Source organism: Hakea prostrata, chromosome 8 (genome assembly GCF_041222555.1).
Source record: "Hakea prostrata isolate BN-2017 chromosome 8, UWA_Hpros_2, whole genome shotgun sequence".
In the NCBI taxonomy this organism is placed as follows: Eukaryota; Viridiplantae; Streptophyta; class Magnoliopsida; order Proteales; family Proteaceae; genus Hakea; species Hakea prostrata.
This window is the reverse complement of record NC_142607.1, coordinates 49614262-49758440: the sequence shown is the minus strand read 5'-3', so window position 1 is coordinate 49758440 and position 144179 is coordinate 49614262. Positions and strand designations below refer to the sequence as shown.

At 40.2% G+C, this 144179-nt stretch overlaps 1 protein-coding gene, 1 long non-coding RNA gene and 1 pseudogene across 2 annotated transcripts; 1 reads left to right on the top strand and 2 right to left on the bottom strand.

The window, feature by feature from the left end:
* The first annotated feature begins 63841 nt into the window (after positions 1-63841).
* On the top strand, positions 63842-87739 carry LOC149008415 (uncharacterized). The gene is given in 4 exon segments (XM_089167236.1): positions 63842-67251; positions 67253-67346; positions 67650-67809; positions 87634-87739. Coding segments are annotated over 4 exon segments (3552 nt in total). The 5' UTR covers positions 63842-64059.
* Positions 87740-88787: 1048 nt separating this feature from the next.
* LOC149008413 (uncharacterized) lies at positions 88788-93403 on the bottom strand. Its single transcript, XR_016175052.1, has 3 exons — positions 93350-93403; positions 89030-89096; positions 88788-88940 (listed from the first exon to the last, which is right to left on the bottom strand). It is a non-coding gene; the product is annotated as an uncharacterized LOC149008413 (long non-coding RNA).
* LOC149008414 (protein FAR1-RELATED SEQUENCE 5-like) lies at positions 89559-92571 on the bottom strand (annotated as a pseudogene).
* Positions 93404-144179: the final 50776 nt, after the last annotated feature.

Sequence of the window (144179 nt, the reverse complement as noted above, 5' to 3'; positions counted from 1 at the left end):
GTGAAGGTAGACTGCAAAATGGACTCTATATGTTAGATCCTACAACTACTGCATTGACTTCTATGAGTAATCATGAGAAATCTCAACTTTGGCATTGGCGTATGGGTCACCCTTCTGATAGGATTTTACGATCTTTAAATCCTGATTTATTTTTTAATTCTACTGGTTGTGATGCCTGCCATTTTTCCAAGCAACACAGATTGCCGTTTCCACATAGTACTCATGTTTCAAATGCACTATTTGATCTAGTGCATTCTGATGTTTGGCATTCTCCTATAGACTCTTTAGAGATGGATTCAGATATTTTGTTTCATTTGTTGATGATAAATCTCGGGCTACATGGTTGTATTTATTGTCTTCCAAGAATGAAGTACTACAGATGTTTCAAGAATTTTGTCAGATGGTTTTGACTCGATGATCGGACTCGCATTAAAGTTTTGCGAACAGATAATGGGACGAGAATACACCAATAGGCCCTTTCAATCATATCTCAAAAGTTTAGGAATCTTACATCAAACTTCATGCGTGAGCACTCCTCAACAAAATGGCATTGCTGAGCGCAAAAACAGGCATTTACTTGAGGTGACTCGATCTTTGTTATTTCATGGGAATCTTCCCAAGACTTATTGGTCAGATGTTGTCAGCACGAGTTGTTATTTAATCAACCGTCTACCCAGTACAGTTTTGAACTTTAAGATACCTTTAGAGATTCTATATGATCGTCCTATCGTGATGTCTCATCTTCGAGTTTTTGGTTGCATTGTTTATGTTCATGCTCAGGGTGGTGGTAAACTTGATCATCGTGCTCGCAAATGTGTGTTTTTGGGATACTCATCTACTAAAAAGGGTTACAAGTGCTTTGACCCATCTACTGGTAAACTTTTTATTTCACGGGATGTGTCTTTTGATGAAACTCAAATGTTCTTCTCTAGCAGGAATCAAACTCAAGGGGAGCTAGATTACAGTGAATTTGTTCCTGTCCCATTACCAATTATTCCAGACAACATGTCTGTAAGGGGTGATGCTAATGAAGACAATGTTATGGGCGACACTACTGAAGATAGCACTATTATAGGTGATGTCACTAAAGATACTGACGAGAATCAACATGGTAAAGCAACTACAAATGTACCTATTGTAGAAAATGATACAATTGAAACTATTGCGCAACTACCAATTCGCAGATCTACTCGAGTCTCTCAGCCTTCAGTAAGATTGCGCGAGTTTACCACTTATCATACAGTTAAGTTTCCAATCCAATCTCATTATTTATGATAATATCTCCCCTCAATATTTTGCATATCTTTCGGCCATTGAAGAATATAAGGAGCCGACCAATTTTATTGAAGCTAAAAATTCATCTAAATGGGTGAAAGCTATGAATGAGAAACTAGAAGCTCTTCATAAAAATAAAACATGGGATATAGTGTAACTCCCAAGTGGCAAACATCTAGTTGGATGTCGTGGGGTCTATAAGACTAAGTTCAAGAGTGATGGGACTCTAGAGAGATATAAGGCAAGGCTTGTTGCCAAAGGATATACTCAAACATATGGAGTTGATTATAGAGAGACATTTGCTTCTGTAGTTAAAATGAATACTGTAAGAGTGTTGATGTCAGTTGCCGTTAATTGTGGATGGCCACTTTTGCAAATGGATGTGAAAAATGCCTTTTTACAGGGAGACTTACAAGAAGAAGTTTATATGGAAATTCCTCTAGGCCACCCATTAGAAAAACAAGATGGACTTGCTTGTAAATTGAAGAAAGCAATATATGGCCTAAAGCAATCACCACGAGCATGGTATGAAAAGTTAAGTACAACTCTTATTAGATTTGGATTTACTAGAAGTGGATCAGATTCCTCCATGTTTGTGAAGAAAACCTCTACTGGCACAACAGTAATTTTGGTATACGTGGATGACATTGTAATCACTGGAGATGATCATGAAGGAATCAATACCCTCAAAGAATATTTGAAGAAGACCTTTGACATCAAGGACTTGGGACAACTACGGTACTTTCTTGGAATTGAAGTTGCTAGGTCTAGTAAAGGATTATTCATCTCTCAACGGAAATATGTTCTTGACTTGTTGAAGGAAACTGGCAAATTGGGTGTGAAACCAGCCAACACACCTATGGATTACACTTGTAAGGTTACTAATGATGATTCTCAATTGCAGGATAATAATTGTTTTCAAAGGTTGGTTGGAAAATTGATTTACTTGACTATTACTAGACCTGACATTGCATATGCAGTGAGCTATGTCAGTCAGTTTATGCATAATCCTACCAAAGGGCACATGGAATTGGTTAATCATATATTACGTTATCTGAAGTCTTCTCCAGGAAGGGGCATTTGCATGAAGAATAATGGACACACAAACATTGAAGGATATGCCGATGCAGATTGGGCTGGCAATCCTACGATCGAAGATCAACTACGGCTTTTGTGTATTCGTAGGAGAAAATTTAGTTTCTTGGAGAAGTAAAAAACAAAATGTTGTCGCTCGTTCTAGTGCAGAAGCAGAGTACAGAGCAATGGCGTCTGCCACTAGTGAATTAGTCTGGATTGGTGCCCTACTTCAAGAATTGGGGTTGAGAGGTTCTAAAAAACCCATGAAGTTGTTCTGCGACAATCAAGCGGCTACACACATTGCCTCTAATCCGGTGTTTCATGAAAGAACTAAACACATTGAAGTTGATTGTCATTTTGTTCGTGAGAAGGTTCAGGATGGAACTATAGAAACCCCTTATGCAAGAAGTGAAAATCAGCTTGCAGATGTATTCACCAAAGCCTTGTCAAAGGGATTGTTTCAAATTGCATTGAGCAAGTTGACCTCAAATGATGTTTTCGATCCAACTTGAGGGGGAGTGTTATGAATGTAACTTGCTAGTCTCCCAACTCTATAAGGAGACTAGCAGAGAGGGGGAGTTAGAATTTAACTTATTGTAAAACTCTTACTCCTTTCTATTTAAAGATAATGAAACATCACTCCAGAAGTAAGTTGATTGGGGTTTTACTGCCGTGGATGTAGGCTTCACAATGAATGCTGAACCACGTTAATTATTGAGTTCTTGTGTGAATGTTTATGATAAATTCAACAGTAGTCTACCATTTATTCATCAGCACTTCATTTGGTTAATATATTTCTGTATTGATAGAAGAAGAGGAGAGAGAAAATGTGACCATGGAGGCTGAAACCTTTAGAATAGGTCTTCTATTCATGGTCTGAAGTATTCCATGATATGATATAATACAATAAATACAGACGCATATTAGATGTAGCTGATCTGATCCATTCATGTGGTTACATCTTTCCTTTTTCTTTAAAGAGTTTGCATTAGATGAAGCTAAAATGTATAGACTAGTACAATACATCTCTTAAAATCACCTGGTGGATATGATAATACTTAAACCTTTGCTTCAACGATCATTAATATTCCCTCGATTAGGATTGGAATGGGGAACGCCAATGAGCTTCCGAGGAGCGGCTGGTTATATCTTCCTTATTTTGTAATTGAAACAAACTGAAGCTGCTTCAATTGAATCAAGCTTGGAGATAACAATGTTGGGTGACTCCAGGCCTGCAACAGAGCGATCTTCTAATGATGTAGGAACACATGCTCCTGTTACATATAAACAAAAAAATCCCAACATCATCAGAATCACATATGACCGACTTCGTCCGACTTTAATTGCTTCCATGAACCTCGATCTCTTCTTCACTCTTTGTGTTGTTTTTGGGTTCTCAAGTTCTACTGGATTCATTCTTTCTTAGTTTGGGTAGTCTTATAGAGAGAGAAAAGACGTCGAAAGATCAAATATTCAACAATTCAAATTATATTATTGAAAAAAGAGTAGAAGACAAAGAACATGACTTTTCTTTCATAGAAAGACGAGGAATATGACTAACAAGAAGAATAAAAAAGTTGAACAATTCAAATAAGACGGTTTGAAAAATAATTCCAAGGAAATGGGGCATTTTTTCTTCAGTTCTTCCACAGCTTCATAAATACTCCAACGATAAATGTTAATAAACACAGCTTTCATTAGAAAAAAAAATCCTATAAATAAAATCGAAGTTCACCATTAGGTAGAAAAATGGAGTCCATAGCATAAGCAAGTCCAAAATTTCAAATCTTTGAAACCGAATAGTTATTAATGATCCTAATTATTGAGAAACTCCCACCTTTCCTTTTAGAATTTTTTTCCAAGTCAAAGTTATTATGATATTGTTTTCTTAATAAGAAGGAAGGACAAGTGTTTTTTTTTTTTCCCCCTCTGTATAAAGATGATCGACGGGTCAATGCATATAAAATTATTTTCTCATTAATAAAAATGTTGGGATAAGATATCCTAAAACTGAGTCAATTTGACTACGACCCTCCTCCTAAAATGTCTTCAAAGTTTACAAAATAGTACATTCGGTTAGTAAATGAAGTAATGATTAGATAATTTCATAATCCCTAATTGTCATTAGTATCTTATGACTTTATAGTATTGTCCTTAGGAAAATACAATTCTATATTTCACATTCTTTCTTTCTTTGCAAAATTTATTCTTTTTCTTTGGTTCGTCATTTTATATTATATGGATAATTAATGTTATCCCCTTGTACTATATAGTATTATTACTACTTTATATCGTTATATTTTTAAAAATAACTAATACAAACTTAAACTTCACTTGTAATTACTGATGCCCCCTACCATTATGTTCTATTAATTAAATGATGACATGATATTTTTTATTTATTTCAAAAATTGAAAATATCCCTAAGATGTAATATTATTTATTTTACTTTTTTTTTTCTGGTAAAATTATATTATTTAGTTAAAGCCAGCAACAACAACAACAATAAGTATTGTCCCAACAACAACACTCAATTTTGTTCGAGGCTATGCTAGATACAAGGCCAAAGCTATACATATCATTTTTCACCACTTCTCTTAAGGTTATCTTATGTCTACCCCTAGCTCTTCTAATTCCTTCAATCTGGATTATATCACTTCTCCGTATAGTGGTGTTTATAGGTCTTCGTTGAACGTGGTTGTGCCACCTCAAATGACTTTCTGGATATCATTTATGGGAACAACTCCCAAACCAACTCTAATGATCATTTCTTATCTTATCCATCCTAGTTTTGCCACTCATCCATCTTAGCATCCTCATTTCTGCTACACTGATTTTATCTAAATGGTTATTTTTAACAGTCCAACACTCTGGACCGTACACCATAGCTAGTTGAACAACGGTCCTATAAAATTTTCCTTTAAGCTTTAATGGAATACGCCGATCACACAAGACCCCGGACGCACCTCTCCACTTGATCCACCCTATTTTAATTATTTGGGAAACCACATTCTCTAAATCACCTCTTTTACTTATGATTGAACCTAGGTACCTAAAACAATCACTTTGAGAAATTTCCTTATCGTCAAGTATCACCACCTCATCATCTTCCCGATCATAACTAAAGTTACAAGCTAGATATTCTGTCTTCGATCTACTTAGTTTAAAGCCTTTTGAATCCAAAGCTACTCTCCATGATTCTAATTCGATATTAATCCTCACTAGAGTCTCATCAATCAACACAATATCATTAACAAAAAACATACACCAGAGGACCTCATCTTGAATGTCTTTGGTTACAATTTATATTAAATTAGAATGCCATCCTTACTAAATAGGGAAAAATTAACCCTAAACTTTAAGTGCTAAAGTGTCTTTTCATTTATCTTTACCCCCCCCCCTCAACAAAAAAAAAAAAAAATAAAGAAAAGGAAATCCTCTTTTTCTCTTACTCGGATGAATGCCTATCTAAGTGCTAGAATGAACGCCATCCTTTTAGGCTTTTTTGTTTATCTTCCCTTACCGTCATGCTCGTTTCTTCCTTTTGTTTGACAAAAAGAAGGGCCCATGTTTCCGTCTTAGGTATACAAGGAATCTATCCCTTCTTTACATAGTTCATTATCGTATCGCTCCTCCTAAATTGGCGACCTCATAGAGGTGCTTTTCCTGATAAGCTAACGTTCCCCTTCCATATACTAAAGTGAATAGCCAGAGGCTGAAATAAAATTTTCCAACCACAAAATCTCTATTTTTAAATGGAAATTTCTTCCCGGACTTGGTTTTAATTCGCTCTCCATTGTTTAACCCTTTTTTTTTTTTTTGGGGGGGGGGGGGGGGGGTTAAACTGAGCTTTTATTCAAAGGAATAACACGAGGCAAGAGAAGAAGATCTCTCCTAGAGCCACAGAGAGGAAACCGCCCAAGAGGTCTTACCCTGGATTGACCTGGCCTTTTGGACTAGAGAATCCACCAACACATTGGCTTCTCTAGGAATAAAATGAAAACAACACCTCAAAGTGAGGGGAAATAAAAGACAAAATATCCTCCACCACTACACTAACCAATGGGGGAAAAGGCAGAGAATTGACACCATCAAATCGACTCCACCTTGCAATCAGATTCCAGTATTATATTTGACATGCCTAGCTGAATGCCTTCCATAAGACCATCACGAATTGCAATGCCTCCCCCACCTGAATATCCTCAAAGGGGCAAGCCTGTGACACTACACAAATCACATTACCAGAACAATCACGAATCACAAAACCGATCCACAATTCACCTGCTAGGCCTTTAGAAGCATCAATATCAATCTTGACCCATGGGCTCTTAGGACTTTCCCAGGAGACATCTCTTTGGACCACCCCATCCACCTCCCTATTTCCTCCTTGTGTCACCTTGTTGACCTTTCCTGCACTGTGCAATTTAGATGACTTCAGTAGGACTCCATGCATGACTCCTCCCCTATAACAACCCCCGTATTTCTAACCCGGGATCTGTATTGCAGGTCCGAGAACCCGAAGGTCTAGCCAGGCTAATTTGTGGAGTGTCCGGATAAAAGTCCATAATCCATACCCTGAACCCATGGATTTAGATTCTCTTGATGATAAACCTGCCTTGCTTGGAAGTTGGATCTCTAGAAGGCAAGTGGTGTCTGGAGATGTCTGGATTGAAGGTAAGACCTCCCCCATGTGTTAATTAGGGTTAGATTGTGTTTGGGTTTCAAACCCTTGAGCAAATCACCATTGTATAGCAATATACTAGGGGGAGGTTGGTTGAGGCGGTTGATTGAACCAAGTGACTGCCCCAAGTGACCGTCTGGTTCTGCTTGTGGGAAAATACCCTAATTTGACCCAAGACATTTATAAATAGAAACCCTTGCCCACTTGACTAATATTATATTCGGGATTGCTATTTTTGGTGGTTAGGTGGCAGTAGAGACGTGCTAGAAGGTGAGAGAAGTGCTGCTGGTGATCTGGAAGCTTTTCCCTCTTTTTTTTGCTGATCTGGTTGAGGTAAGTGAATCTCCATTCACTTAGTCTCCTTGTTCAACTATTAAATAGAGTAGATTTGTTTTCCTCTTTGGTTGTTCATGATCCTCTTATTACGGTACCTCCCTTTTTAATGTTCTTGATGAGATCCTGTCCGAAAATGAAACCCTGCTTTCGTGAAAAGGATGGATCTAATCAAGGGGAGGATTTTAGGTGACTGAGCTGCGTTAATTGTTAGGCTTCGTGTTACCCTTAGTTATGAGTGTGTTAGATTCGAAATTCAGATTGAGATCATCCCAAAATCGGATTGAAAATGGAGGATCAAAAGCCTGAGTTTCGGATTGAAAACACATTGTTTTTGGGGTGGTTGCTCAAGGCGGTCGCTTGAGCCAAGCGATCGGCTGATTTCCAGAGAGCATGTGGCTTTTGGCTTTGATCCAATTTGATTCATTTGACTTATATATTATTGTAACCCTGTTTATAGGTGTTCTCTGTTTCTAGTAAAAGTCTTATAATTATTTCGGGTTTGCATTCTAGAGGATTTCTACTTATTTACAGGTAAGGATATACAATCTTATCTTTATGTAATGACTTGAACATGCTAGTCCAATGTCTTTCAATACCGTTATTTGATTGTATATACTGTTGTAACCGTGTATAGCATGTTGATCATATCATATACTTGTTGTTTGTATTGTCTTTGCATAACTTTATTAATTATGAATGTGATATGATGATGGTTGATGTATTGTGGTTCTGATGGAAAAGGTATTCCATTTGGATATCTTGGCTTGAGATATTAGAGGGTTGTGGTATGGAACATATGCTTGCTGAGATCTCCAGCACTATCATAACTATTGGATGACATACCTAGGTAGAGTCTAGAGTTGCATGGCTAGGTACCCCATGTACTACTACCCTTTCAGTAGGGGAATTGAAGCCGAATGACCCGTGAGGATGGTGATGTGACTCTGTTTCATCCTACAGTGGTAACCAGTCCGTGCATAGACTCAGTGGTCCACTATTGGTCATGCAATGGTAGGGTTGCATATGTTAGGGTTGGGCTCATGGACAACCACGGAGCATACCGGGTGTCGTGAGGAATCATGAGAGCTTTCCTCCCCAATAATATGTAGATGAACATAGGGTTATGGAATGGAGTCCAATAGTGGTAGCTAGTCCGTGAGCTTTCTCATTCCTTGGTTGCGAAGGATACTAAAATGATTTGGTTGGTGCCATAGGGGATGTATCTGGACTTCATGTAGCGTGTTACTATTATGACTTGCATTGGATTAGAAACCCTGACATGCGCCACTACTCATTGCCAATGGTCATGGTGAGAGAGTCTTGACTTAACCCCAGCCATGGTTTGAGAGCTAGGTATGGACTTACCCCTTTACCCAGGATCCCTACAAAGGTATCCAGTCCTTGCGGGATCAAAGTGACTAGACCTACTATCACATCTACCCAGCCAGTACCCTACCTGGCATACCCGAGTGTGTGATCCACAGCCTCGAAGATCAAGTATCGAGGTAATCAACCTCCCACATAGACAATAACATAATCATGAACATAAATAACCAATGTACAAAGTATAATCAAAAGATCCAAATAAGGGAAGAATAAATCATATATCATCAAAGTATAAAAGACAATCAAAATGTCTAAATCATAAAGTAAAGTGAGGCGGAATCTCACTCTACAAACAACGGAAAGTAGATCGCAAGTCAAAAGAAGATTACAACTGGTTCTAAAGACAAGAAAGAAAGATTTAATCAAACTAAGCTAGAGTCTCTTCTACTTTATAACGAACGTTTTCATAAACATAGACTTCATCAATCACGCTCAGACGTTCCCATGCTACAGTAGGGCTAATCTTGGTACAAAGTAGGACCACTCGAGGAATCCGCAATGTAATCCTCATAGTTGCCAACACCTTGCGTGAAGTACGCTTCTTTAGTTTGCGCTTCCTCATATTGACCTTCATAGTCATTAATACCTGTAGAGTAATCTAACAAAAGATATTGTACAAAAAGGAGTGAGTTTCAAAGAAACCTAGTAAGGCAGTTAATCCATAATAACATAAATAGCAGGATTTCAAAGCAGAGTATAATGCTATATGATATGAAACACATGATGCAATATGATTCTATCTCTATGTATACTGGTCTCTATTGGCAGACATGCTTTAAGTCATAGGACCGTTCTTCTTTAGAAAGGTCTCAATCACTCATCATTAGATGGTAATGGGTCCGCCCCTTAGGCATCCATGGCGCTTAGGCACCGCTCTCTCACATCTCCATTGGTCTAGGGCGATGTGTCAAGTCCAAAGCGTCTCCTCTGACCGGTCCACATCACCATTGGTCCTAAGTACTAGACAACCCGACCCTACATATGAACTCATCCACAACGGCCCCCACAAGGTTGTCCTCTCAGGGAAGGTGTCCAACAGGGCATCTCTACAGAAGCATCCCCCCGCCCCTGCCCGTGGGGGCCAGGGGCTGGAAGCATCCCATAATATTCTCGTAGTTGTCCAAGGAAAGAAGTGTCAAAAGGACACCTCCCCTTTCCAAACCATACTTAATCATTCACAAACATAAATCCATCATATCACATATATGGTAACTTCTTATATGGAAAGAAATCAATAACAACATCCAACTTGTATATAATTGGTAAGTAAATCATACATGAATCAATTTAGCATAAACAAGTAATGCTACTGTAATCAAGGTAGATGCATCAGTGGTATATCAATGTAAGAATCTAATTAATCTTACACTAAGGAAATAAACCAAAGAGATTCAAATATAGAAACTAGATTCATGCAATCTATGTAATTAAGGATATAACCATCCTTACCTTATATAACTTGCAAAGGATCTTGGGGGAATCAAGTGAGACCTTGTCTAAACTTGGAAAGAAAGTCCTAAACAAGTATATATAACATATTAGGAAAGATACCTAAAAGGAAGGAGATCAAATCATTCAAAACAGACCAAATATGAGGTTGATGTCCTCATTGGTCGATTGATTGGTCTACTTCCTCAGTCGTCCAACAGAGACAGTGGCCTACAAAATCAGAGATTTTTGAATACAAAACCGAATTTGGTGGTTCAAAAGGGTACCAAACAGGAGGGGAACTACAAGGATAGTATGCTAGTATATAGAGGACTTCAAAACTCTAATAATATCAAGTCTTCAAGTTACAAATTAGGAAACAAAAACTTACCATAATTAGATCAATCATGGTTCTTGAAGAGTTCATAGCAAAAATCATGGACGAGAAACTATAGGATGATGGATCACTAATCCGATAAAGAAATCATGAAAAGTATGCATAGATCCTCTAAAAAAATAGCACTAAGACTGAAGAACATCAATTTAAATAAGGAAGGAGAATAGATACATGTTTTCCTTCAAAAGCTAGTGATGATCTTGATGGAGATCATCCACCAAGCTTTAGATCCTTAGGAAAAGAGAGGGGATGAGTAAAGTGATAGTTGCAACAGAGATGCAACATCATCTCTACAGTCCTCAATCAAAAAAGGAAAGAAAAGTAATGGAGAAGCAAAGATGAAACATAGAAGAGGATGATCACATACCTTTTTGTGTAAATGCAAGAGATTTGACGAAGATCCATCAAGAGAATCACCAAGGATGTAGAGGAGATGACCTGCAGAGGGCTCTGGTTTGTTCCAAAGAGTTTGTAGGCAGAAAACACGAAGTAGACTCGAGATTGGACTTAAATAGACCAAGCAAAGACCTAATCAGCAAATCAGATCCCAGTTGACCAATCGGACAGGCAAGTCCAAAATAGGGAAATGAAGGCTCAGATCAAATGCAAACATAAAGGGGTTTTGCACACACACCAAGTGACTTACCTAGTAGGTAAAAATGCCTTCGAACCAAGTCAAAGAGTACTCCAAGTCCATCAACTAGTTCTCTCTTCATCAGGGTGCAGTTTCAATAAATGGAACACTGTCATCAACACTCATGGATTCTAAGCCAAATACCAAGTCTTCCACTGGGATGGCCCATAGTTGACTTCTTGCCTTACTTCGGGTTGTCGGACCTACAAACAACAGGGTTTCCGGGTCAAGGTTAGGGCTGGGTTTCACATTCTCCCCCCTTAAAGAAATTTAGTCCTCGAAATTGAAAGCGTACCTGAGCTTCCAAAGAGGTGAGGAAACTTCTCCTTCATGTCTTTTTCCTTCTCCCAAGAAGCTTTCTTCAAGGGTATGGTTCTTCCACCAAATCTTCACCAAAGGAATGGTACGATTCCGTAGTTGCTTGTCCTTCTTATCCAGGATTTCGGCTGGCTCTTCATCATAGGTAAGATTAGCACTAAGTCCTTTAGGTGCTTGCTATAGAATGTGTTCTGGATTCTCTATGTACTTCCGAAGCATTGAAATATGAAACATATTATGAACTCCAGCAAGTGGCGGAGGTAATGCCAATCGATATGCAACAGGTCCAACCTTCTCCAGAATCTCAAAAGGTCCAATGAACAAGGGCTAAGCTTACCCTTAACGTTGAATCTCATCACACCTTTCATTGGTGAAACCTTCAGGAAAACTTTTAACGTTGAATCTCATCACACCTTTCATTGGTGAAACCTTCAGGAAAACTTTCTCCCCAACTTGAAATTCTAAATAAGTCTTTCTCTTGTCAGCATAAGATTTATGTCTTGACTAGGCAGACTTAATCCTTTCTTTGATCATATCAACCATTGCACTCATAGCTTCAATCATTTAAGGACCTAAGACCTTTCTTTCACCCGTCTCAAGTCAAGACAATGGTGTCCTACAAGTATTACCATACAAAGCCTTGAATGGATCCATGCCTATTGTTGCTTGATAACTGTTGTTATAGGCAAACTCAACCAAAGCTAAGTGTTCATCCCAATTTCCACCCATATCCACAACACAAGATCTGAGCATGTCTTCCAAGGTCTGAATTGTTCGCTTAGATTGTCCATCAGACTGTGGGTGATGAGCTGTACTCAAATTCAATTGGGTTCCCAAGGCTTTTTGCAAAATGTTCCAAAACCTTGAGGTGAACCTAGGATCACGATCAGAAACAATACTCATTGGCACTCCGAGCAGACGAACCACATTGTCCACATAAAGCCTAGCTAGCTTATCCAGAGTATGAGTAATCTTCATAGGAATGAAGTGGGCTGATTTGGTCAACCTATCAACAATCACCCACACAGTATCATTGCCTTTACTTGTCCGAGGCAAACTAGTCACGAAGTCCATAGAGATATCCTCCCACTTCCAACTAGGAATAGGAAGAGGTTGAAGTAATCCAGATGGAGGTTGACGAACGGCTTTCACATGCCGGCAAGTCTCACACTTGGCAACAAAATCATCAACATCAGCCTTCAAACCAATCCACCAAAAATGTTCCTTCAGGTCCTTGTACATTTTGGTGCTTCCAGGGTGTACTATAAAGACTGACTGGTGTGCTTCTTTCAGTATCTCTTTCTTAATTTCCTCATTTGCTGGCACACACAGTCTACCTCTAAACAATAAAGCACTATCCATGGATATACCGAAGTCGGGGTCCGACTTAGGATTCGAAGAAATCTTCTCAACTTTGTCCTTAAATTCTTGATCAGAACTCTGCAAGGCAACAATCCTATCTCTGAGGCTAGATCTTGCCGTCATGGCAGAAAGAACAAAATCTGAATCCTCAGGGACAACTTCCAAATCAAAACTCTCAATTGAAGACAACAAGGGTTGACTCAAAGCATTCAAATCCAAAGTCTTCTTCTGATTCTTCCTACTAAGAGCATCAGCAACAACGTTTGCCTTACCAGGGTGATACTGAATATCACAAGCATAATCAAAGACTAATTCCAACCATCTTCTTTGTCTCATGTTCAACTCCTTTTGGGTAAAGAAGTATTCCAAACTCTTATGATCTGTGAAAATGGCAATTTTCTCACCGTAGAGGTAATGTCTCCAAGTCTTCAAAGCGAAGACAACAACGGCAAGTTCTAAATTGTGAGTGGGGGTAATTCCGCTCAAAATCTTTCAATTGCCGAGAAGCATAGGCTACGACCTTACCATGTTGCATCAGCACACAACCCAAACGAATCTTCGACGCATCAGTATAGACTGTCATACCGCCGGAACTATAAGGTATTGTCAGGACCGGGGCACTTGTCAATCTATCTTACAACTCTTGGAAATTCTTCTCACAAGCGTCATACCAAACAAACTTCTCTTCTTTCCTAGTCAACTTAGTCATAGGAGTAGCCAATCGAGAAAAGTTTTCAATAAACCTTATGTAGTAACCCGCCAATCCAAGGAAACTTCTTATTTCCGTAACCGTCCTTGGTCTTTCCCAATCAGCCACTGCTTGGACTTTTTCGGGATCGACACGAATACCTTTAGCTGAAACCACATGGCCGAGGAATACTACTCTCTTGAGCCAGAAATCACACTTGCTAAACTTAGCATAAAGCTTCTTTTCTCGCAACCTTTGCAAAGAGAAACTTAGATGGCTTGCATGCTCTTCTTCATTCTTCGAATAGATCAAGATGTTGTTGATGAAAACTATCACAAACTTATCAAGCACATCATGAAATACTCAGTTCATGAGGTCCATGAACACTGCAGGAGCATTAGTCAATCCAAAAGGCATGACCCAAAATTCATAATGACCATACCTTGTTCTGAAAGCTATATTGAAGATATCACATGGCTTCACTTTCAACTGGTGATATCTAGATCTCAGGTCAATCTTCAAGAACATTGCTGCACCCTTCAACTGATCGAAGAGGTCATCAATTCTGGGTAGTGGGTATCTATTCTTGATGGTCAGCTTGTTCAACTCACGGTAGTCGATGCACAGACGCATACTACCATCCTTCTTCTTGACGAACAAAACCGGAGCTCCCCAAGGTGATACACCAGGTTGTACAAAACCTCTATCAATGAGCTCATTCAATTGGTTTTGCAGTTCCTTCAGTTCAGTAGGAGCCATCCTATACAGAGCCTTAGATACCGGAGCGGCACCAAAAATGAGATCAATAGAAAACTAAACATCCCTATCTAGAGGCACTCCCGATAGAACATCAGGGAAGACATCAACAAAGTCGCAAACAATCTTGACTTCGTCAACTCTTTTCTCCACTTTACTCTTGCCTTCAGATGAAGCATCATCCACTAGGGCGTAGACTTGCATCAATGCAGACATGATCCTCTTACCAATCCTTCTTCTTTCACCATGAAATTCAAAGACCGGACTTGCACAGATATGGAACTGAATTTTCCTTGAGGAACAAAGAAAAACAGCTTTGTGGGCTGTCAACCAATCGATTCCCAAAATGACATCAAAGTCATGCATATCGAGAAGTACCAAATTGGCTTCCAAGTTCTTCTCACCAATCAAAACAGGACATTTAACTAACCGCTTATTTAGTTTCACAATAGGACCAGTAGGTGTACTAATCAATAAACAACTAGATAATTTATCAAGCATTAGGTCAGTCTTCTTGATGAATGCAGATGATATGAACGAATGAGATGCACCCGTATCAAATAAGACAAATGCAGGAATAGAAGCGACTAACAATGTACCTGTAATCACATCATGGCTTGCATCCTGTTCAGTACTGGAAATACTGAACACTCTACTAGAGGGAGGAGCAGGAGCATTCTTCACTACAAGAGCAGGTTGCTGAGCAGGCCTCTTCGGACAGGCATGAGAAAAATGACCAGCTTGCTTACAAAAAAAGCAAACAGGATTGCTAGGTGCCACTGGAGTAGCTGCAACAGGGGGCTTCTGAACCAAAGGCCTAGGATTCGCATTCAGAGGCCTAACATTTGCATTCAACGGTGGTCGATTCCCGCCAGACTGTGTAAGCCGGCCGGGTGTGTGAAAACCGGGGAGGGAGGCCCGACCTACACTCCTAGGCTGGAAAGTAGGAGTGGGTCACGCCTCCCGGGACCACCGGCAACCGAGAGTGTGATCCACAGCCGAAGATCGTATCGAGTGATCAACCTCCCACAAAACAATAACATAATCATGAACAATCATAACAAGAGGCGGAAGATAAATCATAGATCCAAAAAGAAGGAATGAATCATAAATCGAATAATAGATATAATCGAGTATCAAAGATAAGTAAAGTGAGGCAAAATCCCACTACACCGAAAAGTAGCTCAAAGAGAATAAACTAAATAAAATCTAATCCCAGAGCTAGTACATTGGGTAACTAAATTGTTCTCCACTTTATAGACAACATCCTTGTAAGTGTAAACTCATAAATGGCACAAGGACGCTCCACTCAATGGCGGTCTAAGCATCGACGGCATAACCACCGCGAGATCTTGAGTAATGTGGTAACCGCAACACCTTCCCGGAGATATGTCTCTTCGCCTGGTTCTCGTAGGGACCGCAAGTACCGACGCAGGATAGTCTAACAACATGTACAATAAAGGAATGAGTTTCAAAGAAACAGAGGAAAATCCATAATAACATAAATGGCGAGGATTCCGAACAATCATAAATGCAATATGATATAGACAACAATGAATGAATGAATCAACCAGAGCGGCCATAGACATGCAAGCAAGCACGACTCAGGAAAGCCACCACACCCAACCATTAAGATACTGACCTCACGGACACACCGGTCTGAGCAGCAGAAGGGTCCCATCCCACAAACCCGGAAGCAACACACCTCTCACAACCAGGTATAAGCAGGCGCATGGGAAAACCAGCCAAATGAAGTCTCACAGACATCAAGCGATCCAGATACGCCACCTCGCCGACACCCCGATCCCACACAGAGTCGCGATCCAGGCACCACCAACCGGACTACGGACTCATCAACCAGACACCACAAGAAAGGGAAGCCCACGCCCCACGGGGGACCGGCTTAAGCGCCCGGAGCCCAAGTCAACCATAGCAACCCTACCAAAAAGGCCCCCACAAGGACGCCCCAGGGGGTACCGGCGAGCGCCCAGAACCCCACTACCACGGGCGCGCCAATACCCCCCGATAGGCCACATAACAGACATCCACCAAACACACTAGACAACCAGAAGACCAGAGGAAGGTGTCCAGAGGGCACTCCGAAACATCCCAAATACCCGAGTAGTCCAAGGAAGGCAAAAGGACACCCCCAAACCAACTAAGCATACACATGCACAATCAACATCACAATATGGTAACTCATATATGGAAAGAAATCAATAATTACAACACGTATAACAGGTAAGAAATCATACATGAATCAATCAATATGAATAAGAATGCTACGTAACAAAGTTATGCAACAGAGATACAGAAGGACAAAGGAATCATATCATGATATCAAATATAGAAACTAGATCATGCTACTAGTAAAAGGAAATAACCATCCACCAAACCAAAGGAACCAAGAAATCAAGTAAGACTCGGCAAACAGAAGAAGGTCCTAAACAAGTATATACAACATAAGGAAAGATCCCAAAGAAAAGAACCAAAACACCAACAAACCAAGAGCGACAGCGAGTGGTCCACGACCAACACGACCAAGCAAAAGCCAAAAATCGAGAAGAATGAAACCGAAGATGGTCAAAAGGGTACCAATCAAGTAGACACACAGAGTACAACAAAGGGGACCCAAAACACAATCCAACAAGATACAAGATCCAAATAGAAACAAAAAGTTACCAAATAAACAACCAGGACGATGAAGAAATAGAAAACAAAGACAAGAACAATAGGAGGATAGACCAGGTAAAGGTATCATGAAAACATACATAGATCTCATGGAATAAGCAGAAGCATAAACAAATAAGGAAATAAAACACCAATATGTAACATCAGCACATGAAGAACACAAGAGGTAGAAGAGAAACAGAGACATAGAATGGACAAAGGAAAACACAGAATTAACACAACAGATCAACAAAAAGACCAAAGAGAGAAAGATAGAAGAACAAAGATAGAAGACAGACCCAAAAGCCAAGAAGAAGAACAGCCAAACAGGAGACAGAGAACACGAGAGAAGAAAAACACCCAACCAAAAAAAAAAACAAAGAAAAAAAAGAGAAACAACCAAAAAGAAGAGAAAAAAAAAAAAAAAGAAAGAAAAAGATTACACAAAAAAACAAAAAAAACAAAAAACAACAAAAAAATGAGGAAAAAAAAAAAACCAAAATAAGCAAACAACAAAGGGGTACAAAAGGAACAAAGTAAAAAAACAATGAACACAAAATAGTTATTTGCAAAAAGATACATCAATTATGTTAAAAAGGCAAAGTAGGGTATGACCACTAACAAGGTCGGTCAAGGTTAGGTGGGTTCAGTGGGGTAGGGTGTAGGTCTCAAAAAGCGCCGATCATTACGATCCACCAAACCAGGGTTCCTAGGCTGCCAGGGCCTTCGCACACGAGCACACTCCTTCTCAATTTCTTCCAATTTCTTCGAGTTCTGCACCACTTGGGTATGGCTCACTATAGGCTGGACAGTGAGGTAAGCTTTAATGGTAGGGCGCAGTCCTTTAAAGAAGTCTTTGCTTTGGCGAGGTCAAGCTTCAAAGAATCTGGAGGAAAGAAATGAAGCTCCTCAAACTTCTGTAAGGTACTCCAACACAGACAAGCATCCTTGCGTAAGCACCATAAATTCAGCTTCTTTCGCATCTTTCACCGCTTCAGGAAAATGGTTCATGCAGAAAGCTTCTTTGAACAAATCCCAAGTTACAACACCCGCATGCAAACCTTCCAACACAGCCGATTGGAGGTCCACCAAGCGTCAGCTTCATGTTGCAACTTCTGTTCAGCAAACATAATCTTTTGGGCTTTAGAACATTGTAGATGTCGAAAAGCCTTCTCTAACTCACGAAGCCACTTGTTAGGAAACAAGGGGTCCTTGGACACTCCAGTGAAGGTGGGCACTTGCAGTTTCAGGAAACTCTGCATCAGACGAGTATGAGGAGTTCCAGCTAATCCTCCAGAGATTCGAACTGTGGCATGAAGATTCCCATTAGCACCAGCATGAGTCTCATGAAACCCGTCAGCATTTGATTAAATTGGACTGCTTGCTGCTGCATCATATTGCCCATGATATTGGCAATATCACGAAAGCTTCCAACATTCGGGGCACCAGGTATGTCATGGGTACCCTGATCGCCATTGTTGGTCTGTTGATCATGACCATCATTGGGTACCTCACCACCTCCATGAGGTATCTCACCATGACCATTGCTACTGGATCCACCATGTCCACTTCTCAGAGTAACCATTTTGCAAAAATCAAAAACATAAAAAACACCGAATTTTGAAGTTTCATCATAATCCACAAGTCCAAATGATTTGAAAATTTAAATCATGCTTAAATACATCCATTTAGTCATCAAACAATAATCCATAGGACAAAAATCACATTTTCCAAAAATTCAATAGAAAATGAGGTCACTGTGTCCATATTGGTTGATTGATTGGTCGACTGGCCCAATGGACCAATGAGTCGACCAATGCTCACAGAATACGAAAATTCGTATTTTAGGCCTCATTTCCTCATTCCAACTTCATTCTAACCACTTCAAAATGTGAGAGAGCTCTGGGGGAAAACTTCTAAAGTTCTTCCAAGTGTTTTTGGGGTGATTTAGTGCTTCAACAACAACAACACCACATCACACATTCATCTCATACAAGGTAAATCCAATCTTTCTTCTTTCATATACAATCTCTTATGCTTGCATTCTCATAGAAATCATGTTTTACTTGTATCCAATGCTAGAAATCATGTTTAGGAATACTTAGAAACACATTCCCTAGGTTTTAAACACAATGCCATGCATAGACAACAAGTTCTAACACATTCAAGCACTTTCACAACGTTTTCGTACCGAAATCGTTAACTTTAGAAAAATTTTGATTCCTTACAAACCGCTTGGAGTTTTCGCACAAAATCAAATGCTACATGTTCACAATGATGTTGTAGATATGACCATTTAGTTTGAATTAACCAATTCCAACTTTTCAAAAATTCAATTTTGACCTAGTTTGCAAAAATCCCCAATTTCCTTCTTGCTGAATTTTCAACTTTAGACTGAGTTTTCGATCGATTTTCCTCAAATAAACATCATGATCATGCAATTCCAAGTATTGTGCACATGCTAGTATCTTCAAATTGAATTTTCCCCAAATTTGAAAATTTTCAAAAAATTACGAAAATGCCCTTTTTGGTTGAAATCTTGAAATGGCACTAACTAGCAATGTCTTTTGTTTCTTCCACAACATACACCATGCAGAGAGGAGGGTGAGGACAAGGACGAGGTCGTATGGTAGGGGCACTCAGGGGTAGAGGCCAGGTGCCTTCATAGCCTAAAGAGGAGGTTCGACGACCAGACGAGAGATTCGATACTCCACAGGCGGAGTTCTTATACAAGGCCTACTTCAGTTATTGCAGTATCGAGTTCGGACGTCTTCTTCACCTATGACAGCTCATGGTGTTCAGGATTCGGCAGAGATTTGACACTATGGAGTGGACACATCTCTTCACTGAGGATTTGCCCGTATATCCCGAGCTAGTGAGATTGTTCTTTAGCAACTTTACATCTATAGAGGAGTCCAGAGGTCCAGGACATCCTCTTCGATTAGTCCTTAGGAGCAGAATCCTTCAGACACGAATCCGCTTCTCCACGAGGGCATTAGCTGAGATCCTACGGGTACCTTACTATCCACGGCAGTGCGTGTGGATACCTACGGGGGCAGGGATAGACAGCTACTTACTGCCATACGAGCTGCACGAGATATGCTCTACACTATGGGATGATTGTCGATGCTACACTCCGCGGAATAGCGGGCGGATGATAGATTCGGCACGGATTATCGGTCGTATTGTCGGCCAGAATATCATGCCAATGGCCGGACATCACCATCGGGTCACAGTAATGGAGGCATTGGTTATCTATCGCATCTACATGGGCTTCCAGATAGACCTATCTTACATCATTCAGCAGGTCATGCTGGATCTGGTACTGCGGCCTAGTATGCGGAAACTTTGCTATGGGAGGCTTCTGACTTTGATCTTTCGGCACTTCGGAGTGAGTCTTGAGGATACACCTGTGGACACTGGTGCACTAGGGTATACGATCGGGACTAGGACCATCTGACAGATGAAGCTGAAACAGACAGTGAGATCTCCCAGTCCAAAGGGTGAGGATGATGAGACAGAGGAGGAGAGGGATGAGTCTGATGATGGAGGAGAGGATGTCGGTCCTAATAGTGATGATCAGGCTGAAGATGACACAGAGATGCACGAGGCTGAGTCGGAGCATCACGAGATTCCTCCTTCATCACACTTTGAGGTAGGTGGTCCGTCTCATGCAGTCCCAGAGACATTAGATCTTGGTTCACAGATGAGATCGATGACTTCCATGCTGGAGAGGATGGGAGTCAGACAGGAGGAGATGTATGAGAGGATGGAGTCATGGCAGGATAGGATAGAGCATCAGGTGACTCAACTAGCAGAGGTGTTCAGGGCTTTCAAAGATCAGAGGAGATCACCTAGATAGACTGTACTTTAGGATTTCTATTTATGCATTATTTGATGTAATCGTTGTAAAACTTTTGAAATTAATGAAGTTTACTTTGTTTCACTTTATTATTGTGTATTATGCACTTTTCTTTTATTGTATTAAGTGACATTTGTTTAAGTATAATTATGGTATATTATTCATAAATATTCAGTTATGCTTCGTTAAACAAGTTTCTAATCCAAGTGTTCTATTATTCACTTCTAAGAGTAGATGAGTCATCTCAGATCTATGACTCAGGAATGTTATGTTATTGTTTTTTGTGGTTATGATTTCCTTGAACTTTGGGCTCTGATACCACTCTATCACATCCACCTAGCCGGTAACCTACCTAGCATACCCGAGTGTGTGATCCACAGCCCCGAAGATCAAGTATCGAGGTAATCAACCTCCCACATAGATAATAACATAATCATGAACATAAATAATCAATGTACAAAGTATAATCAAAAGATCCAAATAAGGGAAAAATAAATCATATATCATCAGAATACGAAAGACAATCAAAATGTCTAAATCATAAAGTAAAGTGAGGCGGAATCTCACTCTACAAACAGCGGAAAGTAGATCGCAAGTCAAAAGAAGATTACAATTGGTCCTAAAGACAAGAAAGAAAGATTTAATCAAACTAAGCTAGAGTCTATTCTACTTTATAAAGAACGTCTTCATAAACATAGACTTCATCAATCACGCTCAGACGTTCCTACTCCACAATAGGGCTAATCCTTGTACAAAGTAGGTCCACTCGAGGAATCCTCAACGTAATCCTCATAGTTGCCAACACCTTGCGTGAAGTACGCTTCTTCAGTTTGCGCTTCCTCATATTGACCTTCATAGTCATCAATACCTGTAGAGTAATCTAACAAAAGATATTGTACAAAAAGGAGTGAGCTTCAAAGAAACCCAACAAGGCAGTTAATCCATAATAACACAAATAGCAGGATTTCAAAGTAGAGTATGATGCTATATGATATGAAACATATGATCCAATATGATTCTAACTCTATGTATGCTGGTCTCTATTGGTAGACATGCTTTAAGTCATAGGACCGTACTTCTTTAGAAAGGTCTCAATCACTCATCATCAGTTGGTAATGGGTCCGGCATCCCTCGGGACATTCCATGGCTGGGGGTTAAGTCACCGCTCTCTCACATCACCATTGGTCTAAGTACTGGCGCATGTCAGGGTCAAAGCCTAGTCAAATGCAAGTCTCCTACTTAGTTACACAAAGTCAGATCCAGATACATCCATTCCTCGCCCTTGGTGATCCTTTCCGGTATCCTTCACACTAGAGTCCTCATAGTCCCTGACTACGGACTCATCAACCCTATTGGTTATCCACATATGGTAAATGGGAAGCTCTCACGTCCCCTCATGGGTTGGTTACCGGTCTTGAGTGCTCGTGAGCCCAAGTCTATCCATATGCAACTCTTCCAACAAATGGCCCCCACAATGTGATTCCTGTCCTCTCACGGGTTGGTTACCGGTCTTGAGCGCCCATGAATCCCCATTGCTACCACGGGTCGTTCGGTCTCAATACCCCTCAGATTAGGGTCTGACATAACAGGACATCCTAGCCAAACACTACTAGACAACCCTAAATATGTCATCCAACAGTTTAGGAAGGTGTCCAAAGGGCATCTCCAGAAACATCCCATAATATTCCCATAGTTGTCCAAGGAAAGAAGTGTCAAAAGGACACCTCTCCTTTCCAAACCATACTTAATCATTCACAACCATAAATCCATCATATCACATATATGGTAACTTCTTATATGGAAAAAAATCAATAACAACATCCAACTTGTATATAATTGGTAAGTAAATCATACATGAATCAATTTAGTATAAACAAGTAATGCTACTGTAATCAAGGTAGTTGCATCAGTGGTATATCAGTGTAAGAATCTAATTAAGGAAATAAACCAAAGAGATTCAAATATAGAAACTAGATTCATGCAATCTATGTAATTAAGGTAATAACCATCCTTACCTTATATAACTCGCAAAGGATCTTGGGGGAATCAAGTAAGACCTTGTGTAAACTTGGAAAGAAAGTCCTAAACAAGTATATATAACATATTAGGAAAGATACCTAAAAGGAAGGAGATCAAATCATCCAAAACAGACCAAATATGAGGTTGATGTCCTCATTGGTCGATTGATTGGTCTATTTCCTCAGTCGACCAATAGAGATAGTGGCCTACAAAATCAGAGATTTTTTAACACAAAACCGAATTTGGTGGTTCAAAAGGGTACCAAACAGGAGGGAAACTACAAGGATAGTATGCTAGTATATAGAGGACTTCAAAACTCTATTAATATCAAGTCTTCAAGTTACAAATTAGGAAACAAAAACTTACCATAATTAGATCAATCATGGTTCTTGAAGAGTTCATAGCAAAAATCATGGACGAGAAACTATAGGATGATGGATCACTAATCCGATAAAGAAATCATGAAAAGTATGCATAGATCCTCTAAAAAATAGAACTAAGACTGAGGAACATCAATCTAAATAAGGAAGGAGAATAGATACATGTTTTCCTTCAAAAGCGAGTGATGATCTTGATGAAGATCATCCACCAAGCTTTAGATCCTTAGGGAAAGAGAGGGAATGAGTAAAGTGATAGTTGCAACAGAGATGCAACATCATCTCTACAGTCCTCAATCAGAAAAGGAAAGAAAAGTAATGGAGAATCAAAGATGAAACATAGAAGAGGATGATCACATACCTTTTTGTGTAAATGCAAGAGATTTGACGAAGATCCTTCAAGAGAATCACCAAGGATGCAAAGGAGATGACTTGCAGAGGGCTCTGGTTCGTTCGAAAGAGTTTGGAGGCAGAAAATACAAAGTAGACTCAAGATTGGACTTAAATAGAGCAAGCAAAGACCTAATCAGAAAATCAGATCTCATTGGTCGATTGATTGGTCGACCAATGAGGACAACAAGTCCAAAACAGGGAAATAAAGGCTCAGATCAAATGCATACATAAAGGGATTTTGCACACACACCAAGTGACTTACCTAGTAGGTAGAAATGCCTTCGAACCAAGTCAAAGAGTAATCCAAGTCCATCAACTAGTTCTCTCTTCATCAGGGTGCAGTTTCCATAAATGGAACACTGTCATCAACACTCATGGATTCTAAGCCAAACACCAAGTCTTCCACTGGGATGGCCCATAGTTGACTTCTTGCCTTACTACGGGTTGTTGGACCTACAAACAATAGGGTTTTCGGGTCAAGGTTAGGGCTGGGTTTCACACCTACCTAGAGGAGGGTTGGTGTATAACTTAAAGCATGTCAACTGTTAGAGACTTGCATAGTTAGATCTTAGTTGCATTCATACTTTTGCACTTCATACATATTATATTTGCATTTCTGATGGTGTTGACATATGGATGAGAATTATGTTGTTCTTACTGAGTTCGTCAAAACTCATTCCTTTATTTCCATGTTATATTAGCTTGTACAGATGGAGGAAATGCATCGAAAATTGGATTGGTACCCCATGAAGGGGCTATCTTGTATGAAGAGGATGTGGCACCGGCAATGGGAGATGGAGATAGCCTGTGTGGGAGCTCTTGTGAGTGCATGTAGTGCGGTTATAGCACCCATTGATGGATGGAGGAGACAGGTTGCCTGGCAATTTGCCCATCGTATGGAGGAGAATTAGAGAACCCCTCACCTTGCTGAACTTGAGTCCCAGTTCTTAGCTTTAGAGAAAGAAACTGGAAAGAAGATTATTTGAACTACTTTGATTTGCTTCCGTTGAACTCATTCTTTTTGATCATTTATTCTTTCCTTGATTATTTTTATTGGAGTATTTGGACTCGTAATCTTTCGATTAATTATTGTACTTATTCTTGCTCATGATTATCTATACTTGCATTTATTATTATTGATGGTAAGACCGTGGATCCTGTGACGGTTCACTCCCACGGGTTGTCGGTCGGGTAACCGAGACCAGCGGGTGGGGTATGACGTCCCCCATCCTTGAACTGTAATGTGCTCTCCGAAGGTACCATAATATGAAATTAATTTCACCTAGAGTCTACCTTCTTTCTTTCTTTGATAATTGGCCCAATTGTTTATGTTCAGCTCCATTGGTTAAGTTAGGAATGACAATTTTGAGTCCACCGCTCCATTTAATTGATACAAATCAACATTTTGGATTCATTAGTGTGAAACCCGGCCCTAGCCTTAACCCGGATACTCTATTGTTTGTAGGTCCGAAGACCCGAAGTAGAAGTGAAAGTCAACTATGGGCCATATCAGTAGAAGACATGGTGTTCAACTCTGAACCTATGGAGTTTGATGACGATGCCCCATACTTGAAGACCTTGTTGGATTTGGAAAAGAGACTGCACCTTGATGAAGAGAAGATTGGTTGATGACCTTAGAGCTTGGTTAGATATGATTTGAAGGCATTTCTCCATGCTAGGTAAGTTATAGTTTGTGTGTTTAAAAGCTCGTTTGATTCTGATTAAAGAAAGGCCCTCAATTCCCTAATTCAGGCTTTGCTGATAGCCTAGGTCGACTGCCTAGGTTGACTGGGTTAGTCTACCCAACCAATCGACCAAGGATACTGAATTCAAGCAGAATCTTCCAATAGGGTTATATTTCTATATATACCATAGGACTTCATATTTTTAGTATCCCTAGCCTCCAAAACACTTAGAGAATGAAAGGAACTCCTCTCCAAGCCTCCAAGAGTGTTGAAGAAGATCAAACCTTGCAACTTTCAAGTTCTCTCTCTTTTTATTCAATCAAAGGTTAGTAATCACTCTAATATGTTATTGATTTCTTCTTACTATGATCATTCTATTCTCTAAACTGAGATTATGAAGAAGATGCTGCATCCTGCAATCATATCTTCTACAATCTCCATTTATTCACGTATGCTATGATCTTCATATTCATTCTCAACCATGATTCTTATGATTTCTTCTTGAATCTATGATCATACTCTTATTATGATTCTTCTAGCATTATAGATGCATCTTCATAGTTGTTCATGCTCTTGATTTACTGTGTTAATCTACTAGAATGAGATCTCATCATCTCTAGTCCATCTCTTTCATTCATAGCATGTTTTCATTGAAAACTATGTTTTCTACCAAATTAGAAAGTATGATTCTAAATTAGTAAGTATTGGTTTTTATCGTCGTTTGATGTCTAACATATGCTAGATAGTCTTAGATTACTGTGTTAGACAATTCCTCCAAGTTTTGTAGCATTCCAGATCATGTAGAATAGGTTTCGGACAAAAAATCTGATTTTGGACTCGTATTGTTCATCAAGCAGACTACCTGGGTCGATTGGACCAATCTACCTAGCCAATCTACCCAGCATGATAGCAAGGGATTTCTTCGTCCATTTCGATTCGTTTGATGCTTATTCTTTTAGGACTGCTTCCTAATGACTGTATGATGATCTAGGGTTTGTTTGCTAACTTTGGATCCATCCTCTTGTCCATCCGGAATATCTTTGAAACTATTTAAGGTAAGGACAGTTATTACCATACTTACATAGATTGCATGAATTTTAGTTTCTAAATTGGGAAACACCTAGATTTTCTACTGATATTGTAGTTTATATTTATGATATGACTGATGTAAGTACAGTAGGTTCCTACTTTCATATTTGCTTTATGTACTTGACCATGTATGGATTCTTAATCATGTATGTTGTATACTTATTTGATCATGTGTTTATATACTATTTCATATGATGAGATATCTGTCGTGAATGATATGACTGAATTGCGAATGTGGTTGTTTAGGTATTATTTGGGATTGGGGAATGTCCTTTTGACATTTTTGTCCTTGGACATCAATGGGAATAATATGGGATATTTCCGATGTTGCCCTTTGACGCTTTCCCGGATTATTGGTTGTCATACTTAGGATTTGTCTAGCACTGTTTGGCTAGGATTCTTGTTATATCATACCTAATTTGGAAGGGTATTGATACCGAGTAACCCGTGGTAGCAATGGGGGTTTATGGGTGCTCAAGAAGACCGGTAATCAATCCGTGAGAGGGCATAAATCACATTGTGGATACTCGTGAGAGGCCATTCATTGGTAGGGTCGCATTTAGTAGACTTGGGTTCATGGGCGCTCAAGACTGGTAGCCAATCCGTGAGGGGACATGAGAGCTTCCCGTCTACTACTTGTGGATGACCAATAGGGTTAATGAGTCCGTAGTCCGAGTTGGTTGTTGCCATATGATACATTGACTCTAGTGTGAAGGATACTGAAGAGGATCACCCGGGGCGAGGAATGGACGTATCTGGATCTGAGTTGATATAACCAAGTAGATGACTTGCATTTGGCTAGGCTTTACCCTGACATGCACCAATACTTAGACCAATGGTGATGTGAGAGAGAGGTGACCTAAACCCCAACCATGGAATGTCCGAGAGGGATGCAAGACCCAATTACCACCGGTAGAACCTAAGATACCAAGATGGTTGAGGGAGAGTGAATGACCTTCCCAAAGAAGTATGATGCTATGTCTTAAAGCATGTCTACCTATAGAGACCAGAATACATAGAGTTAGACTCATATATGCATTGTCTGTCTCATATCATAATGCATATGTTATGTTTCTGCTATCATGTTATTTATGTTGTTATGGAATGACTTGCCTTGCTGAGTTCTTTTGAACTCACTTGTTTTGTACAAATATCTTTTGTTAGATTACTCTATAGGCATAGATGACTATGAAGGCCAATATGAGGAAGCACAAACTGAAGAAGCGTACTACACGCAAGGTGTTGGCAATTATGAAGATCTCAGTGATGATCCCTCGAGTGATCATGTTACGTACCATGATTAGCCCTACCGTGGAGTGGGAGCGTCCGAGCTTGATTTCTGAAGTCTATGTCTATGAAGACGTTCTTTATAAAGTAGAATAGACTCTAGCCTAGTTTGATTACTTCTTTGTTTCTTTTCTTATGGAACCAGTTGTAATCTTCTTTTGACATTCGAACTACATTCTACTGTACTCGTGGAGTGAGATTCTTCCTCACTCTACATTTTGATTATACATATATTAGTATCATTTCCGCACTCTGATGTTACTTCATTACTTTGCTTTGATTTATTAAATAATATTGTTAACCTTGATTTAGTCTTGTTCTTGATTACATTATTGTGAATGTGGGAGGTTGATTTCCTCAATATTGATCTTCGAGACTGTGGATCACACACTCAGGTATGCCACGTAGGGTACCGGCTAGGTGGATGTGACAATTAGGGGTGGGTAATTCCAGAATCTCCATTTCATTGTATGCTTTTGCCATGCCTCCAATAAGATGCTTATGAATTTTTTGGGCAATGTTTTTTTATCCTTTAGTAAAGGTGTGCATCCACTTTCATCTCATGAGGATCTCACATTTTTGAGATTCAAAATGATAAGAATACAAGGGTAAAATTGGTATGTTTTTTTATAAATGAGGATAATATTGTCTTTTAGTTTGTTAATTCTAGAAAGGCAAAATAGACATTAAACATCTCAACCTTAACGGTCACTTAATGGCTTTAGAAATGAAGGAGCAATAGTCATTTTAAAAATATGTCACTTTAGTAATTAAACTATAAAATAAGGGGGCAACAGTAATTAACCATGTATTATAAGATATTGAGTAAAACAACTTAAGGGTGTATATGTCGTTTCCCCTAACTAACTAACGGTTCTAATGGAAAATGGCATGACTGCCAAATTAGCATAGTTTGGAGGTGTCTATGCTTTTTGCCAAGTATCTTCTGGTGTGCTTGAAATTTTCTCTAACAAATGTGATCTCACATAACTTAATTGCACTAACACACGGTTTCCAAAAGACATGAGTCTTGGGATGACTTAGGAAATTATTGAAACAAACATGACCTAAGAGAACTCACAATAGGGTGGTGCTAGGACTTAACATTTTAGGGGATCATGATGAGCTTTCTACCCATTTTCTTTACCCTTACAAATATTCTCTAGTTGGTTTGGGCAAATCAGTTCCGGAAAAAAAAAGGAAGGAAAAGTTCTCCAACAGATAGGGGGCTGAGTGCTCATATTTTACATATGGAAAGAGGACTAGATGACCAAATAAACAAAGAAAGAGGGCTAAAAAAATAAATTAAATGGGGGGGGGGGGGATCGCAAGGCCCCCAACCTTAGGGCAGGTCACCCCTAATTTATAAGTTGATAAAACAGTGTTATGAAGTGATATCTTATATGATATCCACAGGTCTCCAAACACTTGTCTCTGATATTCTTTCTTGTAGAATGGTAGTTTTATAAAATGAATTTGTTGTCTCTAGGGGTATAAATTTACAACCCAAACCGTTAATACCGGCCCAAACGGAACCTTAACAAGATGTGTTTGGGCTGAGCAACCCCAGTCCAAATGGGTTTGGGTTGGATCGGGCCAACCCACGTGCGGCCCGCTAGCCCAAACCATTCAACCCAAAACTGAACCATCCTGTTAAACCCATTATAAATAAAATAAATTAAAATCTGATTATACGGTTTCGGGTTTCTTGTTTTGCAGGGTTTCTCTTTCTCACTTTCTTTATTTCACCTTCACAAAGTCAAGGTCAACGGTATCATGCGTGAAAGCATAATGAATCAGAATTTCAACCTTCCGTGGAAAGATAAGAAAGTTCAGAAGTCATTTGAGGTGGTAAATCAGATTGAACCTCGTGAAGAACTTGCTCTACAAGCACCAAAGGAAGTCTCGCTACCTCAGGCACATGAAATAAGTAATCTAGAAAGTAGCGGTGGGCTGGAAGGCATTAAATGGACTGATTCTCTGGGGCCTTCAGAGTGGGGGTTTGCATCCTGGGGAAAGTATTAACCTCAGTAATATCTTAGCAGCAGTCTTTTTTTTTTTTTTGGGTACAAAGGGGTTTCATTTTGCTTTTATTAATACGGGGATGGGGATATTAATATGTTTCAGCAAGAGTCAAACCCACAACCTCTTCACTAAAGAGGTGTTGGTTTCACCACTAGAACAGCTGTGCGTTGGCATCTTTCCAGCAGTCTAGATGCTTTCCGTAGCTACTCATTCTTTGCTAGAGATGGGAAAAATTCCTAAATCTGACTACATGAAAAATGAAAGTAAATGAAACCTAATATGGTCAATAATGTAAAACAGCGAACATTTTTCATTTCTCATGACCCCATACAGTTAGTAAACCCACTTCTAACCCATTAGCCCAAACTGTTAGTAAACTTGATTCTAAACCGTAAACCCAAATAGTTAGCCCAAACCCAAACCACACCAAACCCAAACCGGTCTGAAACTGTTATTTTGTTAACGGGACCATGTTTGAGCTGGGTGCTATTCAGCCCGAAACCGTTAGGTCCAGCCCCAAACCGCACCATTGACATCCTTGTTGTCACCTTCATTCATGCTTTTTGTAAGGTTTAATTAAGAGACATTATCTTACTAGAAGGGGTTGAATTTCAAGATAAAATTTCCGGCTCTCATGAATATTTCTAATTTGCTCAAGCTCCTACATCAAATGTTTTATCTTCGAGTTACCAAAAAAGTGAACTTTTAGTCATCCTTCATTGCTATTTTCAAATGGACCTTGTAAAAATTGCTAGCAATTCAAACGAAAATTGGAAGGTTTTAGGTTGCAATTTAAAATTTTTCACTACAAGGTTAGGGCCCGAAAATAATGTCTTAATTTCTAATCTACCCTTTATCATCAAAACTTGAATCATTTGGCTATATTTTTGCTTTCATAGATATAGGGGGAGAATGTAAACTTCAAGGCTTGAACCTTAGAATAGGTCTTTACTCTTACCAAAAAAAAAAAAAGTTTTTTACTAAAAAAGTCAATAAATTAGACCAAAACTCACCAACTACCTTAGACATTTGAGTCTATAGCATGAGGTTTGAAAGTGGATTCCAAAGTTTCAAATCATAGAAACCAAGTAGTTGTTACGAAGTTAAGAAGTTAAGAAGTTGAAACCAGTTTTTGATAGCATAGTGATATGGAGGAAATATGATCAAACCTGGTTCGTACTCGGTTTGACCCTCGACCCCGGTCGAGACGGATGGAATCGACTCGCTTACGAGCGAGCTGGCTCTAGGAGATAGCTTGCTGAGGAAGGAAACTAAATCAGCTACAAGCACGCCCTAATCCGACTAATGGATTAGGTTAATTACCCTAATGATGGCAGACACAACTTGGCGGCTGTCACTTATTGCAATTGAAGGGATAATCATCGGATAACCGTGAGGTTATCTCAGGAGTCCTCTACTAGTTCAAACTAGTAGAAGTCTATTGCTCAACGGATCTAACTGTTAGAATCCAACGACTATCCAAAGAAGGATATAATGCATCCAACGAAGATGATTCGAAGGTACACTCTATATAAAACTTACTTACTTACGAGGTAAGGAGGACCAAATCCATATACACAATGGTGGACGTAAACTATCATAGGCTTACGATCTAGATCACATTCCCAGTTCTCATTCCTTAGCTCTGTGCGTCTAGCAGAGCCGTTTGTGATTAAGTTCATCAACTGACTTAGCCTTCGGAGGTGGACTCCCGACCCCAACGGTCGGGCCACATCTGACGCTTTCGTTTTGCAGGTCATTACAAGGAGATCAAAGGGCTGAGCAGATTTTGGACGCATCACATAGTTTCTAAATTCATTCTTAGATCTCAAGAATTCTTATGCTGATTTCACAGCTAAGCGAGCTAAGTAGTTTTGGTTAAACAGATATTGATGGAATATCCCACCTTTCTTTGTTTTGTATGGCAAATTATTTTCCTCCAGCTCTCCCACTCTGAGAGTTTAAGATAACCAGATTTGGGGAAAAAAATAAAATTTCTTATAATGACCATAATTATTGAGAACTAGAATAGAGAAGCCTCTCCCCATCATAATAGGGGTTTTTTCAAAGTCAAAGTCATTATGATAATTTTTCTTTCTTTATTTATAAAAATGATGATGATAGACTGAGATCAAGGCATATGGAATAATAGTCTCTCATTAATAATTGTTGGGGTAAGATACCCTAAAACTATGTCAAATTGACAAATGATCCCCCCACCCCACCCCGACCCCGAATGTCTCTAACATTTTCATAATTGTATAGTTCGTTAGCAAAAGGAATGGTTAGATAATTTTATTATTTCCAAAAGGAATGGTTAGTATTGCCCAACCCTGAGGCAACTCTGCCTCTGATTCACAGGGTGATTAAATAGTGTTATGAAGTAATATCTATATATTATCCACAGGTCAGCTTTGGCAAATAAGGCTGCCAGATTGGGACATTCAAAGGTTAATTCGCCCTGGACAGCATCTATAATGTGTGAACGGGATCTTGAGGCATCTGGACGCTCTCCGTTTAGATTCTAGTTTCTTTTGTCTTGTTTATTTGTGAATAGGAACCTATGAGGTTGGGTGTATTGGGGGTGTATTGGGGGCAACTGATGTTGCGGGTATGAGGTTTTGTTCCTACTTGTATGATTAATATTATGCATTTTCTTTTTTTAATACAAATGACCCTTTTACCAAAAAAAAAAAAAAAAAAAACCACAGGTCAGCTAACAATTCTTTCTGATATTCATCCTTGCAGAATGATGGTTTAATGAAATGAATTAGTTGTCACCTTCATTCATGCTATGTGTAAGATTTAAGAGACACTATTTTTTTAGAAGTGATAAATTTTGGAATAAATTTTCCTACTCTCATGAGTATCTTTATTGTACTCAAACTCCTCTATCAAAAGTTCTATCTTTGACTTCCCAAAAATGTGAACTTTTTTATTTTATTTTTTTAGTGATAAAATAAAATTTATAGAATCATAATTGGTGACTACATCCAGTATTGCAATATACCCTATATGTCCATCTGTCAAACTGAGTAGCCAGTTTTTAGTTGCATCCTGTTTTAAATTACAAACTTCTAATTTGGATGTGATTGGTATCATCATCACCAAAATAGGGAAACTAGTGGGAGATAATTGAGTGATTTCTTTGCCTGTGATGAGAACTTTTCCTACTATGTGATCACACCAAATATACTGTAGCTAGACATCTTTTCTTTGTGCTCTTTGTATCATTGCCCAAGTGGTTTCTAGTAGATGCTTCAAAAGTTGTCCTGGTATGGCCCATCCTTTTTGTAAATCTTTGATGATTCCATCCCAAAGTAATCCTACACTCTAGCTATCTCCATGTAATTCATCAGATATACCTGTACACATTAACGTTGGTGAGTTTCCAAAATTATTGGCTGAAAGAAAGCATTTAAAACAAGTATTCTGTGATGTTATTCCATTATTTATTCATTCAAGATTTTTGGTAAAAAATTTTAAGTCCATAATCCATCTATTTACCTTATCATGTATTTGAGAGGTATTGGGATTTTTATTATTATATACTTTTACATTCTTTTTTGGAAAATAAAGTAACATGTAATTATGAAATTAGAGAAAAACCAGATTTTAGTATGTTTATCACAATGATTTTCAGTTAGAAAGGAATTGCATAAGTTTAGAAGAGAGGTGCTTCTAATGAATTCGATCTAAGTCTCAAAGCTCCTGCTGCTCAAATTCTTTTGTCTAGCCACATGAGATGAAAATATGCCAAGTTGATTCTTCCTTGTTGCATAATTCACATATCGGGTCTATTTCTATCCATTTGGAAAGAATCAAATTTGTTGGTAAACCTACATTTAAGAGTGATGCGTCCAAAATCTTGTCAGCCCTTAGATCTCAAGAATGACCTGCAAAAACGAACGTTAGATGTGGCCCGACCGCTGGGATCGGGAGTCCACCTCCGAAGGCTAAGTCAGTTGATGAACTTAATCACAAACGGCTCTACTAGAGCACAGAGTTAAGGAATGAATAACGAGAATACGATTCAGATTGTATCCGTCCTCCTACCTTGTGAGTAGGTGATGTCTTATATAGAGCGTACCTTCGAATCTCCTTCATTGGATGTATTTGAGCCTTCCTTGGATAGTCTTTGGATCTTAACAGATAGATCCGTGAGTGATAGATCTCTACTAGGTTGGACTAGTAGATGACTCCTTTGATAATGCGATCGTTATATGGTAGTTATCCATATAATAGCGATGAGTGACAGCCGCCAAATGCTGCTAGCCGTCTCTAGGTTGATTAACCTATTCCGATCGTATCGGATTAGGGCATGCTTGTGACTGAGTTAGTTTTCTTCCTCAGCAAGCCATCTCCTGGACCCGGCTCGCTCGGAAGCAAGTCGATTCCTTTCGTCCCGACCGGGGTCGAGAGTCGAACAAAGATTGAACCAGGTTCGGTTATATTTTCTCCATATCACGAGCCCCCCAGACCAAGCGTTCGGTCGATTTCGAGGGCTTGGTTTTTAACTGGGTTCTCTGTCAAACAATAGTTTTGCATAATACCCAACCCATTAAATGTCATGTCACATTTAATGTGGCTGTATCGCTTTTTCCTCGAGCATTGTGAGTATTATCACTTTTTGTGGGGGTGACGCCACACGTCCTTTGTAGCCAAAACTATCGTTGCTCATGAAATTGAAACGATAGATTCTGAACGCTTGTTTTTGATTCGTGCGTTCAAACTTTCGAACAGTCTTTAAATCTCGATCGTTGATGTTGAGTCCATCTCGATCGTACACGTCCTCGAACACTAGTGCAAGTGCTTAAAAGCGGTTCGTTGTCTTCGTAGGTTTCATTCTCTTTGTTTGAAATTTTGAAATCTCGTCGTCTTCTTCACGCCCTCATGATCTTCTCGCTCTCGAGCTTTCTCCTTCAGTGTTTCAGTAAGTCTACTGACTCTTTTGCAAAGTTTACTTTCGTCTCCAGGTTTCTTTTCTCTTGCTAGAAACCACAATCAGACTTTTTTAGTAATGGAGGGCAGTAGGGTTTCTTCTGAAATTCTTCCTGGACTTAGCGCCGGTAAAGGTGATATTGGTGATGAGGCCTTTGCCTCTGTCCCCTCCGAACAGTCAGATAATGACAAGAAAACCCTAACTGCTCTCTAGCGTGACTTCGCAGAAGTTAGCCAACAAAGAAAAGCAGAAGCAAATGCTGAGGCTTCTTCTGCCCTTCCTAAGTTTGAACCATCCAAGACTCCGAAGGCGATTGCCGAATCCTCTGGGCAGTCCAAACAACCTATCAAGTCCACTGATGGACCTAGTTCTGTTGCCTCCTCCTTTACTAAGGAAAACCTTCCTTTAGCCGTCCAACGTTTCGACTTTCCTTCCTCGTACAAACTTAGGGCTCCCACTTCTGATGAGAGGGTTGATTCGATCCTTCCTAGCGAATTTTCCCTGTATATAGATACTCTGGAAAGCGGAGTTTGCTTTCCCTTCTTCAATACTTTGTTTTCTGCTATTCTGAATCATTGGGACATTTGTCCCGGAATGCTTCTTCCAATAGTTGGCGTCTCATCGTCGGCTTCTTGGGTTTATGTTTTGAACTCGGCATCATACATTCTCTTCCTCTTTTTGTACATTTTCATGTTCTTTCTCTTTCCCATCCTCCTGGCTGGGTTGTGCTTTCCAAGCGCAACAAAGTTGAGCTTGACTAGTCGAGCAACATTCTTGCCAGGGGAACCTGCCCTTCCAATCACAAAGGGTGGCACAAGCGGTATTTTTTCTGCCGAGCGCCTCAATCAGATCTTAACTTCCCGACCACCTGGAAACTGTATACTTCATACTCTGAGGGCAACCGAGTCCCTCAACTATCCAAAGAAGACAAAGCTGCTATCAGGAAGATCAAGTCAATTCCATGGTATCAAGAGATACATGGACATGAGATGGAATACAACTCCATTCTTCAATACTGGGGGCTGGCTCAACGTGAGCTTTCTAACTGCCACGTTTCACTTTCTTGAATGTACTGCAAACTTTTTTATTTCTTACATTTGTCTTTCTTTGTAGTGCCTCCAAAAATGAATCCAGACAACCTTCAGGCGAAGGCTGCCAAGGCCGTTGTGACTGCAGAGCAACGGTCTCCTCGAGCATTGACTGTAGAACAGGTGGCCTCTGTGCTGCCTTCAGACCCTTTTTACAAGGGTATTAGAAACCTGAAGCCAGTGGTTGAGGCTTCGGGGAGAGGGAAGAAACCGATGGTGGAAGAGGTCGAAATTCCCTCTCCCGTTCGAACCAAAAGGAAGCATGACTCAGTCGATGCTTCTGCCCTGAAGAAATCCAAAAAGAATAAAGATTCTGAGGAGATCTTCGTCCCCCAATGGTCTTTGATGAAGACAGACAGAGTTACACAGGATCCTGAGAAGGCTGCCTAGTGGAGCTCTCTTGGCCTTATGCATGCCGACCGTTAGGCCTTTGAAACCTTGCAAGACGACGTTCTCGTTCGTCTTTCAACAAGGTATAAAGATTCTTGAGTTTTTACTACTTGCTTTGTAATCTCTTCTGGGATCTTTGATAATTTTCCTGCTTTTCTAGGAATGCTGTGGTGAGCTTCTATCAACGCATTGAGGCATTGAGCCGGGTTGGTCGTAGCAGCTCCTTGCTGTAGACCTGTGAAGAGAATTTGGAGAAGGCCAATTCTGAGGTAGACCGGCTAAAGAAAGCAGCCGAAGAGTCATAGGAGAAGAATGACAAGGCCATGAGTTCCTTGAGAAAAGAACTTGACCTGTCGGTTAGTCGTGCTGCTGCTGCTGAGTGCGAAGCCAAGAAGCAGAAAAATGAGGCTACCGCATTCGGGGTGAGAGCCTTGAGCTTAAGGCTTTGGAGAACGAATGCCTGAAGAAGATGGCGGTTCCCAACAAGCCCGAACATCTATCACAAGATCTTCGGAGGGACTGCATTCGGAAGTATCTGAACAGTGTTCCTTTCACTGACTTGATGAGTTCATTCAACCTCCAAGCTTATCGAGAGAGGCAGAATGATGTTTGGAAAAAGATTCTTGAATCTAACCCTTCCTTTGACACAACTCCCTTTTGTAGCATGTGTCACAAGGAAATCATCGAGAAGCTTGAGCTGCCTTTCCCCGATTGGGTTATGGAAGAAGAGGATCCTTATCTAGCAGATCCAGGCATCGAGAAGTATCTTGCTGATTCGCCGCCTCTTTCCGAAGAAACTCAAAAGCCTGCCTCAGACAACGATCCTTCAGCCCAAAATGTAAAAAACCAAAAGGAAGTGTTTTTTTTTTTTTTTTTTTTTTGTAAGGGTTGGCCCCCACGGCCTTCTATAATGAAATAGAACAATGCCTCCTTTTTCTCGAACTCTTCCAATAATAGCCATAATACTTTCTCATATCGTATCTAGGGATTTGTCTGTTCCCTCACGTAAGAGATATTTAAGAATGAGATAAGTTATCATGTAGATTAACTTGTACCTTAATTGAAGATAACGCTTGGGACATTAGAGAGATGCGTTCGGTTAATTTGATTCTTCCGAACCTTTTGTGACACTTGAACTTTATCTCCCAACTGCTCCATGACGAAGCCCAAACGTTTCCTTGTATTCGCGTACAAGTTGCTTTTTCCAAGGAATTGGAAATACTCTCTTATTTAATACTGGTGCAACGGTTGGTATTTGGCAGTATCCTCGTATCAGGTGCACATTGTTCCACGTGGAAACCTAGGCTAGCCTTCAAGTTTTGAATTTTAAGCGCCGTTATCTCCTGACCGTTGATCCGGCATTTTTCGGAATTCGAAGCGTCTCTTCCATCATGTCCCTTGATTAACTAGGGCTTTCAACCGTCGCATCACTCCTTGAGGCTATTTTGTCTTCCTTTGCTGTCTCTATACTCTTGTCCTCCAACAATATCTTCGATCAGAACCTGAACATGTAAGTCTTCTGCTCTGTCATTCAGTTTTATCATGAACTTCTTCTTCTCCCTGAGTAATCTCCACAGTATACATACTTGGGGTTTGCTCATTACGGAAGTTCCCTGCTGGGTATTCGTTATTTGATATGTTCGACAGAAATCTAGGGTTTTCCCTTTTCTGCCATATTTTGTTGGATTTCTAGTACTAATGATGCTTGTTTTTCACCTACAGTGCCTCCAAAAATTAACTTGGATAATCTTAGGGTGAAATCTTGCAAGAAGACTACTCCAGTGCTGACGAAGGTCGTTCCCTCTAAGGTGATTGCCGTTGGTGAATCTTCTAAACGTGGAGAGATTGTTGTTGGTGAATCTTCAGATCAGATTCCCACAACTTCTTATGGTGCTTCTCCCATGCCTCCTTTGCCTAGAGAGACCGTTCGGTCTTCTAAGAGGGATGTGGCTCCCTCCGTCGTTGCTCGCACTGCTGAAATCCCTACTGGCACTACGCTGGAGTCTTCTTCCATTATGAAGACCCTTCGGGCTTCTAAGGAAGATGCGGTCCCTGCAGCCGTCGTTCGGACCTCCGAACCCAACTCTAGTGCTTGTTTGGCATCCTCCTCCAATCCTTCCGAGGAGGTTCTCCAGGAGGCCAAGGATTTTGCCACTAGAAGCGCCCTCGGTTGGTCGATGATGTGTTCCATCCTTCCTGGTCGTTGAAGAGGTCTTACTTGGTGACAGACAATTTTGACAAGGCACTAGAATGGTGCACTGTTGTTCAAATGCCTATTGAGAGTAGAGCCCTCTCTACGGTCCCAAATAGGGAACTTATGAAATCATTGGTGATGTAAGTTTCTCTTCATTACCTTTTGTTTTGAAGATTTTTTCTTTTGCTCTTGACTAACTCTTAAGTTGTTGCAGGAGTCTTACCGGTAACTTCCACAACCAAGTGGAGGCAGCCTTTAGACTCAATAGACTAAGTGATGAGCTTTCTAGGCTTCAGGAAGAATCCAAAGCCAAAGATGCCGAGATTGCTCGTCTTGGAAACCAAGCTTGGGAGATTGCCCGATTTAAGAATTTTGAGAACGAGCGTCTTCGTTCGGATTTGGATGGTGCCAGGGAGAAGATCCGGCAACTGGAGCGGGAAGTAGGAAAGCTTTCCGCAGGGGTGAAAGGGTCTGGAGCTGTGTCAACGTCCCGAAGGCAAGCTATTACCTTTTTGCCCGAGTCCCTTTCAACTGATGTTCGCAGGGCTTGCATCTTCAAATATTTGGAAAGTAAGCCTTTTGTTGACATGCTAAATGCTTATAACTTGCAGGCATACCTTGATGGTGAGAACGAGGTATGGGAATCGATACTAAGGAGAAATCCTTATTTCAACATGACTCCCCACCATGCCAATTGTCATCCTGAAGTGTTTGCAAAGCTGGGACTTCCTCTTCCTGCCTGGGCCAAGGATGTGATGGACCTTCCACCTCTAGATCCGGATATAATGCATCATCTTGACGACTCTCCTCCTCTATCTATTCTTAAAGGATTCAGCTATGAAGAGCTTGCCTTGAATGCAGGTTTGATCAAAGATTAGGCTTCTTCCGGAAAAGCTGGATAAAGATTATGGAATTGCGGAGGATTTTGTATTTACAAAATGCTTCGCAATCCTCGAGGGAAATAAACAAATGATAACATATGTTTTCCCTGATTCTTCTTCTTCTTCTTCTTCTTGAATTTGTGTTGCTTCTTGACTCTGTGTTGCTTCTGACAAAGCTGCTTCGATCTTGTTTGAACTCTTGACGATCACCCACGATGACCTTCCTTTTTGACCAAATGAAGATTGTATCTCAACACTTGTTATCTCATATGTATATTTGATGTAAAGGTTGGCCCCTTCTGATCATTTAAAGGAATAAAGAATTAACTTCATCTCTAAACTTTGTCAGTCAGTTGAGTCTTTGTTGCAGTAGGTCTTAGTTGTTTCAAAACAATGCCTTTACTTAAATATTTTTGTAGAAATTCAATAAGTTTTGAGAAGGAACTCACTCGGGTTTTAAACCAATGCCTTGTAGAAGGTCCCACACAAGTTTTAAACCGATGCCTTTACTTAAGAATTTTCGGAGAAATTCAATAAGTTTGAGAAGGAACTCACTCGGGTTTTAATCCGATGCCTTGTAGAAGGTCCCACATGGGTTTTAAACAGATGCCTTTACTTAAGAACTTCCGGAGAAATTCAATAAGTTTGAAAAGGAACTCACTTGGGTTTTAATCCGATGCCTTGTGGAAGGTCCCACACGGGTTTTAAACCGATGCCTTTACTTAAGAATTTCCGGAGAAATTCAATAAGTTTGAGAAGGAACTCACTCGGGTTTTAATCCGATGCCTTGTGGAAGGTCCCACACGGGTTTTAAACCGATGCCTTTACTTAAGAATTTCCGGAGAAATTCAATAAGTTTGAGAAGGAACTCACTCGGGTTTTAATCCGATGCCTTGTAGAAGGTCCCACACGGGTTTTAAACCGATGCCTTTTGATTTTTTCACTGGATCTGATCTTGAGTGTTGTGTGATTGCCCCCAATCAAAAGACAGTATGTTGAAAACTGAGAATTGTATTGATTGAGTTGAATTTTGTTACATCATGAATGAAAATAATAACCTCTTCAAGGATAATATTTCTTCAAGTGCCCGGCATTCCACTAACGATCCAACTCTTTACGGGTTGTCATGTTCTTTAGCTTATAAGCTCCCGAACCGACCGGTTTAATAACCATATATGGGCCTTCCCATGAAGGGTCCAATTTCCTCTGATGGCGTGGATCTAAAGCTAAGGTATTTCTCAATACCAAGTCTCCTGCTATGTATCGATGATTCTTCACTCGGGAATTATAATGTGATGCTATCCTTTGTTGATAATGTTGAGTTCGTGCTATTGCTTTTGCATGAACTTCATGTAACAAGTCAAGGCTATCTAGCAATCCTTGTTTGTTCGCTTTTTCTTAAAAATCTCTTTCCGTAGTGTTCCAGCCATTACCTCAATAGGTGCCAACGATTCAGATCCATAAGCCAGTTTAAAAGGAGTTTCTCCTGTGGGTGTTTGAACCGTAGTACGATAGGCCCACAGTACGTTGTGCAATTCTTCGACCCATAAGGCTTTATCAGCTTTGAGTCTTATCTTTATTCCCTCAAGTAATGTTCGGTTTGTAACCTCTACTTGGCCGTTGCTTTGGGGGTATGCCACTAACGACATACGATGCTCGATCAAATAAGTTCCGCAAAATTGTTCAAATTATGGGTTATCGAATTGAGTGCCATGATCGGTCACGATTATTTTTGGCATCCCGAACCGATATATGATTGACTCGAGCACGAACTTCTCCACCTTTCTTTCAGTGATGGTTTCCAGGGCGCTAGCCTCGACCCATTTGGTGAAGTAGTCAATCGCCACTATGAGATATTCCCTTTTGCCCGATGCCTTGGTGAATTTTCCCATGATATCGATTCCCCACATCGCGAAGGATGGGGTCTAGAATCAAAGTCAAGGTTTCAGCTGGGCGTTTTGATACCGTAGCATGGATTTGGCAATTGCTACACCGACGAACATATTCCATAGCAGCTTGTTGAAGCTTAGGCCAATATAAACCGAGCCTCAAAATTTTGTTTGCCAGGGCCTGACCGCCCATGTGAGCACCACAAATTCCTTCATGCACTTCGGCTAGAGCTAATTCCGATTCTTCGGGACCCAAGCATCTCAAAAGGGGTCCGGAATAAGATCTTTTGTATAGCCTTCTATTCTGCATAATGAATCGTGCTGATCGCACCTTGATTAATCTTGCTTCTTTCGGATCTTCTGGCAGTTTATCATCTCTCAGATATTTTACGATCGGATCCATCCAGCAACGCTCTGTTTCAATATAGGATATCTCCTTTTCCCAATAACTTGGAAAAGTTACTTCTTCTATGTAGACCGAAGGGTCTAAATTCTTTTCTTTGGCATTGGCTAATCTTGATAGCTCATCTGCCATTGTATTTTCCTTTCTTGGAATCTGACATACTTTCAGATTCCTAAATTCTTTCTACAATTCTTGCACAATCTCTTGATACTTTTGTAATCGGGGTTCTTTAACGCCATACTCCCCTTGTACTTGATTGACAATAAGCTGTGAATCACTAAAAATAGTCACGTCTGCTATCGCCAATGCTTTTGACAATCGAAGTCCAGCTATTAGGGCCTCGTACTCTGCCTCATTGTTACTTGCTTCGAATGCGAATCTTAATGCATATCGAATAATAAAACCTATTGGACTTTTCAGAAGAATTCCAGCTCTTGCTCCTTGGTTATTACTCGAAGCATCCACGTATACCTCCCACATGGTTGGAATAGTGGGTTCGGCAATTTCCTCGATCGGTGCAATAGTCTCTACTACGAAATATGCCAATGTTTGAGCTTTAATTGTCGTTCAAGGCTTAAAGCTTACTTGGAACTCACTGAGTTCGACCGCCCAAGCTACCATTCTTCCAGACAAGTCAAGTTTTTGAAGAACTTTACAAAGGGGAAAAGTAGTAAATACCTCGATTGGATGAGCCTGAAAGTATAGCCGTAGTTTTCTAGCTGCTATCATAAGAGCCAGAGCCTGCTTTTCGATTTGAGAGTACCGTGTCTCCGCATCAAGTAATACATGGCTGACATAATAGATTGGCCACTGCTTTTTGTCTTTTTCCCGAAAGAGTACTACGCTTACCGCCGAAGGGGATGCTGCTAAATATAGCTGTAAAATTTCTCCCTTCTCGGGTCGGGACAATAGCGGTGGTCTTCCCAGTGTTTCCTTCAGATCTTTGAAAGCTTTCTGACACTCCTCAATCCATTTTGCCTCCTTACTGCCCCTCAAGTCTTTGAGTGCTTTGAAAAAAGGTAGGCACTTTTCTCCCGATTGTGAGATGAAACGATTCAACGTGGCAACTCTCCCCGTTAAGCATTGCACATCCCGAACAGTCTTGGGGGCTTCCATATCAATCAAAGCTTGTATTTTGGCTGGGTTAGCCTCAATACCTCTTTGTGATATCATAAAGCCTAAGAATTTGCCCAACGAAACCCCGAAGGGACATTTTTCAGAATTCAACTTCATTTGATATTTTCGTAGTACCGAAAATACTTCCGCTAAATCCTCATTGTGCTTTGTTCTCATAGTGCTTTTCACCAGCACATCGTCAACATATGCTTCCACATTCTTCCCGATCAAGTCTTTAAAGATTTTGTTGACGACCCTCTGATATGCATCCATGAAACTCAATGTTTCATAGCCTGCTGTTGCATCTATCAACAGATCAATCCTGGCAAATTGGTAACAGTCTTTAGGGCAAGCTTTGTTGAGATATGTGTAATCTGTACACATCCTCCACTTTCCATTCGCCTTTTTGACCATTACCATGTTGGCCAACCAGATTGGGCATTCAATGGGTTCAATGAAACCAGAGTTCCTCAACTTTTCAACCTCGCCCCGAATGGCCTCGTACTTTTCTATGGAGAAATTTCTCCTCTTTTGAATAACTGGTTTCACCTTTGGATCTATCCAAAGTTTGTGCTTTGCAACTTGCCGATCAATTCCTGGCATGTCGTCCGCAAACCACTCAAACACATCGCTATTTTGTTGAAGAAAAAACTTCAACTACTTTTTGAATTCTTCCAGCTGCTTAGATCCGATATAAGTAATTTTTTTCTCATCATCGGGATACAACTGCACTTGTTCCAACTTTTCTACCGGCTAGGGCCTTTGCATTTCTGCTTCGTCCCGATCATCTGGTACTTCTATTGGTAACACAGTTACCTTTCTTGGGCCCTCCTTATCCTTCAAATATGCTACATAACATTGCCGAAAAATTCTTTGGTGAGATGAGACTTGACCAATCCCCATCTTTGTCGGGAATTTTACTTTTAGATGCTTTGTTGAAATGATAGCACCTAACTTTGATAAGGATGACCTTCCGAGGATGACATTGTAAGCCGGAAGCTCTCGAACCACCAAGAAGTTTTCCCGAACGGTAGCCTCCTTGGGGAAGCTTCCAATTGACAGGTCCAACTGTACTGATCCTTCCGCTATTGCAGACGATCCTGCAAAGCCATCTAGATGCGTGGATGACGGCTCCATCAAGTCTTCATCCACTTTAAGCTTTTGATAAGCTGCATAAGATAAAAGGTCTGCAGCAGACCCGGTGTCAACTAACACCCTATGTACTTCACGGCGCACAATTTCTACCTTGATGACTATGGCATCATCATGAGGTAAACAGACGCCTCTTTCATCTTCCTCGACGAAGGTGATCAAACCCTCACCATTCGGCATTTTACACTTCTGCATTTCTCCGGTCCCAACAAACTTGGAGATTTGGCTTAGCTTCCGGAGTGACTGTGAAATCCAGCCCAAAACCTAAATTAGACACCCTATTTGTTTTGGATGAAGAAGAACTTGTTTGATGTTTGACCTTGAAGTTGGACCTTGAGTATGGTGTTGATATGTTTAGAAGGTCCTAGGAAGTCAAGTCGGACCTCTCCCTAAGTGTAGATTCGAAAACCCATAGAAAATTGATGATGGAATTCCCTACTTGAAGAGCTTGGTTGATTTAGAAAAGAGAATGCACCTTGATGAAGAGAAGATTGGTTGATGACCTTAGAGCATGGTTAGATATGATTTAAAGCCATTTTCTTATACTAGGTAAGTTATAGTTGTTGTGTAGAAAGTTTCGTTTGATTCCGATAAGAGAAAGGCCCTAAAATCCTTGTTTTAGGCTATCCTTGTTAGCTGGGTCGACTGGGCCAATCAACCCAACCCACTCGACCCAAGTAAACAGAATTCGAGCAGAATCTTTTGTTTAGGTCATTATTGCTATATAACCTCATAACTTCGTGTTTTTAGTATCCCTAGCCTCCAAAACACCTAGAGAACGAAGGAAACTCATCTCCAAGCCTCCTTTGTTGTGGAAGAAGATCTACATTCAACTCTCAAGCTTTCTCTCTTTTGTTTTTCAATCAAAGGTTAGTATTCAATCTATTATGCTATTGATTCATTCTTACTAGGATCATTCTCTTCTCTGATTTGAGATTATGAGGAAGATATTGCATCTCTGCAATCATATCTTCTACAATCTCTTCTCATTCTATATGCTATGATTTCATATTCATTCTCTACATGATTTTCATGATTTCTTCTTAAACTATGATCATGTTCTTATTTGGATTTCTTCTAGCATATTAGATGCATCTCTATGATCATTCTTACTCTTGATTCACTGTGTTCATATACTAGAATGAGGTCTCATCATCTCTAGTTCATCTCTTTCATTCATAGCTTGTTTTCAATGAAAACCATGTTGTTTTCAAAATTAGAAAGTCTTGTTTTCCAAAATAGAAACTACGATTCTCAATTAGTAAGTAATGGTTTTAATGGTGGTTTGATGTCTAAACTATGCTTTTTAGTCTTAGACTACTGTGTTAGACAATCTCTCCAAGTTTCGTCGCATTCCGGTTTGTGTAGTATAGGTTTCGGATCAAGATTCTCTTTTTATTTTCGGATTTGCTCTTGGGCAGATTGCCTTGGTCGACTGGAGCACTCAACCCAGCCAATCAACCCGCAGTGACAGCAACTCTGTTTTTTATCCGTTTTGACTCCAATCTTTTGGAATCACTTTTTATGACCTATACATGTTTTGTCAAGCTTGTTTAGGTGATTTTGGATCTGTTCTCTGATCTCTTATTTGAAGACTATAAGTCCGGATTACGAGGTGAGTATTCCAACTCACAATATGCGTATTTACATGTTTTTATGTATTATGATTTGAATGCATGATTTAACTACTATTGTTTGGTTTTCTTTACATCATGATACTTTTGCAACTACAGTAACTTGTCCACATTGTTAATTTCACATTAGAATTGATTATTGTTTATGAGAATGTGATATGGACTATGATGTGGATATGAGTGTGATTATGATATGTTTGGAATCATGATGTGATGTGGATGCTTAGGTCGTAGTTGTGGAATGGGGAATGCCCTATTGGCGTTTCTGTCTTTCTCTTGGACATCGGTGGAAGTGGTATGGGATGCTTTCCTATGGTGCCCCTTGACTCTTTCCTTAACTACTGGTTGACATACCTAGGATTGGTCTAGTAGTGTTTGGCTAGGAATACCACTGTTATATCAGACCCGATTTGTCACATCCTCCCAGCCGGTACCCTAACTAGCATACCCGAGAGTGTGATCCACTGACCCGAACCGGGGTCAGAAGAGTAAAGTATCGAGTAATCAACCTCCCACATAAACAATAACATAATCATGAACAATAATAATCGATGTGCAACAGATAAACCAAAGATCCAAATAAGGAAAGAATACACCATGTATATGATCAGAGTACGAAAGATAATCAGAATGTCTAAATCAATAAGTAAAGTGAGGCTGAATCCCACTCTAGAAAAGTAGTTCTAAAAGAAAAGGAACAAGATAAAATCTAATCCCAATAGCAGGTACAATAGGTAACTAAATTGTTTTCAATCTTATAGACAACGTCTCTATAAGTATAAATCTCATAAATGGCACAAGGGCGCTTCCATTCTATGGTCGGACTAAGCATCGTATGGAGCATAACCACCCGAATCTGGTGTAATTGTCGTAACAGCAATCACCTTCCTGGAGATATGCCTCTTCTCCTAGTGCTTCTTCATACGAGCAGTCATGATACTCAGAACCTGTAGAATAATCTAACAAAACATTGTACAAAAGGAATGAGTTTCAAAGAAACTCAGTAAGGCAGTTAAACCGTAATAACATAAATGGCAGGATTTCAAAGCAAACATAAATGCAATATGGTATGAGACAAACAATGAATGTATGAATCTAACTCTATGTATGCTGGTCTCTATTGGCAGACATGCTTTAAGTCATAGCACCATACTTCTTTGGATAGGTCTCATCACACAACGCCTTTTGGTAGTGGGTCCGGCATCCCTCGGGACATTCCATGGCTGGGGGGTCAAGTCACCGCTCTCTCACATCACCATTGGTCTAATTAGGGGCAAAAGTGGGCGCATGTCGTGGGTCAAGCCTAGCCAAATGCAAGTCTCCTACTAAGTTACATCAAGTCAGATCCAGATACGTCCATTCCTCGCCCCTCACGGGTTGGTTACCGGTCTTAAGCGCCCGTGAGCCCAAGTCTAACCATATGCAACCCTACCGATAAATGGTCCCCACAATGTGATTCCTGTCCTCTCACGGATTGGTTACCGGTCTTGAGCGCCCATGAATCCCCATTGCTACCATGGGTCGTTCGGTCTCAATACCCCTCCGATTAGGGTCTGACATAACGGGACATCCTAGCCAAACACTACTAGACAGTCCTAGATATGTCATCCAATAGTTTAGGAAGGTGTCCAAAGGGCATCTCCGGAAACATCCCATAATATTCCTGTAGTAGTCCTAGGACAGAAGTGTCAAGAGGACACCTCCCCTTTCCAAACCATACTTAAGCATACACAAGCATCAATCCATAACCTCACATATATGGTAAATTCATATATGGAAAGAAATCAACAATAACATTCAACTTGTATAAAACTGGTATTTAAATCATACATCAGTCTATTTAATATAAACAGGTAATGCTACTGATATCAAGACAGTACAACAGTAGTATAACATTGTAAGAATCTAATTAAGGAAATAAACTAACAAGATTCAAATATAGAAACTAAGATATACAATTTATGTTGTTAAGGAAGTAACCATCCTTACCTTTTATAATTTGCAAAGGAATCTTAAGAATTCAAGTAAGACCTTGACAAACTTGAGAAGAAGGTCCTAGACAAGTGTATACAACATATTAGGAAAGATCCCTAAAAGAAAAGATATCAAAACAGTTGCTGTACTCATTGGTTGATTGGATTGGTCTACTGTCCCAGTCGACCAACAGAGACAGTGGAGTACAAAATCAGAGTTTTAAGAATAAAGAACCGAATTTGGTGGTTCAAAAGGGTACTAAACAAGGGGTAAACTACATTGGTAGTATCCTAACATAAAGAGGACTTCAAAACATCAATCGAATCAAGTTTTTGAGTCACAAATTAGGAAATAAAAGTTACCATAATTAGATTAATCATGGTTCTTGAAGAATTAAAAATACAAATCATAGACACGAACAATAGGAGAATGAATCATTGATTTTGATAAAGATATCATAGAAGGCATACATAGGTCTTCAAGAAATAGATCTAAGAACTTGAATCTAAATAAGGAAACAAAACTTACCATAGATGTATCAGTCATGATACTTGAAGAAAGCATGGTATGATAGAGGAGAAACAACTAGAGATTGATAGATCATGGATCATGTAAGGAAAACACAGCGATTGACTACTAATATGATCAGTAAAATAGATCTAAGAAGATCAGAATTTAAATCAAAGGCAAACGAAGACAAGATCATGATTTAGATCATGATTCCTTCAAAAGCTTGCAATGATCCTGATTACGGACATTGCTTTAGCCATTAATCCTTAGGAAGATCATGAGAGATAAGTTCAGAGATGTTTGCAATAGAGAATGCAGCATCTCCTCTACTGTCTCAACTCAAAAAGGAAAGAAAACAAGGATGAAGAAGAAGAAGAGAGTGTAAACATACCTTTTTGTATAAGAACACAAGTTTTGACGAAGATCCGTCAAGATAAACACCAAGAGCGCAAGGGAGATGACTTGCAGAGGTCTTTGGTTCGTTCCAAAGAGTTTGGAGGCAGAAAATACGAAGTAGACTCGAGATTGGACTTAAATAGAGCAAGCAAGACCTAATTACCAAAGACAGAACCCATTGGTCGAGTGGATTGGTCGACTGGTCCAGTCGACCAATGAGTCGACCAATTAGTTCAGCAAGTTCAAAACAGGGAATTGAAGGCTCAGATCAAATCCAAACATAAAGGGGTTTTGCACACACACCAAGTGACTTACCTAATAGGTAGAAATGCCTTCAAACCATGATAGAGAACACTCCAAGTTCATCAACTAATCCGATCTTCATCAAGATTCAGTTTCCATAAATAGCACATTGTCATCAACACTCATGGATTCAAAGCCAGACACCAAGTCCTCCACTGGGATGGCCCAAAGCTGACTTCTTGCTTTACTTTGAGTCGTCGGTCCTACAAACAACAGGGTTTTTCCGAGTCAAGGTTAGGGCTGGGTTTCACACAATTTGGAAGGGTATTGAGACCGAACGACCCGTGGCAGCAATGGGGATTCATAGGCGCTCAAGACCGGTAACCAACCCGTGAGGGGACATGAATCACATTGTGGGGGCCATTTATTGGTAGGGTTGCATATGGATAGACTTGGGCTCATGGGCGTTCAAGACCGGTAACCAATCCGTGAGTGGACATGAGAGCTTCCCGTTTACTATATGTGGATGACCTATAGGGTTGATGAGTCCCTATTTGAGAGACTCGGATACGCTGACTCTAGTGTGAAGGATACCGGAAAGGATCCCGAGAGGGGAGGAATGGACATATCTGGATCTGAGTTGATATGACTAAGTAGAAGACTTACATTGGGCTAGGCTTTACCCTGACATGCGCCAATACTTAGACCAAATGGTTATGTGAGAGAGCGGTGACTTAAACCCCATCCAAGGTTGTCCGTAAGGTGTACCGACCCATTACCAACCGATGATGTGTGATTGAGACCTTCCCAAAGAAGTATGGTGCTATGACTTCAAGCATGTCTGCCAATAGAGACCAGCATACATATATAGAGTTAGAAGCATATTTGTATTTATTGTTTCATATCATTGCATATATGTTTGTTTGTGAATGCATGTGAAGATTCTTATTGTGTTTGGTTTACTTGCTAAGTTCTTTTGAGCTTACCCTTTGGGGGACTTGTTTTTAGATGACATTGCAGGTACGAAAGAGAACCCGTGCCTTAGTACGGAGGACCTTTCCGTACATGGTACAGCTCCGGATGTCCTCGGACAAGGTAATGAACAGCGAGACAGCCAACATTTGGATTTGGGCTGCACTGACAACTCCTATTGATGGCAGCCGGCATCATCTTATTCGTCGATGGGATCGTGTGCTAGATGCTGATCTGAAGCTTCAAGAGCATGACCCTAAAGTGAAGAAGATGAAGACTGAAGAAGAAGAAGAGCCGACTGAAGATGTGGATTAGATTCTCTTGTTTCTTCTAGACTTTTATTTTACTTGTATTAGCTTAGAGCTTCCTTTAGATTTCGATCTACCTTCCGCATATGTTGTGGGGTATATTTCCGCTATACTCTACAGTTGTCTTTTGATTTGGTACTTGTTATTCCGCACTCTGATATTCTTTAGTGATCCTTCTGTGATCCTTTCTTGACTTTTACTATTAACTTATTAGAATACAATGATTTGTTCTTGCTTTTGATTATGTTATTGTGCTAAATGGATATGATCATTCCCAAACTTGATCTTTTGGGCTGTGGAGCACTCCCCCGGGTAACCCAGATAGGGTATAGGCTGGGTGTATTTGGGCGGGATGTGACAATGACTCAGGTTCGGGACCTCCAAATATTGTTAGTATGGGTGACCGAGTGGCGTCGATCACCTCCTTACCTTTCTTAGATTTTGGAGCCTCCGCCGGTTGTTCTGGACTAACCGAGCGGTCCCTTTTGTTACCTATGTCTCGCTGTTCCCCTCGTCTTCCTCTGACGAAATTGGACAAGTGCCCTTGAGATATCAATCTTTCAATATCTACTTTTAAATGTCTGCAATCATTGGTATAGTGACCATAATCCTTGTGGAAACGACAATACCTCTCTCGATCCTGCTCCCCAGGCTTGGTGGGAAGCTTTGGAGGCCACATCAAGATATTCTAGCGCCACCCCTGGTGAGGCTTCCAGACTCGATCACGAACATTCTGTTTCGACTTCTGCTTGTTCTCAGGAGCCTTCTATTCTTTTGTAGAGGCTTTATTATCCCCCTGGCGTGCGTCTAGGATCTCCGTGACCTCTACCGCCTTTTGGCATCTTTGCACCAGTTTAGCATAAGTGGTAGGCATATCTTGAAGTAATAACTCCAAGAGTCGTCGGTTAGTGAGTCCAGTGAACAAAGCAGTTTTAGCCACTTGCTCATCTAGATTCTCTATCTCCATTGTAACCCTGTTAAATCTTTTCAGGTATTCCCAAATCGAGTCACTCTTCCCTTGTCTGATAGTGAACAAGGTCTTCTCGGTCTTTTTTATTTGGATTCCGCTTTGGAATCGCCCTATGAATTTGCGCGCCAATTCTTGAAAATCTACTATCTTTCCCGATGGGAGATTCGAAAACCATTTTTGTGCTGCTTCAGTCAAGGATGAACCGAAAACCCTGCAAAGGATTTCATCGGAACTACCCACAACAGCCATAGTTTGCTGATAATAGCTGATGTGAGCGGTGGGATCTCCCGAACCATCAAACGTGGAAAAAGTTAGCAAGCGGAAATTGTGAGGAAACTAATATCCGGCTATGGGCCCGGCAAACGGAGTTTTTCGAATAATCGAATAAATATCATCTGTTATCCTCCCCCTCACCAATTGTCCGAGCTTTTGATTTATATTGGCCAATTCTTGACCAATATGTGCTGACCGATCTCCGATGACACGATCATTCTCTCGAGCAGCACAATCATTCTCTTGAGCAACATGTCTGATAGTTGGTGAGTGAGTTCATACTCCTGCACCCAACCTTGTATTTGAATCGGTCGTACTTCCTTGTGGCCCGTTGAACCGATCGTCTCGCCTAAGGAGTTCTCCAGTTCTCCTAGGTTCTCTTTCTCGCCACCGGTCGCCTTCCCGAAAGTTTTGACCGACATTCTGTTCATCGATCAGTCGTTGCTCCCGCTATAACGTGCGCCTTTTTGCATCACGATTAACGGACGCTTGCAGTGCCACCACTTGCCTGGTTAGCACACGAAGTGCCTGACATACCTCCAACATCTGAAGTTTCAGTTGATCCAGTTGATACTGGAGTGGATCCGGAGGATTATTACCTCCTTGACCACCATCTTCTCGCACTTCATGGGGTCAACTTCCCTCTGGAATATCTGGATTATTTACTCCGGGAATTTGGACGCCAGCATCTCGTTGGGCTGCAACAGCCGCTGCTGCTGATGATAATCTAGTCACCATGGCTTTCTGAAATGTTTCCCACAGACGGCACCAAATGATGTGTCCAAAATTTGCTCAGCCCTTAGATCTCCTGAGAATGACCTGCAAAAAACAAACGTTAGATGTGGCCCGACCGCTGGGATTGGGAGTCCACCTCCGAAGGCTAAGTCAGTTGATGAACTTAATCACAAACGGCTCTTCTAGAGGACAGAGCTAAGGAATGAATAACGAGAATACAATTCAGATTGTATTCGTCCTCCTACCTTGTGAGTAGGTGATGTCTTATATAGAGTGTACCTTCGAATCTCCTTCGTTGGATGTATTTGAGCCTTCCTCGGATAGTCGTTGGATCTTAACAGATAGATCCGTTGAGTGATAGATCTCTACTAGGTTGGACTAGTAGATGACTCCTTTGATAATGCGATCGTTATATGGTAGTTATCCATATAATAGCGATGAGTGACAGCTGCCAAATGCTGCTATCCGTCTCTAGGTTGATTAACCTATTTCGATCGTATTGGATTAGGGCGTGCTTGTGATGGTGTTAGTTTTCTTCCTCAGCAAGCCATCTCCTGGACCCGGCTCGCTCGGAAGTGAGTCGATTCCTTTCGTCCCGATCGGGGTCGAGAGTCGAACCAAGATTGAACCAAGTTCAGTTATATTTTCTCCATATCAAAGAGACAACAAAATAATATTTTAAACTTTGGATGTATTGGTAGCTTCCAATGAAACTTCCACAATCGAGAGAATGTTGGCAGTGAGTCATGGTTATTTGTATTTGACAAAGCAATTTCTGCTAGCTTTGCAGAGAATTCACCTATTGTCGATAATAGAGATAACCATGAGTCTTGTGTTGGGGATGGATTAATTGAAAGAATTAACTATGACAGAGAAGAAGTTAGTGAGTTAGTTTTGCTCTGATTGTTCAGTTCCCTGCTTCTTTGCTGGTAGTTGTTGTGTACTTCTCGCACCGTAGCTTGCCTTTGCCATAATAGGAAATTTTGTCACACCTACCATATGGTTTGTTGTTGTTTATACCCAAGGATCAAACCAAAAGTATTTGTCTTTCCAATCACCAATTTTCCTTTGTACGATTGTTTGAAGAGTGGGGAGAGTGGTGGTAATACTTTTCCATATCCATGATCCTTTTTTGTTTTTTACTTTTGGATCAAGGATAGATGAGTTGGAGAAGTATCTTGCTTTGAGAATTCCTCCTTAGAGAGAGTTAGGGTTGTTGAGAAGCCTCCATCGTTGTTTAAGTAGCAAGGTACAATTAATATGCTCCATTCTTTTAAAACCTAGTCCTCCTTGTTATTTAGGTTTACAACATATCTCCCAAGAGATGAGTGTCAATTGTTTATTTTTGTTAGGTTTTCCCAACCAAAATTGTTGATGGATTGTATCCAATGTGCTACACACCATTTTGGGGAAACGAAAACACTGCATTAGATAAATAGACTATGATTGAAGTACAGATTTCATGAGTGCTTCCCTTCTTGCATAGGATAAAGACGAGGCTTTCCAATTGGCCATTTTGCTTCTCAATTTGGCAAGGAGGTGTTCAAAATTTTTTGTTTTGACTCTTGTATGGAACAACTAAGTTCCTAGGTAGGTTGCATTCTTTTTCATTTCCTGAATGCCTAGCACAAATAAGATTGCTCCTTTGTTGACCTGGTCCACATTTCTAGAGGAAAAAGCACCACCTTTTTCAAAGTTGATTTGTTATCCTATAATATCAAATAAAATGTCAATGGTAGCTTGAAGGGCTAGTACATCTTCCTTTGTCACTCTACAGAAGAGAAATGTGTCATCTACAAAGAATAGACGTGAGACTTCCGAAGCATTTCTGGCATTTTTGATGCCTTTGAAGAGGTTGAGATCCCTATATTCAGTAAGCAGCCTTGATAGGACATCCATAATGAGGAAGAGATATGGGCTTAAGGGGCATCCCTGCAGTAGTCCCTGAGATCCCGTGAACCAATGGTAGGGGCAACCATTAAGTTTCACAGAGTAAGAGGTTGAAGATATAAGAGTTTTGACAGTATTACACCAATAGTTATCAAAACCCCACATTGGGAACAAATTAGTTATAACACCCCATTCAACCCTATCATAGGTCTTGGATATATCCAATTTTAGAGCTACATATCTAGTCTTTGCTCTTATTATGCTCATAAAATGGAAAATCTCATGTGCAACTATTATGTTGTCTAAAATTTGTCTATTAGGGACAAAAGCACCTTGGCAAGGAGAGATGAGGCTTTGCAAGTAGGGTTTTAGTCTTTTAGCTAGGGTTTTAGTCTTTTAGCTAGGATTTTTGCTAGGAGCTTGTACCTAACATTGCAGAGACTAATAGGTTTGAAGTCCGACGCTTTTTTTGGGATTTTCTATTTTTGGGATTAAGCAAATCAGGGTATGTTCATGAGTGTTATTTTAAAGTGGTCCCCATAAAATTACTAGCAATTCAAAAAATTATTATAAAATTTTAGAATGCAATTTAAATTTTTTTTGCGACAAGGCTAGGCCAAGAAAATAATGCCTTAATTTCTAATCTACCATTTATTATCAAAACCTAAATCATTTGGTTATATTTGTGCTCTGATAGATAAAGGAGGAGTGAACAAATCTTAACTTGGAGTCTTGAACCTGAGATTAGACCTTCCACTAAAAAAAAAATCAATGAATAAGGCCAAAGTTCACCCCTTAGCTAGAAAATCAAACCTTTGAAACCAAGTAATTGTTAATAACCATAATTATTGAGAAATTGGAACAGAAATGTCTCATCTGGAAACTCCCATCTCTCAACGTTCCTATTAGGGGTTTCTTTCAAAGTCAAAGTCATTATGATAATGAAAATCTTTCTTTGGTAAGAATGATGGTGATAGACTCAAGTCAAGGCTGAGGTCAATGCATCATAAGTCTCTCAGCAGGACCACATAGAAAAATTGCCTCCCTCTAGACTTTGCTTGTGCATAAACTTCTGATAAAGATGTCAAATGATATTGTATCGTACAATACAAAAAATCAATACAAAAAACTAATATTATATCATATTGTTCTCGAATATACATTTACAAGTCGTTAATGTACGGTGACAATATGTCTTCGATAGTTTTATGAAGTGATATCTTATATGTTATCCACAGGTCTCCTAACACTTATCTCTGATATTCATTCTTGTAGAATGGTAGTTTCGTGAAAAGAATTTGTTTTACCTGCATTCATGCTTTGTGTAAGATTTCGGAGACACTATCTTATTAGAAGGGATCAAAATTTGGAATAAATTTTTCTACTCTCGTGAGTACCTCTAATGTACTCAAACTCTTCCATCAAAAGTTTTATCTTTGACTTCCCCAAAAAAATGAACTCTTAGTTATCCTTCACCAATGCTATTTTAAAATGGCCTCCATAAAATTACTAGCAATTCAAACAAACACTAGAAAACCTTTTGCTAGAGCCAAGAAAATAATGCCTTAATTTCTATTCTATCATTTATCATCATAATTTAAATCATTTGGTTATATTTTTCCTTTAATAAATAAATGAGGAGTGAAAAATGTATACTTGGAGTCTTGAACCTCAAAATAGGTCTTTTACTAAAAAAATCGATGAATAAGACCAAAGTTCCCCACCTAGCTGTAAAATAGAGTCGATAACATGAAGTTTGAAAGTGGATTCCAAAGTTTCAAATCTTTGAAACCAAGAAACTGTTAATTAACGACCATAATAATTTATCTATTTTTAATGAGAACAACAAAAGTTTGTTTAGATATTTATGACAAGTATATAATGTCTCCAATGGGATGTCCCAAAGAGTTACAGATGTGTGGGGTTTGTTTCGCTAAGTTGGTAAACCATTGTGAAAGGCTTGTATTGGAGAAACCTGTGGCTGCGTTTGTTTGCTGGAATAAAGGTGGGGTGGGAAAAAAGGGGTGGGAAAATTGTTGAAAAATGTGTAGATTTTTTACTTTTCCCTTAAATCCCAAAATGCTAGATTGTTTGGTTGTTTGGGGTGAGAAAGTGGGAGACAAGTTTCCTTGATTCAAGGAAACTTGTCTGCTGATGTGGCAATCCAACTTTCCCACCCCATGCCATTTTAAAACCCCACATATTTGGTGGGACTTTGTGGGAAAGTTGGAAAAATTAAAAAGTGAGACCCACCCCTATCACTTTTCCACAAAACCCTTTCCTTTCCTTTCCTTTTCCCTCACCCCACTACACATGGGACCTATATATATTTTTTTCCCACCCCACCTTTGCAAACAAACGCAGCCATAATGGTTGTGTTTGATAATAATGATTTGACTTTAAGTAAGGTGCTCGCGTCCTCCAGAGGCCAAGGATGGGTGTGTGGTTTGTTAAGCACGGCTACAATGTCTAGGTGAAAGCACCAAACACTGCTCCACCATTGGAGATGACTTATTGGATGTGTTAAGCCTTGTCCAAGACAATGAAGATCTGGGAAGTAGGTTCTTGTTGGACCCTAGTCGAATTCTTTTTTTTTTTTTTTTTTTTTTTTTTTTTTTGGTGAAAATATGAAATTTCATAAAACAGGGAGGCAAGAAAAACACAAGACATCTTGAGAGCATAACTCAAGAAGCCAAGGCTCGGAAACGGGCCACACTGTCTTACTTGCCAACGACAGCGCCCTCCTGGCTAGAGCATCGGCTACACAATTAGCCTCTCTAGAAGTAGAACAAAAAGACCACCTAGGAATCTGATGGACCAAGATTTGAATGTCATCTAAGATTGGGCTAACCTCCATAGGATCGCACGGTAGAACCCGATTGAGAAGAGAGATCAGGTACTCGCAATCCGACTCAAAGCAAACATGCTCCAACTTGGCCTCGATCGCCGCCAACACCCCGCATCTGAGAACCTCTGCTTCGCCACACAACGCAGAAGGGTATCGCCCGGGCACAGATAAAGCCAAGCACAAAGTCCCACTTGAATCACGGCCCACCACTCCCAAGCCACCATTAACATTAGAACAAGCATAATCATAGTTGATTTTGAACCCCTGGGAAGGTTTTGACCATAGTGGTCTCACCTCAGGTCCACCACTAGTACCACTGACATTAGATCTAGCAGATCCATCAACAACACCCCAAAACTCAAAATGGGCTTTCTTAGCACTACTGACAATTTCATCAGGGCTCCATTTCTTCCCATTAAACACCAAGTCATTACGGGCTAACCACAAATACCAGCAACAATAGAAGAAAAGGCTCAGCATCATTTTATCCAACTTCTTATCTGGGAATCTCAGGGAACACCAATTATTAAGCACCATGGTCAAGGAAGCTGTATCAAGAGACTGTAAAATCGGGGCCAAATCACATGCAAACCAAACCGCTCGTGTATGGTCACACCCAAATAGAATATGGTTGATTGAATCTACCCCTTTGCCACATCTTCTACAGTCACCATCCACAATCACCTTCCTCTTTTGCAGCCCAACCCCTGTAGAAAGACCATCATTTAGAGCCTTCCAAATGAAATTCTTCACCTTAGGAACACACTTGGCACTCCATACTCTTTAACATGCATGCGGCTTCACCAGCTCCCAATCATGTCTTCTTGAAGACGACCCTCCAAGAGCTGCCCAGTAGTCTCTTCGGTTGCATAGAAGATGATATGCACTTTTCACTGAAAACCTTCCATTCTTATCGGCACCCCATACCACCTTATCATCACCCTGGGTCCATCTAATTTGGATCTTCATAATAGCCTCTTTCTCTTCTTGGTTAAACCATTGATCTAGCAAATCCCTTCTCCACTCCTTAGATATTGGATCAATGAGATCTGCCACCATATTAACATTGCAATCCAACGGCTTCGGAGAAATGACTTGAAATAATGGAAGATCAGGTATCCAATTACAACCCCATATAGGAGTTGTTGTTCCATCCCCAATTTGACTCAAAAGACCTAACTGTAGCACTTCCCGTCCCTTAAGGATACTCTGCCAAGCCCACGAGGCCCCTGATCCCTTTCGTGCCTCCAAAAAAGAACAATTTGGGAAATAAATGGATTTCACAAACTGGGCCCAATAAGATTCTGGATTTTCCCACAACCTCCAGGCCACTTTAGTCAAAAGGGCTTTATTATTAATATGAGAATCTCTAAAGCCCAGTCCACCCCTTTCCTTGGATCTACATAACCTTGACCAAGAAATCCAATGAAGTTTCTTCCCATCCCCAAATTGCCCCCAAAAGAAGTTGGACAAGTCCTTTCTAATCTGTTTGTGAACCCCCCCAGGAAGAGCAAAATGAGAACCTGCAAATGTTGCCATGGCCGAACCCACTGATTTTATCAAGACCTCCTTGCCTGCTTGTGATAGGAGTTTGTGCTTCCACCCTTGAGTTCTTCTAGATACCTTGTCTCCCACCTCCTTAAACAGTTTGGATTTAGCAATCCCAAAGTTTGTAGGAAGCCCCAAGTATTTTGCCGGACCCTCACCATATTTTATCTTCAACACCCTAGAAAACCACCTTTGAAATCTCATAGGGGTATTTGGGCTAAAAGTGATGGTGGACTTTTGAAGGTTGATAGCTTGCCCACTTGCCTTACAATACAGCTCTACACATGCTTTCAGATGACAAATATACTCAAGCTTCAACTCAGAGAACAACAAACAGTCATCAGCAAACAACAAATGAGAAACCCTAGGAGCCCGATTCTTGATACTGATCCCCTTAATAAGCTGACTAGCCTCAGCCCCTTCCACTATTGAACTAAGAACCTGGGAACATAATATGAAAATGAAAGGGGACAGGGGATCCCCTTGCCTAATACCCCTTGATGGAGTAAAAGAACCCTTCTCCACTCCATTAACCAACATAGTGTATGAAACAGAAGAGATACACTCCATGATTAGGTCCACCCATCTACAAGAAAACCCTAACCGAATAAGAGAGGCCCGAATGAAAGGCCACTCTAACCGGTCATATGCTTTCTTCATGTCCAATTTGAGGGCCAAAAATTTTTTTTTACTCTTTTTTTGATGTCTCACATAATGGTATAGCTCATGTGCAATAAAAATATTATTAGAAATCAGACGATCAGGAACGAAAGCTGACTGAGATGGGGAAATGATACCTGCTAGAGCTGAACTGAGTCTATTTGCAAAGATCTTTGAGATGATCTTAACCACCACACCACAGAGACTGATGGGGCGAAAATGTTCAGCCACCTCCGGACTTTCAATTTTCGGGATCAAACACACAAACGTATGGTTAAGATCCTTAGGGAGAACACCATTAGAGAAGAAATCATAAACAAACTGGCACACATCTTCCTTGGTTATATTCCAGAATTTTTGGTAAAACAAAGGGGGATACCCATCGGGCCCAGGGGCCTTCAAGGGACCCATATCATTTAAAGCCTTCAAAATCTCCTCCTCAGATGGGCTTTGGTCCAAAATTGCATTGACCTCCTCACTAACTAGGGGATTCACTGTATCTAGAGCCTGAACTAAGGCCTCTTGGTCCACTCCCTCAGAAGTTACAGCCATCACGAAGTGATCCAGTAGAATTGCATCTAGTTGTTCTTCATTTGAAGTCCAAGAGCCATCCCCTTTCTTCAGCTTCAGAATACGATTAAAATGACGCCTTTGAATAGTCGAAGCATGAAAGAAAGAAGAGTTTTTATCTCCACATCGGATCCACTCCACTCTTGATTTCTGGCACCAAAACAGTTCCTCCCGTAACAACTCCTCTTCCAGCTTATTTAAGATTTCGTTCTCCTCCTCTTGATTGAAGTCTTCTTTCCCTTTGCTCTGAACTATTCCCAAGCTAGTTTTCAGCTCTTTAATTTTTGTCTGTAGGTGACCAAATTCATCACGGTTCCATTTTTTTAGAGCAGCTTTACAATTCTGTGCTTTACGCACAAGAATATGAATATCATGGTCTCCTTGCTGCGAATTCCAAGCCTGTTGCACCACTTCTTTACATCTTGGATCCCTCAACCACATAGCCTCAAAGCGAAAGGGTCCAACTCCCTTCACACGGCCTCCCTCGGTATCAAGAAGCACTGGGGTTGTGGTCCGAACAAAACGCGAGCCTAATGAACACCGAGGCATCCTCGAATAGTACCCGCCATTCAGCATTGGCCACTGCTCTATCAAGCTTAATTCTGATATTTGCTGCTCCCTTTCTTCTATTATTCCATGTAAAACATGGACCCTTTGCCCCTAAGTCCATCAATCCGCAATGAGAGAGCAAGTCCCTGAATTTTTGAATGTCCTTGTCACCTCTTCTATTTCCTCCAGCCTTCTCATGCCAACCCATGTAACTGTTGAAGTCACCACAGCAGACCCAAGCTCCACCTCTATTAACTCCCAATTGGGCTAGTTGGTCCCACACTAATTGCCTCCCCTCTTTGTCAGGGTCACCATAAATACAACTTAAGAAGAAACTCTTCCCCTCCAATCTCACTTCTGTATCTAAAATATGATCATCAGCATGAAGAACATTAATTCCCACTGTATCTTTCCACAGAATAGCAAGACCCCCCCGAGATCCCCTTGCATTCACAGAAAAAATTTCATCAAATCGCAACCTTCTCTTAACAAAATTCATTCTTGACTCTTGGCTTTTAGTTTCAGCTAGGAATAACACATCTGGTTTTTCAGCCCTGGAGAGATTATTTAAAGCACGAACTGCCTTGGAGCTCCCCAAACCTTGGCAGTTCCAGCTAATGAGTCTCATAATGACCCGTGGGACTGATTCCCCCCAGTCGCCACGGGTCCAGATGGTAAAAAATCCTCATCCTTAGGAGCACTGGAACTTTTCCTACCTTGCCTAGCCTTCTTCACTTTTGTCAAAGGTCTAGATGGTTCAGCCAAAGTAAGGGCTCTTCTTATATTAGGTTTGGTTTGATTTCGAGTGAGATGAATAGGATGAGTATGGGAATGGGAATAAGATGAAGCACTGGCAGCAGGATAGTTGGGAGGGTTAGAACAGTGGGAGATAAACGGAGTCATACTAGAAGGACAAGAGTCAGCAGGGTTCACTGGGTTGGTTGTTGATGAGAAAGGTAAAGCCATATTAGAAAAGGGAATGGTACAACTTGGGTTTAACGAAGTAGCATGGGTAACTGGGTTCCCAACTAGAAAATGAGGCAATCCAGCATTACCCACGTAGCATGGGTCAGGAGGTAGCTGAGAGGGGACCACCATTGAAGGATTATACACTACCTGGGGAACTGGTTGAGGACAATTTGGACTCTCCTGGTTTGACTGAGAAAGTTTAAAGTTTGCCATATGTTGAAGCAAGGACATGACAGCTGGGGAGTGCTCAGGGCAAACACGCAAATAGTCTTGGATAGGGCCAGGAATGTGAAGATGGTTATCGATATTTGTGGTTTCATGATTCGGGTAAAAATTTGAATTTGGAGAATTTGAATACAAGACGGTTGATGGGTTATTTGGATCAGACAGAGGATTGGGTTCCGTTCCTTGATTGCGATTTAACATACCTGAACTAGGCAAGGTCAAATCTCCAGGCAAAATGATCCCCAATGCAGACTCTGTTCTGCCACATGGCCTTGATACAGTATCCCTTCCACTATTGATTTGACTTCCTACAGTACTCCTGGCAGAAAAGACAGAAACCCTATCACTACCATCTTCTCCATCTCCGGCCATCTGCAAGTTAGTTTCCGGACCGGCTGATCTAGACTCTGACGTACCTCCCACGTCATCGACCACATACTGTTTAGAAAATAGAGATTTTGCACTTCTGATCAATCTCTCATCGGGGATAATACCTCTTAGCTCATCATTCCCCCTTCGGCCTCGGTAAGTCTTTGCATTTAGAGTTATTGCTACACCCATGCATGCTGCGGTGGTTAGAATACTCTTCAAACTGAGACATACATCGCTTCTCATCATGACCAATGAGACAACAAGAATCGCAATAAGTAGGGAGTTTCTCATATTTAATACCGATCAGCACTTCTCCATCCAGCTGACTCTTGATAGAGATAGAGGACCTCAGTGTTTTCTTAATGTTGAGATTAACCCTCGCTCTTACATAGTTCACTCGAGAGCCAAACTGCATGCCATCGATAATCATCACTTTACTGGTTTCCCCTACTATTCTTACCATCTTCATAACAATCAATGGATCTAGTAGATCGTATGGGACTGAATGGAGCTGAACCCAAAAATCACAGTGTTCAAAATCCCACTATCGTCTGCTATTCCAAGGTTCAAGCAGCATCAGATTACCTGCTACAGTCCAGGGACCCTCCTGCAAAACATTCTCCTTATCTATCGCATGATGAAACTGAAACATGAACTTCCTATCTCCAATGGAATTGACGTCAACTTTTTGACAGGTATTCCAGGCCACCAATAACCCTTCTGTGACTGCTTGCCGGCGAAAAGGTCGGCCCTCCATGACAAACCCCACTAGTCTATTAGCCCACTGCTTCGCAAGCCTCAGTTCATCAGCCGCATCCAGAATGAGCTCTCCAGTAGAGGTATCTATGTCACTACCCACGTTTGGGGATTCAGGGAGAGAATCTGGTTGAGAGGGAGAAGGGGACGGTGGGTTTGAAGGGTTTTGTTGAGGAAAGTTCACAGGAACCATAACTTGAAGGTTGGTCGGAGGTTGACCTGTCAAAGACATGGCTACCTCAAAAGTTCGGAATATAATAAGAGGGAAGGAAAATAACAAGAGAAACCAGTGTTCAGAATATAGTAACAGGGAAGGAAGAGAAACAATAAAGAAACCAGGGAGAGATAAATAGTATTTATGGCATTAAAGAGGTAGCATGCCCAAGGGCGGAAAAAGCCACGCACACCGGCGGATAAAACGATGGTCGGAGTTAACGAGGAGGCAGCACCGCTCTAGACATCAGCATCGCTGTTCTTAGATCTTTGACAAGTAACCCACACCAAACCCATGGCTCGAATCTTTTTGACAGCCATGAAAGTAGATAAAATAATTGGAGGCCCCTTAGGTTAGCATGCATGAACTTAGAAAGAGACATCGACGATGGCTTCCTAGTCGAATTCCACCAACTGAAAATTTTCATCTCAGTAGAAATCGAGACACCAACCTGTCTGCAACTTTTTCTGGCTAATAACCATAATTGTTGAGAATAGAAAAGTCTCATCTGGGAAACTCCTACCTTTCCGTGTTCCTTTTAGGGGTTTTTTTTCCAAGTCAAAATCATTATGAATGATACTTTTTCTACTTCCTACGTTCCTTTTAGGGTTTCCAAGTCCAATTATGATCATGACAGTTTTTCACATTTCTGCATTCCTTTTAGGGGTTTCTTTCCAAGTCAAAGTCATTATGATTATGATAGTTGTCTGTTTCGTAAGACTGACGGTGCTGAACTAATGCCAAGGCTGTGGTCAAGGCATCATAAGTCTCTCTCTCAGCAGGACCACATAGAAAAATTGTCTCCCTCCAAACTTTGCTTGTGTAGAAACTTTCGATAAAAATGTCAAAATGGTATTCTATCAATACAGTACAAAGAATCAATACCAAAAACTGATATCATACCATATTGTTCTTGTATCGACATTTACAAGCCATTAACACATGGTAACAATATGTTTTCAATATGAGAATGATATGTGAATACGATACAGTACGATTTGCCATTTAATGATGATGATATATTGACATCAACGTAAGTAGAAAAAGAAATTCCCGCATCATAGTTTCAAGAAAGGCTAAAATTTTGTATATTTTCTATGTGATAAAAAAGAACTTGTCCATCAAACACGAGATGAAACAAAATGATTGTCCAGCTACCATGAAGGATGGGTAATTCATTGGCTTCCATGCTAGTAGAGAGCTCTCTTAGTAAATATACTTTTATAAATAAATCTCAAAGGGCTTTTGCTTGAATATCTCTCTCTACCTATACATGGTGTGACCGTTGCAAGTTACAATCAACGACATTTCAAAGTCTATTGAAAGCTGAAGACTCAATAGCAGGCTTCACACTATTTTGGTTTAACCTGGATGGATACAAATGGCGTTTGGATTCAGTACTGTGCAATCAATGCGTAGCACTAAAGTGCGAATGGTGACGATTAATTCTGGTAGTCCAGATTCAATCTACAGCGATTGAAACCTGGAAGGGAAAAACAAAACAGGTGGTCGACCACCACTTTAAATCCCCACTGTAGGCAGCTCAATACTGCCAGTTGCACAACTGAAGCACGACCCTCCAAAATGAAGTAAGCCTTAAAGAAAGCCAATGAACGATGAAGCATTACTAGAGACCAACAGAAATGTCATCAACTGAAAGAGTCCTTGCTCTGCTACAACTTCTTCTCTTCTGTCTTCCTTTGAACGTAACAACGTCATCAATATCAGAGGCTCAAGCTCTGATCAGATGGAAGGACAGCTTATCTTTTCCTCCTCTCAATTCATGGTCCCTTGCAAATATCAAGGACCTCTGCAACTGGACAGGTATTGCCTGCTACAGTACTGCAAGTGTAGCAGAGATAAAGCTTCCTGAGTTGGGTCTCAATGGGACACTTGACCAACTCGAGTTCGCAGCACTGCCAGGTCTTACCCACATGGATCTCAGCCGTAATAATCTCATGGGATCAATTCCATCCAGCATTGGCAATCTCTCCAACATCATCTTGTTGGACCTGAGCAACAATTTTTTCAATGAATCCATCCCTCCTCAGTTTGGACAGTTGACAGAGCTCTGCATCCTTAACCTCAGTAATAACAATCTTGTGGGTTCAATTCCTCATCAGATCAGCAATCTTCAAAAGGTATGGTACCTGAACCTCAGTTTAAACCATCTTGAATCCCCGGACTCAATTGAATTCTTTGGCATGCCACAACTGAAGTACCTGAATCTATTTAACAACTCACTTGCATCTGAGTTCCCACCTTTCATTTTAAACTGCCCAAATCTTACTCACCTCAACTTGTCACAGAACAACCTTACAGGTCCCTTGCCCGACTCACTGGTGACCTTAACAAAGGTTGAATATCTCGATCTTACTCAAAATTTCTTTCAAGGTCCATTGCCTGTAAACCTATCCAAGCTTGTTTCACTCAGAGAATTACGGCTGGGGTCCAACTTATTTGAAGGTGGAATACCAAATGAGATAGGTTCAATTTCCAATCTTGTTACTCTGGAGCTCTTTGGAAATTCATTAGGAGGTGGGATACCTCCTTCTATTGGCCAACTTGGAATGCTTCAGAAACTCGATCTCTCGGAAGCTGGATTGAACTCTACAATTCCTCATGAACTCGGCTATTGTACCAACCTCACCTTCATAAACCTTTCACTAAATTCACTCAATGGAACCTTACCTCCATCTCTTTCAAATCTAAAAAAGATATCTGAGTTGGGTATGTCCGGGAACATGCTTTCTGGAGAGATCTCACCCTACTTCATAACTAGCTGGGTACAATTGATTTCATTGCAACTTCAGAACAATTCCTTCACAGGTAAGATTCCACAAGAGATTCGCAGATTGACAAAGCTCAACTTCCTCTATCTCTTTATTAATCAGCTCTCTGGGTCGATCCCCCCGGAGATTGGGAACCTCAAAGATTTGGTACAGCTAGACCTTTCAGATAACATGATTACGGGTCCCATTCCTGCAACATTGGGGAATCTAACACAGCTCCAACTCCTATCTCTATTCGAAAACAGTCTAGCTGGTACAATCCCACCAGAGATTGGAAACCTGAAATCTCTGTTAATGCTTGACGTCAGTACCAACCAATTGCATGGAGAGCTACCCGACACCATTTCTCACCTTAAGAGTCTCCAGCTACTCTATTTGCATCGCAACAATTTCTCCGGAACCATTCCACAGGATTTTGGAAACAATAGTTTCTCATTGTCTGATGTAAGCTTTTCAGACAACAGCTTTTCTGGTAAGCTCCCTCCATGGTTATGCAATGGATTCGTCCTGGAAACATTGACAACAAATGGTAACAATTTTACTGGGTCACTGCCAGAGTGCTTGGGGAATTGTTCGAGGTTGTTCAGAGTCCGACTAGAAGGAAACCAATTCTCTGGGGACATATCGAAGGTGTTTGGAGTTCACCCAAATCTTGTTTACATAGATCTCAGCGGCAATCAGTTGACTGGACAGCTCTCGCCAGATTGGGGAAAATGTTTCAGTCTAACTTATTTTCACATTGATGGAAATAGAATTTCTGGCAATATTCTTAGTGAACTTGCAAATTTGACCCAATTACAAGACCTAAGCTTGTCTTCGAATGAGCTGACGGGAGAAATTCCAGCGGCACTAGGAGATCTAAACAAGCTCTTCAAGCTTAACTTGAGTTACAATCACTTAACTGGAGTGATCCCCCAGAGCATTGGAAGTTTACAACAGCTCCGGCACCTTGACATTGCAGGAAATGAACTAGCCGGCGGTATACCTGGAGTACTTGGAAGCTGCATTAATTTACAGGAGTTGAACTTAAGTAACAACAGATTATCAGGTGATATACCACCTGAGTTGGGCAACTTGGTTTTCTTGCAATCATTTCTAGATCTGAGCAGAAACTCGCTCTCAGGAAAAATCCCTTCTAATCTAAGGAAGCTGACCTCGTTGGAGAACCTCAATTTCTCCCGGAACAACCTCTCAGGCAGAATCCCAACATCTTTGTCCAACATGAATAGTTTGCAAGTGATTGATCTCTCTTACAATAAGTTGACCGGCGAGGTACCAAATGGTAAAATTTTCCAAAAACAACCAGCTGAGGCCTTCATTGGAAATGCAGATCTATGTGGAAATGCAAAAGGATTGTCACCTTGTAATTCCAGTCCTGCACACAGAGGATCCAACAACTATGATAAAGTCCTTATATCCATCATTGTCCCAGTAATCAGCATTATCCTTTTAGGAGCTGTCATCTGGGGACGACTTGTAAACATGAAAAGGAAATCAAGAGAACAGGATGAAAATGTTGGAACAACCGAATATGATGAGCGCCATCAGTCACTTATATGGGGAAGAAGAGAAAATTTCACATTCAGCGACATTGTGAAAGCTACTGATGATTTCCATGAGAATTGTTTTATTGGAAAGGGAGGTTTTGGAAGTGTTTATAAAGCAGTACTGGCATCAGGGCAGCTTATTGCCGTTAAAAGACTGAACATGTCGGATTCAAGTGACATTATTGCAATAAACCGACAAAGTTTTGAGAATGAGATTTATATGTTAACAAATGTCAGGCACAGGAATATCATTAAATTGTATGGGTTTTGTTCCTGGAAGGGTAATATGTATTTGGTGTATGACTATGTTGAGAAGGGTAGTCTGAGAAATGTTCTTTATGGGGAGGAAGGGGGAGGAGAGCTGGACTGGGTGACGAGGGTGAAGATTCTCCAAGGGGTAGCCCATGCCCTTGCTTATCTACACCATGCCTGCAACCCCCCAATTGTCCACCGTGATGTAACCGTAAATAATATTTTGCTGGAAGCAGGGTTGGAAACCTCGGCTTGCAGACTTTGGAACAGCAAGACTGTTGAACCCTGGTTCATCCAACTGGACAGCAGTGGCTGGATCTTATGGGTACATGGCTCCAGGTAACCTAAACCTTCACATATCTCTGTTTCTCATCTCTGCCATTCTTGACTAAAGGTTATTTCTCTCTATCCTCTTATGGGATTATAGCTTCTCTAGATGTTCATAACAAATAAGGTCTCGATCCTGTTGACTAACTGTAATTTAAATGCTTTCACACATTCAGTCTTGATGCCATTGCTTGGACATATATTTTAGAACAGTTGGTACTTTTTGTTTTTCTCTTTTTAGGTATCATGTTTAGGTTTTTATTCAATTTAAGATTATTTATTGGTAATCCTTAACTTGGTGTTCTCTTGACACAGAGCTTGCATTTACAATGAGAGTCACAGAAAAGTGTGATGTTTATAGCTTTGGCATTGTAGCACTGGAAGTGATGATGGGAAGGCACCCAAAAGATCTCATGTCTTCTCTATCCTCTTCGTCCGCTAATGACCATGACTTGCTGTCACGCCCTCCCAGCCGGTACCCTATCTGGCATACCCGAGAGTGTGATCCACAGCCCGAAGATCAGGTATCGAGTGATCAACCTCCCACATAAGCAATAACATAATCATGAACAACCATAACAAGAGTGCGGAAGATAAATCATAGATCCAATAATGAAAGAATGAATCATAAACGAAACGGAATAATAGATATATAATCAGAGTGTCAACAGATAAGTAAAGTGAAGCAAAAATCCCACTTTACATCCAGCGGAAAAGTAGCTCGAAAGAATAAACTAGATAAAAGCTAATCCCAGTAGCATGTACATTGGGTAACTAAATTATTCTCCACTTTGTAGACGACATCCTTGTAGGTGTAGATCTCATAAATAGCACAAGGACGCTTCCACTCAATGGTCGGACTAAGCATTGTACGGAGCATAACCACCCGTGGAATCTTCGAGTAATTGTGGTAACCGCAATCACCTGGAGATATGTCGCGCCCAAGGGACGATAGTATAGGGATAGAACAACATGTACAATAAAGGAATGAGTTAAGAAAGAGAAAACCATAAAACAAAAGGGAAGAACAAACATAAAGCAAAGAAGAGACAAACAAGAAGAGATCTAACCAGTAGGGCAGGGAATGAAGAAGAGACTAGGAAAGTCTAAGCATATCGGTGGTAATGGGGCAGGGAAAAGGGGGGTAAGAACACACACAACCATGGAAAGGGAGGGGAATACTAGCCAAATGAAGTCACGGTACATCAAGGAGATATATCGGAGAGGATACACAGAGTAAGTGAAGGACCACAACCTAGGTCATCACATATGGTAAACGGGAAGCACGCCTCTCACGGGTGGACGGGAGGAGAATCAGACAGGGGGGCAAACCCGATAGGGGAATAAAGGACATCAGAAACACAAGACAATCATATATGTCATCCAACAGTTTAGGAAGGTGTCAGAGGGCATCTGAAACATCATAATATTCCGTAGTAGTCAAGGAAGAAATGTCAAAAGGAACCTCTCCTCCCAAACCATAGAAGCATACACATGCATCAATTCATATCATCACATATATGGGAACTCATATATGGAAAGAAATCAATATTACAATCATTTGTATAACATTGGTAAGTAAATCATACATGAATCAATCAATATGAATAAGTAATGCAGAATCTAAGTTATGCAAAGTAGTATATCATTGTAAGAATCTAATTTAGGAAACATATTAATGATATTCAAATATAGAAACTAGATTCATGCTATCATGTAATTAAGGAAATAACCATCCTTACCTTTATAACTGAAAGAATCCAAGAAATCAAGTAAGATCTTGGCAAACTTGAGAAGAAGGTCCTAAACAAGTATATACAACATATTAGGAAAGATCCCTAAAGAAAATATAGCAAAGCAAAAAGACCAAGGAGTTGGAACTCATTGGTGAGTGGATTGGTCGAGTGGTCAGGACCAAGGGACAAGGAGATAGCAGAAAATCGAGTTTTGAGATATGAAATCCGAATTTGATGGTTCAAGAGGGTATAATCAAGGGGTAGACTACATCAGTAGTATTCTAGCATATAGGGGACCTCAAAACACTAATCAAATCAAGGTATCAAGATCCAAATTAGGAAACAAAAAGTTACCATAAATAAATCAAACATGGATCTTGATGAAGTTTGAAATAGAAAACAAGGACAAGAACAATAGGAAGATGGATCATTGCTTGTAATGAAAACATGAAAACATGCATAGGTCTTCATGGAATAAGGCTTAGAAGCATAAATCTAAATAAGGAAATAAAACCTACCATATATGTACTATCATGCATCATGAAGAACACATAGTAAGGTAGAAGAGAACAACTAGAATTCTATGGATTATGGATCATAGAAAGAAAACACAACCATTAACCACTAACAGATCAATGAAAGAAGATCCAAAGAGATCAGAATAGATTAGGAAATTAACAGAGATTAAATCATGGTTTGATCATGAATCCTTCAAAAGCTTGCAATGATCATGGTTAAGATCATTGTTCTAGCCTTTAATCCTTAGGATGATCATGAGAACATGTTCAGAGATGTTTGCAACAGAGGATGCAGCATCTCTTCTGCCAACTCAAAAGGAAAGAAAAACCAAGATGTAGGAGAAGAAGAGAGAGTAGACATACCTTTTGATGCAAAAAGAAGAGTTGAGAAGATCGCAAGAAAACTCCAAGGATGCAAGAGAGATGACTTGCAGAGGTCTTTGGTCGTTCCGAGAGGGTTTGGAGGCAGCAAATACGAAGTGGACTCGAGGTTAGGCTAAATAGAGCAAGAATCAACCTAATTGAAAGAGGCACCCATTGGTGAGTGGATTGGTGGGGAGACCAATCGAGACAATGACAAAGAAGGCCAAAACAGGGAATTGAAGGTCCAGATCAAATCCAATCCTAAAGGGGTTTTGCACACAAGTCAAGTGACTTACCTAGTAGGTAGAAATGCCTTCAAACCAAGATAGAGAGCACTCCAAGTCCATCAACTAATTAGATCTTCATCGGGATTCTGTTTCCATAAAAGAACCCATCATCAACCTCATGGATTCAAAGCCGACACAAGTCCTCCGGGATGGCCCAAAGCTGACTTCTTACTTTACTGGGTCAGGACCTACAAAAACAAGGTTTCCGGGTCAAGGTTAGGGCTGGGTTTCACATTCTCCCCCTTAAAGAAATTTCGTCCCGAAATTGAAAGCGTACTGTGCTTCCAAAGAGGTAAGGAAACTTCTCCTTCATGTCTTCTTCCTTCTCCCAAGAAGCTTCTTCAGGGTATGGTTCTTCCACCGAATCTTCACCAAAGGAATGGCGGATTCAGGCTTGTCCTTCCTATCCAGGATTTCGGCCGGTTCTTCATCATAGGTCAAATCAGCACTAAGTCCTAGTGCTTGCTGCAAAATGTGTTCGGATTCTCTATGTATTTTCGGAGCATCGAAATATGGAACACATTGTGCACACCAGCAAGAGACGGAGGTAATGCTAATCGATACGCAACGGGTCCAACCTTTTCCAAAATCTCGAAAGGTCCAATGTAACGAGGGCTAAGCTTTCCCTTAACATTGAATCTCATCACACCCTTCATTGGTGAGACCTTGGAAAGACTTTCTCTCCAACTTGAAATTCCAAATCGGTCCTTCTCTTATCAGATAAGATCTCTGTCTCGACAGCAGACTTAATCCTTTCTCTTATCATATCTACCATAGCACTTGTAGCTTCAATCATCTCGGGACCTAAGACTTTTCTTTCAACTGCTCGGTCAAGTACAAAGGTGTCCTACAAGTACTACCATACAAAGCCTTGAATGGAGCCATGCCTATTGTTGCTTGATAAGCGTTGTTATAGGCAAACTCAACCAAAGCTAGGTGTTCATCCCAATTACCACCCATATCCACCACACAAGATCTGAGCATGTCTTCCAATGTCCGAATTGTCCGCTCGGATTGTCCATCGCCTGTGGATGATGAGCTGTACTCAAGTTCAATTGGGTTCCCAAGGCCTTCTGCAAACTATTCCAAAACCTTGAGGTGAACCTAGGATCACGATCCGAGACAATACTCAAAGGCACACCATGCGGACGAACCACATTATCCACATAAAGCCCGGCTAGCTTATCCAGTATGAGTGATCTTCATAGGAATGAAATGGGCTGATTTGGTCAACCTATCAACAATCACCCACACAGTGTCATTGCCTTTACTTGTCCGAGGCAAGCTAGTCACAAAGTCCATGGAGATATCTTCCCACTTCCAACTAGGAATAGGAAGGGGTTGAAGTAATCCAGATGGAGGTTGTCGAACGGCTTTCACACGCCGGCAAGTCTCACACTTGGCAACAAAATCATCAACATCCGCCTTTAGACCAATCCACCAAAAATGTTCCTTCAAGTCCTTGTACATCTTGGTGCTTCCGGTGTACAAGAAAGACGACGTGTGCTTCCTTCAATATTTCATTCTTAACTTCATCGTTGAGGCACACACAGCCTTCCTCTAAACAACAAAGCACCATCCATGGATATACCAAAGTGGGGTCCGACTCAGGATTGAAGAAATCTTCTCAACTTTGGTCAAAAACTCTTGATCGAACTTCTGCAGAGCAACAATCTTATCTCTAAGACCAGATCTTGCCGTCATGGCGAAAAGAATAAAATCAGAATTCTCGGGGACGATTTCCAAACCAAAACTCTCAATAGAAGACCACAATGGTAAACTCAAAGCATTCAAATCCAAAGTCTTCTTCTGGTTCTTCCTACTAAGAGCATCGGCAACCACATTTGCTTTCCCAGGATGATCTGAATATCACAATCATAATCGGAGACGAGTTCCAACCATCTCCTTTGTCTCATGTTCAACTCCTTTTGGGTAAAGAAGTATTTCAAACTCTTATGATCCGTGAAAATGGCAATCTTCTCACCGTAAAGATAATGTCTCCAAATCTTCAAAGCAAAGACAACGGTGGCAAGTTCTAGATCGTGAGTGGGGTAATTCCGCTCATAATCCTTCAATTGCCGAGAAGCATAGGCTACGACCTTGCCATGTTGCATCAAGACACAACCCAACCCAATCTTTGACGCATCGGTATAAACTGTCATACCACCGGAACTATCGGGTATAGTCAAAACCGGGGCACTTGTCAATCTATCCTTCAACTCTTGGAAATTCTTCTCACAGCGTCGGACCAAACAAACTTCTCTTCTTTCCTGGTCAACTTAGTCATAGGAGCAGCCAATCGAGAAAAGTTCTCAATAAACCTTCGGTAGTAACCCGCCAATCCAAGGAAACTTCTTATTTCCGTTACTGACTTCGGTCTCTCCCAATCAGCCACAGCTTGGTCCTTTTCGGGATCGACACCGAATACCTTCGGCTGAAACTACATGACCAAGGAAAACCACTCTCTTAAGCCGAAATCACACTTGCTAAACTTAGCAAACAACTTCTTTCTCGCAACCTTTGCAAAGTGAAACTTAGATGACTCGCATGCTCTTCTTCGCTCTTGAATAGATCAAGATGTCATCAATGAAAACAATCACAAACTTATCAAGCACATCATGAAATACTCGGTTCATGAGGTCCATGAACACCGCAGAGCATTGGTCAATCCGAAGGGCATGACTCTAAACTCATAGTGACCATACCGCGTTGGAAAGCTGTCTTGAAGATATCACTAGACTTATAAGGGATAGAGAAGAGAAAAAAAGGAAGAGATACAAGGGAACAGAAGAAAAAAGGAGGAGAAAGGAAAGGAGAAAAGGAGCTCCAGGGAAAAGGGAGAAAAAAGAGCAAGGAACAAGAGGAGCACAAGGAGAAGGAGAGGGAGAGACAAAGAGAAGACAGGGAGGCACGATAGATCAGGGAAGACATCAAAAAGGAGAAAGAAGACTTCCAAACCGCGGAGAAGCATCATCCACAGGGAAGAGAGGAGAGACAAAACCCTAGAAATAAAGAGGACCACAAATAGGAGAATCTCGAGGAACAAAGGAAAAGCGGGGGAACAACGATCCAAAAAAAGAAGCAGAAGAACACAAAAGGCTAAGTTAAAAAAAGAAAGAAACCCCAAGTAAGGAAGAGGGAAACAAAAACAAAGACAAGGGAAGGTAGTGAGAAGCAGATGAAGAGAAGAGAGAGAAAAAAGAAAAGAAAAGAAGGACAACAAGAGAAAAAGGGGAGGAGAAAGAAAACAGGAGGGAGGAGGGAGCAAAGGGGGGGGGGGGGAAGAGAGCAAAAGAAGGCGGAGAGAAGAGCGGAAAGGGGGGAAGAGGGAAAAAAGGGAGACGCACGCAGGGGGGGGGGAAGAAGGGGGAAAGGGACTACACCTGGAAGGTAGGAGTGGGGAGGGGAGGCTCACAAAGACGGTCAGGATCACCAAAGAATGAGAAGGGAAGAGCACTCCCGTCCCAACTCTGAGTGCACCACGAGCAAGCTCACAAGGGGAGGAGATAAGCTTAAGGGGGAGCCGAAGAACTCTGCTTGGGAGGTCTTCCTTCAAAGAAGGAGCAAAGAAATGAAGCTCGAAGGGACAACACGACAAAGTTCCGAGTGAACAAAAAGGCACCTAGCCGGAAAGAGTAACAAAAAGCTCTGAATAACCCAAGACAACGCAGAAACCTCCAAAAAGAGAGGGAAATCCACCAGCAGTGGAAGAGAAACAAAACGAGCTGAGCAGGAGGGAAAGCCTCCAACCAGAAGCACTGTAGGAAACAAGGGGCCGGAACTCGGGAAAGTGGAGAGAAAATCCAAGGGAGTATGAGGAGAGAAACGAGGAGGGAGAGGATACAAGCACAGGGGTCTCATATGGAGAGAAACCAAACAGGTTGAAGAGGGGGCATCATATTGCCCAGATATTGGCAATAGAAACTCCAACATTGGGGCACCGGGGATCTCATGAGTAGATAGCATTGGTATTACCACCTCCATGAGGTATACCACCTCCCTGAGGTATTTACCACCTCAGACCAGGATTACCAGCCCACTGAGTAACCAGCAAAAAGAGAACATCAAAATAGAAGAAGATTCAACATAAACCACAAGTCCAAATGATTGAAAACTAAATCATGCTCAAATATATCCATATAGTCATCAAACAATATTCCATAAGGCAAAAATCACATTAAAAATCAACAGCAAATGAGGTCACGTGACCATTGGTGAGTGGTTGGGAGGACCGGACAAGGACCAATGAAGAAGAATAGAAAATTGATTATAAGCCTCATTCCACATCCAACCTCATCTAACTCTCCAAAGGTGAGAGAGCTCTAGGGAAAATATCCAAGTGTTCCACAAGTGTTCTGAGGTGATTTAGTGCTAACAACAACACCACAACACACCATCTCACAAACAAGGTAAATCTCTATTCTTCCTTCCATTTTCATCTTCTCATGCTGCATTTCAATAAAACCATGCTTTACTTGTATCCAATGCTAGAAATCATGCTTAGGAATGCTAGAAACATATTCCCTAGGTTTTAAACACAATGACATGCATAGACAACAAGTTTTAACACATTTGGTGCTCATCTGAAGGTTTTATAGAAATGATATCTTTAGAAAAATTCGTTTCTCTCAAAGCGAAATTGACGAGATCAAATGCTACATGCTCAAGATGACATTGTAGATAGGTCCATACAATTTGATTTAACCAATTTCAACTTTTCAAAAATCCAATTTTGACCTAAATTGCAAAATCCCAAATCTTGCTGAATTTGCTTTAATCCAAGTGATCGATTTTCATCAAAACAACTTCATAGACATGAAATTCCAAGTATTGTGCACATGCTAGTATGTTTAAATCAAATTTCCCCCAAATTGAAATTTGAAAAATACGAAAATACCCTTTTGGCCAAATCTTGAAATAGCACTAATGGAAATGTCTCTTGTCTCTTCCACGGAACATCATGGGAGGGGAGGACGAGGAGGAGGTAGAGGTAGAGGTCGCATCGTAGGTGCTCTCGGGGGCAGAGGTCGGGTTCTTCGAGCCCAGAGAGGAGGTTAGGAGACCGGACCTATTTGACACACCTCGGGCGAGTTCGAGAGGCCACTCAGCTATTGTAACATCGAGATGGGGCGTTACTCACTTACGCCAGCTCGAGCCTTTAGGATCCGGCAGAGGTTCGACACTTACGGGGACTCACCTCTTCACCGAGGATTTGCCGGTATACCGGAGCTAGTGAGGTTGTTCTTCAACAACCTTACTACACGAGAGGAGGCTCGGGGCCGGGGACATCCACTGGACTTGTCCTCGGGAGCGGGGTCCTGGACTGGATTCGCTTCTCTACCCGGACACGGCCGAGATCTTGAGTCCCTTACTATCCACGGCGGGTGTGTGGATACGCAGGAGCAGACGGACAGCCATCGATGCCGTACGAGCCGCGAGATATGCTCTACGCATGGGATAGCCGCCGATGCTTCACACCGTGGACTAGCGGACGGATGACGGGTTCTGCACGTATTATCGGCCGCATAGTGGCCGAAACATCATGCCGAAGCCGGGCATCACCATCGGGTCACGGTGATGGAGGCCTTGGTCATTTACCGCATCTACATGGGCTTGAGATCGATCTCTCCTACATCATTCAGCAGGTCATGCGGACTTAGTTCTGCGGCCTAGCATGCGGAACCTTTGCTATGGGAGGCTTCGACTTTGATCTTCGGGCATTTGGGGTGAGTTTCGAGGATACTCCGATGGACACTAGATCACGGGGATACCCCATTGGGACTCGGACCATTCGACGGATGAGACTACATCGTTAGAGAGATCTCCGGTCCGGAGGGTGAGGATGATGATGAATCGGGAGGATGAGGATGAGGGATCGGAGGATGGAGGAGAGGATATCGGTCCCGATAGTGATGATCAGGCCGGAGATGATCTGAGATATGCGCGAGGCGAGCCGTGCATCACGAGTTTCCTTCATCACACTTGAGGCGGTGGCCCTTCACATGCGGTTCCGGAGGCTTCGGATCTTAGTGCACGAGATGAGATCGATGACTTCCATGCTAGAGAGGATGGAGGTCGGACGAGAGCAGATGTACGAGAGGATGGAGTCTCGACGAGACAGGATAGAGCATCGGGTGACTCGCTAGCGAGAGGAGTTCGGAGCATATAGAGATCGAGTAGATCACCTAGATAGACCGTACCTTAGGATTTTCCATTTATGCATTCCAGATGTAATCATTGTAAAAACTTTTGAAATTAATGAAGTTCATTTTGTTTCTCTTTATTTATTGTATGTTATGCACTTTTCTTTTCCTTGCATTAGTGTCATTTGTTCAAGTATAATTATGGTATGTTATTCAAAAATGTTCTGTTATGCCTCAAAGTTCAAGTTTCTAATTCAGTGTTCTATTATTCACTTCTAAGAGTAGATGAGTCATTTCAGATCAATGACTCGGGAATGTTCAGTTGTTGTCTTTTGTGGTTAGGATCTCCTCGAACCTTGGGCTCGATACCAATCATCACGCCCTCCCGGCCGGTACCCTATCCGGCATACCCGAGAGTGTGATCCACGACCCGAAGATCAGGTATCGAGTGATCAACCTCCCACATAAGCAATAACATAATCATGAACAACCATAACAAGAGTGCGGAAGATAAATCATAGATCCAATAATGAAAGAATGAATCATAAACGAAACGGAATAATAGATATATAATCAGAGTGTCAACAGATAAGTAAAGTGAAGCAAAAATCCCACTTTACATCCAGCGGAAAAGTAGCTCGAAAGAATAAACTAGATAAAAGCTAATCCCAGTAGCATGTACATTGGGTAACTAAATTATTCTCCACTTTGTAGACGACATCCTTGTAGGTGTAGATCTCATAAATAGCACAAGGACGCTCCACTCAATGGTCGGACTAAGCATTGTACGGAGCATAACCACCCGTGGAATCTTGAGTAATTGTGGTAACCGCAATCACCTTCCGGAGATATGTCTCTTGCCGCGCTCCTCATAGGGACCGCATAGTATTCCGCACCTGCAGGATAGTCTAACAACATTGTACAATAAAGGAATGAGTTTGAAGAAACTCGAAGGCGATTAAAATCCATAATAACATAAATGGCGAATTCAGAACAAACATAAATGCAATATGATATGAGACAAACAATGAATGTATGATTCTAACTCTATGTATGCTGGTCTCTATTAGCGGACATGCTTAAGTCATAGCACCGACTTCTTTAGGAAAGTCTCAATCGCTCATCATCAGTTGGTAATGGGTCCGGCATCCCGGGACAAACCTGGCAGGGGTTAAGTCAACACACTCTCTCACAACCATTTGGTATAAGTCGGCGCATGTCGGGTAATACCTAGCCAAATGCAAGTCTTCTACTTGGTTACATCAAGTCAGATCCAGATACTTCCATTCCTCGTCCCCACGATCCTTTCGGTATCCTTCACACTAGAGTCCTCATAGTCCCGACTACGGACTCACCAACCCTATTGGTCATCCACATATGGTAAACGGGAAGCTCTCACGTCCTCTCACGGGTTGGTTACCGGTCTTAAGCGCCCGTGAGCCCAAGTCTAACCATATGCAACCCTACCAATAAATGGCCCCCACAATGTGATTCCTGTCCTCTCACGGGTTGGTTACCGGTCTTGAGCGCCCAGGAATCCCCATTGCTACCACGGGTCGTTCGGTCTCAATACCCCTCCGATTAGGGTCCGACATAACAGGACATCCTAGCCAAACACTACTAGACAATCCATATATGTCATCCAACAGCTTTAGGAAGGTGTCCAGAGGGCATCTCCGGAAACATCCCATAATATTCCCGTAGTAGTCCAAGGACAGAAATGTCAAAAGGACACCTCTCCTTCCCAAACCATACGTAAGCATACACATGCATCAATTCATATCATCACATATATGGTAACTCCATATATGGAAAGAAATCAATATTTACAATCATTTGTATAACATTGGTAAGTAAATCATACATGAATCAATTCAATATGAATAAGTAATGCTACTGTAATCTAAGTTATGCAACAGTAGTATATCATTGTAAGAATCTAATTTAGGAAACATATTAATGATATTCAAATATAGAAACTAGATTCATGCTATCTATGTAATTAAGGAAATAACCATCCTTACCTTTTATAACTCGCAAAGAATCCTAAGAAATCAAGTAAGATCTTGGCAAACTTGAGAAGAAGGTCCTAAACAAGTATATACAACATATTAGGAAAGATCCCTAACAGAAAATATAGCAAAGCATCCGAAGCAGACCAATCGGAGTTCTGAACTCATTGGTCGAGTGGATTGGTCGAGTGGTCCATCGACCAATCAGCCGACCAATGCAGACACGATAAGCTAGAAAATCAGAGTTTTGAGATATGAAATCCGAATTTGATGGTTCAAGAGGGTACTAATCAAGGGGTAGACTACATCAGTAGTATTCTAGCATATAGGGGACCTCAAAACACTAATCAAATCAAGGTATCAAGATCCAAATTAGGAAACAAAAAGTTACCATAAATAAATCAAACATGGATCTTGATGAAGTTTGAAATAGAAAACAAGGACAAGAACAATAGGAAGATGGATCATTGCTTTCGGTAATGAAAACATGAAAACATGCATAGGTCTTCATGGAATAAGGCTTAGAAGCATAAATCTAAATAAGGAAATAAAACCTACCATATATGTACTATCATGCATCATGAAGAACACATAGTAAGGTAGAAGAGAACAACTAGAATTCTATGGATTATGGATCATAGAAAGAAAACACAACCATTAACCACTAACATGATCAATGAAAGAAGATCCAAAGAGATCAGAATTCAGATTAGGAAATTAACGAGAGATTAAATCATGGTTTGATCATGAATCCTTCAAAAGCTTGCAATGATCATGGTTAAGATCATTGTTCTAGCCTTTAATCCTTAGGATGATCATGAGAACATGTTCGAGAGATGTTTGCAACAGAGGATGCAGCATCTCTTCTCGCCTCAACTCAAAAAGGAAAGAAAAACCAAGATGTAGGAGAAGAAGAGAGAGTAGACATACCTTTTGATGCAAAAAGAAGAGTTCCGACGAAGATCCGCCAAGAAAACTCCAAGGATGCAAGAGAGATGACTTGCGAGAGGTCTTTGGCGCTCCGGAGGGTTTGGAGGCAGCAAATACGAAGTGGACTCGAGGTTAGGCTTAAATAGAGCAAGAATCAACCTAATTGCCAAAGAAAGCACCCATTGGTCGAGTGGATTGGTCGACGGCCCGACCGACCAATCCGACCAATGCCGACAGAAGGCCAAAACAGGGAATTGAAGGTCCAGATCAAATCCAATCCTAAAGGGGTTTTGCACACAAGTCAAGTGACTTACCTAGTAGGTAGAAATGCCTTCAAACCAAGATAGAGAGCACTCCAAGTCCATCAACTAATTAGATCTTCATCAGGATTCTGTTTCCATAAATAGAACCTCATCATCAACCTTCATGGATTCAAAGCCAGACACCAAGTCCTCTACTGGGATGGCCCAAAGCTGACTTCTTACTTTACTTCGGGTCATCGGACCTACAAATAACAAGGTTTCCGGGTCAAGGTTAGGGCTGGGTTTCACAGTTGCTGTTGAAGGATGCATTGGACCAAAGGATCCCACCACCAACAGGTCAATTGGCAGGAGTTGTGGTTCTTGCATTTGCAATTGCCCTAGCATGCACAAGTACAGATCCAGAATCACGACCTTCCATGCGAGTCATTGCTCAAAACCTGTCGGCTCACAATGGAGCGTATCCATCTGAAGCATTCAGCACAACCACCATGAAAAAACTGATAAGCTTAAAAGATAGCTTATATTAGGTGAGTTCAGGTTTCCAGCTTTCAAAGTCTTAAATTGATAACTTCCACAGTAATAACTATGGAGGCATTATGTACTTCATATGCGTAGTCATACATGACACGCGACCACATACCATCCTATGTATTGAGTATATTTATACATCTGTATTCTACATTCTACCTTAACAAAACACTTTACTTCACATGCTATCAGTCAGGTTGTCAGAGCAGATTTTCCATGCAAGAAGTTTTTAGTTTTCTTAGCAAAATGAATCTGAGTTTTTCTTGTCTTGAGAAATCAGACCTGCAGCTTTCTTCTTGGAGTGCTTCAAGATCTGAGTTCTTCATATCAGATTTGCGTTTTCTTTAAATTTGATCTGAGCTTTTTCTTCATCCATGCATGTTTTGCGCATGATTTTTTATCTGCTCTTACCGTTTCTTGGAGGTATTCCAGCAATTGGTGTCTTGTATTCTGTGGGTCCATGTAATTATGATTTTGGTTGTATTTATAATTGAAACACGGTTTGGATCAATTATTAGTACTGGGTTAAACTTGTAATTACATTGGGATTAGGGTAATAGGTTTCCCTATAAATAGTCTCTGTAGATAACCTAGAAGCAAATGGTAATATTTTGAGGTTGTGAGAGTGGTGTGAGTTTTTTCTGAAATAGTGGAACTCTTTTTCTCTTTGTAGGCAGGGTTTTGCCAAACCACGTTAAATTCCCCTAATGTATTTTGCTTGTATTCTTCTATGTTCGTGGTTGTACATCCATTATCTCTAACAAATGGCATCAGAGCAATGTTCGGTGGATCGTCGCCAAAGATGTGCGAAGATCCAGAAAGGAGAGGATAGGTGTCAGGAAAACGAAGAAAGGCTTCGACGGATTGATCCAAGTGACTCAAGGAGAGGATTGAAAAAAAAAAAAAAAGAGAAGAAGACGATATATATATATATATATCACTAGTAAAAAACGCATGTGCAAATGCACATAGTGATATATGGAGAAAAATTGAAGCAACTATAAATTTGAAAAACAAATTAGAAAACATCATGTCATTCTTTATGTCTAATATCATTTTATCTGTTATTCTAATGTTTAGGTATTCTTTTTTTTTTTCAATGTATAAATTTTTTTGACTTTGATATCTAAGAGGTACTCCAAGTGCAGAATGATTTACCTTAAAGAGCTTTATATATCATCAAATAGCAAACAAGATATATAAAGCAAACATCATTGAAATTCTTTTGATGTTTATATTATAACCGAAAATCTTTGATGTTTATGTATTCTTTTGGATATGTTTTTATTTTTTATTTTATTTTCTTTGTTATTCATTTTTAACATAAATCCTTTTAAAGTACGAAATAGTTTGGCTATAAAATCTAAAAGGTGCTAACAATTCAGGGATCTTATCCTCTGCGGCCACCAAGGAGCGGCCATCTAGCGGCCGCTCCTTGGATGGCCGCCACATGTCACCAAGAAAGTTGATCCATTGATTTAATCCTTTGCAGTTTTCCTGTTAAACCGGTTAAACAATTCGGTTCAAATGAATGAACCGAATTGTAAACCAAGCCGGTTACTTACTCAAAAAAAAAAAAAAACTCAAAAACCCTGCAACGTCTTCTTTGTTTCACGATTTTCAAATTTTCCTTTACCTTTCTCTCTCTTTCCCTATCAACACCGATTCTCATCCATGGTTTCCCTCTCTCTCTTAATGATAAGATTTGTTGAAGAACATTAGAGATTTTTGAAAATCGGTACATTTTTCTACTATGAGTCATTTGATTGAAAACATGAATCGCTCGACCTCATCTTCTTCGATCTCTGAATCGAAGATCCCACACTGGTCGAAGTGGACGAAGACTTCGGCAAATGATTGCGACCGGCGACAATGCTTGATTATGACCACACGATGGAGAAGACCAAATTCATGGATCGGTAAGTAGTATTCTCCAGAATCTGTCTCCGTAGATGCATTTTCTTCTGTATTCTTATTGTTTTATTTGATTGCTGAATGAATCAAAAGCCTTGAATTTGCATTACATTTAGTTTGATCGCATCTACACAGCCTAAATCTTCAAGTTAGGAAACTTATTGTAAAATTGTTCGGATACTAGTTTGGATGCCTATGATATGTTTGATGGAATGTTTGTTAGACATGTCTCTACAATGTAAAGATATTGATAAAAGTATTTTGTGGAGTTCTTTTTCCTCATTGTTGATATTGAGTCCTTAGCTCAAAATGGAAGAGCACCTGGAGATAAACCAGGGTATAATGGTTCGACTCCATCCGGATTCTTATATTATTGTTCTCCTATTATTTGTTCATTTTCTTGGAGAACCCTGCTCTTGTCATTACATTTGGGTAAAAATACCATGCCTCCTATTTTATCTTATCTTTGTCTAAATCAACAAAAATTGTTAATACTGAAATTTTGACCTAACAGATTGTGAGAAAGATTTATCATGGCAATTGTCTTCTGTTCACACAACACATCTATTAAAGGTGCTACTGTTACATCTTGCATTTCACAGTTAGATGCATTTACTTCATCATCAAAAACCTAGCTAGGAAACAAAATTACACACGCAAACTTATCAGTTGTAGAGCAAACCAAAACATAGAAGGATCTGCAAGTAAACATAGATGTATATGGTATGCCTACCTCCAAGTTGTATAAATTCTTAAGTAACTTCATATTGGCTGGCTCAGACAACTTATTGCAACGATTAATATACAGCTTATGAGACGTTTTTGAACCCACCCTGCAAATAAAATGTAAATGGGCAGAAGTTTCAGTATAGTACTCCTAAAAAATTTATTGTATAACCAACACTAGAGGATCTGGTGCTATTTTGTTAAACCTAGCCACCTAACTTCCAAGTTAGTTTAAAATAGCCTCAAGTATGTATGAGATTTATGATTTCTCTTGGAAAAGTTATATTGTGATATGCAGAGCAAACTAGCAAACCACCTAAACTTCTGAGTTAATCTAAAAATATCCTCAAGGATGTATGAAATTTTGTAAATTCCTTTCTAAAAGTTATATCATGATATGTAGAGCAAACCAAACTTACAGACACTCTCTACCCCCTGAGGCTTCAGTTTTGCACCAAGCTACTAGACATTACATCTCATCAGCTTGAAGGAAGGATCAATCAAGTATTAAATAGATTCTGACCCATTCTGGTATTTCCCATCCATCTTCTTAGCACTCTCTGTGTATATTACATGCCATGAGCTTGAAGACATGATCAGTTGAGTGTTTAGATACAGTTAAAGCCATTCCTGTATTATTAAACGTTACCCAAGTAGCCTCTTCAATCAGAAAAAAACATTCTTGGAAAATACTGAATTCATATTAAAGTTAAGAAAAATAGCCATACCATCCTAGGAAATATCACAGAAGTGACAACACCAGTAATTTTGAGTGACATTTAACATGCACTACATGCTACTACAGTAATATCCAGATTTGATTGTCTTGTATCCTCATAGACACAATGCAAGGCCTTCTCGAACTCCATAATGATCAAGTACCCACCATAACCAACAGGAGAGGACTAAATAAAGCATACATATGGCCTAGTTAGCAAGACTTGGTGCATGAATGAAAGATAAGCCCTACACACCATCTGGCTGAGTAAAGGGATTTGCAATCTCTTCAGTACATCAGTTGGGGATAGGATGATTTAATGAAGGAATTGATGTCAATGTTGTAAAAACTTGATCATCCACCCTTGATTGGGTGCTAGCAGGGCTGTCAAGACATCTAATCACCCTGTAGCCTATGTGGACACCTTGGTTGCCTTGTGTTCAAGCACTCGTGTAACACCTTGGGTCACTTAAACACAATGACAACTATGATACCAGGCAATGAATTGCCAGTTCGAGTTATGTGTTTGCTCACAAGAAGAAAACAAGAAGCAGATTTGATATCAATATTGCAAAACCTGGATCGTCCACCACTTTCAGCACCAGGTGATGGATCTCCAAGTGGATCTATGGGTTAACTATCAGTTCGAGTGGGTTTGTTCGTAAAGCAACAAAGAACTAATTATTAAGATATATAATGAGAAGAGCCAATTGCATGACTAATGCATTCCCATGATGGTTATGTATCTTTAACAATAATCTTTGATCAAGTGTTAAAAACCTTTGAACAACAAATTTGTTTTTTCTAATTATGAACAATATAACTGAGGTGGGTTGCTGTTGCTTCAACCAACCCAGTCTTGTGATTGGAGTTTGTATGAAACTTGAGTGTTACATTATGCATCTGTTGTGTTTCTACATTCTAATACAAATTTATTGGAGAACAAATTAATACACCAACTGTTGGGCAAGGAAGAGAAACTTGTAAGATAAAAAATCTAAAATAAAAACAGCAAGTAGAATACAAAGCTGGCTATGAGAACATCATGTCACCACACTGCAGTATTGGCAATGCAATAGTAAAACAAAGTTGACCATGATTCTATTTCCATAGACAAAGCATTATCTAAGGCCTGCTTCATTAACCAATGATACCAGTCAAGTTGACAATGTTCTCTAACCTTAGCCCTTATATAGAATACCCATTGAGTCTGCATTTTGACTTTGCTCTATAAGAAATTCCTAAAACAATGAGGAAGATTTTATTAATGATAATGGCTTTTAACATGAATCTAATTACAATGTAGTGACTATTTTATCCCTTGAAAAAAGTAAAACTACCCATTAGAGCAATAGATTTAAATTTTCACTCCAGTAATTTTGAGTGACATTTAACATACACTACATGCTACTACAGTAATATCCAGATTTGATTGACTTGTATCCTCATAGACAAAATGCAAGGCCTTCTCGAACTCCATAATGATCAAGTACCCACCATAACCAACAGGAGAGGACTAAATAAAGCATACCTATGGCCTAGTTAGCAAGACTTGGTGCATGAATGGAAGATAAGCCCTACACACCATTTGGCTGAGTAAAGGGATTTGCAATCTCTTCAGTACCATCAGTTGGGGATAGAAGCATTACTGCTATTCCCCTGCAAACCTGCAAAAACAATTAAAAAAAAAAAAAAAAAAAAAAAAAAAAAAACATTAAATCCATAAGCCTTTGGCTTTGCCTCTTTCTTTCATCAGAGTAAAATACAACAAACCTCTGTCTTCAGATGGTTCAAAGTGCAATAATCCAGAACCTCAATTTCAAGTAAAAATTAAATTAATACTAGTGACTGAAGGTTCATTTAATTTTCATAAGCCACTGAGGAATCAAAGAATCCATACATGGCGCAGGACCTTTGTAACTCACTGCAAGAATGAAGTCATATGACTCCCAAAATATCATCATCTGCAGAGGGTGGCAGTCTCAGGAACAAGATACACCGTTACCAATGTCTACAAATACAATTACTTATAGTAACATAATTGGACACGTCAGCAATCTGATGCTCTGCTGGATTCAAGCAGTGAACAGGGGCTGGAAATCAGATTTCTTGGAAAACCTGGTTCCCCATGTCAGGCATCTTGGAAATGAGATCTTTTAGAGAGCAAAAGTACATAGTCCCCCAAAAAATTTTGGTAACATGCTTTAAGGAAACTATTTATGAAACACCAGAACTCATAGATATGCAAATACTAAAGGTTTCCATTCATTCAAAAGAAGATTAAAGTAAAATAAATATATAGGAGAAAGGCATACTATTAGCCCAAGAATCTGAGTTTGATCAGTTGTCTTCAGTGGGTCATCTGGATCTGTATCCCAAGGGCAATAAACACCAGTAATTAATCACTGGTATACAGAAAAAATCCTAGAAACTACCAAGATGTCACAATAATTAAAAATAAAATAAAAAATAAACTGAATAAAAGTAGTAAGCATCAGCAAAAGTGTGAATCTAAGGGTCTTTCAACAAACCATTATTGCCCAAAAAAAATTTCAGTTCCCAGGAAGGTTGCTGCATGCTGTCAAATGTAATCTTAAAAGCATTATTGCAATACAAGGTAATTCAAAAGGTTGTGGTTGCTCTACATCTTGATGGTCTTGTTTTTGAAATTTTCATAAAGTTCAATAATATTTTTTCCACATTTTCCAGAAATTGATTGACATATCGAAACCTAGTTAGAGTTTCTGTTTCATTTCACATAAACCTCCTCAAACGTTTCATAAAAGAAACTTCATCAAGTTATGTTCAAACTCTGAACAATTTACATTATATCAGAAGCCACCAAAAGGACTAGTGCTGGAACACTCAACTCTTGCTGTGGATAGAGGTAGGAAGGTTATTTATAGACCCAAATGGGACCATGAACTTTGAAAGACAAACTCAAACACTAAGTCAAAACCTAATTCATCTCAAAAGTAGAGCCAATCTATTTAGCCCAGAATTTTACCAAAATTTCAGTTCTTCTAAACCAACACAACAGATTAATAGATTAGCACTTCACTAAAATTTCTAGTTCAATAAAACCTCAAGGAAGGAGAGGGAAAAAATAAACCATAAAATGACAGGTCACAGAAGGCCATCTAAACTCTAGCTAAACTTGTCGAGTCAATCAGAAACTTGGTGGGGTTAAAGTACCCCGAAGTCTACTTTCAAAATACAGAACTTCAGGATTTTCTTGGAGGAAGCTGATTTACATGTAATTTTTTAACCATGCTAGCTCAGACAACACCTGTTACAGCCAATCAAGCGACATGGTTGTTTTATGATTTCCCTCTTTGGGGGTTTGGACTCAAATTCTAGGTGGGAATTCATTTGTCAAGCTGCCACTTGAAATGTTGGGTTTTGGAGCTTCGAATAAATGTTAGTAAGTTTTGCAAGATGACTGACTCATTTTTCATTAAAAGATTTGTTATGCCTTTCTAGCTTCAATAAGAATTGCTTTCAGTAGGTGTTTGAGTTTATTAATTAAAGTTGATGCGAAAATTTACTTGTAGGATTGAGGTTTAGACCCTTCCTAGTCCTACATGATCAAAATCAGTCAATAAGACATCACTAGCCATAACCCACTCACCCAGAATGTGTAACATTAATTCAACAGTAATTGTGGACCAGATCTTTGGACCAAGAGTCAGAAGTGAGAGATCACAGGATCAAATAATTTCAACCAGTCAGTAGTAACTTGAGATTGACCTTAGCCTTGTTTTGGTTACCAGGTTCAACCAATTGGTGTCCCATCCAAGAGATCACTTATCATTGGATGACTCAAATGTAAGAGCTACCTATTGAATTATCAAGAATTATCAATACATGTGAGAGAACATCCCTGATTTGCATTAGAGTAAACGCACGCACCAACAAGGATATGGCCTCCTACTGTTAGTTGTGGATAGGAGAAAAGTGTTGCAAGACCCTAGCATAACTCCTAAACAGGTTTGGCTTGAGGATTAGGTTTGCACAGGAACCAAATTGATTTGTTGACTTGACCAACAAGCTAGCTCAACATATAGCCCAGCTATAAGTAGAGAATCTAAACCACCAGAAACTACCCAGCCCAGACATGAAACTGGTGTGATGTTAATTGTGGTTGCAATAATTATGCAGATTAATGTACAGGAAAGTAAAGCCTGGGACTGTTTCTGGAACATACACATTAATCAATCCAAAAAAACTGCACAAGCTAACATTTACTGAAGGAAAGAAGCCATGAACTTGATTGATCATCTTCATTTCTCTTCTTCTTCTTATATTTTTTTTTTTTGGGGGGGGGGGGGGGGGTTTGTTGGTATTGATTTAGTAAATAAACGGAAACGTACTTTCAAAGTGATAGTTAACATGACTATAGTTTTTTAATTATCCTACCCAAAATGGCAGAGAAGGCAACAAATTTAGTTTATAAGCCTAAGAAATATAGTTAATAAGAGTAAATCATGCATGCAAACCTATTGACACTACTATCAATAAACCATGTGACTACATGAGTACCTCTTAGAAATTCTGTAGCTCCATCTAGCACAAGGTTTAACAGCTGGTCATATCCTTTCAAAATTCCTGTCACTGTAAGACCAAGATCATATAGAGCAACAATGATTAACCATAGCAATTTTGGAATATTTGCCTAAGAATGATGAAAAGGGTTTAAGAATGCATAATAAGGACCAGTTTAAAGATTAAAGAGAACCTAAATATAAATGCAATGAGGGAATCCTCATCTTTCAATATGATGATTCAGTAATAAAGGTTCTCTCCATATCCTACATCTTCTACAACATAGTATCCATTGCTCACCTACAACAACTACTGTTGCTACTTCATCATCAACAACTTCACAACTATAGATCAACAAAGTCAAGGTGCCCAAGATCTTTAAATTAAAACTTAAGCTTTAGTCTTTAGAAAATGAACCTTGATGGGATCGAACCATCATAACCTAGATAATAACTAGGTGCTCTTCCAGTTGAGCTAAGGATTCACCTAAAAAACAAACATGTTAGTTCCATCCAAAAAAAAGAATGTAATAAAAACCATGGATTGCATGTCATGTCCAACTCGAGTTTCTAAATCAACACAAGCATTAAACACGACAAATATATGGAATTAAATATGAAAAAACAATGACCATTAAATAGAGTATCAATACAAATGTAATGAAGCATGAAGATGCTATCCTAACAAATCAATATTAATAAAAATCATAAACCCCATCCCCCATATATATATATATATATATATATAAAAGAAAAGAAAGAATCCCTAACATGACATATATCTATCTCTCAAGACTTCTTGTCCGCCGTATTGAACCTTCATGACCCGAGAGAATTTAAAAAAAGAACTATTGGCCTAAGGGCTTTTGTACTCGTGTACATCCATGTGATAAGACCCAAGGTCAACAGAAAAGTTGCAAATTCCTACAAAAAAAAAAAAGGCTTTTAGATATAATATCAGATTTTTAAGAAATTTTTATAGACAACATAAGCAAAGAAATTGTCACACATACCATGAAATCATTGAGATGGATGAAACACATAAGTTGTTGATCCTTGTGAAGAAGCAAATGTCTGCATCTGTAAAAATGAAAACATGATATTAATATTAAAAATCTATGTTATATAAAAATAAAAAAAAAATCCATAAAATCTAAAGAAGAAATGAATCGTGCCTGGAGCAGCGACATAAACGGTCCCTGATAGTTTTCTATAGCTTGAAGAGTGTCATGCATATTTGAAGTAGCCACTGAAGATGGTTGTTTAGATGTATCTATTTCAACTGAATGTTGACTTTCTACTTGCTCATTACACTTCACTTTTTTCTTACTTTTGTTCTTCTGACCTATATTTTCAATCCAACCCTTGTGCCGTTTTTTACTACCTTTTTGACTTTCTTTCTTCTTCAATACCAAATTTCTATTTTCGCCGAAGTTGCATCCATCTAAAGCTTCCGTGTTTGGATTATCTTCAACTAAATCTACTAGTTGTACACGTAACTGTTCTGCACATTTTTTGGCAATCTCAAAACTTTCTATTGAATTAGAGGCATGACTTGCCAACTTTACAAATGAATGGCAGAGAAACATGTATTTGTGTGTGATTCAAATTAGTATCTTCTACAACTTGTTTTCCTTTATTGTCCTCCACCAACAAACTTTTTGCTCCCCGTGTCCATCTTCTTAAAATATACTTCTCAGGAATAAACTTTACATCTAGTTTATCAAACGCTTTCAAAGCATGACAACAAAGAATACCAAATGTCTCAAATTTTCTACAAGTGCATAGTATTGATTGTTCACTATGATTGTATATAACCGTATATTTTCCTTCCATAAGGTTCCCAACTACATCTGTTAAACAAATTGTGTACTCACTCAAGACACCATCTTTATTATAAAGCATTGATGAACAAGCACCCAACCAGTTATATACTTCCTCAAACTCTTCAAATATATTAGGGGTGTAAACTTTTGTTGCTTGTATCACGATTGGTGCTTTTGATTTCAACGTAGGAAATGTATTCCTTGCTTGAAATTCATCATTTAATTCATTGGCACATTTATCCTCCACTAACCTTTCAAAATGATTAAAAAATTGTACTAGATCCAAATGTGGTTTCAAATACCTCTTCAAATCAGCATTAATACTTTCACTAAGCTATATGCTCCTCACGCCTAAAGTGAAAGTATTTTTCATGTAACAGGCTGCCCATTTCTTTTTAATTCCATAAAGTCGATCTAACCAAGAATTATTTTGAACTTGATAATCATCTTGTAACTTTTTCCATGCATCTTCAAACTCTTCTTCAACTTTATAACCATAAATGCACTTCGTAAAATCCTTGAAAAATGATGATCCCTTCTTCATTAGATTACCAAGGTGGATAACCCCATTTTGCATTATATGCCATGTGCACAATCCATGCCATGTCTCAGGTAAGACTTCACTTATAGCTTTCGACATTGCTGCATCTTAATCAGTAAAAATGGTTATGGGTTGCTTTTGACAATTTGCTTTCAAGAATGCCTCAAACAACCATTTGAAAGACTCAGCTGTTTCATCGTATAGCAGTGTAGCTCCAAATATAGTCGCACCTTTATGATGATTGAACCCCGCAAAAATACCAAATGGCCTACATTCTTTATTAGTGCAAAATGTTGTATCAAATACAACAACATCACCAAATAATGCGTAATCAATGATCATCCTTGGGTCCGCCCAAAATATGTTTGTTATTTGTTCTTCATTATCTAATTGCAAATCATGTATAAATGATGGGTTAAGCCTTGTCTGCTTTTGGAAATATGCTAACAAACTCCCAGCTTCACCATAAGCCAAATTTCGTTGGCGTTTAGTTCGAAGATGATTTTATATATCTACCTTGGTATAACCTAGGTTTTCTCTACCCCCTGCTTGCCTACTCAAAAGATCATAATTTTCTTTGGTCTTAATACCAGAGTCATCAGCCAAACCTATTGCATGTGCAGCAACAACTGTGATTTTACACTGAGATCGCATTAAATGAGTAGTAGCAGGTGTATGGAGAAAATGATTGTGATTAGGGATAATTATTGTAACCCCCTTGTACTTTGATTTTATTACTATTTTATCCCCTGTATTTTTTAAAATTACTATTCCAACCTTTAACTTTGTCAACAATTACTAATGCCCCCTTACCGTTAAGCTCCATCAGTTTACTGATGATGTGGCATCTATATATTTTTTCAAAATTTCAAAAATAACCCTGCAATTATCTTTTTACTTATTTACTCTTTTTTCAAGTTATAATACTACCCTTAATAGGAAAAAATTAACTTTAATTTCACTTTTCTTTTTTGAAAAGGAACCACCAAATAAAGGAAATATGTGATTTGTTTTTCTAAATAAAGGAAAGATGTAATTAAATAGAAACTAAAATATTAAGAAATATCAAATTTAATTCAAAGCTGAAAATTTGAAAATCACCTAATATATGCTGACCATTATGTATGTTATCAAATTTTCTATCAATTAGATTTTATATTGCTAATTTGTTTGTAAAACTTTCATCATAGTGCTTATGAAAAAGTTAAGTGGAATGTGAAAGTTTCAACAATCATAAATATGTGGTCCCACCAAATCCAAAACTAATTCTAAAATATAAGATTTTAAGGATATAATTGACATGCAATATAGTTTCTATAAATGAGGGTAATGCCATATTTTTCACTTCTTAATTTTAAGGGCAAAATCGACATTTCATATTTGATGTAACAGCCACTTAACACCTTTAGAAGTGAGGGGGCAATAGTAATTTCACAAAGAAGAGGGTTTGATTAGTAATAAAACCAAAGTATAAGGGGGCAATAGTAATTATCCCTTGTGATTATCATTAAAATCTCGACATTCATAAAGCCCATTATCCAACCTAGAAATACACATCTTTGCAGGACATTTAGTTCTAGTTTCTGGACGAGGCTTGATTGTGCATTTATCTCTCTTGTCTTATCCCGATGTCCTTCTTTATTACATGAAAATCTCATCTGCTTTACAGTTGTTTTATCTTTTTTACTCTTATGTGCATTATCTCTCTTGATACTAAAACCAACTAGTCTTCCATATTGATTGTAAAATTCGCATGCCTCATTCTCTAAAGTAAAAGTCAGACCGATCCGTGGCTTATAATCAGCATAGTTATCTTCAATGGACAATATCTCTGGATTTTCCATATCCAATGCAATTCACAAAAGCTACAACAATAACATCCCTTTAGCATTTATATAACTAATCTTATACAGAAAATGAACTATTTTATAAGTTGCTTGTTATAAGTTAGTATAAATAAGGTGTATGCACAAGAAAACTCAAATTATACTTGGATTATCAAAATAGTAAATGACAAGGGCATATTCTACAAAAAACAATGACCAGGATATATGACTAAGTTTTAGTACATATCTAATCAAGCACAAATATTGTATCACCAATTCAAATAGCATAGTTAACTACATCACCTATAGATTTTACCATTTAAAAAATAATAAATACTAATATAAAATAAAGACAGCTTTTCCCATTTAATAAAACTCCCTTCTCCACATAGAGATTACACAAAACGTTTTCCGAAAAGCAAGTGCTCTCCAAAATCTAGTCCTCTTCTCTCTCTTATAGGCTCAATCATGATTACGTTTAACTTACATTCAAACAATCCCACCAAAATTTTGTTTCATCTCTCAACTTCTTTATGAACTCTGTATTCGGTGTGACCCATCAAAAGAGGCAGCCATAGATTGAGAGGTAGTTGATTATAAGAAATTGATAGGGCTTTTGAGTGGATGCTTGGGTTCTGTGATCCTAAACTAATGAATTGGAGCCAATTAAGAAGCATGTGTACCAAATGGGCTTCGGTTGAATTTCAAACCATCAATCTATGCTGGTATTTTGGTAAGAACAAGATCCTAAAACCATTGATTCCACAAGAGCTATTGAATGAGAAGGCAAAAACTGATTCATATACATGTCATGCCATTAAGACCTTACACCTAATAAATATGCAATTTTCAAATTTGAATAACCAAACAGAATATATCAGTAAACCAGAAAACCATCATTACAGACACAGCTGCCCAACTTAAAACTAAGTTTTTGGAAATCAAAGATCAAGTCATCATAAAAAAGGAAGCAATTTGGTAATTCGACCATTCTTATCCAGAGTCTATTACAACTTAAGGATCAATCAATAACAAGAAAAAGAAAAAGGAAACAATTTCTTCATACCGAGATGCTTTCTAATCCATACAATAAAATAAAAGGAATGCAATCCAAAATACAGGAAGGAAACTCTTTCATACCCGAGGATTAAACAAACGATAATGACCTTCACTCCGACAACTAAACGCGACGACTCCTCCTCCGGCAACTGAATATGACTTGTCGACTTTGGTACGAAAGACTGAGACGTCGTGGGAGGAGAGTAGAGGTGAGAGCCCTTGAGGAAGATGATGGTTAAAGAAATCGGCATCAAACTAGTTATATATAGTACTTGGAACTCTTAATTGGAGTTCGAGTCCGAGTTGGAGTTGGGAGTTGGAGTCGGAATCGGAGTCAAATCGCAGATAGGTTTTAGATAGAATAAGATTGAGGATTGTAGAGATAGAAGAAGATGAGGTCGACCAATTTAGGTTTGCTCCTCCATGGATGAGAATCGGTGTTGATAGAGAAAGAGAGAGCAAGAAAGGAAGGAAACACGTTGAGGGAAAGAGAAAGAAAGGTAAAGGAAAATTTGAAAATCGTGAAACAAAGAAGACGTTGCAGGGTTCATTCATCTGAACCGAATTGTTTAACCGGTTTAATAGGAATTGCAGAGGATTAAATCAATGGATCAGCTTTCTTGGTGACATGTGGCGGCCATCCAAGGAGCGGCCGCTAGATGGCCGCTCCTTGGTGGCCGCAGAGCATTAAAATCAAACAATTCAAGGACAACAAAATCTAAAAATTAAATCCAGTACAAGAAGAATAAATAATAAAATAATAAGGACTGTTGGAATTTATTAATTTGATTAATAAATTAAATGCCCAAGGGCAATATTGGAAACTCACTATTAGGGCGGTTACAAAATAGGTTATATATTTTAGTAACCACCGCATTAGTGAGTAAGGAACGGAGTGATTCATTCGCACGAGCGAATCTCTGAAAAACGGCGACTCCATCTCTCTCTCCCTCTCTCTAAGAATCGCAGGCTTAGATTTTCTTCTTTGCTAGTATTCGATCTTCATTCCATTAATCCACGGCATTTGGGTTGTGGATATTATTCCCTTTCCCTGTGATTGAGGAATCTCACCGGTAAACCTTTGGTGGTGGAGCGAGAACGTGGATCTAGACTTCCGCTGCGAATACTTCAAGTAAGGGAAAGCGAATTCAGGTAAGGAATTTTTTCCCCATCAATTAATTGAATTGAATTATTTTTGATGTATGACCGACATTGGCATCAGAGCCATTGGTTCCCACGTTTATTGTTCCTCCCCATTGTTTAATTTTATTGTATGGATCCAATGGGAGGATTAAGGGTTTAATACGAAACCCATGGGAGAATTGATAGGGTTTTTGGAAACCTTTTTTAATTTTGATTCGGATCCGAGTGGGAGATCCTTGTGGATTTCCCTAATGGAGATTTGCATGAATTGATAATCCATGATGAAAATTTTTGTTTAAAATTTATTGTTGGATTTTTTTCATGTGTTTTTGGATGATTTTTGAGTGAAAAAACGTGTTTTACCGTTTTTTTCCGTTCAAGAAAAATTGAAAAATCGCCGTTTTTTGGTCCTTTGGACCGGACGGACGACAACCGTCGACCAGACGGTCATCCGTCTATTATCGGAGTGGTCACGGTGACCCAGACGGAATTTTCCGCACGGGAATCATCCGTCGGGGAGACGGTCATCCGTCCGTCGGGACGGTCATCCGTCTGGTCACGAGAATGCGGAGACGGAATTTCCGTCTGGGCGAGACGGTCATCCGTCTGGGCATAAAAGCGCGACGGAATTCCATCGCGGCGAGACGGCGATCCGTCCGGGAGATGGATTTTTTTGGATATTGGTGCGTCCGATTCGAGAATGTGTTTCTAACTTCTTTGGACACCAATGGCCCGACGATCTGTGTGATGTTTGGGCATTGAAGGCCTATTGGGGCCTAGTGGGAGCTAATGAGGTAGAAGTGTTACTGTGTGAACCACCTCATAGCTTTAACATGATTGCATGTTTTATTTTAATAAAACTATTTTTTTATTTATGGGTCTATCAATCATGTTTCTTGCACGAGAATGAAGTTAGTGTATAAGTCTATGTGGGTTTGCATGAGAATTTGATTGAATGTTTTTTTAGCATCTCTTTTGGTTTAAGTGCTTATCCCATAGGTTGACTATGCTAGTGTGATTTGTTGTTGCATGAGTTGTGTTTTATGCTAGATTTATTGAACTCATTCTTGTATGTAATATCTCTAGAAAAATGGCTGCTACCAAGAGCATTGTTCTTGACCTCACTAAAGGAGATAAAGCTGAATGAGAGGAATTATGACCTCCGGCACCGAAAGGTGCAATATCTCCTGGAAGAGCGGGGATATGCTGGAAACCATAAACCGGACCATGAACCCACCACGAGGAAGGTACCTTTGCACTGACATCGCGAGGACCTTGATATATACAATGCTTGGAAGAGGAAAGACCGGGTAGCCGGGATTACAATCCACGAGCTCCATGAGGGATGACCTGATGCTTCGTTATGAGAAGCATAGGACTGCAAAGTCTTTGTGGGAGGCTGTGAAGTTCCGGTATGGAGGGACTTCCACCACAAGAGGCCGCCAGCTCGGACTCACTTTTGACGGTTATAAGATGCGCCGGGGTCACACCATGAGGCAGCATATAACCATCATGTCTAACATGATTAGTGAGTTGAGCGCATGTGGGCGCGAGAGAAGGCGATGAGGAGCAAGTCTCCGTGAGTCATCAGGTCATTGCCAAAGACTTGGGAGCATATGAAGATCTTCTTGACTCATGCGATGAGGTCAAGACTTTCGATCAAGCTGCCAAGCACCTTGAGCTTGATGAGGATCGGATGTTGGCCGATACCCCTCAAAGCGATGTATTCTTGCTGAAGCTAGCACTAGTAAGGTGCAAGCTTCAAGCGCAAGAGAGAAAGCTCAACCTCAGCGGTCCAAGCAAAGTAACCGGGGTGGGAACAAAAACAAGAGTGGGCCCAAGCGTTCAAGGGGGACTAGTCTTTGGCAAGAAGAAATCAGCTTTGATTTGCTTCAAGTGCCGAAAGCTTTGGTCATTTTGCTCGTGATTGCCTTGAGCAAGAGGTATGTCTTGTGTGTTATACCTCATCTTGTTATGTAACAAGTTCTACTATGCTTGCTGAACTAAATCCTTTGTGGATTGTTGATTCGAGTGCGCGCAGAACACATAACAAGGGAACGCTCGAGCTTCGTGGAATACCGTCGTATTCCAAGAGGAAGCAAAAGGATAACGATGGGGAACAGCTCAAGCGTGGAGGTTCATGGCATAGGCACATGCAAATTAGTTTTGCGAGGTGGCCGGAGACGCTTGTTACTCCATGATGTCTTTGTATGCTCCAGGACATTCGGCGAAATCTTGTTTTTGTTATTTATCTTTTAAGACATGGTTTTAGAATTGTATTTGAAAACAATTCTTTGGTTTTTATATCTGGGTGATACGGTTTATGGTTATGGTTTTCTTGATAATGGTTTCATTGTATTGGATACAATTGATTATTCATTTAATTCTAGTAATGTTTTTGTTTGCCAAAATCTTTGTGTGTATTGATTCTAATTTGTGGCATGCTAAACTAGGACATATTGGCTTAGATAGGATGAACAGGTTGGCAAGAGAAGGTCTCTTAGGCCAAGGTTCACTATCCGATTTGCCAACTTTGTGAGTCATGTCTAGCAGGAAAAGCAACTAGAAAACCATTTAAAAAGGCTTTGAGAGCCTCTCTTCCTTTAGAACTTATCCATTCGGATGTGTGTGGACCCATGAATGTGCATACTAGAAAAGGACAGTCATATTTCATCACATTCATAGATGACTATACAAGGTATGGTCACATTTATCTAATTTCTCATAAGTCGGAAGCTCTGGAATGTTTTAAGAAATTCATGAGCTTGGTTGAGAATCGATTAGATAAAAGGATTAAAACTCTTAGAACGGATAGAGGTAGAGAGTATCTCTCCGATATGTTCAAAGGGTTATGTGATGAAAAGGGGATATCTAGACAACTTACTATTCCCGGGGACTCCACGACAAAATGGGGTTCTTTGAGAGGAGGAATAGAACCTTGCTAGACATGGTGAGATCCATGATGGGCGCAGGCAAATCTACCCATCTCTTATTGGGGAGATGCTTTGCTGACTGCGGCCTATATCCTCAACGAGTTCCAACCAAATCGGTTCCTTCCACACCATATGAGTTGTGGACCGGAAGGAAGCAGATTTGAGTTACTTGCGCGCATGGGGATGTGCAGCATATGTTCACTCTACTTCTCACCAATATGGAAAGCTTGGACCCCGAGAGGAAGAAAGTGTATCTTTGTGAGATATTCCGAACCCTCAAAGGGCCATGTCTTCATTGGACTAGATGAGAATGAGAGGAGAACGGAACTTGAGTCTAGGGATGCAACATTCTTGGAGAATGATTTTCCATCTCTTTCGGGAGTTAACAAAGAATCATCGGAATTCTTTGAGATACAAGATAGTGGTCTTGTCACTCCGGGGATTCGGATTCTGGATAATGAACACTGGGGTTCATCCGGAAGATCCTAGTGGGAGTGGGAGTGCAGATGTGATAGCTACCTTAGACGGTGAGCAATCGACATGCACTTGCGCCGTAGTAGGCGCGGGCTAGTTCCTCGTCGACGTTTCGACATAGAGGATGAAGCCTACATGGTAACTCCTGAAGAGATCGGCTTGTGAGATGATTTCAGTCGATGAGCATGAACCAAAGAGCGTGCGGGAAGCTCTTGCGGGGTCAAGCTCAAAGGAATGGTTAAAAGCAATAAAGGAAGAGTTGGAGTCGATGAAAGTTAATCATGTGCGGGACTTGGTTGACTTGCCGCCGGCCGAAAGGCGATTGGGAACAAGTGGGTTCTCAAGATCAAAAGAAAGGCGGATGGATCTATTGAGAGATTCAAGGCTCGTTTAGTGGCTAAGGGCTACACCCAACGAGAGGCGTTGATTATGAGGAAACTTTTTCCCCTGTGGTTAGGTTTGCCTCAATTCGCCTCATACTAGCCATTGTTGCTCGGTTGGACTTGGAGCTTTATCGGATGGATGTAAAAACTGCTTTTCTCAATGGAGAACTTTAGGAAGAGATCTATATGGATCAACCTCAAGGCTTTGAAGCACATGGACTTGAGCGCAAAGTGTGCAAGCTTAAGAAGTCCATATATGGCTTAAAGCAAGCATCTAGACAGGTGGAATGTGCGCTTCCACCAAGCTATGATGGAAAATGGTTTTTCCATGCTTGAGGAAGACCACTGTGTTTACACCAAGAGATCGATAATAATTATGTCATTCGACACTTTGTACGTGGATGACATACTTATGGCTAGCAATAGCAAGGAGCTATTGGAAACCATTAGGAAATGGTTGTCCTCCGTATTTGATATGAAGGACATGGGTGAAGCAAGCTATGTGCTTGGTGTCAAGATTGTTAGAAATAGGCAAAAGAGATTACTGGGTTTATCTCAAGAGACCTATATTGACAATGTCTTGACGAGATACCAGATGCACAACTGCAAACCAATTGATACTCCGGTGGAGAAGGGTTTGCATTTGAGCCTTGATATGGGTCCTAAGACTCCAGAGGAGAAAACCAAGATGGAAAGAGTTCCATATTCCGGTGCGGTGGGTAGCCTTATGTACGCTATGATGTGTACTAGGCCGGATATTTGTTATGCGGTGGGTTTGGTTAGTCGATACCAATCAAACCCGGGCATAGAGAACCTTGAAAGCGATCAAGAGAATATTGAGGTATCTCGAGAGGAACGAGTAACTACATGTTGTGTTACCAAGGATCGGATTTGCGGTTAGTTGGCTATAGTGATGCCGACTGGGCTGGAGACATCGATGAGCGCAAATCAACCTCCTGGATATGCTTTCTTGCTGAATGGCGGGGCCATTTCGTGGTGTAGCAAGAAGCGGGCTTGTATATCCCTCTCGACCATGGAGGCAGAGTATGTGGCATGCTCAGCTGTGGTTCAAGAGGCTGTTTGGTTAAGGAGATTCCTTCGACATCTTTGGGATTGTGATGACATCCAAAGAGGCTGCCCTTGTCTCTTTGTGATAGTACGGCGGCTCTTAGCTATGTCAAGGACCCCAAGTATCATGGGAAGACCAAACATATACAGTTGAGATATCACTTTGTTAGAGACATTACATCAAGAAAGAAAGTTGTACTTAAGCACATATCTACTAGTTTGATGGTAGCTGACCCTCTTACCAAACCTATAGCCAAGGATGTTTTTATTTCTCATGTAAAATCCTTGGGCTTGCATAGATTGTGACTTATTTTTGTCTTTGAGACTTTCTTATTAATGAGTAATATGAGTTCATTCCAGCATTTTTTTATTCACTTTCTGTGTGATTGTGTTTCTTCTAGCATAAAACAACATATGTCAATAGGCAAGAGAATGGCTCACTCACACGAGCATTCGCCTCGGCGCCTTGGAGAGCGAGCGAGAGATGAGACGGATTGTGAATGACTTTGTGTAGGTCAATTCATAATCATGATGTCGCCTTGATTTGGAATCAAGATGAGTTTCTCTATTGTGAAGAGAATCGACATGAATGTTCCCACTATTCATGTTGCCTATAGGAGCAGTGCGAGTACTTTATGTGGCGCTAGGGTGGCGACAATAAAGAAACTCGGGTTAGGCGCAAGGGGTTGCGACTTGGACTAAGACCTGTATGGTGTTGAGATGGACATACGTTCTATTGTATATAGAATGCTCCACCATAGCACATATATCATACTATGTGTGCTTAGCGATCATTGGAAATGAGAGGATGGATCCCTGCTCCTCTCATTGTGTGAGTCCTGGACCTTATGGTCCATTAGTGTTCTTAGTGACTTTCGACGACATCATGAAACGAAGGGTTGATGTGGCTACTTTGGGGTGTTACCTATGGTCATGATAGATTCGACCTAAAGGGGGCACTACCGGGAAAGGAGTCAATCCTAAGTGTAGTGATGGTGCAGGGGCGAAAGGAAAGGTTTGATTCAACTGCACCCTAAAAAGTGTTTTTTGGCGCCAAGCTGTATGTGTTACGGTAGTGAACATTTTAAGGACAAGAAGGTGATCTCTCGGAGGGATCGAGATACCTTTAGTCCGGTGAGTTTGAATAAACCTAGGACAACTGTGTTATACTAATGCTTATTTGATTTGTTTCTATGAGTAATGTGCCATTACGGCCATGCGGGAAGGTTTCTAGTTTGGGGCTCACGCGTGCAGGTATATCACCGGTCGCACAACCCATTTTGCCAGTATGACTTGTGGATATTAGTGTCTAGGACACGGGTGGTCTATGTATCTGGGATACATAGTGAAGAGATCAATATATATGTATATACGGGATATGCATGTGTGTGCGGGACACAAGAGGTCTATGTATCGGGATACATAGCGAGAGAGATTGAATGTGTATATCCGGGATATACAAGTGTGTGCGGGACACATTGAAAGATTAACACTTGCCCTTGTGCAAGTGGGAGCTGTTGGAATTTATTAATTTGATTAATAAATTAAATGCCCAAAGGGCAATATTGGAAACTCACTATTAGGGCGGTTACAAAATAGGTTATATATTTTAGTAACCACCGCATTAGTGAGTAAGGAACGGAGTGATTCATTCGCACGAGCGAATCTCTGAAAAACGGCGGCTCCATCTCTCTCTCCCTCTCTCTAAGAATCGCAGGCTTAGATTTTCTTCTTTGCTAGTATTCGATCTTCATTCCATTAATCCACGGCATTTGGGTTGTGGATATTATTCCCTTTCCCTGTGATTGAGGAATCTCGCCGGTAAACCTTTGGTGGTGGAGCGAGAACGTGGATCTAGACTTCCGCTGCGAATACTTCAAGTAAGGGAAAGCGAATTCAGGTAAGGAATTTTTCCCCTATCAATTAATTGAATTGAATTACTTTTGATGTATGACCGACCAACAAAATCAAGTTGGTCGGTTGGATTGGCTTACTTGTCCACGGTAATTTCAGAGATTAATATCAACTCCTGATTCAAGGAGAGAGAGACAATCTAAATATTCAAAATAATTCGACCATCAATGAGAGGAAACGATTGTAATACCCATGAATTGAAGATATTAAGATTGGCGTTGATACGAATACAACAGAGTAATACATATATTACCTTAGGTGGCCTTAAGCTGCAAAATAATGGAGGGGAGAATTCCAAACACCAAAATTTGAATACTTTGTAAGCCGCGGATTATATCCAATAAGGCATTAGTTTCCTGAATATCCTCATCTCTCGCAATAGAAACCAATGCTCTCCTATAACTGAATTAAGGTTACTGAATTTGCAAACGAAAAAACAAAAGTTGAAATCTAACAGCAAGTTAGGGCTTCAAGATCTTTGTTAATGAATAAATTTGTAAAAACAAGCAACGACTGTAAGCAAATTCGTTGGATAGTGGAAGCTTAAAAACCTTTACCAAAAAAAAAAAAAAAGCTTAAAAACAGTTGGACTCCGAAGTTAAGCGTGCTTGGGCAAGAGTAGTACTAGGATGGGTGACCTCCTGGGAAGTCCTCGTGTTGCACCCCTTCTTCAATGCCATCGCTATTTTGTCAATGGTGGGTTAGTAGAGCGGTTAAAAGCCCAGACTCCCATGGGGAGGTCTTGGGTTCGCACCCATGCGGCGACGTTTCATTTACCAGTACCAAAAAAAAAAAAAAAATAAATAAAAAAATAAAAACAGTTGGAAGAGTTGGACTTTCGACTGTAGTCGTGGAGTTAAATTTGTTTTCTTTATTTATTTATTATATATTTTAGTATTTAGATATGAGGAATGAGATTTGTAAGGCAACAATCTATCAAGAATACTCGGATAATTGCAAGTTAAAAAAGAAAAAAGAAAAAAATGGATCTCATATAAGGAATTTTGGCTTTATAAAAAAGAAATATGGATTTTTGTAAAAAGGGAGAGAATTAGATTATTTTTTTTACAATATAAAAATGGAAACTAAAATCATGGGAATGGGGAAATTCACCTTCTTGATTTGATTCTCTTTTCTTTATATAAAAATAAGGAATAAAATACTAATGGAAACTCAAATAAAGATTTTTAGTTTCTTATTTTTTTACTTTATTTATTAAGAGAGTACCAGATTGATCGTATTTTTATTTTACCAAAGTAGAAAATATAAAATTTTCTTTTCAAAAAATATAGAGAAAAAAAAATCGTAGAGGGGATAGGACTTAGGAAGATATTTTATTTTTATTTTTTTCTAAAGGTAATTAATTAGTAGCTAAAATGTCAAAAATACTAATGGAATCTCAAATAAGGACTTTTAGTTTTTGATTTTATTACTTTATTAAGAGAGTATCAGATTGACCGACCGTATTTTTATTTTACCAAAATATAAAATATTATTTTTTTTTCAAAAATTAAAATTAAGGAAAAAGAAACAAAATCGTTGAGGGAAAGATAGGATTTAAGAAGATATTTTCTTTTTCATTTTTCTAAAGGTAATTATTAGTAACTAAAATGTCAAAAATATCCAATAAAAATAATTAAAAGAAAATAGACAATAGAAAAATATAGGTAATTCAACAAAAAAAAAAGAAAAAGAAAAAAAGAAGAAGAAGAAAGAAGGACATAAAACGAATCAGCAACCGAAGGAGGGTTCAAATTTAGAAGAAGATTTTATTTTTCTTATAATAGTATGATATATAAGGAAAATTGTTTGAGATTAAAAAAAAAATGTATATTTTACCCTCTTTCCTAAGAAAAATTTATTTCTCTGATTGATTTTGTGCATTTAAATAAAATATATATATAAAAAGGTACCAAGAATTTATGAGTAAAAAATAAAATGACAAATAAGCTAATACAAAACATACGACATTTAAATAAAGACGAAGGATACACAATAGTCAAGTGAAAGATTTGCAGAAAAAGATGAGTACATGCTTATAATAGTAGTATATATATATATATATATATATATATATATATATATATATATATATATATATATATATATATATATATATATATATATATATATATATATATATATCATACTACTATTATATACCGATTATCGGTATCGGAGCCACTGCCCGAAAGGGATTTGAGTGTCTCGCCCCTGATCCGGTTTTCCGGCCTTCTCTCCATTTTCGGTGACCATACAGGTCACTTTTCACCTGTAAGTCCTCGAGACTTTCTGTACTTCTTCTGACCTACCTTTGAACAACTCTCCATAAATATAAATTTTATTTTCTATAAAACTGCATGAATGTTGTTTTTTAATTTTTCCGTTTATTCCTTTTTGCACTGCATGTCGTCGGTTCTACCACTTGTTTTCATTACTAGAACTTGTTGATATTCTTCAAAGTTTTCTGTTCATTTTCTCTATTTTTCTCTTTGCTAAGTTTTTAAATTGATTACTCTGCCTAGGGTGCATAGATTGCAATAACTCCTCGTTTTGGGCAAATGGTGTAAGTCCCAGTTGGTTGGGGGTGAGCAGGGCCACGCCCTTCTCTCAGCATTTTCAATTTAAACCCTTAGTCTAAAAGACCCATAGAGTTGAAATGAGCACATATTCTAGAAGTATGTCCTCCCGTACCTTCGATGGAACTAGTGGCAGCTCCAGCAGTAATATACTGCATGAAGAAGAAATCACCAAAGACTTTGACTAGAACATGATAAGTTGGACTCCTCCTAGAATAAAAGATAGAGACATTTATGAACAATCTTTATTCTCCTTTAAGAATACCGTTAAAACTGTTGAACAAACAATCCAAATCTCCTCACATCTTGAAGAAATTCAATTATTAACTCATGCATTCGCATCATATCAAAACAAGGTGTGTAAATATGCAAATTGTGAGTTGAATACTCACCTCGTAATCTGAAATTATAATCTTCAAGTAATAGATTAGAGAACAATTCCAAAATCACCTAAACAAGCTTGAGAAAACATGTATAGGTCATAAGAAACAAATCCAAAAGATATGAGTCAAAACAGAGACAAAATTGCTTTCCAAAAGTTGTTGTCAACAACCCTTTGGTCGATGGGATCGACCAAGCAGACACACCACGGACAAAATACACTAAATTGGTCATAACTTCTTCGTTTGAAGTCCAATTACTCTGAAATTTGAAGGGAAGTTCCACGACAACATACTAAGACTATATATATAGGTTTAAACATCTAATAAGGTCAATAGAATAGAATTCTAACAAAACCCCTATTAGGCTAAAACCATGGATCAACATAGATAGGCTATAATGAATGGGGATTCATTCAAAGGAGGTAGAAGACAGTAGATCAGCAATAGAAAACTACAATAAGAATAGATCATGCTATCAAAACTAACTAAAAAACAAGGAGATCACCATATGGATTCAAGGAAAGTATAGAGTGAATGGGGATCCACTCTAAGACAAAGGAGATTAGCGGTTGGGTCATTACAGTAGTGTAATACATTCCTCATAATCAAAACAATAAGAATCAACAGAAGGAGAGGAGATTAGAGAAGAAAGAGGAAGAATACTAACCTTGAATGAGTGAAATCAAAGAGGAAACTTGATGGAATGCTTGGGGATCTTCCTTGGCTTGAGGAGGAGGCTCTAGGGTTCTTCTCACATTCTCCAGTGGTTGGGAGGCCTAACAATTAGGTTTATAACGAGGTTGCAATATATAAGGGATCCAAAATTCAAAACTTCCAAAAATAACAAATTCTGTTTTCGGAGCAACTTTGGTCAATGGTCTTGGTCGATGGGATAGACCAAAGGGTCTCCCTTCTTCAACTTGCTGAATTTTGGATCTCCAAGGTCAAATCCGACACTTAGGCCTTCAACTAACTAAGGGAAAGGTCTAACCTGACTTCCTAGGACCTTTTAAAGCTATCCACACTGAACTCAAGGTCCACCTTCAAGGTCAAACACCATTCAAGTCACTTTTTCATCCAAAACAGACAGGGTGTCCATGCTAGGGCTTGGGCTGGATTTCACAATGCGAATGTACAAAAACCACCAAGTATTACAAAGAACTGTAATTGGTTTAAGCCACCAAAGAGTTGGTTTAAATGCAACAGTGATGCCTCCATTATCGAACAAGGTCAAATTGCTCAAGTTGGAGGAGTTATTAGAAACCATTGTGGAGCTTTCCGAGGGATATTCACAAAAAAGGTGTGATGTAATGAAGTTCTAGAAGCTGAACTTTTGGCATTGAAGGAAGGATTGGACATTTCTCTCAATATGGGGGCATGGCCTAATGAAATGGAATCCGACTCCCGCTAGGCTATTCTGCTTCTTCATCCTTATTTGAAGATCCAAGGAAAGTTTGGGAACATTATTACATTAAAGATTCATATCAAATGGACATGTCCGTTTCACCCACATTAGACAGGAAGAAAACCAAGTAGATTGGTGTTCAAGGATGTTATGTGATGGAATGGAAATCCTGAAAATCCTACAAAAGCCACTTCAGGAATTATAGGATTTTTTTCAGGCTGATATGTTGGTTGGGCCAAATTAGTTTTTTCTTTGTTTTGTTTTTTGTTGGGTCCTATGTGACCCCATTCTTTCTACCAAAAAAAAAAAAGAAGAGATAATTGGTCACTAATTGTTAATTATATGGTTAAAAAACTATATATATCCAAAAAAAAAAAAAAAAAAAAGGGAAATAATATAATAGCACAATGTATTAAATAATCTGAGGGACATTTTGGTCCCTTCACATTTGAAATTTGAATATACTTAATAGCGGCTAATTGTATTAGTCTGATTGGGACCCACACGTAATATATTGCACTAAGAGGACCCTAACATTAATTTTTTGATCTACTAAGGAGATTAACACATAAAAAAAAACTCTATATGTAATAGTATAATAGTTAGAGGAAATTGCACCGGCACCTCAAAATGGAGGCCTTAAAGCATTGACCACCCATTTTATGTTTGAAATTGGATTTTCATTGGACACATTAGTCCAATTTGTCACTGAAAATCGTTAAATCACTATTCATTTTTGTTCCCCTTCATATTTTGATAGGGATATTTTTGGAATTGAAAGAAAATTAATAGTGGTTTAATGGTTTTCAGTGACAAATTGGATTAATGTGTCTAATGAAAATCCAATTTTGGAGTGTGTGTTTTTCAAATATAAAGTGGGGGTGTAATGACCCCCGTATTTCTAACCCGGGATCCATATTGCATGTCCAAGAACCCGAAGGTCTAGTCGGGTAAATTTGTGGAGTGTCCGAATAAATGTCCATGATCCATACCCTGAACCCATGGATCTGGATTCTTTTGGTGAAGAGCCTGCCTTGCTTGGAAGTTGGACCTCTGGAAGGCAAGTGATAGCTGGAGATGTCGGAATGAAGGTAAGACCTTCCTCATGTGTCATTTAGGCCTAGGTTGTACTTGGACTTCAACCCCATGAGCAAAGCACCTTTGTATACCAATATACTAGGGGGTGGTTGCTAGTGGCGGTTGATTGGACCAAGCAACCGCCCCAAGCGACCACCTGGTCCTAGTTGCGAGGTTTTAACCTATTTTGCCCCCAGACTTCTATAAATAGCAACCCTCACCTCTTTTACGAATATTATATTTGGGATTGCTGTTTTTGGTGGTTAAGCGGCAGTAGAGACGTGCTGGAAGGTGATTTGAAGTGTTGTTGATGATCTGGAAGCTTCTCATTTCTTTTCTGGCTGATCTGGTTGAGGTAAGTGATTCCCTATTCACTCATTTTCTATCCTCGGCTATGATTAAAGTAGACTTTTCCCCCCTCATTGGTTGTTTATGATCCTCTCATTACAGTACCTACCTTTTTAATGCTCTTGATGAGATCAGGTCCGAAAACGAAACCCTCCTTTCGTGAAAAGGATTGATCTAATCAAGGGGAGGATTTTGGGTAACCAAATGATCTTAATTGTTAGGTTTCGTGTTACCCCTTGGTTGTGGGAGTGTTAGGTTCAAAATTCAGACTGTGATCATCCAAAAATCGGATCGAAATCGGATGATCGAAAGCCTAAGTTTCGGATTTGAACTCATTGTTTATGGGGCGGTCACTAGTGGCAGTCACTCAACCTACCGGCCCAAGCGACCGGCTGGTTTCCAGTGAGCATGTGACTTTTGGATTTTGTCCAATTTGATTCATTTGACTTATACATTATTGTAACCCTATTTAGAGGTGTCCTTTGTTTCAAGTTAAAGTTTTATAATAGTTTATGGTTTGCAATTTAGAGGATTTCTACTTATTTACAGGATAAGGACATACAACCTCATCTTTATGAAATGACTTGAACATGCTAGTCTAGTGGCTTTCAATACTTTTCTTTCATTTTATATATTGTTGTACCATGAATAGCATGTTGATCTTATTATATGCTTGCTATTTTTTTTTGTCTTTACATATGCTTTATCATTTATGAATGTGGTATGATGATGATGATGATTGGTTTGTGGTTCTGATGGAAAGGGTATTCTATTGGGATATCTTGGCTTGAGATATCAGAGGGTTGTGGTATGGGACACATGCTCGCTGATGTCTCCAGCACTGTCATAACTACTGGATGACATACCTAGGTAGAGTCTAGAGTTGCATGGCTAGGTACATCACATGCTACTACCCTTTCAGCAGGGGAATTGAAGTTGGATGACCCGTGATGACGGTGTTGTGACTCTATTTCATCCTATAGCAGTAACCAATCCGTGCGGAGACTCAGTGGTCCACTGTTGCTCATACAAATGTTAGGGTTGCATATGTTAGGGTTGGGCTCATGGACGTCCAAGGAGCAACCGGGTGTCGTGAGGAGTCATTAGTGCTTTCCGTCCCAACAATATGTGGATGACCATAGGGTTAGGGAGTGGAGTCCAATAGCGGTAGCCAGTCCGTGAGGGTTCTCATTCCTAGGTTGCGAAGGATACTAAACCGAGTTGGTTGGTGCCATAGGGGATGCATCTGAACTTCATGTAGTATGCCACCATTATGACTTGCATTGGTTTAGAAACCCCGACATGCGCTAGTACTCATGCCAATGGTCGTGGTGAGAGAGTGTTGACTTAACCTCAGCCATGGTTTGAAAGCCAGGTGTGGACTTACCATCTTACCCAGGATCCCTACAGAGGTAGCCAGTCTTTGCCGGATCAAAATGACTAGACCTACCCAGAGCAGGCCTGGTTTTATATCTTAAAGCATGTCAACTTTTAGAGACATGCATGGTTAGATCTTAGTGGCATTCATACTTATGCACTTCATACATATCATATATGCATTTCTGATGATTTGACATATGGATGAAAGTTGTTGTTGTTCTTATTGAGTTCGTCAAAACTCATTCCTATATTTTGTATGTTATATTAGCCTATACAGATGGAGGATATACGTCGGAAGATGGATTGGTTTCCCATGAAGGAGCCTTCTCGTATGAAGAAGATGTGGCACCGGGAGTGGGAAATGGAGATAGCCTGTGCGGGAGCTCCTACGAGTGCATGGAGTGTGCTTATAGCACCCATTGATGGGCGTAGGAGACAAGTTGTTAGGCAATTTGGCCATCGTCTAGAGAATAACTGGAGAACCCCTTTTCTTGAAAAACATGAGAAACATTTTCTTTCTTTAGGAAAAAAAAACCGGAAAGAAACTTTTTTTTTTTTTATTTAATCATTTAGGATTGCTTCCGCTGAACTCATATTCGTTTTGGTCATTTATTTTTTCATTGATTATTTTATTGGAGTATTTGGACTCCTGTAATATTTTTATAAAATTATTGAACTTATTCTTGCTCATGATTATCTTTACTTGCATTTATTATTATTGATGGGTAAGACCGTGGATCCTATGATGATCACTCCCACGGGTTGTCGGGTGGGTAACCAAGACTGGTGGGTGGGGTGTGACAGGGGATGTTTGTGAAACCCGGCCCTAACCTTAACCCGGATACTCTTTTGTCTGTAGGTCCAAAGACCCGAAGTAGAAGTGAAAGTTAACTATGGGCCATATTGGTAGAAGACATAGTGTTCGACTCCACACCTATGGAGATTGAAGATGATGCCCCATACTTGAAGACAGTGTTGGATATAGAAAAGAGACTACGCCTTGATGAAGAGAAGATTAGTTGATGACCTTAGAGCTTGGTGGGATATGATTTAAAGCCATTTTTCCATGCTAGGTATGTTATAGAATATGTGTTTAAAGTTTCGCTTGATTCCGAGTAGTGGAAGACCCTCAAGTCCCGACTTAGGATTTGTTGTCTGCCTGGGTCGACTGGGCTAGGCTACCCAGCCAATCGACCCAAAGATGCTGAACTCGAGCAGAATCTTCTGTTTAGGTTATGTTGCTATATATACCCCATGACTTCATGATTTTAGTATCCCTAGCCTCCAAAGCACTTAGAGAATGAAGGGAAACCATCTCCAAGCCTCCAAAAGTGTAGAAGAAGATCTAATCTTGCAAACTTGCTAGTTCCCTCTCTTGTTCTTCAATCAAAGGTTAGTATTCAATCTTTTGTATTCTTGATTCATTCTTTCTATGATCACTCTCATCTTTGAACTGAGATTATGATGAAGATGCTGCAACCTTGTAGTCATATCATTACAATCTCTTTTCATTCTCTAATACCATGATCATCTCATTCATTCTTAACATGATTTTTATGATTTTTTCTTAAACTATGATCATATTCTTATTTCGATTTATTCTAGCATTATAGATGCTTCTCTATGATTAATCATACCTCTGATCTACTGTGTTCTTGTACTAGAATGAGATCTTATCATCTCTAGTTCATCTCTTTCATTCATAGCATGTTTCCAATGAAAACCATGATTTTTACCAAAATAAAAACTATGATTTCAAATTAGTAAGTAATGGTTTTAATGGTTGTTTGATGTCTAAATTATGCTTTTTAGTCTTAGACTACTGTGTTAGATATTCTCTCCAAGTTTTGTCGCATTCCGGATTGTGTAGCATAGGTTTCGGATCAAGATTTCCTTTTTATTTTCAGATTTGCTCTTGGGCAGACTGCCTGGGTCGACTAACTCAGTCTACCCAGCCAATGAACCCACAAGAATAGAATTGGATTTCTTCGTTCGTTTCGATTTGATTGATGCTTATTCTTTTAGGACTACTTCCTAATGATTGTGTGATGCTATTCTAGGGTTTGTTTGCTAACTTTGGATTCAACCTCTTGTTCGTCCGGAATATATTCGAATCTATTTAAGGTAAGGAAAGTTGTTACCATATTAACATAGATTGCATAGATTTAGTTTCTAATTTGGGAACTACTTAGATTTGCTACTGTTATGTTAGTTTCTATTATGATATGAATGTTGCAAGTACATTAAGATCTTATTTCCTTATTTACTTTATGTACTTGATCATGTATGAATACTTATTCATGTATGTTTCTTATTTATTTGATCTTGTCTTATTATACTCTTTCATATGATGAGATATCCGTCGTGGATGATATGACTGAATTATGATTGTGATTATTTAGGTATGATTTGGGATTGGGGAATGTCCTTTTGACATTTCTATCCTTGGACCTCATAGGGAGTAGTATGGGATATTTCCAATGTTGCCCTTTGACACTTTCCCGAATTATTGGTTATCATACCTAGGACTTGTCTAGCAGTGTTTGGCTAGGATATTCCCTATTATATCAGACCCGATTCGGAAGGGTATTGAAACCGAACGAACCGTGGTAGCAATGGGAATTCATGGGTGCTCAAGACCGGTGAGTTATATCCGTGAGGGGACATGAATCACATTGTGGGGACCATTTATGGGTAGAGTTGCATATGGAAAGACTTGGGCTCATGGGCGTTCAAGACCGGTAACCAACCCGTGAGAGGAAATGAGAGCTTCCCGTTTACTATATGTGGATGACCTATAGGGTTGATGTGTCCGTATTTGAGAGAGTCGGATACGCTGACTCTAGTGTGAAGGATACCGGAAAGAATCTCGAGAGGGGGGGAATGGACGTATCTGGATCTGAGTTGATGTAACTAAGTAGAAGACTTGCATTGGGCTAGGCTTTACTCTGACATGCGCCAATACTTAGACCAAACGGTGATGTGAGAGAGAGGTGACTTAACCCCTAGCCATGGATTGTCCAAGATGAATGAAGGACCCTTTGCCAACCGAAGATGAGTGAATTGAGACCTACCCAAAGAAGTATGGTGCTATGACTTAAAGCATGTCTGCCTATAGAGACCAGCATTGTGAAATCCAGCCCAAACCTAGCCTGGGATACCATATTTGTTTTGGGATAAAGAAAGACTTGTTTAATGTTAGACCTTGAAGTTGGACCTTCTTTTCATTGTTGTTATCCTTGAAAGCCTTAGGAGACCATGTCCGGCCTTATCCTTACCCTGACCCGGCCCGGAATTTGTATTTTCTGTAGATCCAATGACCCGAAGTGGTGGGAAAAGTCCTTGTGGACCCTTTTGGTTGATGATTTGGTGTCGGAGCCCAAGCCCATGGACATTGACGATGATGCCCCTCACTTGAGAGCATTTTCAGTGTTAGTTTTGAATCTGCGCACCGAAGAGGGGTGAATTAGTTGAAATAACTAATGAACTCTTGTGCTCAATCCAAAAGTATTTCCCGAAACTAGACTTCTTGATGGACTTCTAGGAGAAAACCCCACTCAATTTAACCCCATATAGCCCTCCAAATCCCTGTCCGAAGTTGCTGAACTATGTCTGGCAAATCCTGCTTGCGCATCGAAGAAGGTGAGCTTAGTTGATGGACCTAATGAAATCCCATTCTTGATAAAAAAGTATTTCTGAAAACTAGACTTCTTTATTGACTTGTAGAAGAAAACCTCACTCAATTTGACCTTGTATAGCCCTCCGAATCCGCATCCAAAGTTGCCGAACTATTCCTGAAAATTCTGTTGAAACTCTGTTGGTTGATACTGTTGGTCGATCCTATCAACCAAAGGTATCGACCAACAATCCCAGATTCGAATAAAAAGGTTCTTTTTGGATATTCCTTTCTCCTTTTTAAGTGAAACCTCGAACCTAAATCATTATTTCACTCATTTCAACATCTGAGAACGTGGGAAAGCTCCTTTAAACCTCCTCCTTGGCTTGGGTGTTGATCTTCTTCAAGAATCATTGTCTCTCTTCTCTAATCTCTTCTCCAAGGTATCTAATCTCTCACTAATCTACTTCTACCTCATCTTGTTCTTGCTACTGAGTTCATGAAGAAGGTGCAGCAACCTTGCAACCACCTCTTCTACAAGCTCTTTTGCTTTGATTAAACCTCTCTTCACCCTTTCCATGCTATGATTCTCATACATGATGTTCTTGCTTTCTTATTTTGATTTTTTTCTTCTTTACAACATGAATTCATCTCTTAATCTGATTTTCTCTTTCAATTAGGTCTGATTATATGTTAGTAATTGTCTATATTCTGCTGCTCATCATTCTATTAATTGAATTCCTAAGTTCTCTTGCAATTTCAATTGATTCCATTGAAGAACATGATTCTTGCAAGTTTGAACCTAGGACCTCAATTTGGGGGTTTTCAATTTGACCATTGGATCATGTTAATTTATGCTACATAGTCTCCTACTACTGTTCCTAGCATTCCCTCCAAGTTTCGTATCGATCCGAGACCCGGAAGACCAAATTTGGGCCAAAACCCAAAAAAACCCACCTTGCTTTCCAACGATGCTTGTTGGTCGATACTATCGACCCAATGTATCAACCAACAAGATTGCTATCAGAAACTTTTGCCCAGTTTTGATCCATTCGATCTCCGATTGTTTTGATTTCTTCTCTAATCCTTCATGTATGTTTGTTTAGGCTTTAAGACTATAATTGGACCATTCTCTTGTGACTTTGGATCATCTTATTCACAATTTGAGTTAAGGACGGTTATTTCCATATAACATAGACTGTATGACTTTTTACACTATTGTTGGTAACTTAGTAGTGTAAAATCCGGCCTTATCCTAACCCTGACCCGGCCCGGATTTTATACTGTTGTAGGTCCGAAGACCCGAAGTGGTAGTAGAAGAGACCTGTGGGCCCTCTTAGTGGATGATTCGATGCTTGATGCTGAGCCTATGGACAATGACAATGATGCCCCTCACTTGTGCACCTTGTCAGTGTTGAGTAAAAATCTGCGCATCGATGAAGATTGAATTAGTTCAATCACTTCTCGGAACCCCGTGATCAATCTAAAGGTATTTTCTAAAACTAGACTTGTTGATTGACTTGTAGGAGAAAACCCCGCTTGATTTGACCCTTTATAGCCTTGCAAATCCACTCCTGAAGTTGTTGTCATAGCTTAGTTGAGTGCTTGGTAGACCAAGAGTAATGGAATTCGAGTTTGCACTAAATCTCTTCCCATTTTGCCCCTAACTTTTTGGAACTCGTGAATGAGGACCTAAACTAATCATTTGCACTCCAGAGCTCGAGGTTGGACACTCTCTTGGGCTATTCCTTGATGTTTGGGAAGATCTTTGACTCCAATCATTATTGTATACACTAATCATCAACTCAAGGTATGATTTCTTCTATTCCTCTCCTAATCTATTCATGTTTCTATCAATTAATGATCATTGAAACCATGGCTGAAGTGCTGCAACCTTGCAAACACTTAACCATGAGTTTCCCCCTTTCAATTTCTTAATCCTCCCCCACTCTTGCTATGCTATGATTCAAATGAGATTAATTGCACTCCATCACTTTGATTCTATTCAATCTAACCTATTTTGATTCTAATCTTGTCACATCCTCCCAGACGGTACCCTAACTGGCATACCCGAGAGTGTGATCCACAGCCCCGAAGATCAAGTATTGAGGAAATCATTCTCCCACATATACAATAACATAATCATAAACAAGAAATAATCAAGGTTTAATATTATAAACAAAGGTTCAAAACAATAATGAATAATCAGTATAATCAGAGTGCGGAAAAGATACCAGATATCCAATGATATCAAAAAGAGTAAAGTGAGGTGGAAACTCACTCCACCAATATAGCGGAACGCAGTATGAAAGTCTAAAAGGAAATACAACTGAAACAAATGTATTAAGAAATAAACTAAGATCAAGTGTCTTCTAGTCTATAGATAAAGTCTTCATAAGTATGGACTTCGTCAATCCAACTAATCTGTTCTAACTCTATGCTGCCTTCACATGTAGTACGCAGCTTGATCCGCCGGGGGATCATCAGAGTAATCTTGATCGTCGCCAGCACCTTGCGTGTAATACGCTTCATCGGCTTGCGCTTCACTGTACTTCTCGTCATAATAATCTGTACCTGCAGGATAATCTAAACAAAGAATATACAAAAAGGAATGAGTTTCGAAGAAACTCAGTAAGGTAGTTAATCCATAACATCATAGATAACATGTGGCAAAACATAACATGATGCAATGCAAGATGAAACAGAGATAAAGTATGAATGCATCTAAACTCTATGTATGCTGGTCTCTATGGCAGACATGCTTTAAGTCATAGCACCGTACTTCTTTGGGTAGGTCACACATACGGCTCCTGTTGGTAGTGGGTCCGGCATCCCTCAGGACACACCATGGCAGGGCTTAAGTCAACACACTCTCTCACAACCATTTGGTATAAGTACCGGCGCATGTCAAGGAAAACCCTAGCCCAATGCAAGTCATCTAGTCAGTTACATCAACTCAGGTCCAGATACTTCCATTCCTCGCCCCGGGCGATCCTTTCCGGTATCCTTTCCACTAGAGTCCTAATAGTCCCGGACTACGGACTCGTCAACCCTATTGGTTATCCACATATGGTAAACGGGAAGCTCTCATGTCCTCTCACGGATATAACTCACCGGTCTCGAGCACCCATGAGCCCAAGTCTAGCCATATGCAACCCTCCAATAAATGGCCTCTTTCGAGTATCCACAATGTGATCCATGTCCTCTCACGGATTGGTTACCGGTCTTGAGCGCCCACGAATCCCCATTGCTACCACGGGTCATTCGGTCTCAATACCCTTCCTAATCGGGTCTGATATAACAGGGGTATAACCTAGCCAAACACTGCTAGACATCCCTAGGTATGACAATCAATGATTCGGGAAAGCGTCGATGGGCATCTTCGGAGAACATCCCATACTATTCCCTCCGATGTCCAAGGATAGAAGCATCAAAAGGATACTCCCCAATCCCAAACCAAACTTAAGCAAACACATTCTCAGAACAGTCATGACATACACAACTAGTAGTTCATCATATACAAGAGAATGTAAAAGAAAAAATTAGATTAGGCAATAATAAGTAATTCATACATCATGAATAATAAAAAGACAATATAAACAAGTGCTACTGTTCCCACAGTAGGAGATCAGAATTAAAGTACAACAAAAGTAGGTAATCTCATAGTTTCATAAAGTAGAAACCAGAGAACAAGTAATCTATGTAGTTAAGGAAATAACTTTCCTTACCTTCTAACTTGGATAGGATCTTAAAGAATCAAGTATGATCTTGACTAAACCTGAGAAGACAGTCCTAAACAAGTGCATACAACATGTTAGGAAAGATGCATAAAGGAAAAAATCATAAATCAATCGAAACAGACCAAGAATGAGGTTGATGTACTCATTGGTCGATTGATTGGTCTACTGGACTAGTCAACCAATGAGTTGACCAATGGAGACAGTGGCCTACAGGAATCTGAATTTTGAGAATCAAGAACCGAATTTGATGGTTCAAAAGGGTACAAATTAGAGGAAAATTATCATGGTAGTATTCTAGGGTATAGAGGATATCAATTCATAAATCAAATCAAGTTCCCAAGTTGTAACCTAGGAACAAAAAGGTTAACCTACTAGGTTAAACATAGATTATGAGGGAAAAATATTATAATCAAAGATAAAAGAACTAGGATATGAAGATTACAGATATAGTAATGAAAACACATTGATTGGGTTACCATGATCAAACTAGGGGTTCCTGGTTTGATCCCAGAAAATTAGGGTTTCACCCTTTTTAGGTTCCCCCGGAAAATAATTGAGAGCTCTGGATGAAGGGAGATAAATTGTTAGCCAAAAATAACAAGAAGGGTCATTCAATGATGAAGTTTAGGTTAACACAAATGTCACCCAAAGGTTTCCCTTCACAAGGGAGGTTACCAAAAGTTCTCCAGATGATCAAACAGGTTAGGGTTTCAAAGGATTCCACTGGCTGAGGTTAAGATCATGATGATGATCATGGATCTTAAAGAACATGATGAGATCATGGAATAGATGGTTGCAAGAGTGCATCATCTTCTTCCTGATCTCAATGAAGAACAGAATTAAAGAAAGAAAATCGAGAGATAGAAGAAAGAGTGAGTGAAATCATACCTTTGCTGTAGGAGGATGAAGAATTCTTCAAGTCTTTGTGAGAGATCACCAAAGAATGCAAGGGAATGGATTAGATTAGGGTTCTAACTCATTCCAGAGGCTTAGGAGGCAGATGAGGTGGAGTATTCCCAAGATTAGACTTAAATAGAAGAGACAAGATTCAAATTTCAAAAACAAAATCAATTGGTCGATTGATTGGTCGATTGGTCCAATCGACCAATGAGTCGACCAATCAAGAGAGCAACTTCAAAATAGGGAATTGAAGGCTCAGATCAAGTCCAAACATCAAGGGGTTTTGCACACACCTAGAGTGACATACCTAGGAGTTAGAAATGCCTTTGAATCAATACAGAGACCACTCCAAGACCATCAACTAATCCAATCTTCATTAGGGTGCAGTTTCCACCATTGGAACACTGGCATCAACACTCATGGATTCCAATCCAGCCATCAAGTCTTCAATAGAAATGGCCCAAAGATGACTTCTTGCCTTACTTCGGGTCACTGGACCTACAAATAACAAAGTTTCCGGATTAGGGTCAGGGCTGGGTTTCACAAATTTGATATGTAGATGCATGATAAGCTTAGGCTGTAATGAAATTAAGATTCTAGCTTGATTCTTAGCACTCATTTGATTGTTCCTTATCATCCTTTTCAATTTCTATAAGTTCCAATTTAATTCTTGCTAAGTATCATATAGAAACCTAAAATTCGATTTGGGTATTCTTGATTGAACCGTTGGATCATCATGAAAATTAGTGTTAGTATCCTCTTACTGTTATAAGCATGCCCTCCAAATTTCATGACGATTGGAACATCGGAAGGGCAGTTTTAGATGAAGTTTCCATTGTTGTCCTGAAGATAACAAGTCTTGGTCGATTGCTTGGTCGATTGACAGTCGACCAAGCCAGTCAACCAAGAGTTGTTAAGGCCCTGTACTCAGCCAATTTGATCCGTTTGAACCCCAATTCAATTGTTTTCTTCTCTGACATTAATTGTATGATTATCTAGGGTATCAACACTGATTTTGGGACCATACTTGGTAATCATTGAATCTATTTACAACTTGATTAAGGTAAGGACAGTCGTTAACTCAAGTATGTTAATTATACCAACATGCTTACATTATGAGAACTTAATGGTTATGTTCATATGAGTAATCCTTTACTATACATGATTGTTATGTGTTTTCTTATCAGTAATAGAATGTATATATCATTTAGAATATCATGTTCAATTTTACTTTATGATTCATGTATGATCAATCATGTTATGATATGTATTTGTTTATATGATGAATCATTGATTTAGTATAATATGGATGAGATTGAGATTGTGATTGACTACGTATGACTTGGGATTGAGAGGTGTCCTTTAGACACTTCTGTCCTTGGACATCGGAGGGAGTAGTATGGGATATTCCCCAAAGGTGTCCATCGACGCTTTCCTGGGTTATTGGATGACATGTATAGGATTCTCTAGGTGTATGGTTAGGATTTCCCTTGTCGTATCAGACCCGAATTGGAAGGGTATTGAGACTGAACGACCCATGGTAGAATATGGTTGAAGGGTGCTCAAGACTGGTACCCATTCCATGAGAGGACTTGAACTATATTGCGGATACCCGAAAGGGGCCATTTATTGGTAGGTTTGCATATGGATAGACTTGGGCTCACGGGAGCTCAAGACCGGTAACCAACCTGTGAGAGGACGTGAGAGCTTCCCATTTACTATATGTGGATGACCAATAGGGTTGATGAGTCTGTAATCCAGGATTACGCTGACTCTAGTGCGAAGGATACCGGAAAGGATCGTCGGGGGTGAGGAATGGACGTATCTGGATCTGACATGATATGACTAAGTAGATGACTTGCATTGGGATAGGCTTTATTGTGACATGCGCCAGTACTTATACCAAACGATGATGTGAGAGAGTGGTGACTAAATCCCCAACCATGGTTTGAGATGACTTTACCGAACTTCCCCGGGCAGACCCAAGATATCTTATGATTGAGGGGGAGTGACTGACGACCTAAAGAAGTATGGTGCAATGACTTAAAGCATGTCTACCTTAGAGACTAGCATACTTAAGATTAGAATCATATTACATCATTGTCTCATATCATATTGCATCATATTGTGACTTGTGTTGAATGAACTATGGATTATGAAATGACCTGCCTTGCTGAGTTCTTTTGAACTCATTCCTTTTGTGCAATTTGTTAGATTATACTGCAGGTACAGAAGACCTTGATGGCACATCCTATGACCCGAGCTATGATCTCGCATACTACCCTTTGGGTGATTGCTACGCGGAGAGTCAGGATTGCTATACCGAGGAGGATTATAGTGCGTACCAGAGTTAGCCCCACATTAGTGAGGGAGCGGCCACGTTGGGTTTACTTCATCCATACTTTCGAAGAGGATATCATTAGGATAGAGGAAACCTATTTGTAGGCCCCATTTCCCTGGATGACTATAATCATTTGGATTTTCTCTCTCTAGTTCCTATGGATTTGTTCATAACACTGGTTGTAACTTAACTTGATTTATCACTGTTCCACTAATTGTGAAGGAGTGACTTCTGATCACTCTTTCTCTTTGAGACTCTGTTACTTAGAAGTTGTTACTTAATGTTTCCGCAATCTGATTAATTACCCTTTTCTCATTCATTTGATCTATTTATTGTTTACTTTGTACATTGATTATATTGTTCATGATTATGTTATCTTGTATGTGGGAGGCATGGCTGCTCGATCTAGATCTTCGGGCTGTGGATCACATCCCGGGTATGCCAGATAGGATACTGGCTGGGTGGATGTGACAGAGTGGTATCAGAGCCCAAGACCAAGTAAGGCCCCAACCACAGAAACGATAACGGAACATTCCGAGTCACAGATCCAAGGTGACTCAATTAATCTTAGAAGTGAATAATAGATAACTCAGACTAGAAACCTGATTAACGAAGCATAAGTGAATTGTTGAATAACATACGATAATTATAATTTAACAATCTTCACTTAATGAAACGAAAAAGAAAATGAATAACACACAATAACAGGTGAAACCGAAATAACTTTCATTAACTTAAATAAGTTTTACAACGGGTTACATATGAAAAGCATAATTGAAATCCTAGTACAATCTATCTATCTAGGAGATCGTCACTGGACTCTGGATGTCCTGACATCCTTAGTGATCTGAGTGAGCTGAGACTGCATCTGATCTTGTCTGGACTCTATCTGTGCAAGCCTCCCCTCAAGCCTCTCATACATATGTGACTGGCTCACCTCCATCCTCTCATATATCTGAGTCTGCCTAGCTCCTAAGCTCTCGAACAACTGCTCCTGCCTAACCCCCATCCTCTCCATCATAGAAGTCATAGATTGCATCTGAGCATACAGATCTGGTGCCACTGGTGCAGTCTGTGATGGACCCCCAGTCTCAAACTGTGATGTGGGAACCCCCTGATCATCAGGACCGACCTCCTACATACCTATATCATCCCCAGCCTGATCCTCTGCTGGAATATCCTCACCATCATCCTCGGACTCCGACTCATCACCTAGACCGGGAGATCTGCCAACTCAATCTAACTGCATCAGTCCAATGGTCCTCGTACCAATGGAATATCCCACACCTCCAACAAGTCTATCCTCACCATCCAGATCTATCACGAAGTGACTGAAGATGCGTGTCAATAAAATCCCAAAGCAAAGATTTATGACACTCGGATGCATGACAACCTCGTTCATAACATTCTGTATAATATAAGACAAATCGATCTCGAATCCCATATAGATCCGATAAATGAGTAAGGCATCCATGACCGTAACCACATTATGATGTCCCGCTCTCGGTATGATATTCCTCCCTACAATTCGACCGATGACTCTAGCCGATGCAATCATCTCACCGTTGTTTCTAGGATAGTAGCACCTATCATCATCCCAAAGTGTCATGCATATCTCATGCAACTCGTATGGAAGCATATGTCTGCTGAAATCCTCCCCTACTGATATCCACACACATGCATGTGGACAATAAGGAACCCCAAGAATCTCTGCTAGTGTGCGAGTAGTAAATCTGATCTGAGTCTCCCTGATCTGACTCGCTATCACTAACTCTATCTGATCAGCTCGCCCCTCCACAAATGAAGTCAAATTGCTGTAGAACAGCCGAATTAACTCTGGGTACACCGGCAAATCCTCAGTAAGTAGGTGTGTCCACCCCAAAACATCGAATCTCACCCCAATCCGAAAAATAGTCAACTCTGCAGCCCGAAATGGTCTCCCATACTCTATGTGACAATGCCCAAAGTATGCATCGTAAAGAAACTTGGCCAATGGTGTGACGAAGCGGTGTCGATCAATCACCTATGCTCGTGGCAACAAAGGCACCTGACCTCTACCTCTCCTGGCACCTACTACCCTACCTCGGGCACGACCACCTCGTCCTCGTCTCTCCATAGAGTATAAATATCTGTAGAGAAAGATCAACAAGTCAATGTTAGGAGATTAACCAAAATTGGATATGAAGGGCATTTTCGTAATTTTTAAAAATTTTCAAATTTGGTGGAAATTCAATTTGAGTATATTGCCATATGCACAATACTTAAAATTGCATGATTGAGTATACTGCCATATGCTCACGACCGGTAACCACTCCGTGAGAGGACATAAATTGCATTGCGGATACCCAAAAGAGGCCATTTATTGGTAGGGTTGCAAATGGCTAGACTTGGGCTCACGGGCACTCAAGACTGGTGAAATGATCCGTGAGGGGATGTGAGAGCTTCCCGTCTACTATTTATGGATGACCAATAGGGTTGATGAGTCCGGTGAGTAATATCCGTGACTCTAGTGTGAAGGATACAGGAAAGGATCCGGAGAGGGGAGGAATGGACGTATCTGGAACTGACATGATATGAATAAGTAGATGACTTGCATTGGGCTAGGCTTTACCTTGACATGCGCCAATACTTAGACCAAATGGTGATGTGAGATAGTGGTGACCGAAACCCTCAACCATGGATTTGTTCGAGAGGGATGCAGGACCCAATTCCCCCCGGTGATGAGTGATTGAGACTACCTAAAGAAGTATGGTGCTATGACTTAAAGCATCTCTACCATAGAGACCAACATACTTAGGGTTAGAATCATATATCATCATTATCTCATATCATATTGCATCATGCTATGTTGTGCATCATATGATTTATGTTATTATGGAATAACTTTCCTTGCTGAGTTCCTTTGAACTCACTCCTTTTTGCAACATATTTTGTTAGACTTTTCTGCAGGTACTACTACTGTTGATTATGACGGTCAATACTCTGAAGACTAAGTTGGTGACTTATACCACTTTGGCTACGGTGACTACATCGGTGAAGGCTATCAGTTCAAGACTCATATTTGTCAGGAGTAGATCCAACCTGGCTTAGTTTCTTATGATTATTTTATTGAGGAGACATTGTATAAGTTAGAAGAAACTGTAACTTAGTTGCTTACCTTTTTATTTCCCTTCTTTGGAGATCTGGTTGTAATCTTTACCTTATTTCGATCTACCTTCCGCACATGTTTGTAGAGTATATTTCCGCTGTACTCTATAGTTGTCTTTTGATTTGGTACTTGTTATTCCGCACTCTGATGTTCTTTGTGATCCTTCTGAGATCCTTCTTGACTTTTATTATTAGATTACTTAAATATAATGATTTGTTCTTGCTTTTGATTATATTATTATGCTAAGTGGATATGATCGTTCCTAAACTGGATCTGTTGGGCTGTGGATCACTCCCGAGTAACCCAGATAGGGTACCCCTAGGTGGATTTAGGGTAGGATGTGACAAGCATACATAGAGTTAGACTCATGCATGCATTGTCTATCTCATATCATATCATGTTGTGTTTTGCTTATGTTATCATGTTATTTATGCTATTATGGAATAACTTGCCTTGCTGAGTTTCTTTTGAAACTCACTCCTTTTTGTACAACATCGTTTGTTAAATTATTCTGTAGGCCTTGATGACTATGAAGCACAAGATGAAGAAGCGTACCATAAGCAAGGTGTTGGCAACTATGAAGACTACATTGAGGATTTCTTGAGTGGTCTCTCTTGTTACCAAGATTAGCCCTACTGTGGAGTGGGAGCGTCTGAGCGTGATTGATGAAGTCTATGTTTACGAAGACATTCTTTACAAATTAGAATAGACCTTTGCTTATTTAGATTATATCTTTCTTTCTTTCTTGTCTTTAGAATCAGTTGTGATCTCCTTTGATTTTTGAACTATATTCCGATGTACTCGTGGAGTGAGATTCCGCTTCACTCTACATTTGATTTTATATATCTATTGGTATCATTTCCGCACTCTGATGATTATCTCGTTACTTTACTTTGATTCATTTGAATAATATTGTTAACCTTGATTTAGTCTTTTTCATGATTATATTGTTGTGAATGTGGGAGGTTGATTTTACTAACTACTGGATCTTGCGGACTGTGGATCACACACTCGGGTATGCCAGATAGGGTACCGGCTGGGTGGATGTGATGGAGTGGTATCAGAGCTCACAGTTCCAAGTAAAATCCTAACCAGAGAAACAATGATGGAACATTCCTGAGTCATAAATCCAGAAGTGACTCAAGTATTCTTAGAAGTGAATAATAGAACACTTGAATTAGAAACTTAAAAGTGAAGAATAATATACTCTGAATAATACACAATAAGTCTGATTTAACAAACATCACATAATATAACGAAAGAAAATGCATAATACACAATAAGACGGTGAAACAAAAGTGAACTTCATTAATTTTAGGAAAGTTCTACAACAAGTGACATTTGAGAAACATAAAGGAAATCCTAGTACAATCTATCTAGACTACTGTCTCTGCTCTCTCAGTACTCTAACATCCTCTACAACCTGAGTCAACTTTGACTCCATCCTCTCCTGTCTCGCCTCTATCCTCCCTAAGATGGAAGTCATAGAGCGCATCTGTGCACACAACTCCGCAATATCTGGAACTGTTAGTGAAGGGCCTCCGGTCTCAAAATGTGATGATGTGGGGATCTCCTGATGACCTTGATCTGCCTCACGCATCTCAATGTCATCTCTTGCCTGGTCATCTGTATCTGGACCAGCATCGTGGTCACCACCATCCGACTCATCATCATTCTCATCTTTCTCAAGACCATCCTCATCATCTGACCTCTCAATCTGAGTAATGTGCATCTAATGAATAGTCCTCGTCCCGATGTCATAGCCCAGCAATCGTGTCTGCATCAGTGTATCCTCCAACCTCACTCCGAAATGCTCGGAAGATAAGTGTGAGTAGACGTCCGAAGCAAAGGTTCCGTACACCTGGAGACATCACAACCTCTAGCATGACATTCTGAATGATGAAGGAAAGATCAATCTCGAAACCCCGGTATATGTGGTAAATCAGTAGAGCATCCATCACTGATACTCTCTCGTGATGCCCCGCCTTCGGGATGATGTTGTGGCCCACAATGCGATCGATGATTCTAGCCGAATCTATCATCTGTGCACTAGTCCGTGGTGTATAGCATCCATCATCTCTCCAAAGTGTGATGCAAACCTCATGCAGCTCATGTGGTAGTAGAAAAGCATCTATCTCTGCCCCAGTCGGTATCCATACACACTCATGAGGATAGTGTGGTACCCGGAAAATCTCTGCCAGTGTACTAGTAGAAAATCGAATCCGTGTCTCTCGAACTTGACTCTCTAGGATCAACTCGAATGGACCTCATCTCCGACCCTCCTCGACTGATGTAAGGTTGCTAAAGAACAACCTCACTAAGTCCAGATAGACTGGAAGATCCTCGTATCGAATCTCTGACGGATCCGGAAAGTGCTAAGCTGTCTTAGCCTGAGTACTCGGCCATACTCAATGCGGCACCGCTTGAAGAAGGCCTCATACAAGTACTCCGCTCGGGGTGTACTAAATAGGTCTCTGCGAATGACTACATCTCGTGGCTCCAAAAGTGGAACCTAACCTCTGCCTCTGCCTTTGCCTCTCCTCCCACCCATGTGTCGTCCGCGAGAAGGCATGATGTCTGTATAGCTGTAAAGAAGACAAAAAGAGACTTGACATTAGAAGAATTACAAAATTCAGCATGAAGGGTATTTTCATAATTTTTTGGAAATTTTTTATTTTGGCGAAATTTCAGTTTGAGCATATTAGCATGTGCATGGTACTTAGAATAGTGTGTTAGCATGTTTTATTGGAGAAAAACATTTCATTTTGGTGATTTAAATGACAAAATTCAGCAAGCATAGAAAGGGGGAAAATTCTCAAATTAGATCAAAATGTGATTTTTGGAAGGTTGGTATTGGCTCAATCAATTTACATACACATGTTCATCATATCATTACATGTATGCAGGAATTGATTTGAAGACGAAACTCTTTGTGGTTTGAAAATGAGAAAAGATTTTCAAAAGAGGGTTTTCGGTTGAGAAATCGTTAACAAGAAACCATGAAATGGATAGCAAGCGTTGTAAAGACATGGTATTGTGTTAAGATTACCTAGAACATGTTCCTATATGTTCCTAGACATGTTTCCTAGCAATTATAACAAGTAAATCATGATATTTGGAAGAGTACATTTCAGTTGAGACATGGTATTGTGTTAAGATTACCTAGAACATGTTCCTATATGTTCCTAGACATGTTTCCTAGCAATTATAACAAGTAAATCATGATATCTGGAAGAGTACATTTCAGTTTTGAAGTTGTGAAGCAAGGAAAAGAAGAAATTTACCTTAGATGATGTTGCAAGAATGTTGGAGACTTGTTATTGATGTTAGATGGCCTAGAATGACTCTTGAAGACCTTATAGAACCTTGCCCTAGAGCTCTCCCACGAAGCTTGGTGTTTTGGAATGAGTATGAAATGAAAATGTGATTTTTAAGGTGTTTTTCGAGAACTGTTTGAGTGGGTCGACTGCTTGGGTCGACTGGATGACTCGACCCAAAGAGTAAATTTTTGGAACTTTGGATAAATTTGGGGATTTTGATATATGATTCATGGATGACTATTTGATGATTAAAGTGATGATTTTAAGCCTTATTTGGATATGCTAAGACTAAGGATTGAAGTTTGAAGAACTATTTTACTTTGCCCCGGATTCTGTGAGACCTAATCGTGGCAAGGCAAAGAAATCTTTCAAGGGATTGCGTCCTGCAATCAAGGCTTACCTTACTATGATTTCGATTGAGAGCTATGCTCAGGTGGTTCAAGTTTCGAAGAAGATTGAAAAAACTGAAAAGGAAAGTGCACGTGTGCAAAGGACGTGGCAGCCAAGGAATACTGGTTTGGTTGACCGTACAGAGAGAAGATTCACTAGACCTACACCGTATCCTACTCCTAATTTTCAACCTAGGAGTGTTGGCCAGAATTCTAGTTTTGCACCGGCCAGACAGCAGCACCAATTTCAGTGGGAACAAACCAATTGTGAATGTTCCAAATGCTAGGCACCCTAAACCTATGGGTCCAAAGCCTCCAATGGTAGTACTTTCAATTGGACCGCCGGTTTGTTTCTTTTGTAAGCAGCCCGGTCATTTTGCTTGTACTTGTCCCAAGAAGCCTAATCAGCCCTATGTTCCTTTAGTGAAGAGTGTATCTGCCCTTGTGCCTGGAAAAGTGTTTAGTATATCTGGTACTGAACAAGATGCAAGCCATGAAGTTGTGACAGGTACTTTGTTAATCGCTTCTATTCCTGCATTTGTATTGTTTGATACGGGTGCATCTCATTCTTTCATCTCGTCTGCATTCATTAGGAAGACTGACTTGTTACCTAAGAATTTATCTAGTTGTTTAATGATTAGTACTCCTACTAGATCAATTGTGAAATTAGATAAGGTGATAGAAGATTGTCCCATTTTGATTTGCGAGAAGAGATTGAAAGCCGATTTAGTGATTCTTGACATGAAGGAATTTGATGTTATTCTTGGAATTGATTGGTTGACAGCCCATAAGGCTATAATTGTTTGTTCTTCAAGGAAAATTCAATTTCAGATTAGTAGTAATTCATCCTTTGAGTTTCAAGGTGATAAAGGAAGAGTTAGTAAGAAGACTTTGTTTGCTTTGATGCAAGTTTGTGCACTAGTGGAAGGTGTTACAGCTGAAAGTGAAGTCAAGGAAGTGAAGAAGAAGCTTGAAGAAGTTGAAGTTGTTTGTGATTTTAAGGATGTCCTTCCGGATGATTTATCAGGATTACCTCCAGATAGAGAGTTGGAATTTTTGATTGAATTAATTCCAGGAACCGCTCCGGTATCTAAAGCTCCATATAGAATGGCGCCTACCGAGTTGAAAGAACTACAAGACCAGCAGTTGAATGAACTCTCAGATAAAGGTTATATACAGCCTAGTGTATTGCCTTGGGGAGCTCCGGTTTTCTTTGTTAAGAAGAAATATGGTAGTATGCGTATGTGCATTGATTACCGTGAGTTGAACAAATTGACTATCAAGAATAGGTATCCGCTGCCTCGGATTGATGATCTTTTCGATCAGTTAAGAGGTGCAGCAGTGTTCTCGAAGATTGATTTGAGATCCGGATATCATCAGTTGAAGGTGAAAGCTAGTGATATTTGTAAGACAGCTTTTAGGACAAGATATGGTCATTTTGAGTTTAGAGTCATGCCCTTCGGTTTGACTAATGCTCCTGCTATGTTTATGGACTTGATGAATCGAGTATTTCATGATGTGCTAGATAAGGTCGTTATTGTCTTTATCGATGACACTTTGATTTAATCAAAGAGCGAAGAAGAGCATCAGAAGCATCTTGGTATTACTTTGCAAAGACTAAGAGAGAAGAAGTTGTATGCCAAGTTTAGTAAGTGTGATTTCTGCCTTCCAAGAGTGGTATTTCTTGGTCATGTTGTTTCAGCCGAAGGTATTCGTGTCGATTCCGACAAGGTTAAGACAGTTGCCGAGTGGGAAAGACTGAAGACGGTGTCAGAAATAAGAAGTTTCTTAGGTTTGGCTGGTTATTACAGGAGATTTATTGAGAACTTTTCTAAGTTGGCTGCTCCTATGACTAAGCTAACTAGGAAAGAGGAAAAGTTTGTTTGGTTTGACGCATGCGAGAAGAATTTTCAAGAATTGAAGATAGATTGACAAGTGCCCTAGTTTTGACAATACCCGATAATTCCAGTGGTCTGACAGTCTATACCGATGCATCTAAGATTGTTTTGGGTTGTTTTTTAATGCAACATGGGAAGGTGATAGCTTATGCTTCAAGGCAATTGAAAGAATATGAGCGGAATTATCCCACTCATGATTTAGAACTTGCAGCCGTTGTTTTTGCCCTAAAGATTTGGAGACATTACTTGTATGGTGAGAAGATTGCTATTTTCACAGATCATAAGAGCTTAAAGTACTTCTTTACCCAAAAGGAGTTAAATATGAGACAAAGAAGATGGTTGGAATTAGTCTCTGATTATGACTGTGATATCCAGTATCATCCTAGTAAAGCAAATGTTGTTGCGGATGCTCTTAGTAGAAAAAGTAACAAGAAGGAACTAGATTTGAATGCTTTGAGCAAGTCGTTGTTGAAGTCAATTTCAGATTTTGAATTGGAAGTTGTTTCGCAAAGTTCAGATGTGTGCTTTCAGCCATGACAGCAAGATCCACCCTTAGGGATCGAATTGTTGCCTTGCAAGATTCGGATCCGGAATTGAAATAGAAGATAGAGAAGATTTCTTTAAATCCTAATTTGGACCCTGATTTTGGTATATCTATGGATGGTGCCTTATTGTTTAGAGGAAGACTTTGTGTGCCTACAGTTGAAGAAGTTAAAATGGAAATTTTGAAGGAAGCACACCAGTCGATCTTTACCGTACATCTAGGAGGTACAAAAATGTATAAGGATTTGAAAGAACATTTTTGGTGGATTGGATTGAAGGCTGATGTAGAAGATTTTGTAGCGGAGTGCGAGACTTGTTAACGTGTTAAAGCTGTTCGACAACCTCCGTCTGGATTATTGCAGCCCCTACCTTTACCTGGTTGGAAATGGGAGAACATTAATATGGACTTCGTGACTAGCTTGCCTCGAACAAGTAGAGGTAATGACACTGTATGGGTAATTGTGGATAGATTGACCAAATCAGCCCACTTTATTCCTATGAATATCACTCACACTATAGATAAGTTAGCTAGACTTTATGTGGACAATGTTGTTCGTCTGCATGGAGTGCCTGTGAGTATTGTGTCTGATCGTGACCCTAGGTTTGTAGAAAGCTTTGGGAACCCAATTGAATTTTAGTACTGCTCATCACCCACAGTCTGATGGACAGTCTGAGCGGACAATTCAGATTTTGGAAGATATGCTTAGATCTTGTGTTGTTGATATGAGTGGTAATTGGGATGAACATTTAGCTTTGGTTGAGTTTGCCTATAACAATAGTTATCAGTCGACAATAGGCATGGCTCCATTTAAAGCTTTATATGGAAACACTTGTAGGACACCTTTGTATTGGACCGAAACTGGAGAAAGGAAAGTGTTAGGCCCAGAAATGATTGAAGCTACAAGTGCGATGGTAGATATGATAAGAGAAAGGATTAAGACTGCTCAGTCAAGACAAAAATCTTATGCTGATAGAAGAAGGTCAGATTTGGAATTTCAAGTTGGCAAGAATGTTTTTCTACAGGTATCGCCTATGAAGGGTGTAATGCGGTTTAATGTTAAAGGAAAGCCTAGTCCTCGTTACATTGGACCTTATGAGATTCTTGAAAGGATTGGATCTGTTGCTCACCGTTTGGCTTTACCTCCGTCACTCGCTGAGACTCATAATGTATTTCATGTTTCGATGCTTCGAAAGTATGTTGAGAACCCGGATCACATACTACAACAAGAACCTGAAGGACTTTGCGCTGATCTATCTTATAAGGAAGAACCGACCAAAATTCTAGATAGAAAGGACAAGTAGTTAAGGAATCGAAATATCCCTTTGGTGAGGATTCAATGGAAGAACCATACTCCTGAAGAAGCTTCTTGGGAGAAGGAAGAAGACATGAAGGAGAAGTTTCCTCACCTTTTTGGAAGTTCAGGTATACTTTCAATTTCGAGGACGAAATTTCTTTTAAGGAGGGGGGAATGTGAAACCCGGCCCTAACCTTAACCCCGATATTCTTTTGTCTGTAGGTCCGAAGACCCGAAGTAGAAGTGAAAGTCAACTATGGGCCATATTGGTAGAAGACATAGTGTTCGACTCCGAACCTATGGAGATTGAAGATGATGCCCCATACTTGAAGACAGTGTTGGATACAGAAAAGAGATTACGCCTTGATGAAGAGAAGATTAGTTGATGACCTTAGAGCTTAGTGGGATATGATTTAAAGCCATTTTTCCATGCTAGGTATGTTATAGAATATGTGTTTAAAGTTTCGTTTGATTCCGAGTAGTGGAAAACCCTCAAATCCTTGTCTTTGGATTTGCTGTCTGCCTGGATCGCTTGGGCCAGGCTACCCAGCCAATCGACCCTAGAGATGCTGAACTCGAGTAGAATCTTCTGTTTAGGTTATGTTGCTATATATACCCCATGACTTCGTGATTTTAGTATCCCTAGCCTCCAAAGCACTTAGAGAACGAAGGGAAACCATCTCCAAGCCTCCAAAAGTGTAGAAGAAGATCTAATCTTGCAAACTTGCTAGTTCCCTCTCTTGTTCTTCAATCAAAGGTTAGTATTCAATCTTTTGTATTCTTGATTCATTCTTTCTATGATCACTCTCATCTTTGAACTGAGATTGTGATGAAGATGCTGCAACCTTGTAGTCATATCATTACGATCTCTTTTCATTCTCTTATGCCATGATCATCTCATTCATTCTTCACATGATTTTTATGATTTCTTCTTAAACTATGATCATATTCTTATTTCGATTTATTCTAGCATTATAGATGCTTCTCTATGATTAATCATACCTCTGATCTACTGTGTTCTTGTACTAGAATGAGATCTTATCATCTCTAGTTCATCTCTTTCATTCATAGCATATTTTCAATGAAAACCATGATTTTTACCAAAATAGAAACTATGATTTCAAATTAGTAAGTAATGGTTTTAATGGTTGTTTGATGTCTAAATTATGCTTTTTAGTCTTAGACTACTGTGTTAGACATTCTCTCCAAGTTTCGTCGCATTCTGGATTATGTAGCATAGGTTTCGGATCAAGATTCCCTTTTTATTTTTGGATTTGCTCTTGGGCAGACTGCCTGGGTCGACTAACTCAGTCTACCCAGCCAATCAACCCATAAAAACAGAATGGGTTTCTTTCGGTCGGTTTCGTTGATTGCTGCTTTTTTTTTTATGGCTTCTTCTTTATAGTGTGGTGTTGTTCTTTTGTGGGTTTTTTTTTATTTTGGGTTTTTAATGTAAATAAATTTAATTTAATAAGGAAAGGAAGGTGGTTTCTTAATAAACATATATTGTATATATTTATTTTTTTTTTTGGTTTATATTTATTTTTTTTTTTTGGGGGGGAGGGGCCGCCGTTCCCCCCCCGGGGGGCCCCCCCCGGGGCCCGCCCCCCCCCTCTGTTTTTTTTTTTTTTTTTTTTTTTAGGGTCCCAGTGCTCACTGGGACAATGCCCCCTCTTTTGTCGGTTTATTCCTTGAAGAAGGTCCCGAGGGCCTCATTCGGGAGAGACACCTCCCATGTGGGATGGCTCACCTCTTCCCTAAAGAAGGTCCCGAGGGCCTCATTCGGGAGAGACACCTCCTTCTTGGGCAGGTTCATTTCTTCGTTGGAGAAGTGCCACACTTGGGAAAAATATCCAACTCTAGCATTTCTCGGGAAGACTCTCTTGACTAAGTCAAGAGGAGTTAGTTACGCTAAACACTCAGCATATCTATTCCGAGAAGTGGGGAGGTGAGTCGGCATAACGGCGATATCGGGTGCGACAAAGAAGGAGCCGTTATTCCACTACTCCACTCACTCCTCAACTATCGATCCGGAATCTAAGGAATCGCCGCCTCCGGGTAACTTCTATATAAACCTACCTCCAACATGGAGAAAGGTAACGAGAACTTTCATCCGAGTACTTACTCATTACGTTCTTGAGAACTCTCTCAAGAACCATTATTGTTACCTAGGCTGATTTGAGCGTCGGAGGCGGTTCCCCGGCCAAAACTAGGCCGGACCGTTCTTGCTTTCTTTGTGTGTGCGGGCATCTCGGTTATTCCAACTTGGTTGGAGAGCTCTTAAGGTGGTCATCTCAATATCCGACTCTCGAAGAAGTTCTATACGCAACAATTTGGCGCCGTACGTGGGAAACGTCACGAAAAGTCATGGCGAGCGTACCACACCTCGGGTGGCAAGTTCTCAAATTCTCACTCGAGCGAGAGAAAGGGAGACAGAAAACGGACGTGTTGAAGAACAAACTCTCCCTTCTCTAGATCGACAAATTCCTATTCCGGAGGAAGGTCAAGAAGGAGTTCCGGAGAATCCCCGTTAACTATTCCAACTCCATTTGGAGAAGGCGGTTCGAGTCAACCTCCTATTCCGGCGACAGTGGCCGATTTGCGAGAATATGCAAAGAGAAGTCCAACAACAAATGTTGGAACTCCAAGGAGTTGTTCGAGGCTTAGTCCATCAGATCGGGGTACCATCCGGACCCCAGAAATTCCCAAGAGGGAAACTACAACCCGTAATGAGAAAGAGAAATACGGTTAAATTCAAGGTCATATTGAAGGGTCATTAGGGAAGTGTTTACGCAGGCAAACTCAAGATTTACGAAGAATAAGAGTTAGCAAAAAGAAATCAAAAGCCTTCAGTCAAAGAGGGTCGGTTAGTCAATATGGATCTTCTCATGGACCAACTTCCCAATATTCTGATCTCGAAGTGTTCGGTTGAATCAAGAGCGCATGTCTAGAAATTAGATGCATAGGGCTTATATCGGGACCTCATGACGACTATGATGTGGTTGATAGAGAACCCTTCTAAAGAAGTCATGAGAGCACCTCTTCCACCGAACTTTATCATGCCGACATTCACTCCCTTTGAAGGTAAGTCCAATCCTCGAGAACATATTAGTTATTTTAAATCGGTCATGGTGTTATTGGGAGAAGATGAGCTATTATGCCGAACTTTCGGCATCTCTCAAAGGCCCGGCATAAAATGGTTTTCTAGCCTACCGCCAAGATCCATCCAAAACTTTGAGAACTGGGAGAAAATTTATTGCCCGATTCAGTTGCATCGGGAGTAAGAAGACCAGATAGCCTTTTTGCCATCGGCAAAAACCTGAGTCCGTTGACTTTCTTCTCGTTCATAAAGTGGCTATCGAGGTAGAAGAGTTGGATGACACGTTACAATGCACTATGGCGGAATAACCCAAAGACGTTTGCTCAGGTATTACTCCAACAAGCCGAGGACTTATGGAGCACTTCTCAAGAAATGCATAAAACAACAAGGTTGAAGTTATCAAGGAAAGAGTCACAAGAGGTGTAAAGACAAAAAATTATGGAGAAAAGGTCAAATGGCAAGAGATGACAAAAGGGAGTTTGGAAAAAAACTGCTAATGGAGACTTTACACCTCTTAATACTAAGAGGTAAATTCTATTAGATCGAAACAACGACAATTGAAGTGGCGCAAGATAAGAGCCCAAAGATAGGAATATGACAAAGTATTGGTTTCCACAAACTACGGTCACCATACGGATGAGTGGAAATCTAAAGATCGAGATAGAAGCTCATCGGGGGGAAGAAAAATATTTAAGGACAAGATAGAGAAGTCCCCACCTAGATCAACTAAAAGATAGATCCAAAAGTAGAGGGTAGAATCAAAGAAACCATGAGTTTTCCCCATTTACATCGTTTTGAAATCCGACGGAAGAATCCATAAGAAGGAAGCAAAGGCACGGTTCGTTGGATCGATGCAATTGCCAAGAAAACGAAGAAATGACTTATGGATCAATAACCTTCGCGAAGTCTCAGGCGTCACTTCTCCTCACCGATGCTATAGTTATCAAAGTGATTGGCAAACCAGAAGTTCACCGAGTTCTTGTGACACGGGTCTTCCGCACTTACTATCTTATGAAGCATTTAAGAATTGAAGTTTGAGGACAGATGATGACTTCGGGACTCACTTATATGGGTTCGCCGTCTCCGCCATATCCGAAGGGACTATCCAATTGGATCTAAGGATCGGGACCTCCCCTCGGATGCGTCGTCAAGCAACATTATGGTGGTTGGACCTTTCAGCTTACAACGTTTACTCGGGAGGCCAACTCTTAACGCCTTAGGGGCGGTGGTTTCTCCAACACATATGAAGTTGAAGTTTCCAACCACAGCGGGAGTCGGGAGTGCTCTTCGATCAGCGACTCTCAGGACAATGTTATGTGAATTATCTTAAGAAAGTCAAAAAAGCCGAGAGATCGGGCAATACAATGAGTATTGAAATTCGGGATGACCGGGATGAAGAAGCTATGCGAGAGAGCCGAACCAGTTGAAAAGCTTGAAGAATTCAACTTCATCCGGATCTTCCCGAGAGAGGGACTATGATCGGGTCCGAACAGCCTACGGAATTCAAGGAAGAGCTCACGAGTTTCTCCAAAACAACCTAGATGTATTCGCATGGTCGGCCGAAGACATGCCGGAATAGATCGAAGAATTGGAACATAGCTTATGGATAAGGGACGATGCAATTCCAATGATCCAAAAAAGAAGGAATTTTTCGCTAGAAACATGCTGCCATCAGGACCGAAGTGGAGAAACTAGAGCAATGGGTTTTATAAAACCCATAGATGCAACTTGGTTGGGAATGTAGTCATGGTGAAGAAAGCCAACGGCAAATGGAGAATGTGTACAGATTACACGGACTTGAATAAAGCATGCCCAAAGGATTGCTATCCACTTCCTCGGATCGACCTTTTGATCGACGCTACAGCGAGGACATGAAGTATTGAGCTTCATGGACGCTTATTGGGATATAATCAAATTATGATGAATCCCAAGGACGAGAAGGATACGGCCTTCATGACGGATCGAGAAAGTTACTTTTATAAAGTAATGCCATTGGGTTGAAGAACGCTGGGGCCACTTATCGGAGAATGGTAAACAAAGTCTTCAAAGACCAAATAGGAAGAAATATGGAAGTATATGTGGATGATATGCTCATAAAGAGTATCGTCCGAAGAAGTCATCTGGAAGATCTTGAAGAAGTTTTTGATACTTTGAGAACATACCAGATGAGGCTAAATCCGAGAAATGTGCTTTTGGAGTTTCTTAGGAAAATTCCTTGGGTTTATGGTATCCCGAAGAGGAATTGAGGCAAACCGGAGAAAATCAAAGCCTTGCTCGAGATGGAGTGCCAAGGACGGTTAGAGACATCAATGTCTAACCGGAAGAGTAGCGACCTTAAACAGATTTATCTCACGATCGGGTGAGAAATGCTTGCCTTTCTTCAAAGCTCTTAAAGAGCTTGGGAAGGCAAAGGATACCTTATGGACCGATGAATGTCGAGCGTTAGAAATTGAAGGAGAAGCTCGGGACTCCACCTCTCTTAGCCCGACCTTCAACGGGAGAACAATTATTCACATACTTAGCCATTTCTCCAGCGCGTAAGCGCGGTCTTAGTAAAAGAAGAAGGTACTTCACAAAACCCTATCTATTTCATAAGTCATGTTTTAATAGATGCCGAGACACGATATCCGGATGTGGATAAACAAGCCTTAGCACTTGTAATCCATCTCGGAAACTCGGACCGTACTTCCAAGCTCATCCAATTGTAGTCTTGACCAACTTCCCGTTGAAGAAGATACTACGAAACCAGACTTAGCCGGAAGATTGGTCACATGGGCTATTGAGTTGAGCGAGTATCAAATTGAGTATAGAACTCGTCCAGCCATAAAGGGACAAGTTCTGGCCGACTTCATTCTTGAGAATAGCATGCCTAGTTCGGGAGTAGAAAATTCACCCGTCGAGTTATGGACTTTGCATGTTGACGGCTCGAGCAACTCTTGGGAGTGGAGCGGGACTAATGCTTATCAGCCGGATGGATTCACTATTCATTATGCTTTAGATTCAACTTTAAGGCCTCTAATAATGAGGCGAGTATGAAGCCCTTTAGCGGGACTAAGACTTGCCGAGCCCTAAGAGTCCGAGAATTGGAAGTCCGGCGACTGCAGTTGATCGTGAATCAAGTTTGTGGCGTGTACGAGGCAAAGGAAACAAGAATGGCAAATTACTTAGCCAAAATTGATGGTTGTCGCCATTATTTCGATCATCTTGAGATAAAGCAAATTCGAGAAAGGAAAATGAAGTAGCAGACGAGTTATCCAAGTTGGCTTTATCCAAATATTCGACCTTAGGCTCAGCCGTTTATATTGAACGGTTAGAAATTCTAGCATTGGGAGGCCGAGGCGATGGATATTGAAGAAGAGCTTAGTTGGATGAGCCCAATTATAGCATACTTGAAGAATGATATCCTTCGGAAGCGTCAAGGAGGCTAAGGCGGTTAGAAATCAAGCGCAAGTTCACCATTATTGAAGAACAACTTTATAAAAGATCGGTCACACACCTCTTCTAAAGTGTGTTGGCCCTTCTCAAGCTCAATATGCCTTAGCCGAAGTACACGAAGGAATATGCGGAGCGCATATGGGAGGCCGAGCTTTGGCCCATAAAATAATACGCCAGGCCTTTATTGGCCGACTATTGAGAAAGATGCCGTGGAATATGTGGAAAATGCAAGCAATGTCAACTTCATGCATCTGTTGAAGACTCCGGCTGTCCCTCTTACATCTGTCTCAGTCCGATTCCTTCGCCATGTGGGGAATGGATCTGGTGGGAAAGCTCCTAAGGCCGCCAACAATAGAGAATATTTGGTCGTGGCAATCGACTATTTCACTAAGTGGGTGGAAGCCGAACCTCTTAACTGCTCAAAAGAAAAAGGAAAAGCGATGAAGCAAAGAAGACGGGGGAGGAAAGGAGGGATGGAATAAAAGTCAAATGGGCTAGGGAACGGCCGGTGTCGGATGGGAATCAAAAGAGCTGAAAGATAAGAGGTAAGGTAACTGATTAAAGAAGAAAAATCAAAAAAAAGAACCAAGAAAAAGAAAAAGGGGAACACAAAACAAAACAAGAAAACAAATATCTGAAACCAAATAAAAGTGAAGACCATTTGATTTTCAAAACTTCATTGGACATCTATCTCTTGATTATTCATGAGAAGCCACACGGAGTTTTCCCTGAAAGTCGTGAGACTCTGAGGGACCTAGCGAGTTTCCCCTGAAGTCAGTGAGACCTGAGTGGAATTATGGTACCGGACCAGCCGGTTTCCCCCTCTGAAAGTCCAAGTGAGACTCTCATGAGATGGAATTATTAATGGCGTAACACTCGGAGCCACGGGTTCGTCCAGCTCTGGTGGATTAAATGCCAGCCGAGTTCCCCCCTGAATCAAGGAGACCTAGAGATGGATTATTCAGGACGACCAGCCACTAGTTTCCACGAAACAGAGACCTCTGAGATGGATACAAGGTACACGGACCCCGGGAGAGGAGTTCCACCAGAAAGTCCAAGTGAGACTCTAGAGATGAAATCAATGGGACACCGGGACCAGACAGGAGTTCCCACCAGAAAATCCAAGTGAGACTCTCATGAGATGGAATTATTCAATGGGACACGGGACGGGTAGCCACTGGAGTTTTCCCACCTCTATGAAATTCCAAGTGAGACTCTCAGAGATGGAATTATTCAATGGGACATGGACCTGTGGTAGCCACTGAGTTTTCCCACCTCTCATGAAATTCCAAGTGAGACTGTCATGAGATGGAATTATTCAATGGCGTTACACGGGACCGACCCGGAGTTTTCCCCACCTCTCATGAAATTCCAAGTGAGACTCTCATGAGATGGAATTATTCAAGGCGTTACACTGGGACCTGCTCGGTAGCCAGAAGAGCCCAAAACAGGAGACTCGAGATAAAAGCTACGAGTAGCCACTGGAGTTTCCCACTCTCACTGAGACTCTCAGAGTGGAATTTTATCCATGACCAGTCCTTCATTGGGAAGGGACCATGAATAAAGGCTTGGAGAAATCAAAATAACCCAGGCAGTAAGGAGAAGAAGAGAAGAGAAGCTAGGGTTTGAATAAACAACAAGGAAATTCAAAGGAGGAAAAGAGAAAAAGGAAATACATGTTTATGCAAAAAGCTAAGTCTTCACTTCTCGGAGATTTGCTGGGGAGGTTTTAGAGGTTGATCTTCATCACATAAGAAAGGTAGGCTGAAGGCTAATGTCTTTGAAGAGTCTAAACTCTAGTGCAATTCCTTGGGTTAGGAATAAGTGAGAAGGGTGAAAGATATAAGGGTAGGTAGAAGCAGAGAGCCACTGGAGATTCTTGAAGCGAGAAGTGCGAGGTAAGAAGTGATGATCTCTTGGACCACCGGAATGGGGAAGTTTAGTACTTTTGGGTTGCCGAATGGACTCCATCTGGTTTCTCAGCTAACTTCTCCATTTCTTGAAGGGCTTTAAATTCGGGGTTCCTGAGCGCTTGCTTTGGGATATCTCCTTCGCTAGCCCTTTCTTCGTCACGTTTCTTCAATGACTGGTCTTATAGACTCGAAGGTTGGGGTTTCTGATCTTCCTTCAGCTCTGGCTGATCTCTAAGTGCTCGGGAATTAGGCACTCGCCCATGATGGCCCCTGGAGAACCTAGAGAAAATAGAAACCGTTAAAGAAATCACTTGGAGAACTATGAGGGACTAAGGATGGAGAATTACGTGGTGTTGCTAGAATTTGTCGTCGAGTCCTGACTGGTGAAGGATCATCCCCTCAAGCAGATGCGGTTAGTGGGTGTCAAGAAGTGTCAGCGGGGCTTTGGGAGTCCTCCTCAGCCTTTGTCTGAGCCCTCTTCAAGGCCTTGGGCTTGAGGGAGAGGCCTGGGGAATACCTATCTCGGGGCCCCCTCCAAGGAGATGCTCTTCCTTGGTCTTCTGCGAAGGCTGGAAGGAGTGGAGAGCTTGGACAACGGGACCGTGTCGGGCACACCTTTTGGGCTTTGGGGAAAGCCTCTTTGACATTCCAGTTGTCAATGCACGAAGAGCATGATATCAATTTGCTAGACACTGCGACAACAAACGAAGAAAGTCGGAAAGTGCGAAGATAAGAAAAATATACAAAATTGAAGAATGTCAATGAAGAAGGGGCTCACCCGGAGAAAAGCCCACAAGCGAAGAGCAGCCGGATACTCGGGTAAATATCCGTGAACTGCGGCTGAATCTCCGACGACTTGGATGATCTTTTCTAAAGCCGCTTTTGGGGCGGATAACTCAATAAGATTATTGAGTCCTTTAAGATCAGATTTGGATTTCTTCACAAAAGAAGTTGGGAATGGCGGGAATGGGGGTGACAAAAGAAAAAGTGATGTCTCCACCCTTTGGTGGAGGTAGGCATAGACTTCGGCAAAATGATGTTGCTGACCATTCAGCGTCGGTTGCGACGAAGAAGAGAGAGCCACCCCCTTTTGATTGACTCTTAACTTCAGAAGAAACGCAGAAGAAGGGGGAATGTTGGTTCGACTCCAACATTGTGACAAAAACCAACGAAGCAAGAAACACTTCTCCAACTATTTGGAATAAGGTTGGAGGGAGAAATTCCATAATGGATGAGAAGGTCTTCAAAGATTTTTTGAAAAGGAAAGCGAAGACCTCCTAAGAAAGCATCGTAATAAATGGAGAAGGCCCCGTTCGGGGCTCTCCAACCCGACTAGAAGGAGACGGGAGCTGGAAGAGACAGTCTTTTGGAATTTCACAGAAATCCCTTAGACGCTGGAGATGTTTGGAGTCGAGATCTCCGGGATAGAACTCGGGACCCGAAGACTTGAGGTTATAATCAACGTGAGAGGGCGTCTTGGGTTTGTTCCTTTCTTCGAGAATTGCTTCTTCGGAAAGCGATTCGGAGAAAATAAAAGCAGGCCAGCGATTGTGGCAATCCTGGGGACGAGAAAGGGGTGGGCGAGGCGAATAATGTCTCTGACTCACTCGGAATTTACTAGGAGATTGATTAATACTATCAACTTCCCGCTCATCCGAAGAATCCATAGAAAGACCAAGGTTGACTAAGTCCGTTCCTAAGTCGGAGCAAAGAGGTTCTTGGTCAAGAGGGTCGTCCCTAGCTAAGTTAGCGCGCTCTCACAATACGAGAGTCGGAAGAGCCGAGAAAGCATCTTCACTGGAATAATGCATGGATTGGGTTCGGGAAGAGACGTCGGGACTGGAGATCGGGCGGTCGGGACCTCCGTCGGGAGGAAGCTCGGGCTATTTCCTTGCCTTTTCTTAAATTATCCATAATACGGAAATGACAAAGGAAAGAAATGAAGAAAAGTTAGAGAAACTTACTGGTTTGAAGATTGGAATAACAAGTTGGAGAAAGCAAGCAACGCAGTCAGGGGACTTCAGAGGGAGTTTGCAAGTAAAAAATTGAAAATGAGGATTGAACCTCTATTTATAGTGAGGAGTAGGAAGATGAAGAGTCACATCCAACGGCTATGAATCAAGCAAAGCGACGGTTGAGATCTGGCACATGAAAGGTCGCGATCCAACGACCAACAATGAACAGACACAACGGTCAAGATTAAGGGACTCAAGATTTCAATCAAACGGCCCTTGATCGAATAGATCAACGGCCGAGATAACACGACCATTCACATATCAGGAGCAGCAATAAATATGAATTAGTACGACGGTTGGGAATTGCAAAGGCCTTGGAGAAATAATGGCTCTCATTCAAGATGACGTCTTAAAGTTTCTCCAAGAAGAAAGAAAATTTTCTAAGAAGCCTGGGAGTAACATTCCATACGTTCGAGAAGTCAATCGCACGGAATGGGGGGCTCTGTTGTGGGGAAAAGGTCCCGATGGACCCCACTCGGGAGAGAGCCCCCCCCCTCGGGAGAGATGCACCTCCCTCGGGCTGGTGCTTCTCTTCCCTCTTAAAGGGTCCCGAGTGCTTACTCGGGACATATGCCTCCCTCTTTTGTAATCTGGTTTATTCCTTGAAGAAGGTCCCGAGGGCCTCATTCGGGAGAGACACCTCCTTCTTGGGCAGGTTCATTTCTTCGTTGGAGAAGTGCCACACTTGGGAAAAATATCCAACTCTAGCATTTCTCAGAAGACTCTCTTGACTAAGTCAAGAGGAGTTAGTTACGCGTAAACACTCAGCATATCTATTCCGAGAATTGGGGAGGTGAGTCAGCATAACGGCGATATCAGGTGCGACAAAGAAGGAGCCGTTATTCCACTACTCCACTCACTCCTCAACTATCGATCCAGAATCTAAGGAATCACCGCCTCCAGGTAACTTCTATATAAACCTACCTCCAACATGGAGAAAGGTAACGAGAACTTTCATCTGAGTACTTACTCATTACGTTCTTGAGAACTCTCTCAAGAACCATTATTGTTACTTAGGATGATTTGAGCGTCGGAGGCGGTTCCCCGGCCAAAACTAGGCCGGACCGTTCTTGCTTTCTTTGTGTGTGCAGGCATCTCAGTTATTCCAACTTGGTTGGAGAGCTCTTAAGGTGGTCATCTCAATATCCGACTCTCGAAGGCAACGGCACGGGTGTTGTTATGTTAGTTTCTATTAAGAAATGAAGGGGCAGAAATAAAAATTTTTTTTTTTTTTTATTTTATGTTGTTGTGGAGGGATGATTCTTTTTTTGTGTGTTTTTTATATATTTTTTTTTTTTTTATATTCTTTTGGAGGGGGGGGGGGGGGGGGGGGGGGGGGTGGGGGGGTGGGTGGGGTGGGTTGGTTGTGGTGGGGGGGGGGGGGGGGTGGGTTTGTGGCTGGTGGGGCCGTTGGGGGGGGGGGGGGGGGGGTTGTTTGGGTGCCCTTTGACACTTTCCCGAATTATTGGTTATCATACCTCAGACTTGTCTAGCAGTGTTTGGCTAGGATATTCCCTGTTATATCAGACCCGATTCGGAAGGGTATTGAGACCGAACGACCCGTGGTAGCAATGGGGATTCATGGGTGCTCAAGACCGGTGAGTTATATCCGTGAGGGGACATGAATCACATTGTGGGGACCATTTATCGGTAGAGTTGCATATGTATAGACTTGAGCTCATGGGCGTTCAAGATCGGTAACCAACCCGTGAGAGGACATGAGAGCTTCCCGTTTACTATATGTGGATGACCTATAGGGTTGATGAGTCCGTATTTGAGAGAGTCGGATACGCTGATTCTAGTGTGAATACCGGAAAGGATCCCAAGAGGGGAGGAATGGACGTATCTGGATCTGAGTTGATTTAACTAAGTAGAAGACTTGCATTGGGCTAGGCTTTACCCTGACATGCGTCAGTACTTAGACCAAACAGTGATGTGAGAGAGAGGTGACTTAACCCCCAACCGTGGATTGTCCAAGATGGATGAAGGACCCTTTGCCAACCGAAGATGAGTGAATTGAGACCTACCCAAAGAAGTATGGTGCTATGACTTAAAGCATGTTTGCCTATAGAGACCAGCATACATAGAGTTAGACTCATACATGCATTGTCTGTCTCATATCATATCATGTTATGTTTTGCTTATGTTATCATGTTATTTATGCTATTATGGAATAACTTGCCTTGCTGAGTTTCTTTTGAAACTCACTCCTTTTGTTCAACATCTTTTGTTAGATTATTCTGCAGGCCTTGATGACTATGAAGCGCAATATGAAGAAGCGCAAGATGAAGAAGCATACCATACGCAAGGTTTTGGCAACTATGAAGATTACATTGAAGATTCCTCGAGTGGTCTCTCTTGTTACCAAGATTAGCCCTACTGTGGAGTGGGAGCGTCTGAGCGTGATTGATGAAGTCTATGTTTACGAAGACATTCTTTACAAATTAGAATAGACCTTTGCTTAGTTAAATTATATCTTTCTTTCTTTCTTGTCTTTAGAATCAGTTGTAATCTCCTTTGATTTTAAAACTACATTCCGCTGTACTCGTGGAGTGAGATTCCGCTTCACTCTACATTTGATTTTATATATCTATTGGTATCATTTCCGCACTCTGATGATTATCTCGTTACTTTACTTTGATTCATTTGAATAATATTGTTAACCTTGATTTAGTCTTGTTCATGATTATATTGTTGTGAATGTGGGAGGTTGATTTTACTAACTACTGGATCTTGCGGACTGTGGATCACACACTCGGGTATGCTAGATAGGGTACCGGATGGGTGGATGTGACAGTGTCAGTGCAATAAGGCCTCCATTTTGGGGTGCCAATACAATTTGTTCTAATATTTAAAAAAGTCTAAAAAAAGAAAAGAAAAGAGATGTTAGAGGAGGAAGACTGATGAGAATGGGATTATAGTCCGAGCTAGTAGCGGGGAGCTTTTTTATGTGAATATTTGGGAAAAGGGCCAAGTGGAAAGGGTTAGCAAAGACATGATCAACTTTTTGCTTGACATGGTGTGGTGGTTTTTTCCTATTGGTCCAAGTGAAGTAGGTTCCTGGGGCTATGACTTATTGTAGGGCAGCATCGGACACAAATGAAAAGAAGTCTTGTAGTGAAGGAGAGGCCCTAAAGTTTCTACCACAGTTGCCATCACTACATAGGACCTCATTAAAGTCACCCACAATAATGAAAGGTTTATCCAATTGAGCTATGAAAGGGTTCAACATCAGCCAAAAGATTTTTCTCTCAGAATAGGAAGGAGGGGTACAAATTTGTTTGATAAACCCACCAATGCACAAATTTGATTGATAACAACCCCCCCCTCCCCCATTGGATAGATTGTCATCAATGATTGGGTGAGATTAGTTGCACCAGCAAGTTTGTTTTGATGACTCGATCTGGAGTAGGTGGCAGCAAAGAATCCAAGAAGAAGAGGATCACCTCCCTGCACATATCGTATAAGACCTACATTTGAATATAATAAAATAATTTAAAGGTGGGACCCTCAGTGAGTCCCACATGAACCCCACACAGTATGTGACGCGGAGATAATCTCGACTCAAAGAAGAGACCTTGAAAACTAGGGGGGGTACGAAATCCTAGTTCAAAAAACAACTTGCATGCAGTCTCTATTGTTAGGCAAGATCCAAAACCATAAAATCTATAAAAGCATATTAAATGCCGAGGCAAAATATTGTTAGAAGCTATTAAAGCAGATTACATCCTTCCTTGAAAAAATTTGGTTGCAGCTTGGATTGTAGTCATGTTCCTACTACCTCCTATGGTATGCACTAATTTAGAATATTTCCTTTTTCCTTCACCATCATCAGTCCTTTTGCCCTCAACCCTCATTAACTTTACCCATCATCAAGAATCATCCAGTTTTTCTTCTAAGGAGTGGATTTCTCATGGTCTGAACTCTAAATCTCATCTGGAACTCAGGAACAAGCCGTAAGGGCTTTCTAGAGCGTTAGACTATGTCTTCCGGAATGTATATTGGTGATTCCTCATTGCCAAACCTCTCTTCTCGGCCAGCCTTCGTGCCATCCCGGATCAAGGGCCCTTTGTGAAGGGATCCCTAGGCTTTTATGTCCTCAGGGAGGCTTTCGGTGCATAAGAGCGAATGAAAATCAATACAAAAAGTTGGATTGCCACATGCGGTACAG